The sequence below is a fragment of the Loxodonta africana genome, chromosome 3 (assembly GCF_030014295.1).
Source record: "Loxodonta africana isolate mLoxAfr1 chromosome 3, mLoxAfr1.hap2, whole genome shotgun sequence".
Lineage (NCBI taxonomy): Eukaryota > Metazoa > Chordata > Mammalia > Proboscidea > Elephantidae > Loxodonta > Loxodonta africana.
Genome location: NC_087344.1, coordinates 139,296,327 through 139,440,505, shown reverse-complemented (window position 1 = coordinate 139,440,505; position 144,179 = coordinate 139,296,327). Strand labels below are relative to the sequence as shown.

General features: G+C 37.0%; 1 protein-coding gene across 4 annotated transcripts; it reads left to right on the top strand.

Moving 5' to 3' along the window:
- Positions 1-41,296: 41,296 nt before the first annotated feature.
- On the top strand, positions 41,297-125,766 carry PTBP2 (polypyrimidine tract binding protein 2). 4 transcript variants are annotated; one of them, XM_064282229.1, is made up of 14 exons: positions 41,297-41,399; positions 43,093-43,123; positions 67,249-67,324; positions 89,163-89,335; positions 90,261-90,404; positions 95,425-95,589; positions 95,681-95,791; positions 106,224-106,419; positions 117,917-118,056; positions 119,515-119,548; positions 119,966-120,058; positions 123,703-123,919; positions 124,021-124,098; positions 124,274-125,766. In XM_064282229.1, the coding sequence occupies exons 1-14, from the start codon at positions 41,392-41,394 to the stop codon at positions 124,401-124,403; spliced, it is 1,596 nt and encodes a 531-aa protein (XP_064138299.1). In that variant the 5' UTR covers positions 41,297-41,391; the 3' UTR covers positions 124,404-125,766. The 4 variants fall into 4 exon arrangements, with proteins under 4 accessions (XP_064138299.1, XP_064138298.1, XP_064138297.1 ...); XM_064282228.1 differs by having other exon boundaries at positions 124,271-125,766; XM_064282227.1 differs by having other exon boundaries at positions 117,902-118,056.
- Positions 125,767-144,179: the final 18,413 nt, after the last annotated feature.

The following is a 144,179-nucleotide window of genomic DNA, read 5'->3' as shown; positions in this document are numbered from 1 at the left end:
AATTCAAGAACACTTAATTGTGCCCAAGAGGAACCTGTACATAGACCTATAGGCAGTCTTTTGAAAAGAACAAGGTGATATTGTGCGGTTTAAAGTCAGGAAAGGTGTGTGGCAGGGTTGTATCTTTTTTCCATACTTATTTAATCTGTATGTGAGCAAATAACCCAGGGAGCCGGACTGTATGAAGAAGAATAGGACATCAGGACCGAAGGAAGACTCATTAACAACCTGTGATATGCAGATGACACAACCTTGCTTGCTGAAAGCGATAAGGACTTGAAGCACTTTCTAATGGAGATCAAACACTAAAGCCTTCAGTATGGTTTACACCTGAAAACAAAACAAAACAAAAATCCTCACTATGGGACCAAAAAGCAATATCATGATAAATGGAGAAAATGTTGAAGTTGTCAAGGATTCCATTTCACTTGGATCTACAGTCAACGCCCATGGAAGCAGCAGTCAAATCAAAGAGAACAATTCGTTGGGCAAGGCTGCTGCAAAAGACCTCTATAAACTGTTAGAAAGTAAAGATGTCACTTTGAGGACAAAGGTCCACGTGACCCAAGCCTTGATATTTTCAATCACCTCATATGCATGAGAAAGCTGGACAATGAATAAGGAAGACCAAAGAACTGATGCCTTTGAATTATGGTGTTGACGAAGAATACTGAATATACCATGTATTGCCAGAAAAATAAACAAATCCATCTTGGAAGAAGTACAGACAGAATGCTCCTTAGAAGGGAGGATGGCAAGACTTTGTCTCGTGTCCTTCGGACATGTTATCAGGAGGGACCAGTCCCTGGAGAAGCACATCATGCTTGGTAAAATAGGTTAGAGGAAGAGAGGAAGATCCTCAAGAAGACGGATTGACACAGAGGCTGCAACAATGGACTCAAGTATAGCAACAATTGTGAGGATGGTGCAGGACCATGTTTCGTTCTGTTGTGCTCAGGGCCAGTATGAGTTGGAACCAACTCAACAGCACCTAACAACATCCTTTTAATGAATTATGGTAGGCTATTATCCTAAGGACTTGGAAACCCTGGTGGCGTAGTGGTTAAGTGCTACGGCTGCTAACCAAAGGGTCAGCAGTTTGAATCCGCCAGGCACTCCTTGGAAACTCTATGGGGTAGTTCTACTCTGTCCTATAGAGTCGCTATGAGTCGGAGTGGACTCAATGGCACTGGGTTTGGTTTGGTATCCTAAGGACTTAACTTTTTTTTTTTTCATTCAATCCTCACAGCTATATTCTATTACTAATTATTATTTTACAGATGAGAAAACTAAGGCTTCAAGAAGTAACTAACCCAAGGTACAGGGCTGGTGAGTGGGTACAAATTAAAATTAGCGATTCTGATTCCGGAGCACTTTGTTTAATTTTTAAGATATTCCATGCTATTTATAGAAGGATTTTCAAGTTCTGAAGCTTCACTGAGTAATACTAACTCATATTTTACTTGTCTTAGTTATGCAGTGCTGCTATAACAGAAATACCACAGGTGGATGCCTTCAACAAACAAAAGTTTATTCTTTCACAGTCTAGAAGGCTAGAAGTCCAAATTCAGGGTGCCAGCTCCAAGGGAAGGCTTTCTCTCTCTGTCAGCTTACAAGGAAGGTCCTTGTCATCAATCTTCCCCTGGACTAAGAGCTTTCCAGAGCAGGGACCCGGGGTCCAAAGGACACACTCTTCTCCTGGTCCCCATATCTCTCTGCTCACTTTCCTCTTTTTATACCTCAACAGAGATTGACTTAAGACACAATCTAATCTTGTAGGTTGAATCCCACCTCATTAATGTAACTACCACTAATCCAACTTCATTAACATCATAGAGGTAGGATTTACAACACATGGGAAAATCACATCAGATCACAAACTGGTCAATGATCACATAATACTGGAAATTATGGCCTAGCCAAGTTGATACATATTTTGGGGGAATAAAATCCAATCCATAACATTACCTCTAAGATATTGGAAGGCCAGAAACACATTAGTTAACCAGTGTCATACAGCATGTTTGAAAAAGAGTTCAGGTATTTTAATAAGTGGGAGCTACTTTCATTTTCCCAAAGTCTTGAGATCATCAAGGAGAAGGAAATGGAAAGAAGCTTGATGTCAAGCATATCTCTGAGTAGGGTTAGAAGGAGATCATACCAATTATTAATTAAGTCTCTGTTAGTTTCTTCATGGAGGCCTGGCGGTTCAGTTGTTAAAAGCTCAGCTGCTAACCAAAAGGTTGACAGTTGGAATACAACAGCCACTCCTTTGAAACCCTATATGGCTGTTCTATTCTGTTGCGTAGGGTGACTATTAATTGGAATTGACTTGACGGCAACAGATTTTTTGTTTCTTAGTTTCTTCTTGCTCCTCCCCACCAAAAACCACCAAGGAGCCTGGTAAATTATACAGAAGTGGTTGTGGAGTTAGTGAGTGAGAGGAAGAGAGCTGGAGTGGGAAGAGGAATGGGAAGGTGGATGAACCAATGTTAATAAAGCATAAACAATCAAGGGCTCTAGAGGCAAACATACAATTTGGGAACACCATTAGGAGGCTCTTGCAGTTATGATGTCAACTTGGGCACAGTTCTTGTCTCTATCCTCACTTTTTTTAGCATCAGTCGTCCAGTTTTCTTTCATGGTTTTACCTGCCCTCCTGACGCTCATCCCATTGGATGGGAAAGTGGTAGTCAAAGTGTTAAATATCATAAGGCAGAATGCCAACTACAAAGAACCTTACTTTACTAAAACAAAATGGATGTCCAACTGTGATAAGTAGAATAATGCCCCTCAAACATGTCTATGTCCTAATCCTTGGAGCCTGTAAATACGTTATGTTACGTGGCAACAGGGACTTTGCAGATCTGATAACATAAAGAGTCCTTAGATGAGAAGATTTTCCTGTATTATGTAGGTGGGCCCAATGTAATTATACCGGTCCTTAGAAGAGGAAGGCTGGAGGGTCAGAGAGAAAAAGGAGAGTGAGAACAATGAAAGCAGAGGTTGTAGTGATGTGCTTTGAAGCTGGAGGAAGAAGCCACAGCCCAGGAATGCAGACAGCCTCTAAAAGCTGGAAAAGGCAAGAAAAGGGATTCATTCTTCCTTACAGGCTACAAAAGGAATTGTCGTTTTTTTTGTTGGGTGACATTGAGTCTGTTCCAACTCATAGTGACCCCATTTGATAAAACACAACTGCCTCGTAGGCTTCTCTTGGCTGTAAACTCTACCGAAGCAGGTGACCAGGTTGTTTTCTTGTGGAGCTGGTGGGTGGATTCAAACTGTCAACCTTTCAGTTAGCAGCCTAATGCTTAACTGTTGTGCCACCAGGTCTCCTTACAGAAGGAATTGGAGGATTCGATTCTCCAACTCCATTATTTTAGCCCCATAAGATTTATTTTGGACCTTGACCTCCAGAGCTGTAAGAAAATAAATTTGTGCTGTTTTAAACCACTGTTTGTGGTAATTTGTTACAGCAGCAATAGAAAACAAATACACCAACTAGTTATAATGTATGCTGGCTATACACAACTGGCAAAGCAGTAAAGGTATGTAGTGACTGACAAAAGTAATGTCTGGGAAGGAATTCAGCCCCTGCTCAAGGGATGTGATTCAATCCTGAGCCAATCAATACACCAAATTCCAATAGCCACAGTGGTTCAGGGATGGATACATGAGCCAACCCGTCCAGTTAGAGTGAACCTCAATACTTCTATAGGAGCTATTGAAAAAGAGATTTGTTGATTTCCATTGGATTGAATTTGGAAGAACATAGACTGAAATCATCTTCTCAAACTTAACGAAGGTCCTACCTGAGAATGGGGTGAACACAGAAAAAGCAGAGCCAAGAGTTAAAGAAAGAAAAATCAGATCTGAATGTAATTGTTTAAAGTTCCTGTGCTCAGATATTTCAACTGTGCTATGTCTGTTATCTATTGCTGTTTAAAAGCAACACCCAAACTCGATGGATTAAAACAATAAGTATTTGTTGTTCATGAGTCTATAGGACAGTTAGATAGTTATGTTGATCGGGTCAGGAGGTTCATTTTGGTCAGGCTTGCTTATATGTATTGGTCAACTGTGGACTGACTGGTCTGGAATGGCTTCATTTTCATATCTGTTGGTTGGCTGGCTGTAGGCTGGGGCAAAGAGGACTACACCTGATCTGTCATCATCTAGCAAGCTAGCCCACACTTGTTCACATGGCAATGACAGTGTTTCAAGAGAGTGAGCAGAAATGTAAAGGACTATTGACTCTTGTATAAGGACCATCAGTCCTGCCACATTCCATTGGCCAAAGCATGTCACAAGGGCAGCCCCAGATTCAGGTGGTGAGCTGATCGGAGGAGATGCCAAGTCACATTGGAAAGGGTGTGGATATAGGCCGGAATGAAGAATTGGGAACATTTTTTAAATCAGTCTGCTGCATGGACGTAAAGCAAATTCTACTCCTATATGTCTCAGATGAACCAATAAGTTCACTTTTTATTTGAGCTTATTTAAGTTTACTTATCTCTCCTACCCACCTGAGTTCTAACTGAAGCAATGATTATCTGACCTTTGCAGCCATATTTTGGGTTTTATAGGGTGGGGATCATACATACATTTACAGCTCTTAAAATTATTCATCATGGATGCTTAGAAATTTTAATGTTTTAGTCAACTGTAGTTGGAGAAGCACTAGACCAACACTGTCAATAGTAGTCATTAGCCACATGTGACTACGATATGCAGATGACACAACCTTGCTTGCTGAAAGTGAAAGTATAGCACAGTTGAAGCACTCACTGACACATGAAGATCAAAGATTGTAGCCTTCAGCATGGATTACACCTCAACATAAAGAAAACAAAACTCCTCACAACTGGACCAATAAGCAACATCATGACAAATAGAGAAAAGATTGAAGTTGTCAAGGATTTCATTTTACTTAGATCCACAATCAATGCCAATGGAAGCAGCAGTCAAGAAATCAAAAGACACATTGCATTGGGCAAATCTGCTGCAAAAGACCTCTTTAGAGTATTAAAAAGCAAAGAAGCCACTTTAAGGACTAATGTGCACCTGACCCAAGCCATGGTATTTTCAATCACCTCATATGCATTAGAAAGCTGGACAATGAATAAGAAAGGCCGAAGAAGAATTGATGCCTTTGAATTATAGTATTTGTGAAGAATATTGAATATATCCATGGACTGCCAAAAGAAGGAACAAATCTGTCTTGGAAGAACTACAGCCAGAATGCTCCTTAGAAGCACGAATGATGAGACTTCGTCTCATATGCTTTGGACATGTTATCAGGAGAGACCAGTCCCTGGAGAAGGATATTATGCTTGGTGAAGTAGAGGGACAGGGAAAAACAGGAAGACCCTTAAGGAGATGGACTGACACGGTGGCTGCCAACAACGAACTCAAATACAGCAACGATTGTGAAGATGGTGCTAGACTAAGCACTGTTTTGTTCTTTTGTACACAGGGTCGCTATGAGTCAAAACGGACTCTATGGCACAATACCTAACAATATAGATATAACTGTGTTTAAATTTACCACCTGTTTTTAATATTCTCCATCTTCTTGCTTTTTTTTCCCTTGTCTTTTTTTTGATTGAGTATTTTTTATTATCCTATTATATCTCCTTTATTGGTTTATAGATTGTAATTCTTTATTATATCTCTTCGGTGGTTTCTGTGATTTTTCATTATGATTCTTTAACTTATCACAATTCCTCTTTAAATGATATTAAACTACTTCACATATAATGTAAAGGCCTTACATTATACTTCCATTTGTTGTCTCCCACTCTATGTAATATTGCTGTCATACGTTTATTTCTGTACATGCTTGTTGTTGTTATTAGGTGCCATCAAGTCAATTCTGACTCATAGTGACCCTGTATAAAACAATGAAATTTTTTTTTCTCATTTTCTAATGTCTTCAAAAGATAATTGTTTAACAACAACAACAACAAAAGCAATATATTTTGGGGCTACATACGCTATTAACCCCAAAATACATTGCTATTTTTTTGTTTTGTTTTAAAAATAGTCAATTATCTTTTGAAGACATTAAAAAGTGAGAAAACATCTTTAAATATACTGCCTTAGTTACCAAGTGTTGCTGTAACACAAATACCACAAGTAGGTGGATTTAAAGAACAGAAATTTACTTTCTCACCCTTCTGGAAGCTAAAAGTCCAAATCATGATCTCAGCATGTAGATTTTTTCCTTGTAGGTAGTTCTTCTGGTTCAGAATTGACTTGATGGCACCATATTTTAACAGAGGTAGTCCCAGGCATTCTTTTGTTCCTTGATGATCCTCACATGGGATCTGTCTTCCCCTGTGTGTGTCTCTATGTAAGTGCTGTTCTATGTATAAGTCAGATGTGATAAGGTTTAGGATCCACAGTATACTGGTATGGCCTCAAGTAATTGATTGATTACATTACATTAGATTATATTATAGAAAGTGATTACATTAAGTCCCCTGGGTGGTGAAAACGGTTTGTGCTCAACTACTAACCTCATTTTTTTACTAACCTAAAGGTTGGCTGTCCAAACCTACCCAGCAGTGCTGTAAGAGAAAGGCCTGGTGATTTGGTTCCATAAAAATTAAAACCAAGAAAATCTTATGAAGCAGTTCTACTCTGTAACATATGGGGTCATCACAAGTCGAAATCAATTCAACAGCAACATGTTTTACATTATATTAGATTCCATTATGGACGGCAATTACATTACATTCTGTATAAGATAATTATATTAGATTACATGCACAGGTATAGGGGTTAGGATTCCAGCAAATATTTTGGGAGAACGTAATTTAACCCGTAACAGAGGGCAAGTCAAGTCTTGTTTACTCTGTAATAGCTAAGGATAAATTACGTTGATGAGCCTGGCCCAGATTCTGATCTGTGGTTGACTTGTTTTGACTATTGACTGATTAAGTTCCTGTTACCCCTTCATGTCTTGCTGCTAGATCAGCTGGGGGCACTAATTTTACCCCACAGAAGTATGTTCAGTTTGATCTACTCTTAAGAGCTGGACTTAGAACACAGTGGTCTCATAGGCAACAAATATGCAGCAACCTACTACTTGTGGTCATTTATTTCTGCTATAGGTCAAGAACCTTTTCCCCACTGCAGCCAGGCCACATGCTCAGGCTGTGGTGAATCTTATTGCTACCAAGGGCTCCCTCAGGATCTTGGCCATTATATCTTAAGCCTGGTGCTATAAATTTTATAAATATTCTTTAAGCAATTCATAACTTTTAAGTACATTTCAGCATTTATGAAAATTTCATAATAAAAATTTTACTGTTTTGCTTACAAGGTTAAAACTTTGAAATTATGAAGTTCACATTTTCTATTTTAGCCATTGTGGAGTGAATATTTTCCTGTGGACTCACTATTAGCATAAAACAACAAACAAACCAAAAAATAAAAACTCATTTGCCAAGCAGACCTAAACTAAATGGTTCCATATACTTTAAAAAACAAGGCATCCAGATAAAATATTAAGTGTTATAAGAAACTTCATTAAATGTATTTCAGTGATCGTAGTACAATAAAATGGAAGATGAATCAAGGTGAATAAAATGCAGTTTGTACTCTCAAGGACCTACAAGATGTTTGTGATAGTGAAGTGGGGAGACACTGATTTAAAAAGATAATTAGAAAACAATAGGTCAGAATGGGTGAAAGAGAACCACAGAATATCATGATGGTACAAAGGGAAAGATTTTTGGGAGGAAGTAACATGTTAACTGACTCCAATAAGGTAAGCAGAGAGTAATCAGGGGAAGGGCATGTGTAGTGTGGAAAAGTCATAAACAGGCATAAACAAGGGCACTGAAGCAAGAAATAGCATGAGGGGTGCAGGAACTACTGGTATTTTATTTCTCTGGAGCACACTATTTGTCTGCAGCATAAAGCAGAAGACAGGGAGTACCTAGAAATGATACCCAACACCATAAAAGGTTTGCAAGCCATGTTAACAAGCTTGAAGTTCACCGACCTTAAAGATTAGAAATCTAGTACCATAAATAGATCTGTGTTTTACAGAGATACTGGGAAATGTAAAGTTAAGGTGGACGGAAACAGAGGTCAGGAGAAGTTTGAGGAGATTACTATAGCAAGTGAGTTAAGAGATGATGCCTGGGTCAGTCCTGAACATAGACAAAGGAGGTAGGAAGGGAGATCAGGGATTAAAGCCAAGCGATGAACATTACGGATTGTTTCTTATCATCTGGAAGCCATATGAATTAAAATAACCAGAGGCACTCACTAAATACACAGACTCTGGAATCCAAATATCGAGCCGTAAGTTTAAGCTATTGGCATTTTTACCAAAGCCTTAGAGGATTTTTCGTATACTAAAGTTTGAAAACCACTGTCTGAGTAGAGAGCAAGTGGGAATTTGGTAATTGATGGCTATGAAAAACCTCAAAGATGACCCTCATTACCCTAGTTTATGTGATTAGCTGATTACTTTGAATGGTATAAACAATGAGAAATATTTCTGATCTCACACAAGAAGTCTCAATAGAGAAGCCACAAAATTGGTTTATTTTGTGATTCACTGATGTCATCAAAGACCAGGCTGTTCCCATTTTTCAGCTCTGCCATTCTCAGTATGTTGGTCTAATCTTCAACCTAGCTTTCCTTTGGGCAAGGAAATCCTTCCTAGAAGTACCCCCATTTCCTCGAGTTTCCTTGGCCAGAACTACATTACAAGTTTAATTCTCATTTAGTCATTGGCAAAAGGAATGGACTACAATGAAGAACAGTGATGAATCCTTGAAACATTTCATAACGTGGAGGAACCTGGAAGGCATTATGCTGAGTGAAATTAGCTGCAAAAGGACAAGCATTGTATAAGACCACTATTATAAGAACTCGAGAAATAGTTAAAACAGAGAAGAAAATATTCTTTGATGGTTATGAGGAGGAGAGGGTGGGAAAGGGTATTCACTAATTAGATAGTAGATAAGAACTACTTTAGGTGAGGGGAAAGACAACACACAATACAGGCGAGGTCAGCACAGCTGGACTAAACCAAAAGCAAAGACATTTCCTGAATAAACTGAATGCTTCGAAGGCCGGCGTAGCAGGGGCAGCGGTTTGGGAACCATGGTTTCAGGGGACACCTAAATCAATTGGCATAACAAAATCTATTTAGAAAACATTCTGCATCCCACTTTGGAGAGTGGTGTCTGGGGCCTTAAACACTAGCAAGCAGCCATCTAAGATGCACCAATTGGTCTCAACTCACCCAGATCAAAGGAGAAGGAAGAACACCAAGGACACAAGGCAATTACAAGCCCAAGAGACAGAAAAGGCCACATGAACCAGAGTCTATATCAGCCTGAGACCAGAAGAACGAGATGGAGCCCGGCTACAACTTATGACTACCCTGACAGGGAACACAACAGAGAACCCCTGAGGGAGCAGGAGAACAGTGAGATGCGACCCCAAATTCTCCTAAAAAGACCAGACTTAATGGTCTGACTGAGACTAGGAGGACCCCGGTGATCATGGCCCCCAGACCTTCTGTTGGCCCAGGACAGGAACCATTCCCAAAGCCAACTCTTTAGACAGGGTTGGGCTGGACAATGGAATGGAGAGGGATGCTGGAGAGGAGTGAGCTTCTTGGATCAGGTGGACACTTGAGACTATGTTGGCATCTCCTGCCTGGAGGGGAGATGAGAGTGTAGAAAGGGTTAGAAGCTGGTGAAATGGACACGAAGAGAGTGGAGGGAGGGAGCAGGCTATCTCATTAGGGGGAGAGCAATTGGGAGTATGTAGCAAGGTATATACAAGTTTTTGTGTGAAAGACTTACTTGATTTATAGACTTTCACTTAAAGTGCAGTAAAAGTTTTTTTTAATAAAAAGAGATTGGCTTAAGACACTAAAAAAAATTTAAAAGGAATGGACTATCACAACACAACTGGCTTAGAATAATCCAAATTTGTCCCTGAATTACATGAAGGAAGAATAGGTGCTACAACAAAATGGGAGCTTTGCTTGCTACAAAGAAGGGCAGAGAGAAAAGAGTGATACCTATTGGTCGGCAACCAATACTGTCACAGCCTAAAAGGAAAATCCAAAAGAAGAAGACAGTTAAATGATAAAGATAAGTTCTAATTTGAACATGTTGAGTTTAAAGCATTTGTAGAATACCAAGGCAGAAGTATATATAAAGCAACTGGTTATACTGGTCTTAAAGCCTGAAGCCAAGATAAGCTGGAAACATAAATTTGGGAATTATCAACACTTTTTCTCTGTAGTAGTAGCTAAAAAATCAATGTAAGTTACTTATAGACAACATAGAAAGTGGAAAGTGTACTTCATCTGAGGACAAACCTGAGAAACACTGACATTGACCAAAAAAATACAAAAAATACCCCTTCAAACAAAAGAGAAAGAATGAAAGAAAAAAAAAAAAAAAACCAGCAGGAATAACCAGGAGATTGCAATGTCATGGAAACTAAGATTTCGAGAAGGGGAGAATGATAATGTAGTTAAGAAATATCTAATAGTTTGAAAATAGACCAATGAATATGAGAACTAGGGAGCCCTTGGTGAATTTTCAGAAAGCACAACTAACATGAAAAAGTGGTTGCTGGAGTCAGATTAGAACAGGTTGAGAAATAAATTGTGATGGGGAAAAAAAAAATCTTACCAAAAATTTTGAAAAAAATAAGGTTGTAGGAGAAAAAGGAAGAGAGAGATTTGACCTAATACAGAGGGACATGGTGAGCACATATAATTGTGCAGGCTGTGCACAGGACCCACTGGCATCAAAGGTTTATGTACTTATTATGACAAATGTGGCAGAAAACATCAAAGTGCCTTGTTCTAATACATTTAATATATTATGACCATTTCCCAACAGATAAATGTTTTGAGAAAGGGATGCCTTTACTAATTCACACAATAGTGTCATAAAGGTTAGCAACAAGCTTGATTCATGGTGTCAAAGCAGGAATTTTATTTGTTCGTGTGTGTGAGTGTGTGTGTGTGTGTGTATGTGTGTTGTGTTTAAGATGGGAGAGACTAGATTGTGTTTATAGGTCAGGAAGAGGCCAGCAAAGAGAAAAAGGTTAATGACAGAAAGGGGAAGTAATTGATGAATCAAGGATCCAGGTGGTACAGTGTCAAGAGCATAGAAAGATAAATTGATTTTGAATTGGAAGAATGACCCTTCATCCTCCAGAGTAGAGGAAAGGGGTAAAAGGGAGTGGTTTAAATATAAATTATTCCATAAGAAGAGATCTGCAAGTTAAGAAGATTATGTATTATGGCCTCAGTTTTCCAAACGAAGGTGGTATTATCAAGTGGAGAACTTGATAAGATTTGTACAGATTTAGAATAGTAGCTGAGGGATATGGCATAGAAGGATAAGTAAAAATTAAAGGATCGATGGGAGAGGCTAAGAATCTAAGTGAGTTTTGAAAATATGGCTTTGTGGGGGCAGAAGTCTGTAAGACTGGGAAATTTTTCACTATCATCTCTAACTGCTCAGTTGTAGGGAAAAGAAGACAACAAATTGAAATTTGGAGTAAGATTTTTTGGGCTGAGTTGGGAAGATAGTTATTCAGAATTTCTGTCTGGCAGTTAAGAGCTTTCTTTAGATGATCAAAACTTATATTTTAAAAATTTCTTTCCCAATAATCCTATAATGAGCTAGAGAAAATTGTATTCATCCGAGCTCCTCTTGGGGTTAACAATGTACAGTACATTTGGAAGAATTATTTCATGAGGTTGAGGGTGAGACTCCCAAGAGCATGTTCAAGCAACAAATAATGCTCACTAAAATAACATGAATGAAAGGGAGAAAAAAAAGTTTTGTTCCATCAGGGAGAGAGAAGAGTACAAATCAGGAAGGAATGAGAAGGAAGATGAAAGAGTGCAAAATTCAATCTTCTGCAGGATATAACACCTCATTGCCACTCCAAAATTTTTGGAGACAACCTCATGAATACATGACGGAAACTGATTTATTGTATAAACTAGCCAAGGGGCTGAATTTTACATACAGGTTAGTGTAAAGGTGAACAGGCACGGAATACACAGATTCAAGACATGACGTTGGAGTGGATCATGGAAATGCAAGCTCCCAGGAGTGGATTTTCACATGTTGTGAAATTTGGTGATTTCAGCCAAGTTTACCTTCAATGGCAGAAAGGCCCCCACTACAGCTTCTCAAGGACAGGATTCAAACTGATTCTTCTCTGTATCTCCAGACTGCATAGCATACACCTTATACTTAGGAAGCATCCAATAAATAAACTGTTCTGAGGCATCCCTCTCATGGATGCATGCTACTTTTTGTAACAGGAGCTGTAGAGAAAGAATGACAGATCTCTGACCTTTCATTGCCTTCAGATAAACAACTCCAAGCACAGCTCAGCACTGCCATTTTCGTATAACAAGGGCATGACATTTTCAAACATCAGAGTACTATGATAGCACATGAAAATTTTCTGAGAGAGGCTGGATGGCCTGAAATGTATATTCAATTACTATTGTAAATTCCTGTGATTGAGCTACAAGTAAAACTACCCTTATAACAACCTTGTACCAAAAGTCATAAGACATCTTTTCCCAAAGGTAAGAGCTGACTCTCGGTTCTCCTCTAGCTGGTCCAGAACATTGTCTAGAAAAAGTTTGTCAGGATGGTCACTATATAATGGCTAATGCTGGATTAACCAATAATCAGGCTAAGCTGGTGTTTAGGATGCCTCAAAACAGGGGCATCATATTTTTTCCAATGAAAAGCTTCCAAGTCCTCACTATTGGAAAACCTGTTGGGCAATGCTTAGAATTCTTTTGGTCTTGGATTACGTTGGAAGCTGGAGAGTTTGAAACTCCACTTTTGTTGGTAATTATGTCTTCAAAAAATATTCTTATGGCTTCTGTATTTGGATATTATCAGCAGACAAAATGGCGCTGGGTTTTAAAGTAAGAGGTAACAAACAAGTTGAGATCATCATTGAGGAGGGAAGGAAAAATATATCTAAATTCATTTGTTGCTGAAGGGCAAAAAATGCTTTGCATTTTTGCTTTGTTCATTCAGCTATCAGGTCCTAAGCAGCTCAAGCTAACACTGTGTTGAATAATAGAAGTCCTTGGGGGACCGATTTAGTGAATAGATAAGAATTATTCATACACAAATCATAATTAGCATATCAATTGTTTGTATGTAAATTAACTACTTCTGAAGTACTTGAGGGTGTTGAAGGTGCTTAGAAATGGTTTATAGTGTATATCATTTTAAACATCTTGCTTACAATTTTACTTATACAATTAGATTGCACTGTCTGTAAACAAAGAACCATTTAAGCACACGTGAACTTCAAGTCCAGCTGAACCTCAGAAATTCAAATCATCATAAAATCTGAATGTTGTGGAGTTTTTTTGTTTTAATTTTTATTGTGCTTTGAGTGAAAGTTTACAAACCAAGTCAGTCTCTCATACAAAAACTTATATACACCTTGCTATACACTCCTAGTGGCTCTCCTCTACTGAGACAGTACAGTACTTCCCTCCAGTCTCTATTTTCATGTCCATTCGGCCAGTGGCCAGCTTCTGCCCTCTTCTGCCCTCTCATCTCTTCTCCAGACAAGAGCTCCCCATATAGTCTCATGTGTCTGTTTGATCCAAGGAGCTCACTCTTCACCAGTACCATTTTCTATCCCATAGTCCAGTCCAATCCCTGTCTGAAGAGTTTGCTTTGGGAATGGTTCCTGTATTGGTCTAACAGAAGGTCTGGGGACAATGACCTCTGGGCTCCTTTTAGTCTCAGTAGGACCATTAAAGTCTGGTCTTTTTACCAGAATTTGGGGTCTGCACCCCACTGCTCTCCTATTCCCTCAACGGTTCTCTGTTGTGTTCCCTGTCAAGGCAGTCATTGGTTTGTAGCCAGGCACCATCTAGTTCTTCTGGTCTCAGGCTGATGTAGTCTCTGGTTTATGTGGCCCTTTCTGTCTCTTGGGCTTATAATTACCTTGTGTCTTTGGTGTTCTTCATTCTCCTTTGATCCAGGTGCGTTGTGACCAATTGATGCATCTTAAATGGCCACTTGCTAGTGTTTAAGGCCCCAGACGCCACTCTTCAAATTAGGATGCAGAATGTTTCCTTAATAGATTTTATTATGACAATTGACTTAGATGTCCCCTAAAACCATGGTCCTCAAACCCCCACCCCTACAACGCTGGCCTTTGAAGCATTCAGTTTATTCAGGAAACGTCTTTGCTTTTGGTTTAGTTCAGCTGTGCTGACCTCGCCTGTATTGTGTGCTGTCTTTCCCTTCACCTTAAGTAGTTCTTATCTACTATCTAATTAGTGAAAACCTCTCTCCCACCCTCCCGCCTCCTCCCTCTCATAACCATCAAAGAATATTTTCTTCTCTGTTTAAACTATTTCTGGAGTTCTTATAATAGTGGTCTTATACAACATTTGTCCTTTTGCAACTGACTAATTTCACTCAGCATAATGCCTTCCAGGTTCCTACAGGTTATGAAATGTTTCACAGATTCATCATTGTTCTTTAATGCTGAATAGTATTCCATTGTGTGAATATACCAGAATTTATTTATCCATTCATCCATTGATGGGCACCTTGGTTGCTTCCATCTTTTTGCTATCGTAAACAGTGCTGCAATGAACATGGGTGTGCATATATCTGTTCGTGTAAAGGCTCTTATTTCTCTAGGATATATTCCAAGGAGTTGGATTGCTGGATAGTATGGTAGTTCTATTTCTAGCTTTTTAAGGAAGCGCCAAATCGATTTCCAAAGTGGTTGTACCATTTTACATTCCCACCAGCAGTGTATAAGAGTTCCAATCTCTCCACAGCTTCTCTAACACTTATTATTTTGCATTTTACAGATTGATGCCAGCCTCGTTGGAGTGAGTTGAAATCTCACTGTGGTTTTGATTTGCATTTTTCTTTTTTTTTTTAATAATTTTTATTGTGCTTTAAGTAAAAGTTTACAAATCAAGTCAGTCTGTCACATATAAGCTTATAAACACCTTACTCCATACTCCCACTTACTCTCTCCCTAATGAGTCAAACCGCTCCCTCCTTCCAGTCTCTCCTTTCGTGACAGTTTTGCCAGTTTCTAAACCTCTCTACCCTCCTATCTCCCCTCCAGACAGGAGACGCCAACACAGTCTCAAGCGTCCACACGATACAAGTAGCTCACTCTTCATCAGCATCTCCCTCCAACCCATTGTCCAGTTTCTTCCATGTCTGATGAGTTGTCTTCAGGAATGGTTCCTGTCCTGGGCCAAGAGAAGGTTTGGGGACCATGACCGCCGGGATTCTTCTAGTCTCAGTCAGACCATTAAGTCTGGTCTTTTTATGAGAATTTGGGGTCTGCATCCCACTGTTCTCCTGCTCCCTAAGGGGTTCTCTGTTGTGCTCCCTGTCAGGACAGTCATCGGTTGTGGCCGGGCACCATCTAGTTCTTCTGGTCTCAGAATGATGTAAGTCTCTAGTTCATGGGGCCCTTTCTGTCTCTTGGGTTCATAGTTATCGTATGACCTTGGTGTTCTTCATTCTCCTTTGATCCAGGTGGGTTGAGACCAATTGATCCATCTTAGACGGCCGCTTGTTAGAATTTAAGACCCCAGGAGCCACATTTCAAAGTGGGATGCAGAATGTTTTCACAATAGAATTTATTTTGCCAATTGACTTAGAAGTCCCCTTAAGCCATAGTCCCCAAACCCCCGCCTTTGCGCCACTGACCTTCAAAGCATTCAGTTTATCCCAGAAACTTCTTAGCTTTTGGTCCAGTCCAGTTGAGCTGACCTTCCCTGTATTGAGTATTGTCTTTTCCCTTCATTTAAAGTAGTTCTTATCTACTAACTAATCAGTAAGTAACCCTCTCCCACTCTCCCTCCCTCCCCGCCCCGTAACAACATAAGTATGTGTTCTTCTCAGTTTATACTATTTCTCAAGATCTTATAATAGTGGTCTTATACAATATTTGTCCTTTTGCCTCTGACTAATTTCACTCAGCATAATGCCTTCCAGGTTCCTCCATGTTATGAAATATTTCACAGATTCATCATTGTTCTTTATCGATGCGTATTATTCCATTGTGTGACTATACCATAATTTTTTAACCATTCATCTATTCTTGGACACCTTGGTTGCTTCCAGCTTTTTGCTATTGTAAACAGAACTGCAATAAACATGGGCATGCATATATCTGTTGGTGTAAAGGCTCTTATTTCATTAGGGTATAATCTGAGGAGTGGGATTTCTGGGTTGTATGGTAGTTCTATTTCTAACTTTTTAAGAAAACACCAGATAGATTTCCAAAGTGGTTGTACCATTTTACATTCCCACCAGCAGTGTGTAAGAGTTCCAATCTCTCCACAGCCTCTCCAACATTTATTATTTTCTGTCTTTTGGATTAATGCCAGCCTTCTTGGAGTGAGATGGAATCTCATCTTAGTTTTAATTTGCATTTCTCTAATGGCTAATGATCAAGAGCATTTTCTCATGTATCTGTTAGCTGCCTGAATATCTTCTTTCGTGAAGTGCGTGTTCATATCCTTTGCCCACTTTTCAGTTGGGTTGTTTGTCTTTTTGTGGTTGAGTATTAACAGAATCATATAGATTTTAAAGATCAGGCGCTGGTCGGAGATGCCATAGCTGAAAATTTTTTCCCAATCTGTAGGTGGTCTTTTTACTCTTTTGGTGAAGGCTTTAGATGAGCATAGGTGTTTGATTTTTAGGAGCTCCCAGTTATCTGGTTTCTCTTTGTCATTTTTGGTAATGTTTTGTATTCTGTTTATGCCTTGTATAAGGGCTCCTAAGGTTGTCCCTATTTTTTCTTCCATGATCTTTATCGTTTTAGTCTTTATGTTTAGGTCTTTGATCCACTTGGAGTTAGTTTTTGTGCATGGTGTGAGGTATGAGTCTGTTTCATTTTTTTGCAGATGGAAATATCCAGTTATGCCAGCACCATTTGTTAAAAAGGCTATCTTTTCCCCAAATAACTGACACTGGACCTTTGTCAAATATCAGCCACTCATATGTGGATGGATTTATATCTGGGTTCTCAATTCTGTTCCATTGGTCTATGTGCCTGTTGTTGTACCGTTACCAGGCTGTTTTGACTACTGTGGCTGTATAACATGTTCTAAAATCAGGTAGTGTGAGGCCTCCCACTTTGTTCTTCTTTTTCAGTAATGCTTTACTTATCCGGGGCTTCTTTCCCTTCCATATGAAGTTGGTGATTTGTTTCTCCATCACATTAAAAAATGTCATTGGAATTTGGATCAGAAGTACATTGTATGTATAGATGGCTTTTGGTAGAATAGACATTTTTACTATGTTAAGTCTTCCTATCCATGAGCAAAGTATGTTTTTCCACTTATGTAGGTCCTTTTTAGTTTCTTGTACTAGTACTTTGTAGTTTTCTTTGTATAGGTCTTTTACATCTTTGGTAAGATTTATTCCTAAATATTTTATCTTCTTGGGGGCTACTGTGAATGGTATTGATTTGATGATTTCCTCTTCGATGTGCTTTTTATTGATGTAGAGGAATCCAAGTGATTTTTGTATGTTTATCTTATAACCTGAGACTCTGCGAACTCTTCTATTAGTTTCAGTAGTTTTCTGGAGGATTCCTTAGGGTTTTCTGTGTATAAGATCATGTCGTCTGCAAATAGAGATAATTTTACTTCTTCCTTGCCAATCCGGATGCCCTTTATTTCTTTGTCTAGCCTAATTGCTCTGGCTAGGACCTGTAGCACAGTGTTGAATAAGAGTGGTGATAAAGGGCATCCTTGCCTGGTTCCCATTCTCAAGGGAAATGATTTCAGGCTCTCTCCTTTTAGAATGATGTTAGCTGTTGGCTTTGTATAGATGCCCTTTATTATGTTGAGGAATTTTCCTTCAATTCCTATTTTGCTGAGAGTTTTTATCATGAATGGGTGTTGGACTTTGTCAAATGCCTTTTCCGCATCAATTGATAAGATCATGTGGTTTTTGTCTTTTGTTGTATTTATATGGTAGATTACATTAACGGTTTTTCTAATATTAAACCAGCCTTGCATACCTGGTATAAATCCCACTTGGTCATGGTGGATTATTTTTTTGATATGTTGTTGAATTCTATTGGCTAGAATTTTGTTGAGGATTTTTGCATCTATGTTCATGAGGGATATAGGTCTGGAATTTTCTTTTTTTGTGGTATCTTTACCTGATTTGGGTATCAGGGATATGGTGGCTTCATAGAATGACTTAGGTAGTATTCCATCATTTTCTATGCTTTCAAATAGCTTTAGTAGTAGTGGTGTTAACTCTCCTCTGAAAGTTTGGTAGAACTCTGCAGTGAAGTTGTCCGGGCCAGGGCTTTTTTTTGTTGGGAGTTTTTTGATTACCTTTTCAATCTCTTTTTTGTTATGGGTCTATTTAGTTGTTCTCCTTCTGATTGTGTTAGTTTAGGTAGGTAGTGTTTTTCTAGGAATTCATCCATTTCTTCTAGGTTTGCAAATTTGTTAGAGTACAATTTTTCGTAATAATCTGATATGATTCTTTTAATTTCAGTTGGGTCTGTTGTGATGTGGCCCATCTCGTTTCTTATTCACTTTATTTGTTTCCTTTCCTGTATTTCTTTAGTCAGCCTGGCCAATGGTTTATCAATTTTGTTAATTTTTTCAAGAACCAGCTTTTGGCTGTGTTAATTCTTTCAGTTGTTTTCCTATTCTCTGATTCCTTTTGTTCAGGTCTAATTTTTATTATTTGTTTTCTTCTGGTGCCTGATGGTTTCTTTTGTTGCTCGCTTTCTATTTGTTCAAGTTGTAGGGACAGTTCTGTGATTTAGGCTCTTTCTTCTTTATGTATGTGTGCATTTATCGATATAAATTGACCTCTGCGCACTGCTTTTGCTGTGTCCCAGAGGTTTTGGTAGGAAGTGTTTTCATTCTCATTGCATTCTATGAATTTCTTTATTCCCTCCTTAATGTCTTCTATAACGTAGTCTTTTTTGAAGAGGGTATTGTTCACTGTCCAAGTATTTGATTTCTTTTCCCTGATTTTTCTGTTATTGATTTCCACTTTTATGGCCTTGTGGTCTGAGAAGATGCTTTGTAATATTTCGATAGTTTGGATTCTGCAAAGGTTTTTTATGACCTAATATGTGGTCTATTCTAGAGAATGTTCCATGTGTGCTAGAAAAAAAAAAGTATACTTTGCAGCTGTTGGGTGGAGTGTTCTGTATAAGTCAATGAGGTCATGTTGGTTGATTGTAGCAATTAGGTCTTCTGTGTCTCTATTGAGCTTCTTACTGGAAGTCCTGTCCTTCTCCGAAAGTTGTGTTTTGAAGTCTCCTACTATAATTGTGGAGGTGTCTATCTCACTCTTCAGTTCTGTTAATGTTTGTTTTATGTATCTTGCAGCCCTACCATTCGGTGCATAAATATTTAATATTGTTATAACTTCCCGGTCTAAAAAAGAAATTTTTTTTTTTTTTTTTTTTGTCCCTTTAATCATTACGTAGTGTCCTTCTTCATCCTTTCTGGTGGATTTAACTTTAAGGTCTATTTTGTCAAAAATTAATATTGCTACTCCCACTCTTTTTTGCTTGTTGTTTGCTTGATATATTTTTTTCCATTCTTTGAGTTTTAGTTTGTGTCTCTAAGTCTAAGGTGTGTCTCCTGTAGGCAGCATATAGACGCTTCGTGTTTCTTTATCCAGTCTGAGACTCTCTGTCTCTTTATTGGTGCATTTAGTCCATTTACATTGAGCATAATTAAAGATAAGTATGTGTTTAGTGCTGTCATTTTGATGCCTTTTTGTGTGTGTTGTTGACAATTTCATTTTTCCACTTACTTTTTTGCGCTGAGATGTTTTTCATTGTACATTGTGTGTTCCTCATTTTCATGGTAGTTGAATTTATGTCTGCTGAGTCGTTATGTATTTCTTGGTTTTTATTTTGAGTTGTGGAGTTGTTATACCTCTTTGTGGTTACCTTAATATTTACTCCTATTTTTCTAAGTAAAAACCTAACTTGTATTGTCCTATATCGCCTTGTTTTCCTCTCCATATGGCAGTTCTATGCCTCCTGTATTTAGTCCCTCTTTTTGATTATTGTGATCTTTTATGTATTGACTTCAATGCTTCCCTGTTTTGAGAAATTTTTTCTTTTTAAAATTAATCTTAATTTGTTTTTGTAATTTCACTATTTGAGTTAATATCAGGATGTTCTGTTCTATGACCTTATGTTGTACTGGTATCTGATATTATTGATTTTCTGACCAAACAATTTCCTGTAGTATTTCTTGTAGCTTTGGTTTGGTTTTTGCAAATTCTCTAAGCTTGTGTTTATCTGTAAATGTTTTAAATTCACCGTCATATTTGAGAGAGAGTTTTGCTGCATATATGATCCTTGGCTGGGAGTTTTTCTCCTTCAGTGCTCTATATATGTCATTCCATTGCCTTCTTGACTGTATGGTTTCTTCTAAGTAGTCTGAACTTATTCTTATTGATTCTCCTTTGTAGGAGACCTTTCTTTTATCCCTGGCTGCTTTTAAAATTTTCTCTTTATCTTTGGTTTTGGCAAGTTTGATGATAATATGTCTTGGTGATTTTCTTTTTGGATCAATCTTATATGGGGTTCGATGAACATCTTGGATAGATATCCTTTTGTCTTTCATGATGTCAGGGAAGTTTTCTGCCAACAGATCTTCAACTATTCTCTCTGTATTTTCTGTTATCCTTCCCTGTTCTGGGACTCCAATCACACGCAAGTTATTCTTCTTGATAGAGTCCCACATGATTTTTAGGGTTTCGTCATTTTTTAAAATTCTTTTATCTGATGTTTTTTCAGCTATATTGGTGTCAATTCCCTTATCCTCCAGGTCCCCCACTCTGCATTCCAATTGCTGGATTCTGCTCCTCTGTCTTCCTATTGAGTTGTCTAATTCTGTAATTTTATTGTTAATCTTTTGGATTTCTGAATGCTGTCTCTCTATGGATTCTTGTAGCTTATTAATTTTTCCACTATGTTCTTGAATAATCTTTTTGATTTCTTCAACTGCTTTATCAGTGTGTTCCTTGGCTTGTTCTGTAGATTGCCTTATTTCATTTCTGAGGTCATCCGTGATGTCTTGAAGCATTCTGTAAATTAGTTTTGTATATTCTGCATCTGGCAATTCCAGGATTATATGTTCATTTGGGAAAGCTTTTGATTCTTTAGTTTGGGGAGTTGTAGAAGCAATCATGGTCTGCTTCTTTACGTGGTTTGATGTCGACTGCTGTCTCCAAGCCATCTACAAGATATTGTAAGGATTAATTTTATATTTGCTCACTGAGTCTTATCTTGTTTTGTTTTCTTTCAATATAGGTAGATGGGCTACTAGATTGCACTGTCTTGATTGTTGTAGCCCTTGAATCACTTATGTCCTATTACCAACTGGTTTGGGCTGTTACCAGATATATAAGCCTAAGAGTCCGTTCACTTTTCTTGAGTAGAATCTGATTTTGGGTCATCAAGTGTGTGGTGCAGACTGTCACCTATCCACCTAGAGGAGTAGTGGTGATAGTTGTGTGCACCAGATTCTAGTAGCACCAAGGGGTCACACTCCAGGGGAGCAGGATGCTGACAGACTTCCCCCAAGTGCCAGTGAGATAGGTGTGTCTCTATTCCTAAAGCACTTTGGTGGGTGGGCTCTGCAGCTGTACCTTAGGCACCCAATGCAAGTACCTCTACAGATTGGTAGGTGTCATGATCCTTAGACCCCTAAGGCAGGAGGCTAGGTGGTCTGAGGGGGAGCTTCAGCCCTCAGTTCCCCGTTGTGGGTCAGTGAGGGCTCTGTTGAATACGCAGATATATCAGACTTGGTAAACTTGTCTTTCCAGTAATCTGCTAAAACAATTACAGTCAGATCCCTATCAGAATTGCCTTTGCATTATAATAGCCGCCTTGTTCCCTGCAGGGATGAAAGCCCAAGAGTGTGCATCTCATATGCTTGGCTACAGCTGGTTCTGTATTTTTAACCCAATTAGGGAAGGATTTTGGTCCCCGGGTTTTTTGGAGCTGCTTCTCTCAGGCCAGGAGAATGGGTTAAGAAAACACCCAAAAAGAAAGAAAAACCGCAGAGCACTTCGCTGTCTGGCTCAGAAAATTCCAATGTTAATGAAGCCTCCTGGGAAGGGGAGGGGAGGGATCAGATAAATAGGAGAGAGTAGCACCCGGGAATATAGACAAAGTTACTTATCTTGTTTGGTGATGACTGTTTTATCTGAGATTCCCGAGGGGCATGTAGCCTGTGTGCGTTGGCTGGGTCGAGAGTGCCCCCGAAGGTCAGGCCCGTGTCCTGTGCTTGTGCTGTCCCAGAAGCCGTGGTCAGTTCCTCTGCTCCCAGTCCAAAGCCCAGTGCCAAGGTTCCCCAGCTGGGATGCCGCACTCCAGGCTTCAAAACCAGTCGCTGCCTCCTGGTGATTTCTCCTCCTGTCAGCCATGTCACTGCGCTGCCTGCGTGCACTGGCTGGGCTTCCCCTGAGGTCACTTCTGGGGGCTAGGGCTGCGTCCCGTGTTTGAACCATGTCAGCATGCCATGCTCAGCTCCCCTGCGCCCAGTCCAAAGCCTGGCACCAAGGTTTTCTGACTGGGATACTGGCCCCAGGCTCCGAAAACAGTCATTGCTTCCCCGTGGTTGTTCGTTCTCAGTCTCTGTCACTCAGGTCAACTCTTTAGATCTGTGTTTGGTGGTCAGGGTTCGTAGATTGTCATGTATGTGATCGATTCTCTTGTTTTTCCGCGTCTTTGTTGCAAGAGGGATCTGAGGTAGCTTCTACCTAGTTGGACATCTTGGCCCCGCCTCTTGATTTGCATTTTTCTAATGGCTAATGATCCTGAGCATTTCCTCGCGTATCTGTTAGCTACCTCAATATCTTCTTTAGTGAAGTGCCTGTTCATATTTTTTGCCCATTTTTTAATCGGGTTATTTGTCTTTTTGTAATTTAGTTTTTGCAGTATCATATAGGTTTTAGAGATCAGGTACTGATCAGAAATATCATAGCTAAAAACTTTTTCCCAGTCTGTAGGTAATCTTTTTACACTTTTGGTGAAGTCTTTGGATGAGCATAGGTGTTCAATTTTTAGGGGCTCCCTGTTATCTAGTTTCCCTTCTGCATTGTTAGTAATGTTTTGTATACTGTTTATGCCATGTGTTAGGGCTTCTAACGTCCCTATTTTTCTTCCATGATTTTTATCATTTTAGATTTTGTATTTAGGTCTTTGATCCATATTGAGCTCGTTTTTGTGCATGGAGTGAGGTATCGGTCTTATTTCACTTTTTTCCAGATGGATATCCAGTTATGCCAGCACCATTTAACTGTTTTGGGATCTTGTCAAATATCAACTGCTCATATGTGGAAGGATTTATGTTTGGATTCTCAATTCTGTTCCTTTGGTCTGTGTATCTGTTGTTGTACCAGTACCAGGCTGTTTTGACTACTGTGGCTGTATAAAAGGTTCTAAAATCAGGTAGAGTAAGGCCTCCCACTTAGTTTTTCTTTTTCAGTAATGCTTTCCTTTTCCGGAGCCTCTTTCCATTCCATATGAAGTTGGTGATTTGTTTCTCCATCTAATTAAATAACGTCATTAGGATTTGGATCGGGATTGCATTAAATCTATAGATCGCTTTGGTAGAATAGACTTTTTTATAATGTTAACTCTTTCTATCCATGAGCAAGGTATGTATTTCCACTTGTGTAAGTCTCTTTGGGCTTCTTGCAGAAGTGTACTGTAGTTTTCTTTGTATAAATCTTTTACATCTCTGGTAAGGTTTATCCCTAAGTATTTTACCTTCTTGGGGGCTACCATAAATGGTATTGCTTTGGTGATTTCCTCTTCGATGTTCTTTTTGTTGGTGTAGAGGAATCCAACTGATTTTTGTATGTTTATCTTGTATCCCGATACTCCGCTGAACTCTTCTATTAGTTTCAGCAGTTTTCTTGAGGATTCCTTAGGGTTTTCTGTGTGTAAAATCATGTCATGTGCTAAGAGAGATATTTTTACTTCTTCCTTGCCAATACGGATGCCATTTCTTTCTTTCTTTCTGTTTTTTTTTTTTTTTTTTTTTGGCTAATTTCTCTGGCAAGGACCTCCAGCACAATGTTGAAAAAGAGCAGTGATAAAGGTCATCCTTGTCTGGTTCCCGATCTCAAGGGGAATGCTTTCAGCCTCTCTCCATTTAGGATGATGTTGGCTATTGGTGTTCTATAAATGCCATTTATTATGTTGACAAATTTTCCTTCTATGCCTATTTTGCTAAGACCTTTTATCATGAATGGGTGTTGAACTTTGTCAAATGCCTTTTCTGCATCAGTTGATAAAATCATGTGCTTCTTGTCTTTTCCTTTATTTATGTGATGGATTACATTAATTTTTTTTCTAATGTTGAACCATCCCTGCATACCTGGTATGAATCCTACTTTGTTGTTGTTAGGTGCCGTCAAGTCAGTTCAGGCCCATAGCGACCCTATGCACAACAGAAAAAAACACAGCCGGTCCTACTCCATCCTTACAATCGTTGTTATGCTTGAGCTCATTGTTGCAGCCACTGTGACAATCCACCTCACTGAGGGTCTTCCTCTTTTCCGCTGGCCCTGTACTCTGCCAAGCATGATGTCCTTCTCCAGGGACTGATCCCTCCCGACAACATGTCCAAAGTATGTAAGATGCAGTCTCACCATCCTTGCTTCTAAGGATCGTTCTGGCCTCACTTCCTCCAAGACAGATTTGTCCTTCTTTTGGCAGTCCATGGTATATTCAATATTCTTCACCAACATCGCAATTCAAAGGCGTCAACTCTTCTTCCGTCTTCCTTATTCATTGTCCATCTTTCACGTGCATATGATGTGACTGAAAACAACATGGCTTGTGTCAGGCGCACCTTAGTCTTCAAGGTGACATCTTTGCTCTTCAACACTTTAGAGAGGTCCTTGGCAGCAGATTTACCCAATGCAATGTGTCTTTTGATTTCTTGACTGCTGCTTCCACGGCTGTTGATTGTGGATCCAAGTAAAATGAAATCCTTAACAACTTCAATCTTTTCTCCATTTATCATGATGTTGCTCATTTGTCCAGTTGTGAGGATTTTTGTTTCCTTTATGTTGAAGTGTAATCCATACTGAAGGCTGTGGTCTTTGATCTTCATTAATAAGTGCTTCAAGTCCTCTTCACTTGCAGCAAGCAATGACACAGGTTGGTAACGAGTCTTCCTCCAATCCTGATGCCCCATTCTTCATATAGTCCAGCTTCTCGGATTATTTGTTCAGCATACATATTAAATAGGTATTTAACGCCTTTCCTGACTTTAAAGCAATCAGTATCCCCTTGTTCTGTAGAACAACTGCCTCTTGATCTATGTAAATGTTCTTCATGAGCACAATTAAGTGTTCTGGAATTCCGTTCTTCGCAATGTTATGCATAATTTGTTATGACCCACACAGTCAAATGCCTTTGCATAGTCAATAAAACACAGGTAAACATCCTTCTGGTATTCTCTGCTCTCAGCCAGGATCCATCTGACATCAACAATGACATCCCTGTTTCCACATCCTCTTCTGAAACCGGCCTGCATTTCTGGCAGTTCCCTGTCAATATACTGCAGCAGCCGTTTTTGAATGATCCTGAGCAAAATTTTGCTTGCATGTGATATTAATGATATTGTTCTATGATTTCCACATTCAGTTGAATCACCTTTCTTGGAAATAGGCATAAATATGGATCTCTTTTTTCCAGTCAGTTGGCCAGGAAGATGTCTTCTATATTTCTTGGCATGGACGAGTGAGCACCTCCAGCGCTGCATCTGTTTGTTGAAACACCTCAATCGATATTCCATCAGTTCCTGGAGCCTTGTTTTTCACCAATGCCTTCAGAGCAGCTTGGACTTCTTCCTTCAGTACCATCGGCTCCTGATCATATGCCACCTCTTGAAATGGTTGAATATCGGCTAATTCTTTTTGGTATAACGACTCTGTATATTCCTTCCATCTTCTTTTGATGTTTCCTGCTTGGTTTAATATTTTCCCTATGGACTTCTTCGCTATTGCAACTCGGGGCTTGAGTTTTTTCTTCAGTTCTTGCAGCTTGAGAAACGCCGAGCGTGTTCTTCCCTTTTGGTTTTCCATCTCCAGCTCTTTGCGGACGTCATTATAATACTTTACTTTGTCTTCTTGAGAGGCCCTTTGAAATCTTCTGCTCAGTTCTTTTACTTCATCAGTTCTTCCTTTTGCTTTAGCTGCTCGATGCTCAAGAGCAAGTTTCAGAGTCTCCTCTGACATCCATCTTGGTCTTTTCTTTCCTGTCTTTTCAGTGGCCTCTTGCTTTCTTCATGGATGATGTCCGTGATGTCATTCCACAACTCATCTGGTCTGCGGTCACTAGTGTTCAATGAGTCAAATCTATTCTTGAGATGGTCTCTAAATTCAGGTGGGATATACTCAAGGTCATATTTTGGCTCTCGTGGACTTGCTCTGATTTTCTTCAGTTTCAACTTGAACTTGCATAGGAGCAATTGATGGTCTGTTCCACAGTAGGCCTCTGGCCTTGTTCTGACTGATGATATTGAGCTTTTCCATCATCTCTTTCCACAGATGTAGTCAATTTGATTTCTGTGTGTTCCATCTGGCGAGGTCCATGTGTATAATCGCCATTTATGTTGGTGAAAGAAGGTATTTGCAATGAAGAAGTCATTGGTCTTGCAAAATCCTATCATTCAATCTCCAGCATTGTTTCTATTACCAAGGCCTTATTTTCCAACTACTGATCCTTCTTCTTTGTTTCCAACTTTCGCGTTGCAATTGCCAGTAATTATCAAAGCATCTTGATTGCACGTTAGATCAATTTCAGACTGCAGCAGCTGATAAAAAATCTTCTATTTCTTCATCTTTAGCCCTAGTGGTTGGTGTGTAAATTTGAATAATAGTCGTATTTACCCATTTGGTCTTCGTGAATTCTTTTTTTGATATCTTGTTGAATTCTATTGGCCAGAATTTTATTGAGGATTTTTGCATCTAAGTTCATGAGGTATATTGGTCTGTAATTTTCTTTTTTTGTGGAGTCTTTACCTGGTTTTGGTATCAGGGATATGCTGGCTTCATAGAATGAGCTTGGGAGTATTCCGTCCTTTTCTATGCTCTGAAATACCTTTAGTAGTAGTGGTGTTAACTCTTCCCTCAAAGTTTGGTAGAACTCTGCAGTAAAGTCATCTGGGCCAGGGCTTTTTTTTTTCTTGGGAGTTTTTTGATTACCTTTTGAATCTTTTCTTTTGTTATGTGTTTATTTAGTTGTTCTGCCTCAGTTTGTGTTAGTTTATGTAGGTAGTGTGTTTCTAGGAATTCATCCATTTCTTCTAGGTTTTCAAATTTGTTAGAGTACAATTTTTCACAGTAATCTGATATAATTCTTTTAATTTCAGTTGGATCTGTTGTAATATCGTCCATCTCATTTCTTATTTGGGTTATTTGCTTCCTCTCCTGTTTTTCTTTTGTCAGTTTGGCCAATGTTTTATCAATTTTGTTGATTTTTTTCAAAGAACCAGCTTTTGGTCTTGTTAATTCTTTCTTTTGTGTGTTGTTGACAACTTCCTTTTCCCACCTAATTTTTTTGTGCTGAGTAGTTTATCGTTATATATTATCATTTCCTTTTGTTTGTTGTTGATTTTGCTTCTGCTGAGTCTCTATTTTTTTCTTGTATTTATTTTTGTACGAAGGATAGTTTGTCTCCCATGTGTTTACCTTAATATTTACCCCTATTTTTCTAAATTTAAACCTAAAATTTATTTCTTTGTATCCCCTTATCTTCCTCTCCATATGAAAGACCTATGACTACATTTCTTAGTCCCTCTTTATTGCTTTAATGTTGTCTTCTTTTACGTAATAACATCACTGCTTCCTTGTTTTGAGCCTTTGTTTGTTTTTTTGTTTTTCTTAACTTATTTTTGTGATTTCCCTGTCTGGGCTATCATCTGATTGCTCAGCCCAGTGTTTTAATCTTGGGTTGATACATGATATTATTGATTTTCTAACCAAAGAACTCCCTTTAGTATTTCTTGTAGTTTTGGTTTGGTTTTTATGAATTCCTTAAACTTCTTTTTATCTGGAAATGTCCTAATTTCACCTTCATATTTGAGAGAGAGTTTTCTGGATATATGATTCTTGGCACGCAATTTATGTTCTTCAATTTTTTATATAAGTCATCCCATTGCCTTCTTGCCTGCATGGTTTCTGCCAAGTAGTCCAAGCTTATTCTTATTAGCTTTCCTTTGTAGGTGACTTTTCATTTATCCCTAGATGCTCTTAAAATTGTCTGTTTATCTTTGGTTTTGGCAAATTTGATTATAATATGTCTTGGTGACTTTCTTCTGACTTCTACCTTATGTGGAGTTCAATGAGAATATTGGATAGATATCTTCTCATCTTTCATGATGTCAGGGAAGTTTTCTTCCAACAAATCTTCAACAATTCTCTCTGCACTTTCTGTTATCCTTCCCTGTTCTGGTACTCTAATCACTCGTAGGTTATTTCTCTTAATAGAGTTCCACGTGATTCTTAAGGTTTCTTCATTTTTTTTTAATTCTTTTATCTGATTTTTCTTCAAATACATTAATGCCATGTGCTTTATCTTCATGTTCCAAAACTCTGCCTTCCGCTTGCTCAAATGTGCTTCTCTAACTTTCTGTTGAGTTGCCTACTTCTGTGATTTTATTGTTAATCTTCTGAATTTCTCATTGCTGCCTCCCTATGGATTTTTTCAGCTTATTATATTTTTCATTATGTTCCTGAATAATCTTTTTAATTTCTTCAATTACTTTATCTGTGTGTTTCTTGGCTTGTTCTGAGTATTGCCTCATTTCCTTCTTGATGTCTTCAAGGGTTCTGTATATCAAACTTTCGTATTCTGCCTCTGGTAATTCCAGGGATGCACTTTCGTCTAGAAGATCCCTGGATTCTTTATTTTGAGGGCTTGTTGAGGTGATCATGGTCTGTTTCTTTATGTGACTTGATATTGACTGCTGTCTCAGAGCCATCCATAAGTTATTAGTTTATTTTATGTTTGCTTACTGTGTCTTAACTTCTTGCTTTGTGTTGTTTTGATATGCCCAGATGGGTTGCTTGAGTGAGCTAGCTTGATTATTCTCACCTTTGGAGCTCTGATGTCCTGTCTCCAGATGGCTAAAGCTGTTATCAGATATATCAGTCTAGGAGTCCATTCACTTTTCTTATATGAATTCAGCTCAGGTGTCCGGGCAGCTGATCATCACGTGTGTGGTACAGGCTCTGTCCTACAGTCTTAGAGGGGCAGGGGTGATTGGTGTAGGTACCGGTATCTGGTTGCAGCAGGGGGTCACATTCTGAACAAGACAGGGGGCTGAGTATCATCCACCATGTGTCTCTGGGAAAAGTGTGTTCCTGTTCCCTAGATGGTACAGGTGGGTAGGTTCTACAGATGGACCACGAGCACCCAATGTTTTTGGTTGTAAGGACTGGGAGGTACCAGTTATCCTTGGACCCCTGTCACAGGTGGCTGGGTGACCTGAGTGGAGCTACCAGTCCTTAGGCCCATGATGAGGGTAGGTGAGAACCCTGTTTGATAGGCGAAGCAATGTCAAACATGAAACACCCACCTCTCCACTGCACAGCTGAAATGGTTGGAGCCTGCCAACAAGGACCTATTCTCCTGAAATAGGCCCACACAGTTCAAGCAGAGAGTAGATGTACTCAAAGTCCACAGACCGTTTATGCCTGGACAGGAGCCGCTTCTGTCCTGAGCTCCCTCGGTTAGGGGAGCTGGCAAATAATTGCAAATTTATTCCTTCTCCAAGGCTGGAAGGATGCTCACCCGGGCCTATCTCAGGTCCAGGGAACTCAACATCCGCTGAAGCAGGCTTGGAGGGAGGGGCAGTAAAATATACGCAAATACTTAGCTTTTGTGGAGAGCACCATTCTTCTCTGGTTCTGGAGGTGTGAGTATGCTGTGTGGCTGGCTGTTTCTCCCTGAGCAAACTGCATCTGAATGCCACCACTCCTGGAATGGTGCCTGAGGGCTTCCCGTGATTCAGGTCCAGTAACTCCTCTCTGTTTCTGAAATGTCTCTTCCTCCCCCTGACCCTCATTTTGTTTTCTCAGCTTTCCTTTGATGTTCAGGGCTCCTCAGTCATAAATATACTCATTTCACTTGTGTTTTCAGGTCTTTGTTGTAAAGAGTGCTCAACAGAAGCATCTGTCTTTCCACCATCTTGGCTCCGCCTCCCCAATACCTTTGAACTCTTGCAGCCTCACCCACCCCTCCTACACCTCTGCCTCTGCCTCCACCTCTGTCTCTCCCCCCCCAACCTTTCTGCTCCTCCTCCACCACTGCCACAGCCCAGAGATCTCAGGGACTGCCACTGCACGGAGCATTGTGGTCTTGGTCCTGGGCATGACATGCAACACACCCTGGCTGAGTGGGGCAGAGGCCCCGAGGGGCATCCTCCTTGGTGGCTCCAGAGGCATCTGCACTGTCCTAGCCTTAGATGAGCACTGGTGTGACGGGTAGCTGCAGATATGCACTGGGATCCTCTCTCCCTGCCACCCCAAGGCCCAGGCTGGCATAAGACCCAAAGAACTAGTGAAGACAGATAGGATCTGCAATACTTATCAAAGTACATCAGCTACATCTTGTTCTCCAATCTGGATTTCTGAACTCTACTATAACCTTACAGGACCATGGAGGTATACACGTTTAGATGTTGCCTGAACAGATATTATGCCATGTATATATATACAAAAAAAAGTATACCTGTATATAAAAAAAAAAACTGCATATAGAAGAACAGACCAAATGGAATAGAAGATATATTCATTCATTCATTCAACAAATATTTATACAGTACATATTTGTTCGTCCAATAAATATTTATCTAACCATAAATATTTATTTGACCACCCTATTTAATAGAGTAACCTGCCCCCTTAGCATGCTTGATATATATGAAGGTCCTGGGGTGGCACAAGTGGCTTGCAATCAGCTGCTAATTTAAAGGATGGTGGTTGGATGCCACCCAGCAGTGTCACAGGAGAAAGATTTGGTAATCTGCTTCCATAAATATTACACCCATGAAAACTCTATGAAGCAGTTCTCTTCTGTAATGCTTGGGGTCCCCATGAGTCAGAATAGACTGAACAGGAAAAAGTTTTATTCTTTTTATTATGTGTATATATGTATATATATTTGTCATTAGCTTGGATTAGTTAAATTACTTTGGTTCACTAACAACAATATGAATGGAAACTTTTGGAATGAAAATTTCCTTTTGTTTGAATTGTATATTTCAGCTAATATAAAAAATGATTTGAAAATCTATATTTTTTAAGTAAGGTATTTGATCATAGAACTAAAGTAGTACACCTCCTAGTTATAACATTTCATGTCATTTCCTTTAGTGAAAAGAAGCTAAGTGATGTATCTAGCTTAGTCAGTAGAGGAAAAAAACAGTCTCCTAAACTATCAGTCCTCTGCTGTTTCCATTATATCAGGCTAGTTCCAAACCAAACTTTCATTTCTGAGTTGATCTACTAGCCTTTCATAAATGTAACACATGCTAGGTCTTTAGGTAAAGTCAATTTATTTGTTCTGTATTTCACTCCTTCAAGTTATAAAATAAGATTCACCAGAAATAATATTGTTCTTCAGTGAACTTTGTTTTAATACCCCGCTTTTGCTCATTTGTCTTATAAAATGTACTTATTTATTTCTTATTTTCAAACATTTTTATTGAGTGCCAATTCTGGACTAGACACTGTGCTAAATACCAAGGATACCAGAGATGATTACCACTTGATTTAAGAGTCTACTTGTTAATTTATCCGAAAGTTATTTTTTGACTATTTGTGCCAGGCATTTTGTAGGTGCTGGGAGAGCAGCAAAGAACAAAAATTGCAAAGTCACTTCTCACAAGTAGCTTGCATTTTTGAAGGTGACACAAATAATCAACTAAACATATAGATATCATATTAGGCAGATAAATCTTTTTTTTTATTGTGGTAAAATATATATATAACAAAACATTTGCCACATCAACCACTTTTATGTGTACAAATTCAGTGAGATTAATTACATTCACCTTACTGAAGAACCATCACCACTATCGATTTCTAAATTTTTCATAATCTTTAACAGAATCTTAGTTAGGCAGATAATTCCTAAGAAGAAACATAAAATAAGGAAGGGGATAAAGGTGATGGGTTAGAAATATGTTGTTTTAAATAGGACTATAGGGTTGCTACGGGTTGGAATCAACTCAATGGCAATGGGTTTGGTTCTGGTTTTATCAGGAGAGGCCTCGCTGAGGCCACCCCCTCTAAGCAAGATCTGAATGAAGAAAAGGAGAAAACCATCCAAAAATTAGGGAGAAGTGCATTCAAGGCAGAAAGCACAGCCTAAGGCTGACCTGCTCAGAGTATTCTAGATAAAGCAGGGTAGCTTATACAATGGTGTGCTAGAATTGGTTTGTACAAAGCTCAGGAGAGCCCATTGTGCATATTTCTTCCAAACCTCGTGTTTAGCCATGTTTGTAGCTTGAAATGAGCCATGGTAAGAGTATTTACACCATGCAAACTGGCAAACACTACAAATCGGTGCTATTCTCCTAGGGAGCTGGCTATAAAACATTTAGCAGCCCACCACAGCCTATGTGCCAGTGCAAGGAGGGAGGGAAGAGCACAGAGGTGAAGTCACCAGTGTAAGACCTGTTTACAGGATGGAGACCTGGTCAAATGGTTGTGTTTGTTTCCTTGCATATCTTTACAGTCTCCCTTAAGGGATACTTGAGGTAAACTTAGTGGTTACTGCTCCTTGCAATTGGCAAATGGTGTCAGTGAAAACACTTCTTCCCACACTTGCCCTTATGCCCGCATTCCTGCCTTTTAAAAATGTTTAGTTTCTCCCTTTGATCTTTAATACATCACATTCACAATACCACTAACATCTAACCTGGAAGAATGAAAGAGCTAGGTTAAAGGCTAAGAACGGGAAGTGCTAATACCCTGAAGTGTCTAGGATATAACAAAGGCTTTAAGATATCCAAATAGAAATATGTAGTACATTTATGAAGTCCTAAAATACTCAACTTTTTAGAATTGTTACCACAATTTCCTTTAGAAATTTACATCAGGTATTAATATGATAGGCTACTATCTACAGAAAGCAATGCCATATATATGCGGTTCCAATTAATGTGTAAAGAGAGTCTTATATTTACCCTTCCTATACAAACGAAAACCCTGGTGGTGTATACAAACGAAAACCCTGGTGGTGTAGTGATTAAGTGCTATGGCTGCTAACCAAAGGGTCAGCAGTTCGGATCTGCCAGGCACTCCTTGGAAACTCTATGGGGTGGTTTTACTCTGTCCTACAGGGTCGCTAGGAGTCGGAATCGACTCGACAGCACTGGGTTTGGTTTTTTTTTGGTGGGGGGGGTTATACAAATGGTAAAAAGGTTTAGCTTATTGACCTAGCTCTTATAAATATGGATCAACAGAGATTAAAAGCAAAATAAAATATGTATTTGGTGCATGTAACAGAAGCAACTTGATTGTCTTAAAGAAAAATGAGAGAGAAAGAATTTTTATAAGTGTAAAGGAATGTCTTATTAAACTAAAGAATAAGAATACCATTAAGACTTAGGAAAGACTAGAACTAAGCACTGAAAAGTTATTGTAGTTACCCAGGCTATGTTTTCTCTGTCACTTAGTTTTGCTCTCTCTTTGTATCAGCTTCATTCTTTTCTCCTGCAGACCAGTTATCACCACTCCTTGGTCTACGGCTGTCCTTTGTTTCTGAGTTAAGATGTTGCCTTTCTAATCCCACGAGGAGACTGACTGAGAGTCTTTTCTCCTGTCCTTAAATTTCTGGATAGAAGAATCTGATTGATGCATTTTGATAAGCTGCCCACTCCTGGTCCAGTCAACTAGGGCCAAAGGGAATGGACACATACAGTACAAATATGGTTGCTGAAAGTGTATCCATGCAAAGAGGCTCAAGAAATAAGGAAAGAAATAGCACACAGAAAAAAGAATTTGCTTATGGGGCGAGCAGATATCCTATAAGTGCCCACATCAAAATACTTCAAACCAAATTGTAGGATTGAAAGGGATCAAAAAAAAAAAAAGAAAGAAATCACTAGTGCAGTAATCTCTTCTATTATCTCTCTGAGAGATGCATTCAACCTCTGCTCGAACACCCATAATAATGGAAAGTTGGCCAAAGCATGAGGCAACTATTTCCACTGTAAGGCAATTTTCATTGTTAGAAGGTTTGTTCTTAGGTTGAGCTGAAATTTGCCTTTCTGTAACACTAATCCATCCTAATTTGTGGAACAATAAGTAATATGGGTAATTCCTTTTTTTTATATGACAGCCCTTTATTTGAAGATAGCTAATGTGTTCTTCACTGGTTTTCATTGTTTAGACATCTCCAATTTCTGCGAATATTTTTTCATTGATATGGATCCCTCATCCTTCACTATTTTAGTAGTTATTTTGTTTTCAATTGCCTAAAAAAGAAATTCCTACTCCAAGTGTATAAAGCAATAAAGGAATCACCTTGGCTCATATCACTGGCAAATCCAGAGTCAGTCTTCAGAAGGTGGGTGATCCAGCAGTTCAGTTACCCACTCATCCTTCAAAAAATGCTTAGGGAGTATCTACTATATACACCAAGTATTGCTCTAGGCACATGAGATAAATCAAAAACAAAACAAGTTGGCCTCCTACAACTTACGTTCTAGCAGAGGGAGATAGATACACACCTACACCTGTTGTCATATAGTTGATTCCAACTTGTAGCAACACTGTAGGACAGAGGAGAACTGCCCCATAGGGTTTCCAAGGCTGTAAATCTTTACAGAAGCAGACTGCCACATCTTCCTTCCTTGGAGTGGATGGTGATTCTAATCACTGACCTTTTGGTTAGCAGCCAAGCGCTTTAACCACTACACCACCTGGGCTTCTGGGGAGATAGATAGTAAATAATAAATGTAAAAATAAGCAAATTATGTGTTATGTTAGAATAGGATATACGCTTTGGGGGAAAAAAGAGTAGAGCAAGAAAAGGGGTATTGAGATTGTCAGGGTAGGGGGAACAGTTGGCAATATTAAAGAGAGTGATCAGTGTGCCACTCATTGAGAAGGAAAGATTTGAACAGACTCACAGATGAGGGAGTTATCTGTGGGACAGGTGATATTCGAGGGGAGAGTAGAGAATTAGCTTAAGCAAAGGCCCTAAAGTGAAACAATGTCTGGTATGTTCTAGGGATGGCAAAGTAGGCCAATGTAGTGGTGGTGAAAGGGAGAGTCGTAAGAGATGAGGTCAGAGAGAGGACAAGCAACCAGATCATGTAAGAGTTTCCATTTATGTTTCCGTTTGAATAAATCCACATAAATTATGATGCTGATTTTAAAATCTCTTTGTAATATTTCATAGTATATAACACTACAAAGCAAAAAGATGTTGTTTCCTTTGTATTTAGCATTTTTTTATCTTTTACTTTTCTGTTTTTTTTTCTTTTCCCATTCTCTCCCCTAGTTTAGTTCTTTATGCATGATCATTCTAAAAATTGCTGATCCACTCAAACTTTTGTGTTCTCTTCCAAGAATAATCTTCATTATGTGCCTGTATAGGAAGGGCAGCCAGCTACACTGAGCTTTATTCAGTGAACATATAGATAAGCAGTCACTGTTGCTGAATACAAAAGAGGCAGTGTTGCGGTAAGACAGTCTTTTGCCTGCTACCATTTCATGCCTTTTTTTTTAAATGTAACATTTATTTTTTATTAAAGTAACACATGTATATAGGTTTAGAAGTAAATAGTTATTGAAGCTATATCATGAAATAAACAAAACCCAAAATAACAGCTTACGGTCTCACCCTTTTTCACCCCCAACCACCACTCCCTGGAAGCAAACTCTTTTAACTCTTCTCCCTGATTCTCCTAGTATTTACCACCTTGCTTTCAAAATAATATGCCTATACTGGTATTTCTTCCCGTACCAATTGTTTACATTCTCTATTGTCTTCCTACTTCGGAAGATGAGAATTTATAACCCTGCCACACACATATGCTCACATCCATACTTTTCTTCCATCCTCCTACCTGGTTGTTTCACAATCTTGATTTAATTAATATTCTGTGCCTATATTATTATAAAAATGTAACTATTTTCACAACTGAGCCATAGTACTATGATTACATTGTCTTAAAACTTTTGTTTATCCTGGAGTTAACTTAAAAAATTAAAAAAAAAAATTTCCATGTATTCTTCCCCTAAGCTTGCCAACAGAACTATAAAACACTGCTCAATTCAGACATTTTTGATACATCAGTCCCATGTTTTTCTTTTCATTTGTTGGAGACATCTTTTCTGGAGACCTCTAGCCTCATGCTCCTTTGGAACCCTAGGTCTGTGGTATTAGCTGTTGTCCTGGGACTTCTTTCACCAAAATCCTCTTAATTTCCTTCTCTGCTTTTCTGTGTTGGATCTCTGTTTTCCTCGATCCCCCACAATCTTCTTTCCTGATGTACTCCTTCATTATTGGGAACTACATCTTTCAGAAGATTTTAAAGAAAAAATGTACGGGAGAAGAGCTTTTCGATATTCAGTATATCTATCTTGTTATTGCTGTTAGCTGCCATTGAATCAGTCCCCAATGCGTGGTGACCTCAGCACAACAGAACAAAATGCTGCCTAGTCCTTCACCATCCCCATGATTGATCAGATCATTGTGATTCATAGGATTTTCGTCGGCTGGTTTCTTTTCCCTACAACCTGTTCGGCATCATAGCAACATGCAAGACTCTACTGACAGACGGGTAGCAGCTGCACACGAGGAGCATCGCTCAGGAACCAAATCTGTGTCTCCTGTATGGAAGGCGAGAATTATACCACTGACCCATCAATGTCCCCATTTTATCTTTATTCTATTCTCACACTTTATTGGTAGTTTGGAAAGGAATTCTTTTCCTCAGTACTCAGGAAATTTTGTGCCTATGGGTTTGTGTCTATCTAGAGGGGACATTGACACATCAAAAGAGCATCCTGGTACAGTTTTAACTTGAATTTCTTTTATTATAAGTGAGGCTGAGTATGTTTGTTTTTGTTTTTCTGTAACCAATCTGTTCACCTGCATTTATTCTTTAACCATTTTTCTAGTTGGTTGTTGGTCTTTGACTTCTTTATTTGTGGGAAAACCAAAACCAAAACAAAACTCATTGCCACTGAGTCGATTCCGACTCATAGTGACCCTATGGGACAGAGTAGAACTGCCCCTTAGGGTTTCCAAGGAGCAGCTGGTGGATTTGAACTGCCGATCTTTTGGTTAACCGCTGAGCTCTTACCCACTGTGTCACCAGGGCTCCACTCTCTATATATTAAACAAGCTAGCCCTTTGTTGATAATAGGAATTGCAAATATTTTCCCCAGGGCTAAAGCTCCATGGAGGGCAATTTGCTAGCATCTTTTAAAATGAAAAATGCATGTTACTCAATAATTTTAATTGTAGGTATTTATCCAGCAGATATATTCACATATGTGGAAAAAGACTTAAAAACAAGGGTATTTATTGCAGAACTGTTTGTAAATAGCAAGACTGGAGACAATCTAAATGTCTGTCAATAACATATAGTTAAATAAATCAAGATTTATTTTTTCAGTGGAATATTATGCAGCCATATATAGTGAGACAGTTTTAAATACACTGATAGGGAAAGACCTCTGATACACTTTTTAAGTTAAAAATTTTGCAGAACAGTTTGTCTAGTAATTACCACATTGGGATAAAAAAGGAAAACTGTGTGTAATCAATACGTGCATCAGAACATTTCTATGAGGGCGAAAACTGGTGTATATAACCAGATATAAACCACAATGAACTGGTAAGAGGGTTTGCCTTAGAAGCATGGAATTCTGTAGCTGAGAGCAGCAGTAGAAGGCATGTGCTTTTTCTTTTTTAACAGCTTTTTTGAGATACAATTTACATACTCTGAAATTCACCTGCATTAGGTGTATAATTCAATGAATTTTAGTATATTTGCAGATTTGTATAACCACCACAATCTAGTTTTAAACCATTTGCATCATCCAAAAAAGAAACTTTGTGCCCATCTGTAGTCAGTGCCCATTCCCACTTCCAGCCCTAGGTAACCACTAAAACCAAAACCCTAGACTACTTTTTTTCAATACATATTTGCATTTTCTGTTCATTTTGTCTTTCTACCTTTCCAATTAGTTTTGCCTATTTTGAGTTGACTTCACCTATTTAAAAATACTTACAAAAATAAAATACTACCTAATTGATCCTATTATTATTCCATCTTCTCATAAGCGGAAGCTGCAACACGAAAAAGTTAAATGTCTTGGGTGCTATAAGCAAACGAGACTAGGAAAAAAATAAGAACACTATGAACAAGATCGTACTTCCTATTTTTATCGCATCAATATTAGAGCTCATTTTAACTCAGCATACACTGAAATTTAGATTTAATTATTGTTCACGTAAGTATAAATCTCTGTAAAAGGTCAAAAAATTTACCACTCAGAAGGGAAAGAAGAAATCATTATACTGAAAAAAAAGATATGGGTATGAAAATAACACTGTGCAAGCACTTCACTTTTTATTGCCTTATTTTGTTAGGAATCCATAAACACTAACATAATCTTGTCATATATTACAAAGGTTGGCCATCTGCTAACGTTGAGATTAATAATCTACCCCATGGTTAACTCATAAAATCATACAAATTTAGATTTCGAAGGGCTTTAGAAACTTATTCATGACATTTTCCCAGATTTATTTCACTAGATAGCAGCCAATCTAATTACTTTAGTGACATGCTTAACCTTTGTGAAAATCTCTGTATAGATTTATATGAATATTGTTGGCTGTTAAAAATCCAAAAGCCAAATTTGTGGCCAGTTCCTTCTCAAGTAAATAATAATAGTAATAATAAAAACAATAATGGATTATGATAGCACCCTTTATTGCGTATTTGCTATAGTCAGTCACTGGGTTAGGGAGGTGCTTCACATGCATTAAGATATTTAGACCTCACAACCATCTAGGATGTATGTCCTACTCTAATCCTATTTTACAGTAAAGGAAACTTTTTCCTAGAGAGATTAATGGACATGCACAACATCACCTAGATACTAAATGAAAGCTCCCAGACTTTAAGCAACATGCTTCTGTGGTACATGGGGCCCTGGCAGTGGTGCAGTGGTTAAGAGCTCAGGTGCTAACCGAAAGGTTGGCAGTTTGAATCCCCCAGCCACTCCTTGGAAACCCTACGGGGCAGTTCTACTCTGTCCTATAGGACCGTTATGAGTCGGAATTGACTCAACAGCAACGGGTGTATTCATTATTAAACTTCATTTATTTCATCTAGTACATTATGTGTCTTGACTTGTAAACAACTTTAAATTGTTTCTAGAAAGTGATAGGTTTAAATAAGCAAGCATATTGACTACTGTATGTTTGTAGGCTTGTATTTTGCTAGGATAAAAAATAAAGAAAAATGGGTTTTTGTGAATATAATAATTTCTTCTGCCACCTATGGACAGTTTGTTTTCGGCAAGATAAGGTGAGAACCAATCAATCAATACTGATTGAACCAATGGGGGAAATATAGAGAATTATGCTACAGTTCCCGCCCTTTGGGAACGTACATATTTAATTGTTGAATGACAATACATGTACGAAACCACAAATATGTAAAAAAAAAAAAATGCAGAGTGTGATTATTAATTGTACTGATAATAGGTCCTCTATGAATCACAAGTCAGTCGTTGAAGTGAAGGCATTGTAGAAAATTTGATTTGATTTTTTTTAAACATTACCAAATCCCTGAGGCAAATAAAGAATTTTTAAACATTTAAGTGCTTTGAAGAGCTCTAGCAAAGTATTTGGACAAGATGCTCTTCTAAGATTCCGCCTAACTTAAAAAATAGTATAATTTTAAGAATTAAAATAAATAAACCCGTTGCGGTCAAGTGGATTCCGACTCACAACGACCCTATCGGACAGAATAGAACTGCCTCATACGGTTTCCAAGGAGCACCTGGTGGATTTGAACTAGCTGACCTTTATGGTTAGCAGCCCTAGCTCTTAACCACTGCGCCACCAGGGTTTCTAATTACCTTAAAACGCAGTGAAATTTCAGTTAGTAGAAAGAGAAGATGTTTGGGCCTGAAGGAGATACACGAAAGCCCAGAGTGGGCATCGAAAAGTAACTGGATGGATGTAGGGAGTATTTTTTATTCTCGGGATTAAAAAGAGTGTGTGTATACTAGGACTGGGATGAAGGGTGGGAGAGAGGGAGGTTGCTGGCAAAACAGTCACAACTACTGAGCAAATTCTCCAAAGTTTGTTGACCCTCTGATAAACACACATTAAAGGAAAACGTCCAATATGCTATTAAAATTAAAATTGAGACTACAAGGCATATAGAACAGGAAGTCAAATTGTAAGCTTCAGACTCAGCTGCCCCCACGCCCACCCACACCTTCCCTTTCACGCCCCCAAATGTTAAACCATGACTATTTTCAGTATAAGCTCTTTAACACATTCATCAACCCGTGTGCGTATTTCCTACAGCTGCACCTAATCAAGTGAGATGAGACTCAGAAGTTCGTCTGGATGCAAAAGCCTATTTTCCGTCTGAAGAGATCTATTTGCTTTAGAAAGCATTGTTTTTATTAAACAATGGTCTTGTTTAATGGGGTAAAGTTTTTTATTCGATGGAATGGAGAGGGTCTGAAAATAAAAAATTGCATAGGAAGAAAGCTATAAAGTATTTTTTTCCTCCGCCTGCATTGGTCGGAGTTAGCCAAGTTGGCATTTCGATTTGAAGAAAAAGTGGAGGTTGTCTGGGGGCAGCCCTGCAGTCCAGGGGCCATCCTCCCGAGGTCCAGTGCAGAAGGTGTGGGAAGCTGAGGGGGGGGGGCGGTGGATGTCCCACTCACACCGCCCAGAGTTGGGCTATAGGGATTTCCTAGTGGAACACACAAAAAAGAGCCCACGACGCCATGCTTCGCAGCAGCAAGCCACGTCCCAGAGGACGGAGGGCGGAGGGACCCGGGCGCGGCGGCGCGGAGGCGGCTGCGCCCACTCCCCCTCGTCCCCGCGCCCCGCCGTTCGCCGCCTGCAGCCGGGGCCCGCGCGCTCGGCTCTTTCCGCCGCCGCCGCTGCCGCGCGCTTCCCCGTGCGCTCCGGCACCTTCGGCAATTTCCGTCGGGCTGTGGCCGCCATTTTCTCGCCGCTTGTGTGTCTCGCTGGCTGCGTGGCTCGGTTCTTGTGAGCGAAGCTTTGTCCGGTTCGGCAATGGACGGGTAGGTAATCGGGCCAGCGAGGAGGTGTGTGTGAGAGAGGAGTTGGAGCCTCCTTCGACCCGTTTAGGGGTCGTGCATAAACCCTCCGGCGGCCCCTCCCAGGGTTGGGCTGCCGTTACCCAACCCCCGCCCCATCGCACACACCCCTCCCTTTGCTTTCCCCGTTGGGTTTCTAGTCGAGAAAATGAGAAGAAAGCGGGTTATGCAGGCAGGGGAGGCTTTGGGGCGATGGCGGTGGAGACGACCCCGAGGAGGGAGAGGGCACCGGCTTGGCTGCGGGGGATGGGGTAGGAACCCCAGGACGTATCGCCGGTCCCTGCCCCCTCTAGGAGCCATTTCGATCCGTAACCTGGGATCCGAACCCCGGGCTGGCGGCGCCTGTGGGGAGTGAGGGAGTGTGATGGCCGGAGAGAGGCCTGTGTGGGGATTTCTGTGGGAGAGAGGAGAGAGGCACCCATTGTGAATCTGGCCATCCTAAATCTCCCTGGCCTCGCCCGGCCCGCCCTGACGGGGAGATGCCGGTGGCGGGAGCTCCCGGAAAGCGAAGGGGGAGCCGCTGGGGAAGAGGGGGCGGGGAGGGCGTGCGGCGGCGGGAGGAAAGCGGAGGGCAGATGTCATACTCCTTTGTTTTCACTGGAGTCTGTGGTGGGGGCGGGAGGCAGGAAAAAAATGGCTTTTTGTGGGGCCTAAGGACATTCAAGGCTTTGCAGGAGGGCCAGAAATTAAATCATTTGAAAAACGAAGTGTTTGTGGTCGACATCAGTCACATGTGCAAAGGCCAACAGCCATGGCAGAAACAAGAGTAGATAGTCGACACAGGGCCATCTTTTTAGCTACTTTGACCAGTTTCTGGAAAAACAAAAAGAACTACAAAAAGCCAGAACCATGCTGCATCTTTGCGAGCCCAAGGGTGGTGATAGAATGCTGAGTGAGATGAGGGGAGGGCTGGGGGACATGCTATGGACCAGTGCCTCTTTGGTATTACTGCTCCGGGTCTGAAAAGGCTCAATAATTTAACCCGTTGTTAGAAAGGGCACACTTCAGGGAGAAACTATAGGTGTAGTCAGCCTGTTTGGGGATAGAAAAACTATCACTTTAAAAGTACATTTCTTGGAACCAGTGACAGTACTTGAAGAACCAGAAGTAAAATGTACATTTATTTTGGTTAAGGGTCTAGAGTTTGGTGTTTTTTTAAGATGTTAAATGATGATCATTTAAAAGTTGTTAATAGAATTTAAGTCATCCTAAAGGTTACCTGGAGATTATTTTACATGAGGAAACAGATCCAGAGTTCAGTATTCCCCCCGATCAACTTGGAAACTGATGGCAAAACTTGCATTGGAATTCACGTTTCTGCTCTTAACAGGATTTACTGAAAAGTTGGTCTAAGTGTTAAATTATTAATCTAAATGTACTAACCTTGCGGAAATGGCATTTTATAGTGTTTTGAGTTTTGCCGTTTTTAGTATTTATTTAAAGTAATGTTCACAAATACCATGAGTCTGCTGAATTTTGCCTCACTTTGAAAGTTATTTCCAGAAAACCAGAGTGAAATAGTACAGAGAAGTGTCATTATCTGTGTTTTACTTTAGCATCTGTATTGAGGATGTATGGGAGATTTATGAACTACTCTAAAAAGTTGATAATCCACAGGAAAAAAAAGAGATTTAAATTATTTATTTTTTCTTTACAGAATTGTCACTGAGGTTGCAGTTGGCGTGAAGGTAGGATAAGATTGTTTGAAACTATTATGAAAGCAGGGATTGTTGAATCTGCTGTTTTCCTCATTAATGGAAGTTTTCAGTAAGCTTTTGAAAACAATAGTGTAGCTGACAAAACTCAACTATAAATCTTTTGTTGGATTTATAAAGTTGTATTACATAGGTCACTAGCTAGAATGATTATGTATATGTTTTTCTAAAACTGGCAATTTTGAGAATAACAGAGTAGGTATGAGTGGTGTTCAAGGAATTAAAAATGTTTTTTCAGGAATGGTTTCCTGTGAATACAAAATGTTATCCCAATTTTCTGAGGGGAGACTGGTTCTGAGTGGAATCAAGAGTGATATGACCTAGAATATATAATTTTATTAATCTAAGGTTTTTTTTTTTTTTTATTAACATTAGAAAACAAAATAGTTTTCTGACCTTTAAAAAGAAAGGAAACTTGTTTAGGCAGTTAGCTTCACACTTGCTCTAGAAGTAAAGAGCTGGTTTGTCTTTCTGCTAAAGGAGTATAGGCCGTATGGTAGAGATTGTTTGGAATCTCTGCTCACTCACTTTTTGGCCAGGCAAACTCCTGTTCATCCTTTAAACTTTAATTCTAGTGCTTAGTGCTTCAGTTGCCTTGGGTCTTTGCAGATTTTAACATCATGGTGTATGATAATTTTTTGTTTGCAAGCTTGTTTGCCCTGTTAGGGTCCTTGTTTTTTATCGATAATTTCTCAAGCGTGACACATCTACCAAGCGTAGTACTCACACTTGACAAATACAGTGAGATTTTTTTCCCTTACAAATGCTAGTAGTCTTGAGAGGCTGTGTGCTTACTCCATTGATGCTGATTATTCAAAATATTTTTTGGAACTCTTAAAATTGTGTTCATAACAGTGTGATAGTCTTTAGAGTATTCTTGAAGGTGGCCACTCTGTTTCTCAGGGGTGAATTTGACTAGTACTGTAATACACATTTTAACATTAAAATACTAAGTTATACAGTAGTGATACTGATATTTCTTGTGTGGTTTGTAAATTGTCAATTATTCTGAAAATGTTTATGGTATAATTACTACATTGTTGAAATGATAGTCTCTGAGGATGCTACTCTGAAGGATAACCTCGTAATTTAAAAAATTGTGTATATTAGGGTGCACTCAGTGTTTGCGGGGAATAATAAAAGGGTTGAAGTGTAAAAATAACCAAAAAAACCCAAACCTGTTGCCGTTGAGTCGGTTCCGCTCACAGCACCCCTATAAGACAGAGTAGAATTGCCCCATAGAGTTTCCAAGGAGCACCTGGTAGATTTGAACTGCCAGCCTTTTGGTGAGCAGCCATAGTCACTTAACCACTATACCACCAGGGTTTCCATGTGTAAAAATGAGTACAGTTAATTTACATGGGACTGGTTTAAAAATGTTTAAAGAGGATTTTGACCATAACAGATAATAAAATCTGAGCAAACCTGTACTAGGAAGAGACATTAGAACATGCAGTTGAGTTAGTTTGTCTTATGAGAGACTATAAGGAATTTATTAGGCATGACATGGTTAAAAGTTCTTGATTGTGATTTTTAATCTGTTGGAATAAGGTGAGAAGGTGGAGCTGCTAAATTTATCTGTTTGAGGGAAGTGAGCAAGTGACATGTGTATTTAATTCTCCCTGCCATCTTGAATGGATTTGATTGCACTGCATTGCCATATTACAGACCATTTCTAATTCTCCTTTGTTGCTGTGTCTTCTGCTTAACATCACATTCTCTTACTAGGTTGTCTAGGCATCCAGATATGCATCTGTAGCCCTCCGCTGATCCCTAGACCATCTATCCAACTCCCTATTTGATGTATTCTTTTAGTTATCTAGTGCTTTTTTTTTTTTTTTTCTCATTTCTTAAGATTATACGGCCAAAACTGAAGTCTTGAGTTCTCTCACTTTCCCAAACTTTTTTTTAACACCATTCTTTCCTAATTAAAAAAAGTGACACTACGAGTCATCTCTGTGATCAAGCCAAAAACAAGAGCTCGTTTTGGAGTCTTTTTTCTCTCTTCCCCTAATGTTTACCAGCAAAACATTTGGCTTTGTATCTGCAATATGTCCTCATTCTGTCTGCTTCATACCATATCCTGCATTACTACCTTAGTTCAAACCCATTGTTCTCTCACCTGGGCAACTATAATTCTAGTCTCCCTAGGTACTCTGGTGGTATAGTGGTTAAGAGCTACAGATGCTAAACAAATGTTCAGCAATTCGAATCCACCGGGTGCTCCGTGGAAACCCCGTGGGGCAGTTCTCTGTCCTGTAGAGTCACTGAGTCAGAATCGACTTGACAGCAATGGGTTTGGTCTTTTTTTTTTATATTTTTTTTTTAGACACTCTTCCAATTTTGCCTCTTTATCATCCATTCTCTTTGTAGTAGCCAGAAGATCTTTTTAAAATAAGTTATATCTTGTTACTTTCCTGGGTAAAGCCCCTGATTTGTTGCCCAGTGTGCTCAGTAAAGTTAAAATCTTATGTTGGTCTGCAAGGCCTCATATGATCAAACTTCATCCTTTAATCGTCCTCTTTCTTCCCTTACTTGTGCCAGGCATACAGCCCGCTGTTCCGTGAACACAGTGAACTCCCACCTTAGTGCCTTTGCACTGGCTGGTTTTATTCTCTCTGAAAATTTCTCACGCCAAATAAAATCTGTGTTATTAGCTGCTGCTTGAACTGCGGTTTAAATGACACCTTAGATAGCTACGCTACGCATCTAGTAGCTGCCTACCCTAGTAGCTGATTCGAATCCTCTCAGTCACATCATTGTTTGACTTTATCTTGTTAATTTGTTTTCTTGCTTATTTTCTGTTCTCTGCTCTGTAGTGGGAAACCCTGGTGGTGTAGAGGTTAAGAGCTACAGCTGCTAACCAAAAGTTCAGCAGTTCGAATCTGCCAGGTGCTCCTTGGAAACCCTATGGGGCAATTCTCCTTGCTTTCTCAAACCTGTGAGGGTCGCTATGAGTTGGAATCAACTTGACGGCAACGGGTTTCGTTTTTGGCTCTGTAGGGAACTAAATACTTGTCCATGTTTTAATATGTAGGCTTATTTCTTGAGTTCATACTGTGGAGACTGGGGAAGAGATATTGAGTTCTTTGGTGGTGGGGGGGAGCATATTTCATTTTATTTGGCATTGATATTTTCTAAGTTGAGATGATTGTAGAGTTTAAAGTCAGGGATAACTCAAAAGCTCAAGGTGTAGATGTAGTTGCCATCCAAACAGACTTCTGGAAGTGAATTCTGTAAGAGAATAAATGATACAAGTTTGAGGTGTCTGCTTCTACTGGATGAGGAGAAGAGGATCTTATAAAGACCCAGAAAGAAGTGAGGAGATTGGGAATATGATGTGTGGATATGGTTTATTGATTATACCAGTTTTTTGTGTTAGTGGTTTGATAGGAAAATATTAGAAAAAATACAAAAATAATTTCTACACATATTTTATCCATTATTTAATATAAAAGTTTGAATAACTGAAGTTATGTTTTAAAATTTTCTAAGTTACTGGTTAAGAATTTTTACTTTAGTGTCAGATATGTATACAAGTAATTAAGTTTTTTTTAAAAAGATTTTTTAAAAAATTAATACACGTACATGGGTAAAAAAAAAAAAAAATTCAATGTGAAGTATTTTCCTGGATTCCCAGACCTATTCCTTAAGGTGTAGGTAATTACTTAAAAACTTTTTTTTTATTCCTTTTTCCTGAAATTATTAGTTTATATGTTAAACTGGTTGCTGTTGAGGTTGATTCTAATTTTTGGCGACCCCATGTGTGCTCCGTAGGGTTTTCAATGACTGATTTTTCAGAAGTAGATTGCCAGCCCTTCCTTTCAAGGTCTCTTCGGGTAGACATGAATCTCCAACCTTTCACTTAGCAGCTGAGTATGTTAACTGTTGGCACCATTCAGGGACTCCTCCATTTACTTAGGTTTTTTTTAATTTAGCATTGTTTGTAGTTTTCACTGTGCAGATCTTTTGTTGGATTTATTTCTAAGTATTATTTTTTAATACCATTGTAAATAGTGTTTTTAAAAATTTCAGTTTCCAATTATTCATTGCTATCAAAAAATTTTTTTTTTCTCTAGCATATAGAAAAATAACTGATTTTTGCATACTGCTATTGTATTCTGCACTCTTGCTAAACTCCCTTATTAGTTCTAATAGCTTTTTTGGAGGTTGCATCAAATTTTCTGCATACACCGTTTGTGTCTGAAGGAAGTTTACTTCTTCCATCCCAATCTGGATTCCTTTTTTTTTTTTTTTTCTTCGTGCTATGGCTTCTAGTACAATGTTGAATTGAAAAGCTAAGAGTAAGCATCTTTACCTTATTCCTGATATTAAGGTAAAGCCCTAAATGGTATTATTTCTTCCTTAAATAATTGATAAAATTCACCTGTGAGGCCATGAGGGCCTGGTGTTTTCTTTCTGGGAAAGTTTTAATCTGTACATTTAATTTATTTAATAGATACAAGTTTATTCTGGGTATTTAATTCTTCAGTGAGCTTTGGTAATTTGTATCTTCCATAGAATTTGTTCATATCATCAAAGTTGATGATTTTTTTGCATAGTGTTTTTCATGATTTTACATTTTTATCCTTTTGATATCTTTAGAATCTATAATGATGTCACTTATTCCTGATAACTGGCAGTTCATGCCTTCTCTTTTTTTCCTCATCAGTCTGGCTGAAGATGTATTGATTTTATTAATCTTCTAAAAAAAATCAGCTTTTGATTTCATTGATTTTTCTCTGTTTCCTATTTTATTGACTTGCTGTTTTTATTTTTTTCTGTGTACTTTCTGTTTAGTTTGCTTATTTTCTGCTTAGTTAGCATTGAAGCTGATATCATTGGGTACCTTATCTAATTTAGGTGTTTAGTGCTATATGATTTCCTTTAGATACTGCTTTCAGTATGTTACTTAATTTCCAAATATTTTGGGGTTTCCATGTAGGAGCCCTGGTGGCATGGTGGTTAAGAGCTCAGGCTGTTAAGCAAAAGGTCAGTTCGAATCCACCAGCCACTCCTTGGAAACCCTATGGGGTGGTTCTATTCTGTGGGGTTACTGTGAGCCAGAATCAACTCATCAGCAGTGAGTTTGCTTTTGGTTTGGGCTACATCAGTACGTCTAATAATTTCCACACTGCATTCTTTTTTATTATTATTATTCGTTAGAATAGTAAGTTATCTTTTTAAAAGATTTTAACGGTAAGAAAAATCCTTCTACATTTCCTCCCATAGTTAGATGTTTGCATTTGTTAGTACTCTGCTCAGTACTTGAAGGGAGTTCTGTGCAGATCTCTGTAATTCTCTCTCCCTGCAACTCTTCCTTTCTGGTACTCTGCCATACACACTCTAGTTGTTTTGGTCTCCTTGAACTCTTGGCTCCTTTCAACTCAGGGAGTCTTCCAGTCTCTGCCTGGATTCCCTATCTAAGCTGTGCCGTGGTCTGAACTTACTCTCAAGGAAATAACCTGGGGCATTCATGGACTCAACTTCGTTTTTCTGTCAGGGATCATCGTTCTTCATTGCCTGATGTCCAGTGTTTTGAAATCCTGCTTCTGTATATTTTGTATCATTTTTAAATTGTTTTAACAGGATTAATTTAGTCCTGCCTGCTCCATCTTGGCTGGAGGCAGAAGTCCACTTTTTTTTTTTTTTTAAACCCCTCAGCTGCTGACTGAAAGGTTGGTGGTTCAGTTCTACCCCGATGTGCCTTAGGAGAAAGATCTGGCGATCTACTTCCAAACCATCAGCCATTGAAAATCCTATGGAGCACTGTACTACCCTGACACATGTGGGGTCCCATGAGCTATAATCGACTCAGTGGCAGCTGGTTTGATTTTTGGTTTAATTACGTAATAAAGTATCAACAGTTATACATCTATCTCATTCTTTTTTAATGATACTGATACTCTTATATGGACGTACCAAATTTAGTTCCTAAATTGATGGATATTTTGGTTTGATTCTAGTTTACAACTTAAAAGTGTGGAAATATTTAGAAGTAGAAATCCTGTGTCAAATAAAATTTACATTTAAAAATTTATGAAAACTGCAATGCCAAAGAATTCACTAATATGCAGTCCCATAAACTGTATGAGAGTACCTGTTTCTCCACACCCTTGACAGTTCTGGGTTTTAACAAAATTCAGCATATTAACTAATTTTAGGCTAAAAAAGTATCTTATGATTTACATTTTAAAATAGTTGAGATTTTTCATATATTTGCTGCTAATAGTTCTTTTTCTGTGAACTGCCTTTTTGTAATAACAACAAAAACAAAAACCAAACCTGTGGCCATCGAGTTGATTCCTGCTCATAATGACCCTGTAGGACAGAGTAGAACTGGCCCATGGGGTTTCCAAGGAGCGACTGGTGGGTTTAAACTGCCAACCTTTTGGTTGGCAACCGAGCTGTTAACCATTGCACCACCAGGGCTCTGCCTTTTTGTTTACTTAACCTATTTTAATGATCCTGTTTGTCTTATTTGTTACAACTCTTTGTAGAGAAAATTGTTTTCATATGCTTTGCAGATTCTTTTTCTTCCAGTTTATTTTTGTGTAGTATAATTTATTATTTTTTTGTCTACTGGGTACTTAATTCTGTTTCTTCATGCTTAAAATTGGGACTATAATAGTTACAAAGATTAAACGTGATTATGCATAAAATCCCCCATGTGCAAATAACCCCAGAAGCTGGACTGTATGAAGAAGAATGGGACATCAGTATTGGAGGAAGACTCATAAGTAACCTGAGTTATGCAGTGACACAACCTTGCTTGCTGAAACTGAAGAGGTCTTAAAGCACTTACTGATGAAGATCAAAGACCACAGCCTTCTGTATGGATTACACCGCAACATAAAGAAAACAAAAATCCTCACAACTGGACCAATAAGCAACATGATAAGTGGAGAAAAGATCGAAGTCGTCAGGGATTTCATTTACTTGGATCCGCAATCAATGAACATGGAAGCAGCAGTCACGAAATCAAAAGACGCATTGCATTGGGCAAATTTGCTGCAGAAGACCTCCTTAAAGTGTTAAAAAGCAAAGATGTCATTTTAAGGACTAAACTGCGCCAGACCCAAGCCATGGTGTTTTCATTCGCCTAATAAGCATGCGAAAGCTGGGCAATGAGTAAGGAAGATTGAAGAAGGATTGATGCCTTTGAATTATAGTGTTGGCAAAGAATACTGAATATACCATGCACTGCCAGAAGAACGAAGAAATCTGTCGTGGAGGAACTACAGCCGGAGCGCTCCTTAGAAGCAAGGATGGTAAACTGTGTCTAACATACTTTGGACCTGTTGTCAGGAGGGATCAGTCCTTGGACAAGGACAACATGCTTGGTAAAGGGTCAGCAAAAAAGAGGAAGATGCTTAAGGAGGTGGATTGACACAGTGGCTGCCACAGCGGGCTCAAGCATAACAGCAATCATGAGGATGGCGAAGGACTGGGCAGTGTTTCATTCTCTTGTCCATAGGGTCACTATGACTCGAAATGGACTTGACGGCACCTAATAACAACAAATGCATAAAATGTATTTTTTTACAAACTAGGTCCTCAACGTAAAGTGATGTGCACTGTATGAACAGCATCCAAGTTTTATAGCTTTAGGTCCCATGTTTAAATTTCCACTACTCTTTTATAAATATGCTATAGTTATTCAGCTTTCGTTGATTTTAGGCTCCTTTTTGTTAGATCAGTGAGACTATAAAACAAGAAAGGAAGTTTGTGAATTTTTAATGAGGTTTGTTACATTTCTTTAAAATAGCTTTTTACATTCTTCCCAGTTTGGAATTTCTTGTAATTCCAGGGTTCATTTCTATACTCTACCGTCTTGCCGAGGTGAAATCTTTGCAAAATAATGTGTCTGTTATTTAGGAAGACAGAAACATGGAATGATTGCAGGATGACAAGGTGATACCCAGTATTGAAAAATGTTAACTTTTACATCGCAGATTTTAAATACAGGGAAATTTTAGGCAGTTCTCTCTTTAGTAAGTTAACTAAATGAAGACTTAACAACTGGGTGACTAATTGAGGTCCTGTTTGTGAAAATAAGTTGTTAGCTTTTTCCAAGTTGGATTTTACTAGTTTTCTGAAAGCACTGACTGTAAATTGTCAGAACTCGGTTTACATTGTGATGTGGCTGTTGAATTCACCATCATTGGCTTTCTTAGATAAATTACAATTAAATAATGCTAAGAAACCTTTGTTTTTGTTGTTGTTAAATATAACTGGTTGTTTGTAATTGATATGTTATTGGAAAACTGTTTTGGTTTTTAGATTTTTATTTTTCTTAAAATGCAATGTGTGCATAATGCTAGGGTATTTGTATCAGAATTTCAATTTACAGACATAGTGTTTCTACTAAATCTGACTGCACTGTGTTAAAAACTAGTTCACAGACAATTGAGACAGAATATGCATACGCTCCTTAAGGAGCAAGGACCTTGTTTGTTTAGTTTACTACTAGTCCATCTTTAACAGTGCATATTACATAGTGCATACTTAGTAAATATTTAATGACTGTTGAATTGGCTTCATCTCATAATTTCATGAGACATTTATCAATAAAAAGATAAATAACAATTTTATTGCACAACAGTCTTCCTGTTTGCTGAAGATGTAGAAGAAACATTGTCTTCCAGGACGTCACATAGTTGAAGAGATAACCTCACAGGGTTTTAATTTTAATTAAGTGCCGTATTGCTGTAGCGGGAGATATTAGTTTTGGTCTGTAAGTTCCAAGTAGGTTTCATGAAAATAAGTGGGGTGTGACCTGTGTCTGGTAGATAAGTGGCAGAGTGAGGAGTATACAGTGAGATAACATGAACAAAGTTTTGGAGATGGGATGGCACAATTCATGGCCATTGAACAGGGAGCTGAATAATTTGGGTTTGAGGTACACTGTGATTAAAATATGTAATTTAAGTGTGTGTATATATATTTTTAATCCACAAGAAGGCAGGGGATGAGGAAAAACTAAACGAAAAAATGGGTCAGAAAGCGAGCTCGTATTTTGGAAGTGTTAAGAGAGGCTCTTATGGAGGATTTCTTTGAGCCTTTAAACAGCTTTTGAGAGAGGAATTGTCCTTGTTCATTTCAAGTGGAGGAAATTATAGTGATAGCAATGAGGAGGAAAACTGGGACATGTTGGAGATAAGTAGTTTGTTTGGAATGTAGATTGGAATAGTATGAGACAAAACCAGAAAAGTAGTTTGGACCATAATATGGAGAGCTTTGAATGCAAAGAATTTGCAGAGAGAACCTTGGAAGATTTGACCTGCTTGTTTAAATAAACTTTATTATTGAATTTGTTGTATATGTTTTGAAAACCACTATTGTAGTATTTTTTTTTTTTTTAACTAGTTTTGTTGTCAAGTCACACTACTGACTAAATATTTATGGGCTATTTTAAGGATTCTAGTCCCCATTTTTTAATGAACTTTTGAAAAGACCAGGGTTTTATGATGTTGAAGTCCTCTAATCGACATACTTCCACTTCCCTTAATTTCCCAAAAAGATACTTTACAATTTCATGACATATAATTACGATAGTCGTAATATGACTAGAGTTTTAGGGTAAGACATAAGTAAGTATTGACTGTTAAGAGAAATACTCTATTCAGTAAAAACTGCAAAGTTTTGCTATACTTATTTTTGTTAGTCTAACTTATAAAAATGAACAAGTGGTAATCATTGCAAAACTCCAAGAATGTAATGAGTGCCACTGAATTGTACGTGTAGAAACTGTTGAGTTGATGTATGTTTTGTTGTGTATATTCCCAGCAACAACATAATAAAAAACAAGTGGTATGTATAAGCTCCTGCTTGGCCTTTGTTTGAATGAATTTATGTGGTATATTCTTAAAAGATTTTTGTTTTTTCAGTATTACTGGTTACATTGATTGGGCTTGAGCCACTGCTTTACTGCTTAATGTATGCTATGGACAAGTCATTTATTCTCAGTCATCTTTTCGTAGTTTATAATATGGGGATGATTATTCCTATCTCAAGTGATTGTCGTGAAGATAAAAATACGACACTGACGTAGATAGGAGCAGTTTAGAGTATCTCTCACATACACAATGAACTATTAAAAAAAAAACCATATGGGGGTTTTAATACAAAAATACCACTTTTAAAATTTTGGAATAAAATATGTACACTTCTAATGTGGGAGTATTTAAGGAGCACATCAATTATCCTGTAATCTCTAATGTCTTTTTATAACAGCATAATAAAATACATTTATAGATTAGTAATTTTTTTCTGACTTTGTGAATATTCTGATTTATTTTTAAGTTTTCATTGTCATATTTTCAAAATATATTTCCTTGGTGAAATAAATACTCAGTTTTACATGGCTGTTGATGAGTGATCCTTGATATACTTTAGAAATGAATGCTTTGTTCATATTCTTTTTCTTAGTGTTTTATCTTGGTAACTCTTAGAAGGAAATGATCAGGTGTGTGTGTATTTTATATATACAGGTGTTGATTTACATTAAATCATAGAAATAATATAAATGTAAAATGATAAAATAAATTATGTAGCTGCAGGGAACTAATAAACATTAGAAATGTTTTCTAAATACTTTTAATGTAGTGAATTAAAAGCAGTGTTTTAAAAAAAAATGCTGTATATACAATTTCTGTGTGTTTCAAAAGCTGAAGGGAAGTACAAAGAGATGGAGTTGTTCCTCCTTGTTGATGAGGTTAATTTTTTTATTCTTTCTACGAATTCCAAATTTCCCAATATGATTTATTTTGTAATGAGATAGAAATACCTAATTTACTGTTTTGATAAAATTAGTTTTAACACGTAGCTTTTGTAGTTTCTTTAAAAAACAGTATATATCATAATTTGGTATCAATCTTAAATGATGTCTATTTCAGATTGATTGTTTAGTAGGTCTTTGTTTCTATTATGAAAGAAAAATAATTGTTAAAGTACTGAGGATTACCATTTAGAGGATAATACAGAAAAGTATAAAACTTTTATGAGTTGTGCTTTTTTATTTGGTATTTAGTTTTAATATATGGTTACATGCTGCATAACTCTCGTCAGGGCAACGTCCGAGTGCGTATATGTCTGTGGTCTCAGAAGGTTGTGATAGAGTTTATAAATTCTGATTGGAGAACAGGACGTAGCAGATTTAGGGATGTCACACTGGAAAGTCACAATGATCCTCAAAAACAAAGGAAAAATTATTCGAGCTGTTAAAGGATCGGCTCCACAAACTACAGGGTTAAAAAAATTCGAAAGGGGGGCCTATATCAGATATGGAGAAATTGCTAATGATGTGAATTGAGCTCTGTACACAAAAGCGAAGTCAGCTCATTGATGATCACTGTTAAGGCATGAAGCTTGTTTGAGATGCTTAAAAGAGAAAAGCAGGACCAGACTATGATATTGAGTTTAGTGCTAGCTCTGGGTGGTTCAAACACTTCAAAAACCGTTTTTTGCTGCCAAATGGTGAGTCTGCAAGTGCTGATGCGAAGGCAGCAGAATTTTTTTAAACCTTAGATAGATTAGTTGTAGAGGGAGGTTATTTGCCCTAGCAAATTTTTAATATGGATGAAACCTCCTTGTTTTTATGGAAGTGAATGCCTGAAAGGACCTTCATCCATAATACGGTTTTCGCACAACATCCAAATCACGTGACTTCTTGTTTCACAGAACGTATCATGTACGATAAGCAATGCGTGACCATATACTTTTTAAAAATGAAGTATTTAATATAAAAAGGCACCTTTTCTCAAAGTGTGGTCTGGGGACCCTTGAGTATCCCTGGCATGCTTTCGGGGAATCTGCAAGGTTAAAACTATTTTCATTACTAATAGTAAGATATAGCTTTCATTTACTCATAAGTGTATAATAAGAGGTTTAAATATAGTTATTTTTCATAAAATTGATTAATGTGTAATGGGTTTATTACTAAATGAATTTAAAATATTATAAAAATTTCTCAGATATGATTTCTAATATGGTGAGCACTGGCAGAATATAGAACATATCCAAACAAACAAATGCTCATTGGAATTCTCAAGTATAAAGGGTGCTGTAAGAGTGTAAAGACCAAAAAAATTGAGAGCCACTGATGATGATAATCCAATAACACCTGTTAGGATTGAATTGTGTCCCTCCAAAAATGTGTGTAAACTTGGCTAGTCCATGATTCCCAGTATCATGTGATTGTACAGCATTTTGTCATCTGATACGATTTTCCTGTGTGTTGTAAATCCTACCTCTATGATGTTAATGAAGTGGTATTAGCAGCAGTTATGTTAATGAGGCAGGACTTAATCTACAAGATTAGGTTGTGTCTTGAGTCCATCTCTTTTGAGATATAAAAGAGAGAAGCCACAAGTAGAGAGGCAGGAGGCCCTCATACCACCAAGAAACAAGAGCCAGGAGAATACTGTGTCCTTTGGACCCTGAGTCCCTGTGCTGAGAAGCTCCTCGACTGGGTAAGATCCATGACAAGGACCTTCCCCCAGAGGTGGTACCGTGAACTCAGACTTCCCTAAACTGTGAAAGAATAAATTTTTCTTTGTTAAAGCCACCTACTTTCGCTATTTTTGTTATAGCAGCATTAGATAACTAAGGCACCTGCGTACCAAAATACTAGTACAGATGAAGCCTCCTGCGTGTATTTTCCCCACCACCACCCTAGGTAACCACTACTCTGAATTTGATGTTTACCATTCCCTTGAAATTCTCTATAGTTTTACTACATGCTTATTTATCTTAAGCAGTCACGTGATTTTGTTTTGCATGTTTAAAGTATACACCTACTGTATGTAGTTTGTAATTTGCTTTTTGTTTGATACTATTTTTGTTTTATGTTTTACTCCAAGTTTGTAAGTGTAAGCTCTAATTCATGTTTTTGTTGCCATATAGTGTGTGACTATATGAATATACCATTACCCTGTTGACAGATCTTGAGATTGTTAGAATTTTTTCCTATTAAAAACTTGCTGTGAACATTCATATGCATATTTCTATATGTATCTAAATTAGAATTTGTCTAGAAGTTGAACTGATGGATTATAGAGAGGTACTGCTGTCAGGTTTACTCTGACACATGGCTTATGAACAATAGAACAAAATGTCATCTGGTCCTGTGTCATCCTCATGATATTGTCGGAATGTTCAAGGTCATTGTTGTGGCTTTGTGCCAATCCATTTCACTGAGTCTTGTCCTCACCCTAGCCGTCCCTCTACTCCACCAAACATATCTTCCTCTATTTATTGTCCAAAGCAAGTGAGTCAGACAGTGTTCTGTTGTGATCTGTAGGTTTTAATTGGCTAATTTTCAAAAGTAGATCTCCAGTCTTTTCTTCCTGGTCTTAGTCTGGAAGCTCTACAGAAACCTGTTTACTGTGGGTGACTGCTGATATTTCAAATACCAATGGAATAGCTTCCAGCATCAGAAAAACACACAAGGTACCACAGTATGACAAACTGACAGAAAATGGGCTGGATTATAGGATATATCTAGTTTCAGGTTCACTGGATATTAGCATGTTGCTTGCCTAAGTAATTGTGTTAATTTATGCTCCATCAGTAACATATGACAATTCCTGTTCCTTTGTATCCTCTCTGATAATTACCATGGTCAGACTTCTTAATTTTGTCAGTTTAATTATTGTCAATATAATGTACATGCGAACGGTTTCTTGTTGTGGTTTTTATGAATTCCCTATTGCAATGGTTAAGCACTCAGCTGCTACATGAAAGGTTGGCAGTTCAAACCCACCAGCCACTCTGTGGAAGAAAGATGTGGCGATCTGCTTCCATAAAGATTTCAGCCTCAGAAACCTTTGGGGGCAGTTTTACACTGTCCTATAGGATTGCTGTGAGTCGAAATCGACTTGTTGGCACTGGATTTGGTGGTTTTTGGTTTACTATTGATGTTTTTTTATTAGTTTATTGGCAATTCATGTTCCTTCTCTGTTAAATGTGTGTTTATATAGGCTGTCAGTTTTCTTTATGTAGTTATGCATCTTTTATGTAGCTTATCTTTTTCTTATTGATTCATATGCATTTTTATGTATTCTGGATACTAACAGGAAATCCTGGTGGTTAAAAGCTACAGCTACTAACCAAAAGGTTGGCAGTTCATATCTGCCGGGTGCTCCTTGGAAACTGTGGGGCAGTTCTCTGTCCTGTAGGGTTGCTGTGAGTCGGAATTGACTCAGCAGCGGATTTGGTTTGGATACTAATGCTTTGTCAGGTATATGTGCTGCAGATAATCCCTCTGCTGATCCCCTTGTCTCCTGTTTGTGACTGTTTTTTTTTTTTTACTTTGATGAATAGAAGTTGTAACATCTGAAATTGATTTTATGTCTTTCTTTTGAGATTTTTAAATTTAACTCAGTATATTATATACAGTCTTGTGAATTTTCTTCCGCAAGTTTTAAAATTCTGGTTTTCACTTTTAGAGCCTCATTACACCTGGAGTTTATTTTATGTGTGCAGTGTGTGGTAAAGTTTTATTTTTTCCCTTATGGATAACAAACTGAGTACCCACTGAATAGAATAGTCCATTTTTTCCTCACTGATTTGCAGTATCAATTTTGTCAGGTTTTCATATATGCATGGAACTGTTTCTGGGCTATCTGTTCTGTTTCATTGTCTGTTTTGGTACCAGTACTACAGTGTCTTAATTACTATAGCATCAGAACAAGTCTTGAAATCTTGTAGGGTGGATTTCACACGTTTGTCAATTAAAATTGTTTTGGCATTTTCTTTACTGTATGTAAAATCAGTTGACCAAGTTCCATGATGAATTTTTGAGTTTTGATTATAATTGCATTAATTTTATAAGTTAATTGGGGATATTTGTATTTGCATATTTAATAAAATAAAATGGCAGTGTTTGCTTGAGCTCAAAGGCAGAGAACTATAACATTTCTTTGAGGAATTTCCCATTTGTTTACCATAATATTGTCTCATTACAAAAGATATGCTTAAACAAATTATAGTCTGTTCACTCAGTGGAATACTATACAACAATAAAAGACCAATGATGAATTCTTGAAACATCTCATAACATGGAGGAATCTGGAAGGTATTATGCTGAGTGCAATTAGTCAGAAAAGGACGAATGTTGTATGAGATCACTATTTTAAGAACTCAAGAAAAGTTTAAACACAGAAGAAAACATACTTTGATGGGTAGGAGGGTGAGGAGGGAGGGGGAGGATATTCACTAATAGTAGGTAAGAATTATCATAGGTGAAGGGAAGGACAACACACAATAGAGGGGACGTCAGCACAGTTGGACTAAACCAAAAGCTAAGAAGTTTCCTGAATACAACCAAACTTTGAGGGACAGAGTAGCAGGGTTGGGGGTCCAGGGACCATGGCTTCAGGAGACATCTACGTCAATTGCTATAGCAAAGTTTGTTAAGAAAATGTTCTGCAACCCACTTTGATGAGTGGTGTCTGGAGTCTTAAAAGCCAGCAAGTGGCCATCTAAGATGGATCAGTTGGTCCCAAGCCACCTGGAGCAGAGAAGAATGAAGAACACCAAAGACACAAGGAAAATATGAACCCAAGAGACAGAAAGGGCTACATAAACCAGAGACTCCATCAGCCTGAGACTGGAAGAACTAAATGGTGCCCGGCTACCACCAGTGACTGCCCTGACAGGGAGCCCCTGATGGAGCAGGAGTAAAGTGGGATGCAAAATTCAAATTCTAGTAAAAAGACCAGACTTAAAAGTCGTACTGAGACTGAAGGGACCCCAGAGATTACGGTCCCTGGATTCTCTGTTAGCCCAAAACTAAAACCATTTCGCAAGGCAATTCAGACAGAGAGTAGACTGGACTGTGAGACATAAACTGTTACTGGCAAGGAGTGTGCTGCTTAGCTCAAGTAGGCGCATGAGACTAAGTGGGTGGGTCCCGTCCAGAGGCAAGATGAAAAGGCAGAAAGGGAGAGGAGCTGGTTGAATGGACATGGGAGATACAGGGTGGAAAGGAGGTGTCAACTAGGGTCACATAACAATGTGTGTATAAATATTTGTATGAGAAACTAACTTGAACTGTAAACCTTCACTTAAAGCATGATAAAAAAAATAAAAGGCACGCTTAATGCAGAAGGGCATAGAGGAAAATAAGTTAATCACCAGTATTCCCACTACCAAAGCTAATCATCATTGTATGTACTTCCCATAATTTTTTCTGAGTAGTTAGAAGGATTTTAAACAGCTTTTATGTAATTCCCATGCCTTTTGAAGGAGGTTCAGGAGGTGAGGGAACAGTAATATTTTGATAAGTAGTCCATTTCTCCTTAAAGTTTATTCAGTGATTTAGCATTTTCCTAAAAAATTGTCTTTTGAGAGTTTCAAATTTCTCAGACCTATTATATAGCATTTTAAAATTTTCTCTTTTTTATTACTAATGTTGAACATTTTGTTTTCTCCTATTTATTGAGAAAACAAAATGTTCAACATTAGTAATAAAAAGGCATCTTATGAGAGATTTATTTTACTGTTTTTTTTCAAAGAACCAGCTTTTATATTTATTTTTTATTGTTTCATAACTCATAAATTTGTTTTTATCTTTTTCTACCTTATGTTAGATTTCTTTTACTGTTATATCTTGGTTACTTTAAGTTAGAGTCTGAACCAGTTTATTTTCTTGCTTAAAAATTAATACATTCACCGTTAAGAATGAGCAATTATTATTGTTTTGGCAATACTTTTTGGCATTGAAAGATCCCTTTTTTTAAAAACTTCATTTTAAAAGTTTCAAAATACACAAAGGTAGAGAAAGTGGAATTATAATTCACTTCTTTTTCCTTCCTGTTGGAGAATATTACAGCAAATCTCAAGAGATTATATATCATCCCCAAATACATCAGTATCTGCTTCTAACAAATAGGCTCTTTCTCTGGAAAATAGCGTTGATACCATTATTATACCTAATACAGTATAAAGTAACTTTTTAATATCATCTGCAGCAGTGTTCAAAATTTCTCAGTTGCCTAAAAAATCTTGGCCTTTTTCCTTTTAAGTTAGGAATCAAGGAAAGTCCATGGATCAATGTGGTTTATTTTTCTTCTCTTAAGTACCTATTACAGTTTAACACCTGCCCCTCTTTTGTTCCCATTTCTTTGTTAGAGAAACTGGGTCATCTATCCTGCACAATTTGCACATTCTGGATTTGGCTGATTGTATCTCCAAGTTATCATTTCATATGTATCTCATATTCTGTATATTTCCTGTGAACTTATAGAGGGGGTTCGATCAGATTCAGGTTTATTTTTAGCAAGAATATTTTATAGATATGCTTTATAATTTGCATTGTATCATACTGGGAGGAACATAATGTCTAATTTTTGTGATATTATTAACATTTGTCATCCTGATGCATCCATTAGAGAATGCTCCATCATGCTTTCACCTAATAGGTTTTAGTAAGTATTGATTGCATAATTTGATTGGGTATTAAAAAATGGTGATACTCTTATCATTTTTCCCCTACATATATTAGCTAGAATCCCTCTATTAAAACTTTTTCCAGTACCTATTTGATCACACCGAAGTACACCTTGTGTAAGAAAAGCAAGCTAGATTTGTCCTTTTGTGTCCGACTTATTTCATTTAGGATATTTTCAGGGTCCATCCGTGTTGTCGCACGAGTCAGAACTTCACTTCCTGTTATGACTGAGTAATATTCCATTGTATGAATACACCTTTTTTTATTCATTTATCTGTTGGACACTTGGGTCGTTTCCACCTTTTGGTTTTGTTAAATTTTTTGTATTGTATGAGGTACAGGTATGGGTCCAACTTCATTCTTTTATAGGCCATGGTCCACTTGTTCCAGCACCATTTATTAAAGAGACTCTTCTTTCACCATTGAATCAACTTAGCACCCATCCATACAGTGGAATTAATTGACCATAAATGTATGGGTTTGCTTCTGGACTCTCAGTTCTATTCCACTGGTCTCTATTTCTATCCTTATACTAGTACAAGACTGTTTCAGTTATTGTAGCTTTATAGTATGTTTTGAAGTTAAGAAGTGTGACTCTTCTTACTTTGTTCTTTTTAAATATTGCTTTGACTATTTAGGGCCTTTTGCAGTTCCTTATGAATTTGATAATTGACTTTACTGTTTCTGCTAAAAGGCTGTTGAGATTTTGATAGGTGTTGCGTTTGTAGATCATGTTGGGTAGCATAGGCATCTTAACAGTATTAAGTCTTCCACTCTGTACATAGGATATCTTTCAATTTATTTAGATCTTTATCATTTCTTTCAGCAATATTTTATGGTTCTCAGTGGACAAGTCTTTCACCTACTTGGTTAAATATATTCCTAGGTAGTTTATTCTTTTAGATGCTATTGTAAATGGAATTGTTTTCTTAGTTTTTTTTTTTTTTTCCTATGGAGATTGTTCATTGTTGGTGTATAGGAACACAACTGATTTTTTGTGTGTTGATCTTGTACCTTAAAATTTTGATGAATTCATTTTTTTTTAGCTCTAGTAGCTTTCTTGTGAATTCTTTGGGATATTATATATATATATATATATATATATATATATATATATATATATATATATGGGATCATATCATCTAAGAATAGAGGTAGTTTTACTTTTTCCTTTCCAGTTGGATATATTTTATTTCTTTTTCTTGCCTAATTGCTTTGGCTAGAACTTCCAGTAGTGTTGAACAACAGCAGTGAAATGGGCATCCTTATCTTGTTGTTGATGTTAAGGGAAATGCTTTCAGTCTTTACCGTTATTGAGCATGATGTTAGCTCCGTGTTTTTGATAAATGCCCTTTATTATGTTGAGGAATTTCCCTTCTACTCCTAGTTTGTTGAGTGTTTTTGTAATAAAAGGTTGATGGCTTTGATGAGGAAACTGGTGGCATAGTGGTTAAGTGCTGTGGCTGCTAATCAAAAGGTTGCAGTTTGAATCCACCAGGCGCTCCTTGGAAATTCTTTAAGGCAGTTCTACCCTATCCTACAGGGTTTCTGTGAGTTGGAATCGACAGCAACGGGTTCAGTTTTTTTTTTTTTTTTTTATGAAATCCCTTTTGTGTACCAATTGAGGTGATCATTTGGTGGTTTTTCTTTTAATGTGGTATATTACATTGGTTTGTTTTCTTATGTTGATCCACCCTTGCATTCTTGGGGTAAATCTCACTTGAATAATTCTTTTAGTATGCTGTTGGATTTGGTTTGCTAGTATTTTGTTGAGAATATTTACATCATATTCGTCAGGGATATTGGTCTTTATTTTTCTTTTATTGTACCTTTTGCTTTGGTATAAGGGTAACACTGGCCTCCTAGAATGAGTTACATAGTGTTTCCTAGTCTTCAATTCTTTGGAAGCATCTCAGAAGGATTGGTGTCAGTTCTTTAAATGTGTGATAGAATTCCCCAGTGAAGCCATCTTGTCCAAGACTTCTCTTTATTGAGAGGTTTTTAATTACTGATTTAATCTATTCATTTGTTATGGCACTGTTGAGATTTTCTTCTGAAGTCAGTTTAGGTAATTTATGTGTTTCTAGGGATTTGTCCATTTCATTGAGGTTAATTCAATCTGTTGACGTGCAGTTGCTTATCGTGTTCTCTTGTAATTCTTTTTATTTCTGTACGGTTGGTAATAATGACCCTACTTTCATTTCTGATTTTAGTTATTTGCAGTTTTTTTTTTTTTAATAGACTGTGGTTGTTGATTTTCTTTTCATTTTATATTTTGCTTATATATTCTCCAAGTTCACAGCTTGTCTTTTCACTCTTTTATGGTGTTTTTGGAAGTTATACTTTTATGAACTAGTTAGAAATTATTGGCATGTTCCCAGTATTTCTCTGCTAATTTTTATTTTTCCCTGGTTATGGATGTCTTCCATGTTGATTGTTGGAAGTCTTTAAAGCAATCCTTCATAACTTCTTAAGTTTTCAACTGTTGTTGAAATACACTTTCTTACATAGAAATTTTGTGACCACATTATAGTAGAATTTGTCATCAGTATTTTATGATTAGTTTGGTTTGTGTTTTAATTTCAGAAGTCTTACCCAGCAATCATAAAGATATTTCCTTTTAAAATTTTACCTTTCAAATAATTGTCTAATACATCAGAAAATTTTTTTGTGTGTGTGTATTGTATTTGATAGGGATGCAGTTTTGTTTCTTTGCCCTTGTAGGGATAACCAATTAAATTAAAATTCACGTGCCAGTTCTTCTATGAGTAGATAACATCTTAGGGTAAAGGCTAAGCTCTTCTAACAAAATGAAGAATATAGGGACATAAATAGGCTAGAACTTTTATTTCTCTCATAAACAAAAAATCCTGCTAGTCTAGGAAAATGGAACCACTTTGCTCCTTGAGGTTATTCACCAGGCCAACTTTTTCATCTTTTTGCTTCAGTATTCTAGGCTTAGACTTTTGTAATTATCTGTATGATCTGATGTTGTATAGTTGTGTCACCTTTTTTTCTCTTAATTATTCTTCCTGGAGGTTTGTCTGTTTTGTAGTCCTGTTTAGAAAATCAGCTTTTGCTGTTATTTATCCTCTTCATTGTATCTTTGTTTTCTCTATTCTATATTTTTACTGGTTGTATGAATTAGTGCTTTTCCCATCTCTGGTAGGTAGGTGGCACTGAGTTCTTCCTGGCAGTACTTCATGTACAGGGAGACCAGAAATACATGGGTGAGTACTTTCCTTCCTCACCCAGAACTGTGTTCTCTTCAGGAATCTGATATTTGCATACCTGCCCCATGTCTTCCTGTCATGGTTCCCTTGGCTGACATCTCTAGAGGAGAAGTCTTTGGCCAGCTCTCAGCAGAGCCTGAGGACTCTTGTCAGCCTCCACCTTCAGCTCTTACCTGCCTTCCTGGTAGCTCCAACAGCTCTTCACCTGTGAGTAATAGATGGTAGTTGGATTGGAGTATTATGATGGACAGGTTATCCAGTAGCCAAAAGAAGACAAAACAAGAAAATTTATATCATTAGAATGAATGTTAACTGTCCATTATTCTGTATCTATTTTTCCATTTATCTTTTTTACTTATTTCTTTCTTTTGTGATTGACATAGAAATTGTGTCTTTCTATGTCATCATTTTACTAATTGATTTTGTTTTGTAATACTAGTTTCTTTTGAAATGGTCATTGATATCACATAGGGGGAAAAGTTTCTGTGATGAGATTTAACAAAGGGCATTCATGTCAGTTTAACATTTAATTTCTTTTTTAATTGATTCTGAGTTCAAATGACATCTATTTTAAATGAATTAAGTTAAAGATATATACACCAAATAAAGATACTCATTTTTGTGCTTAAGTACCACTAATTTAGTAAGTCAGCAACCACTAGTGTGGAACAGCTATTAGTCTCTTTGCCATTGATTCATTTGGTTTCATATCTTCTCCAAATTAAACTAGGCTGAGATATTTAAAGTAAAATTGTTCTATCATGTTAACATTACTAGTAGTGACTGCAGAATCACTTCTTTTGTGCATAATAGTGGTAGACTTTTTACTCAATGGAAAGTCAGACAATTTTTTTAAATAATAAATTTGTCAAAAACTTAAGTTTTATAAGTAATCACAAAGTTGCAAGTAATTTGGTATTAATTCTTCTGACTCCGTTATGAAGACTGTTACACTTACTCTCTTAGCAGCAGGTATGAAACTTTTGATAGGATTTGGGGTGGGACTGACATGTCCTACATACTACACAGTAGAATGACAGGCTTTCTTTTTTACTTGAGTAGACCCGGAATTTCTCACCCATCTTCCAGAATTACTTGTGATCCACTGAGGTGGAAGGATTTTGACTCACAAGTAACCAAATGTCTAAATAATAAACTGATAAAATATATTTGAAAAGAGATGAAATATACTTTTTGAAAACTAGGACAGTCATAGTATTTGCTGGAAGGAACTAAAGAGATACGATACTGAAAGTCTTTTAAGGGGCTGGTTATAAGTTTTGGTGAGTAAGACATTAAGGATCTCTTCAGTTCTTCCCCCACCCCCCCACCCCAACTTTTAGAGTACTTGGTCTGGAATTCTCTTGATTTATTATGGAGGAGCTGATGTTATCCACTCTGTATGAGAAATTTCGCAGCGGTTAAGAGCTTGGCAGCTGACCTAAAGGTCAGCAGTTTGAATCCACCAGCCACTCCTTGGAAACCCTAAGGGGCAGTGAGTTCTGCTCTGTCCTGTGGGGTCGCTGTGGGTCGAAATTGACTTGACTGCAGTGGGTTTGATTTGGTTTATGGGGGGAGCTGACTTTGTTTTTGTGCATGGAGTAATTTGACTTCAGTTATTTGTTCCAAGAACAGAGACCAAAAAAATACAGCAATTGTTAGTAATAATAATCAGCATTCATTCATTTACTTAATAAAAAATATGTGTAGACCCTGTGCTTGGTTGAATTGTATTATAGAGAACGCTAGTGAAGTGCGCCAAGCACTTTGCCTGGTGAATACTTCCTATGCATTTACCACATCAGATCCTAAAGGCTGTGATGTAGATGTTATCACTGCTTTACAAATGAGAGAATTAAAGCTTAGAGTGGTTTAAGTAATTTACTGAAGTTATGTAAGTGGAAGTTGTGGGAGTTGGACCTCACAGCCCTTTTTCTTGACACCTTATTACAAACTTGTCATAAAAACATAGTGAAAACTAGGAAATATTTATTGTTAATGGTGAACCAATAATATATAGCAGTGGTCCTTAAACTTTAGCATGCATCAGAAGCGCATGAAGAACTTTGGTAAAACTCAGGTTGCTGGACTTCATCCCCAGAGTTTCGTGTGTTCAGTAGGTCTGGAGTGACTTGAGAACATCCGTTGCTAACAGATTTCTAGATCTAAGGCTGATAATGCTTGTCCATGGACCACATTTTGAGAATCTCTGATATAAAGTATCCTATTTGTGCTCATCATGTCCTTACACGACATTAATGTTGACTCTCTTATGTCTTGTTAAGATCTTAGACTTGATGTAAATATAATAAATATTATATGGTTTGACACTATGTTTGTCTCGTATTTGTATGTCTTTGAGCATTTGATGTTAATGAGCTGAAAGCTTTTAAAACATTTAAGAGAGATGACCTATGGAGATCTGTTTGCTTCAAATTTTCGTTATTTTGTTGTAATGCTGCTCATTAATTTTGAGTTTAAGCTCAAATTAGCATAAAATTTATGGTTAATTTGGATTTTGAGGGGGGAGCTGTCTGAAATGCTTTGACATCTTTTTTGATATATTTTTGATGGTTTTATTCAACTTCTGTGTACTGATCGGTTGTTTAAATTTGCCAGTATTGATTTAGCTATTTTAAATATTAGTACCTGTGCGTATAATTATGCACATTTTAAAAATAGGCAGAATAGTTGATCTAGCTATTTTAAATAATGAGTTTGTTCATACACATTTTTGTAAATATACACATATTTAAAATAGCTTTAAAACAACAATTTGCTCATTTGAACAACTATGCAGTTCCCAGAATGTGTAATGATTTAACAACTGTGTTCTCTAGAGTTTAGAACATGATTCAAATCTTTCTTTATGTTGACAAAATTTTTATTTTATAGATTTTGCTTCTGCTTTCAATTTTCTAGCCACTGAAGTTTATGCCTGACTGTTTAATTTTGGTAATGATGATACTGTTGGCCCACTCATCAGTATGAAGTTTAAAGACCTAAGTTATCTAGATGAATAAAGGGCTTTGTGGGGATGGAAGATTCACAGAACATTTCTGAGAAAGCCCAACTCCTGTGGGATTAGCTTGTTTATAAAGAATTGGAGTAGCTATTTTTTTTTCCTAAGCTTTTGATTGAGACGTAATCTTTTTTTTTTTTTCTTTTTGAACTTGGTGAACTGTTGGCTTTGTAGAAAAGGGAGAGGAAGGATACATAGGAAAATGGAGGGATGAAGTTAATTTTTTTGTCATATTTTGTACTTAGAGTAGAATTTTAACTGTAGTAGTGTAATACTCGACATAACACTTCTCAGTGAATATTTGAAAAGTTACAGGTATGTGACAGGCTTTCAGATTAACCTTTTAAATTTAAAGATTGTGTATGCTAATTTGTTATTGTCTTTATAGAGAGGATCTGACGAACTACTTTCAGGAAGTGTTCTCAGTAGTCCAAACTCTAACATGAGCAGCATGGTAGTTACAGGTAAGTGTTGTTCTCTCAAGTTTGTCATTATTTGCCTTGTTATGCGACAGAATGTTAAAACTGAAATTTAGTGCTATGTGTTGAAATGTTTTAAGTGAAATTCCACTAGTGAATACATGTGCCAAATAAAAAACCCTGAAGTTGGTGACTTTTATAGGCTGATAACTCTCAAGTCTGATGTTTTCTTTTTTTTAGTTTAATCACAAAAATGCAATCTTTTGTCTGTCATGTTACAAGCCCTCTCACTCCCTCTGTACTTTTGTTTTTATTTTTTGTGTGTAGATGTCATAAGATTTTTTTATTTTTACTATTCTGTCCCATGAGCCCAAAAGCACAAACTGTAAATAACAACCAAATGATTCAACTACGTAATTGTTTTCTTTCTCGGTTTTCACCTTTTCTTTTTTTTCTTTGCTCTAACAATATTTTAATTCTTTGAATTGATTTCAGTATTACCTACTTGGGAATTTATTTGAGTTATTGAATCTACAAGATTAGGATTTTCCTAAAATGATATATGTCTGAAGTAACATATTTGTTTGTAATATCTGTCTGTGTAAACAAAAATAGATAAGTTTAGACCATAGTTTCATGGTTGATGGGCCCAGTTTTGTATACTGTTTATTGCTGTGGTTATTATTGAATGAGTTTATCTTATAACCCTACATTTCACATTATTTCCCTGAAACCAAAAAATTTCCTTCTTTCGTACTTTTTCCTAAATTAGTTGCTTGATTCGTATTGGGTATCAAAAGACTAGTAAAAGATTATAAGGTGTTTTAACTTCCTTCAAGTAGCTACTGTGTATATCTAAGCCTAGGCATACACATAGACATCCTTGACAGTTCAGTTATAATTATAATGAAGTACTTACCAAATATAGTGATAATGATGTACTTATATGTGAAGATGAACCTGTCAGCACATCCTTACAGATTTTTCAGTGTCGTGATCACAAAGCAAAATAACTACGCAATGATGTACCATGTACGTGTACCAAATAATTGAACAAATAGGTTCGAGTGGATATAACTCTGCTTCGTCAGTATTATTTTTCTCTTATATTGTATATAGTGATTGATAGGGAAATTTCTTTAAAATTAGTATGCAGAGCTGTAACAGAATAACTGGTACCAGCCTGGCCTCTCCCCTCACCAAAAAAAAAAATCTGTAAAACTGAATAAAATGTATGGGGCGACTGTTGTTTCGAATTGATGGACAGACAGAACAAGATCATGATTCTTGAGAAAAGGGAAACACAGGGTGAATCCCATGATCACTCCAGCTTTCTGCTTTGGAGTACCATATTTTTATTCAAATAGTACGTGCCTTCTACATTTGTTTGCCAGCCACGCCTTCTCCTCCGTGAGATATTTTCGTAAGTGCACTATGCTGATTTTTTATGGCAACGTGTAAAAAAAAAAATTGATATAGTGGCACTTAGAAAAAGACTTCATAGATGGAGGGCGCAGTTGGCAAACAGATGTAGAAGGAGTACGCTATTTGTGTAAAAATACGATACCTTACTGCTGTGGCACAGGGAAGTGAAGTCCAAACGGGCCATGCAGATCTCACTGAGCCAAAGAGGCTGAGACTGGAAAGCAAGGGTGCTCACACACCTGGAATTTTTGGGGCAGGGTCCCGGAGAAAAAGAAGTTGTCCAGCGGCTGAGGCATAGAGCAAGGGGGTAGAATTTGGTATGGGGAGTCATGTCATTCAGAACTTTGGATAACATCTGGGCTGTACATGTACAGCTTGAGACTTTGCAAGGTCTATCAAAAATTGCCTGTTTGGGGGCTGAGACCTAGGTGGTAATACCAACGGTTGTGCAGACATTGACATTCTTAGAAGGCAAGGTGGAGGCATCTTGCCGAGCACCTCAAACGTTTAATTTATACTGCAGAAAAGCCAAGCTTTAAGACAAAAGATCACATCTTATAGTTAACACGCCATAAGAGTAAGTTAAGAAAGTCAAATAGTCTAACTTGACAAGACCTGGAGAATTCACCAGGAATTTGATTCCCTGCTGAGACAAAATGACATCCCCTAAGGAAGATGACATGATTCAGGCTCCCTACAGCTATCACCTACGATGTCCAGGATAGAATCAAAACTTAAAAACCATGTGATGAAGCAGGAAAATAATCCGTGAACTAGAGCAGCAGTAGTCAATAGAAACATATCCCAAAATAACCTCACTCACTCACTCACTGCCGTCGAGTCGATTCCAACTCAGAGCGACCCTATAGGACAGAGTAGAACTGCCCCATAGAGTTTCCAAGGAGCGCCTGGCGGATTTGAACTGCCCACCTCTTGGTTAGCAGCTGAAGCACTTCACCACTACGCCAGCAGGGTTTCCTAAAATAACCTAGATGTTGAGATTTTTTTTTTTTAGATTGGCAAAGACTATAGAATGTTTTCAAAGTTATAAAGGAAAAGATTGAAATGATCAGGGAACAGATGAGGGAATGTATTAAGAAATAAAGGAAAACCAATCATAGAAATGCTCTTAGTGCTCTTAGTGAAAAACTCAGTGTTTGAAGTGAAAAATTCACTGGATGGGATTTAACAGTAGATGAAGACAACAAAAGAAACATTAGTGAGTCTGAAGAGAAATTGTTCAGTCTGCCAGAGAGAACTGAATATATCAGTGATACAATCAAGCTACATGTAATTGGAATCCCAGAGGGAGAGGGGAGAGAGAATGAAGAAAAAATTATTTGAAGTAGTAATGGCCAAAAACTTCCAAAGTTTGAGGAAAAATACCAACTTAGAGTTTTAAGAAGCCTAGTAAATTTCATGTCAGATAAATAGAAGGAACCATACCTAGGCAGGTAATAGCCAAAGTATTAAAAATTAATGATTATATAGCAAATCAAGAAGCAGCCAGGACAAAAACATTTAGCAGTAGACCAGCACTGTACATTACCAAAACACACGTGCAAACACAAGTACACAAAAAACAAAAAAGCTCATAAAGTTGAGTGAAATGATACCAGATAAAAACTCAGATCTGCAGGAAGTAATGAAGAGCACTGGGAGTGGTAAATATGTGCATAAATTTAAAAAAGGCTATTGGTTTTTCTCTAATTTTCTCTGAAAGGACTTTAAGTAACAGTATGGTAACATTGTATTATGGGATTTATTTTATATATGTGTGTGTATATATACGTATATGTAAAATATAACAATGCGAAGGGAAGGTTAAATGGACTTTTGCAATTGTAAGGTTATTATATTTTACCTGAAGTGATACAGTATTAACTGTAATAGACTGATCATTAAGATTGCACATTGAAGTCTCTAGAACATCCTCTTAATAAAATACAAAACAGATAAGTACTCGGCTGCTAACTGGAAGGATGGTAGTTTGAACTTACCCAGTGGCACCATGGGAGAAAGACCTGGTAATCTGCTTTCATAAGGATTACAGCCTAGAAACCCTGTGGGGCAGTACTGCTGTGTCACATGGGGTTGCAGTGAGTCAACTCAACTCGACAATACCTACCAAAAACATAGCTGAAACCCAGTAGAGTAAAATAAAGTTGGGAGGACTGAGACTCCCTGTTTCCCAGAACGACTGTAAAACTACATTAATCAAAGAAGATCATGTTGACATAAAAAAGATAAATAGATCAATGGAACAGAATAAAGAGTCCAGAAATAAATCCACATATATCTGGGCGACTGATTTTTAACGAAGGTACAAAGTGTGAATTTATTGGAGTAAGAACAGCCTTTCACCAAATGCTGCTTTAAAATTGGATATGCGTATGTTTACCTGCCCCCCTCCCCCCCATGTGTCTGTCACTTTGTGGTACTGTGAGGGCTTGCGTGTTGCTGTGATGCTGGAAGCTGTTCCACTGGTGTTCAGATACCAACAGGGTCACCCATGGAAGACAGGTTTCAGATGAGCTTCCAGACTGAGACACAGTAGGAAGAAGGACCCGACAGTCTACTTCTGAAAAGCATTAGCCAGTGAAAATGTTACGAATAGCAGCAGAAAATTGTCTGATACATTGCTGGAAGGTAAGCCCCCAGGTTGGAAGGCACTCAAAAGGTGACTGGGGAAGAGTTGCCTCCTCAGAGTAGAGTCGACCTTAATGATGTGGATGGAGTAAAGCTTTCGGGACCTTCATTTGCTGATGTGGCACGACTCAAAATGAGAACAGCTGCAAACATCCATTAATAATCGGAACCTGGAATGTATGAAGTATGAATCTAGGAAAATTGGAAATCTTTAGAAATGAAATGGAATGCATAAACATCGATATCCTAGGCATTAGTGAGCTGAAATGGACTGGTATTGGCCATTTTGAATCAGACAATCATATAGACAACTATGCTGGAAATGACAAAGAGGAATGGTGTTGCATTCATTGTCAAAAAGAACGTTTCAAGATCTATCCTGAAGTGATAGGATAACGCCCGTACGCCTACAAGGAAGACCAGTTAATACGACTATTGCTCAAATTTATGCACCAACCACTAAGGCCAGAGATGAAGAAATAGAAGATTTTTATTAGCTATTGCAGTCTGAAATTGATCGAACATGCAATCAAGATGCATTGATAATTACTGGTGATTGAAATGAGAAAGTTGGAGGCAAAGAAGGATCAGTAGTTGGAAAATATGTTCTTGGTGATAGAAATGATGCCGGAGATCAAATGATAGAACTTGCAAGACCAATGACTTCTTCGTTGCAAATACTTTCTTTCACCAACATCAACGGCAACTATACGCATGGACCTCACCATATGGAACACACAGGAATCAAATTGACTACATCTGTGGAAAGCAATGATAGAAAAGGTCAATATTATCAGTCAGAAGAATGCCAGGGGCCGACTGTGGAACAGACCATCAACTGCTCATATGCAAGTTCAGGTTGGAACTGAAGAAAATCAGTTTCAAGATATGACCTTGAGTATATCCCACCGGAATTTAGAGGCAATCTGAAGAATAGATTTGAAACACTGACACTAGTGACTGAAGACCAGATGAGTTGTGGAAGGACATCATACATGAAGAAAGCAAGAGGTCATTGAAAAGACAGGAAAGAAAGAAAAGACCAAGATGGATGTCAGAGGAGACTCTGAAACTTGCTTATGAATGTTGATCAGCTAAAGCAAAAGGAAGAAATGATGAAGTAAAAGAACTGAAGAAAAGATTTCAGAGGGCGGCTCGAGAAGACAAAGTATTATAATGACATGTGCAAAGAGCTGGAGATGGAAAACCAAAAGGTAAGAACATGCTCGGCATTTCTGAAACTGAAGGAACTGAAAAAAAAAAATTCAAGCCTCGAGTTGCAGTAGTGAAGGATTCTATGGGGGAAATATTAAACGACGCAGGAACCATCAAAAAGAATTAGTTGATGTTCAACCATTTCAAGAGGTAGCATATGCTCAGGAACCAAAAGTACTGAAGGAAGAAGTCCGAGCTGCTCTGAAGGCATTGGCAAGACACAAGGCTCCAGGAATTGATGGAATATCAATTAAGATGTTTCAACAAACGGATGCAGTGCTGGAGGTGCTCACTCATCTGTGCCAAGAAATGTGGAAGACAGCTTCCTGACCAACGGACTGGAAGAGATCTATATTTACGCCTATTCCCAAGAAAGGTGATCCAACCGAATGTGAAAATGATAGAACGATATCATTAATATCACATGTAAACAAAATTTTGCTGAAGATCATTCAAAAACAGCTGCAGGGAACTCCCAGAAATTCAGGCAGGTTTCAGGAGAGGACGTGGAACCAGGGATATCATTGCTGATGTCGCATGGATCCTGGCTGAGAGCAGAGAATACCAGAAGGATGCTTACCTTGTTTTATTGGCTATGCAAAGGCCCTCGACTGTGTGGATCATAACACATTATGGATAACATTGCAAAGAATGGGAATTCCAGAACACTTAATTGAGCTCGTGAAGAACCTTTACATAGATCAAGAGGCAGTTCAGACAGAACAAGGGGATACTGATTGATTTAAAGTCAGGAAAGGTGTGTGTCAGGGTTGTATCCTTTCAGCATACCTATTCAGTCTGTATGCTGAGCACATAATCTGAGAAGCTGGACTATATGAAGAAGAACGGGGCATCGGGATTGGAGGAAGACTCATTAACAACCTGCATTATGCAGATGTCAGAACCTTGCTTGCCGAAAGTGAAAAGGACTTGAAGCACTCACTAATGAAGATCAAAGACCACAGCCTTCAGTATGGATTGCACCTCAACATAAAGAAAACAAAAATCCTCACAACTGGACCAGTGAGCAACACCATGATAAAAGGAGAAAAGATTGAAGTTGACAAGGATTTCATTTTAATTGGATCCACAATCAACAGCCATGGAAGCAGCAGTCAAGAAATCAAAAGATGCGTTGCATTGGGTAAATCTGCAAAGGACCTCTATAAATTGTTGAAAAGCAAAGGTGTCACCTTGAAGACTAAGGTGCGCCTGACTCTAGCCGTGGTATTTTCAGTTGCATCGTATGCATGTGAAAGCTGGACAGTGAATAAGGAAGACGGAAGAAGAATTGACGCCGTTGAATTGTGATGTTGGTGAAGAATATTGAATATACCATGGACTGCCAAAAGAACGAATAAATCTGTCTTGGAAGAAGTACCAGAACATTCCTTAGAAGCAAGGGTGGCGAGACCGCGTCCTACATACTTTGGACATGTTGTCAGGAGGGATCAGTCCCTGGAGAAGGCCATCATGCTTGGCAGAGTACAGGCTCAGTGGAAAAAAGGAAGACGCTCAACCAGGTGGATTGACACAGTGGCTGGAACAATGAGCTCAAGTATAGCAGTGATTGTAAGGGTGGCGCAGGACCAGGCAGTATTTTGTTCTGTCATGCATGGTGTTGCTATGAGTCGGAACCAATTCAGCGGCACCTAAAAACAACAACAACAACACCCTCCTCCCTTAAAAAATCTTGCATCCATGCTTCACATCATATTTTAAAAACTGCTAATGGACCCTGGACCTGCATGTAAAACCTAAAATTATAAAATTTCTAAAAGAAACTATAGGAGAAAATCTTTGTGACCCTGAAGCAGAGATTTTTTAGATATGACCTTAAAAGCACAGTCTGTAGAAACGGATGGATAAATTAGGCTTCATCTGAATTAAAAACTCGGCACTTCAAAAGCTACTGTTAAGAGAATAAATAGACGAGCCATAGATTTCCTTTGCAAAGCTTATAGATGTTAAAGGGCTCCTATCCAGAATATATGTGTGTGCATGTGTGTTGTGTGTATGTATATACTAAAACTCAACAATAAGGTAACAAGCAACGCAATTTAAAAAAATGGGCAAAGGATCTGAACAGATAGTTCAGCAAAGAAGATAAACAGGTAGCAAATAAGTATATGAAAAATGATGCTGCACATGATTCGTCAGTTGTTGGTAGTTTCCCTTGAGTCAGCTCTAACTCAGGGTGACCCTGTGTATAACAGAATGAAATGTCGCCTGATCCTGTGCTGTATTCATGATCGATGGTGTGTTTGAGTCCATTTTTGCAGCTATTCTATCAATTCATCATTAGTTGTTGGGGAAATGCAAATTAAAACTATAGTCATAATATTACATACCTGTTAGAGTAGCTGAAATTAAAAAGACTGACCATACCAACTTTTGGAAAAGACATGGAGGAACTGTAGTGCTCATTTACAGCTAATGGGAATGTAAAATGGTGGAAATAGTTTTGAAAACAATTTGGCCGTTTTTTAAAACTTAATTATGTTTCAGCCATTTGTCTCCTAGTCATTTTCTCAAGAAAAGTCATATAGTCATGAAATAAAACTTGTACATAAATGTTCATTGCAACTTTATTTGTAATAACCCAAACCTGGAAACAACTTAAATGTCCATCAACAGATGAATGAATAAAAAAATTGCTCTTTGTCCATACAGTGGAAATATAGAATGAGCTGTTAATACACACAACAGCAGAGGTCAATCTTCAAATAATTATGCTGTGTGAAAGAAGGCAATAAAGAAGATAGCCTGTATGATTCCATTTATATAAAACTCTAGAAAATGCAAAGTAATCTGTAGTTATGGAAAGCAAATTGGTGGCTGCTAGGATTTTGAGGTGGAGAAGGATAGGAAGCGAGGGATTGCAGAGGATCACGAGAAGATTTAATAATGATAAAGGTTTCACAGGTGTACTATACATAGTTCAAAGATTATCAAATTGTACCCTTTTAATATATATATTAATATCTAGTTAATGTGTGTGAATTTTACCTCAAAATGCTATTTTTTGTTGGTGGTGGTGTTTTTAAAGCCCATAACGCAAAAAAAAAAACCAAACCCATTGCCATTGAGTTGATTCCGACTCATAGCGACCCTATATAGAATAATTAAAATGGAATACTATCAAATATTCCATTAACCCAGTGCAATAGAACAACAATATGGGACAACTAAAAGATAAATAGCTGGAAGTTAGACCCAATCAAAAATCCCAACAGGCTTTGGTAATTTTCTCTATGCATTGTTAGAATTGTGTCGTTTAATTTCTAAATATTTGGTAATTTTCTGTTTCTTATTTTTGATTTTTTATCAGTGACTACTGTATTTTTATATGCAAATAATGTATGCTGTCTACGTTTGCCAACCATTCCCTCCCCCCGCGAGGTATTTTCGTAGGTGTTGCTATGGCATGGTGACACTTATAAAAATACCTCCATAGGAGCTTACGAAAATACTTTGTGGGGTGAGAGAGCAGTTGGCAAACAAATGTAGAAGCTGCACGTTATTTGCATAAAACTATGTTATATAAGCGTTCAGTCATTTGAAATTTGTTGAGACTTAGAATAACGGAAACAATTTGGAAAAAGAAAAGAAAAGTTGCGCCAGTATATACTATCTGATTTCAAGACTCCCTGAAAACCTGTAGTAATCACAACAGTTTAGTGTTAGCATGATTACAGTCACAGAATAATGTTCAAAAATAAACTCATATTTAAGGTCAATTATTTCCAAAGATACCTTGGTCCTCAATGGGGAAAGAAAAGTTTTTTCAACAAATGATGCTAATACACATGAACAACAACAACAAAAAAGAACCTCAAGCCCTACGTATTATACTGACCAAAACCAAACCCTTTGACGTTGATTCTGACTCATAGTGATCTTATCAGATACGATAGAACTATCCCATAGCATTTCCAAGAAGCGGCTGGTGGATTTGAACTGCTGACCTTTTGGTTAGCAGCCAAGTTCCTAACCATTATACCACCAAGGCTCAAAAACTGCGTATCATGCCATATATAAAAATGCATTTGAGATGAATTATATTCCTAAACCTGAAGGCTACTATATGAAACTATTAGGAAAAATCGTAGAGTATATTCTCAACCTGGGGATATATGAAGATTTCTTAGAAAAGACTCAAAAAGCAATAACCATAAAGAAATAATTTATAAACTAGACTCTACCAAAATAACTTCTTATCAAAAGACACTGTTAAAAAAAAAAGGCAAGGCATAAACTGGAAGAAAATATTCATGATATATTTATCTGACAAGGGACTTGTGTTTAGAGTATATAAAGGACTCTTCCACACCAATAATTAAATACAGACAACCCACTTTTTTTTTTTGAACAGGCAAAATAAGGTAAATGGCTAATAAACACATGAAAAGATACCTTAGTCATCAGGAAAAACCAACTTAAAACCACTGTGAGATACACCACCACCATTCAGTTTGTCGTACTGTGGGGGCTTGCACATTGCTGTGATGCTGGAAGCTATGCCACTGGTGTTCAGATACCAGCAGGGTCACCCATCGAGGACAGGTTTCAGCTGAGCTTCCAAACACACTAGGAACAAGGACCCGGCATTCTACTTCTGAAAAGCATTAGCCAGTGAAAACCTAATGAATAGCAGCAGAGCACTGTCTGATATAGTGCTGGAAGATGAGCCCCCCACATTGGAAGGCACTCAAGAGATGACTGGGGAAGAGCTGCCTCCTCAAAGTAGAGTCGACCTTAATGACATGGATGAAGTAAAGCTTTCGGGACCTTAATTTACTGACATGACACTACTCAAAATGAGAAGAAACAGCTGCAAACATCTATTAATAATCAGAACCTGGAATGTACAAAGTATGAATCTAGGAAAATGGGAAATTATCAAAAATGAAATGGAATGCATAAACATCGATATTCTAGGCATTAGTGAGCTGAAATGGACTGGTGTTGGCTATTGTGAATCAGACAATCATATAGTCTACTACGCTGGCAGTGACAACTCAAAGAGGTATGGTGTCGCATTCACCATCAAAAAAAAAAAAAGTTTCGAGCTCTATCCTAAAGTACAGTGCTGTCAGTGATAGGATAATATCTATACGCCTACAAGGAAGACCAGCTGATATGACTTATTCCAATTCACGCACCAACCACTAGGGCAAAAGATGAAGAAATAGAAGATTTTTATCAGCTGCTGCAGTCTGAAACTGATTGAACATGCAGTCAAGATGCATTGATAATTACTGGCGGTTGGAATGCGAAAGTTGGAAACAGAAGAGGGATCAGTAGTTGGAAAATATGGCCTCGGTGATAGAAACAATGCCGGAGATCGAATGATAGAATTTTGCAAGACCAACCACTTCTTCATTGCAAATATCTTCTTTCACCAACATAAACAGTGACTATACACATGGACCTCGCCAGATGGAACACACAGAAATCAAATTGACTATATCTGTGGGAAGAGACGATGGAAAAGCTCAATATCATCAGTCCGAAAAAGGCCAGGGGCCAACTGTGGAACAGACCATCAGTTGCTCATATGCATGTTCGAGCTGAAACTGAAAAAAATCAGAGCAAGTCCATGAGAGCCAAAATATGAGCTTGAGTATATCCCACCCGAATTTAGAGACTATCTGAAGTACAGATTTGACGCATTGAACACTAGTGACTGAAGACCAGACGAGTTGTGGAATGACATCAAGGACATCATACATGAAGAAAGCAAGAGATCATTGAAAAGACAGGAAAAAAAAGACCGAGGTGGATGTCAGAGGAGACTCTGAAACTTGCTCTTGAACGTTGAGCAGCTAAAGCTAAAAGGAAGAATTGAGGAAGTAAAAGAACTGAAGATTTCAAAGGGCCTTTCGAGAAGATAAAGTATTATAATGACGTGTGCAAAGAGTTGGAGATGGAAAACCAAAAGGGAAGAACATGCTCGGTGTTTCTCAAGCTGAAAGAACTGAAGAAAAAATTCAAGTCTCGAGTTGCAAAAGTGAAGGATTCTATGGGGAAAATACTAAACGACGAAGGAAGCATCAAAAGAAGATGGAAGGAATACACAGAGCCATTATACCAAAAAGAGTTAGTCGATCTTCAGCCATTTCAAGAGGTGGCATAAGCTCAGGAACCAATGGTACAGAAGGAAGCAGTCCGAGCTGTTTTGAAGGCATTGGCAAAAAACAAGGCTCCAAGAATTGATGGAATATCAATTGAGATGTTTCAACAAACAGATGCAGTGCTGGAGATGCCCACTTGTCTATGCCAAGAAATATGGAAGACAGCTTCCTGGCCAACTGACTGGAAGAGGTCCATATTTATGCCTATTTCCAGGAAAGGTGATTCAGCCGAATGTGGAAATGTTAGAAGAATATCATTAATATCATACGCAAGCAAAATTTTGCTGAAGGATCATTCAAAAACAGCTGCAGCAGTATATCAACAGGGAACTGCTAGAGATTCAGGCCAGTTTCAGAAGAGGATGTGGAACCAGGGATATCATTGCTGATGCCAGATGGACCCTGGCTGAAAGCAGAGAATACCAGAAGGATGTTTACCTGTGTTTTATTGACTATGCAAAGGCATTCAATTGTGCGGATCATAACAAATTATGTATAGCATTGCGAAAAACGGGAATTCCAGAACACTTAATCATGTCATGAGAAACCTTTATATAGATCAAGAGGCATTTGTTCAGACAGAACAAGGGGGTCCTGATTGGTTTAAAGTCAGGAAAGGTGTGCATCAGGGTTGTGTTTTTTCACCATACCTATTCAGTGTGTGTGCTGAGCAAATAATCTGAGAAGCTGGACTATATGAAGAGGAACGGGACATCAGGATTGGAGGAAGACTCATTAACAACCTGCGTTATGCAGATGACACAACCTTGCTTGCTGAAAGTGAAGAGGACTTGAAGCACTTACTAATGAAGATCAAAGACCACAGCCTTCAGTATGGATTGCACCTCAACATAAAGAAAACAAAAATCCTCACAGCTGGACCAATGAGCAACATCATAATAAAAGGAGAAAAGATTGAAGTTGTCAAGGATTTCGTTTTATTTGGATCCACAATCAACAGCCATGGAAGCGGCAGTCAAGAAATCAAAAGACGCATTGCATTGGGTAAATCTGCTGCAAAGGACCTCTTCAAAGTGTTGAAGAGCAAAGATGTCACCTTTAAGGTGTGCCTGATCTAAGCCATGATATTTTCAGTTGCATCATATGTATGGGAAAGTTGGACAATGAATAAGGAAGACTGAAGAAGAATTGGCGCCTTTGAATTGTGGTGTTGGTGAAGAATATTGAATATATCATGGACTGCCAAAAGAATGAACAAATCTGTGTTGGAAGAAGTACAACCAGAGTGTTCCTTAGAAGCAAGTATGGCAAGACTACATCTCACATACTTTGGACGTTATCAGAAGGGATCAGTCCCTGAAGAAGGACATCATGCTTGGCAGAGCACAGGGTCAGTGGAAAAGAGGAAGACCCTCAACAAAGTGGATTGACACAGTGGCTGCAACAGTGAGCTCAAACATAACAGTGATTGTAAGGATGGCGCAGGACCGGGCAGTGTTTAGTTCTGTTGTGGATTGGGTGGCTATTAATCGGAACTGTCTCTACAGCACCTAACGCAAACAACGTGAGATACACTGCACAGCCACTAGAATGACTAAATAGATTGACAGCACCACATGCTGATGAGGATGTGGAGCAATTGGAACTTTCCTCCATGCTGGTGAAAGTGTAAAATATAAAATAGTTTGGAAAAGCATTTGACAGTTTCTGATAAACATATCCTGTGACCTACTTCTATTTCTGTGTTTGTCTGTTGAAAACATACTATCATGGATTGAATTGTGTCCCTCCAAAACTATATGTCACCTTGTTTAGGCCGTGATCCCCAGTTCTGTGTGGTTGTCTTCCATTTTGTGATTGTTATTTTATGTTAAAGATGATTGGGTAGGATTGTAACACCCTTACTAAGGTCACATCCTGATTCATTGTAAAGAAGAGTTTCCCTAGGGTGTGGCCTGCACCACCTTTTATCTTACAAGAGATAAAAGGAAAGGGAAGCAAGCAGAGAGTTGGGGATCTCATACTACCAAGAAATCAGTGTCTGGTGCAGAGCGCATCCTTTAAACCCAGGTCCCTGCATGGAGAAGCGCCTAGTCCAGGGGAAGATTGATGAGCAGGCCAGCAGAGAGAGAGAGCATTTACCTGGAGCTGTCGCCTTGAATTTGGACTTTTAGCCTACTTTACTGTAAGGAAATAAACATCTCTTCTTTAAAGCCACCAATTTGTGGTATTTCTGTTACAGCATCACTAGATGACTAAGACACATATGCTCACTACAACCCAAACCCATTGGCTTGGAGTCGATTCCATCTCCTAGTGACCCTATAGGACAGAGTAGAACTGCCCCATAGGGTTTCCATGGATTTGAATTTTCGACCTTTTGGTTAGCAGCCAGGCTGTTAACTACTGTGCCACCAGGGCTGCATTCAATAAAAGACTTGTACAAAAGTGTATTTAAAAACTTTTTTATTCATAATGGCCTCAAATTGAAAATAACCCAAATATCTATCAACTGGAAAACAGATAAATTATAATTATATAGCGTATTACCATTCATTCATAACAAAAGAATAGCTACTTATATGTACAACAACCTGGGTGAATCTTAATAAACATTACATGAAGTAAAAGAAGCCTGACACAGAAGTATACATACTGTATTTCCTTTTCTATAAACTTAAAAGCAGACAAAATTAATATTTAGAACAGATTCCAGAGTAGTGGTTATTTATGGGTGTTGAGACTTAACAGAAAGAAGTGCAAGGGAGTTTTTTAGGGTGATGGAAATGTTCTCTATAAAATTATAAAGTAAATTTAAAAATGTTTTTGAAACAGTACGTTATCCGTGGGAAAATGAACTATAAATAGTTTGGTCTTGAAATGTAAAGAATGAGATGCGAATGATGAAAGGTGAGTCCAGAGAGTTAGGGGCCTGGGGACAGAATTTGATTTTTGTTGTACTAAGAAACTCCGACTTCACCAGATCTACATTTAGAAAAGATTTTTGTTCCATTTGTATTTCAGAGGCAAGAGGGTCAATACTGTACACAGCCAGTTAAAAACTCTTCAATTATGTAGTCTAGTGATACTAGGGTCCTGAATTTTAGGTTCTTGGAAGGAGGATGTGGAAGAGATGACGTATTAAGAAATGAGAAGAACTTCTGAGGTTCTTGGAAATAGAGGAAGGAGTATTAGAGTTTTGGCTTAGAATCATTGTGTAGGGAGATGGGTGCTGGAATCATTAACAAAGGAGAAAAGGATAAAAGGAGGTTTATTTTTGGTAGAAAGAGAATAAAGTGGATGTGTAAGTTACTATTCTTATATTCTTAAGTTATGTTTACCAAAAACCAACCCAAAACCTGTTGCCGTGGAGTTGATTCCAGCTCATAACGATCTTGTAGGATAGGGTAGAACTGTCTGGTAGGGCTTCTAAGGAATGGCTGGTGGATTCAAACTGCCAGCCTTTTGGTTAGCAGCCTGAGCTCTTAACCACTGTACCACCAGGGCACCAGAGTATATCCCACATACATACCCATTGCCGTCAAGTCAATTCCGACTCACAGTGACCCTGTAGGACACAGTAGAACTGCCCCATAGGGTTTCCAAGGAGTGGCTGGTGGATTTGAACTGCCAGCCTTCTTATTGGCAGCCAAACGCTTAATCACTGCACCACAAGGTATGTTTAGGAATGCATAAATACACTTAATGTACTGTATGAATAAAGAATGAATCTAGTCTTTTTGTAATGATTGAATAAAATCCCTTAAAGCCATGTTGTATAATAAAGAGTTTGCATGCTATCAGTTTATTTTACCTTTGTGCACTGAGAAAACATTGAATTGTAAGGGTTTTTTGTTTTCTAATAATATGAGAGTCTTCATATGTTCTAACAGACCCCAGTTTGAATACTGTTACTGCTGAGAACATATTAAAAGACCTTTAAAAACCAGTGATTGCATTTGCTTGGATATATTTCATATCATTGTGCTCCAGATATCTCAAAAAGGAACCTTTGTAGGCCAGTGTTACAGGACCACTGTCATAGATAGCAAATACAGTACAGGATTTCATTCTTATATTCCAGCTTCTGGCTTTTATCCAAAATGCTGCTTCTTCAGATTGACTTTACCATAGAATCCTGTTTCCAAGAGCGCCTGTCTCAACAGTCTTTACCTATCCAGAGCTCCTTTCTCTGTTTTATCTCTATATATACCAGATGTTTTGTGAAAAGAAAAAAAAAATTGCTTAGAAGTGAGAAAAATTAATATTATTGGAAACAATCTCAGGTAAATATCTAATAAATTGACACATTTAGACTATTTTATAATCAGTTCCTTCTTTAGGCGAAATAAAAATGAAATATTTAAAAACACAATTCCCTAACAGGCATTGGAATTAGGATTTATCGAAAGGAATTCGTAACTATTTGGCAGTAGGGAAGAGGCTTAACAATTTTAAGTATTATGGACTATTTCATTTTTCAGTTATTTCTTTATATTTGTGGAAATGGAATACGCATTTAAGTATACGTATTTCTGCCAGTGCTGATTGTCATTCTGTAATAACAGGGCTTCTTATTGTTAAAATGTGACATTTTGCTTTATGCGAAGGAACTGAAGTCATTCTATAGATTCTGGTGCCTGTTGGAAACGCTGCTGGCATAGTGGTTAAGTGCTCCAGCTGCTAACCAAGAGGTCGGCAGTTCGAATCCGCCAGGCGCTCCTTGGAAACTCTGTCCTATAGGGTCGCTGTGAGTCAGAATCGACTCGATGGCAGTAGGTTTGGTTTTGGTTTTTTTGGTGTCTGTTACTCAGAGCTCTTCAGAATTTCCATTTTAATTTTCACAGATATTTTTGATATGTCATTTTATTAAAATGCTTTTGAGAGAGTGTTCCAGCATAATGTTTGACATTTTGAATGTTTATGAGAATTATAACAACATATCTTCTTGTGCATATAGAGGTAACAACAGCCTTCCTCTAGTTGTAGTCTGTTTTTTTCTTCATCCATCTCATGCCTAAGGCACTTTAAACAACCGTGCTGCTACTCAGAAACCCAGAAAGGTATATCCAGCTTTTACAGTAGCTGTTGGAGTTAACTAAATAGCTGGAAGAATAACAGAAGTACTATCTGTATATTCACTCTTCGTTGGCATTTGTTTTTCCATATAGGAACATAAAGAGTCCCGACATTTATTTTTTTTTTTAGCTTAGATTATTTGTTTATTTTAAAGCCAGAAACTTTTGTAACCCTTTGTTTTTAAGTCTTAACTAAAATTGTTTAGAATTAAAATTGCTTTGAGTCTCAGTATCGTTTATGATAGATACCAATGTTTTATAAATGTTTGAATTTGAAGGTGGGGAATTCAAATTGGGGAATGTGAAATTTAAGAAATAGAAGGGCTTTTGTCAAATAGCCAGTTTTAACTGGACAGATGAAAGTATGAAGTTGTGAAATGTTGTAGTTCAGGTTGGTGTATATTTGTAAGAGTAAGCCGAGGATTCAAAGCAGGTATCAAATGAGTCAGGGAAGTAAGAACACTTAGAAATGGAAATTAGTAGGTGTGCTGTGATAATAGAGTGATTCACTAAGGAAGAGAGGGTTCACAGTTCTTTGGCTGGTTGATAGATTTGGTGACTTAAGTCACCCGTGATCTTGGTGAGACCTGTTTATGTGAAAACCACAGGTAAAAGCCAAAACTAACAAAAAACCATAGCGATTGAGTCGGTCCTGGCTTAGTGACCCTATAGGCTAGAGTAGAACTGCCCCTGTAGGGTTTCCAAGGATGTAAATCTTTATGGAAGCAGACCACCAAACCTTTGTCCCACAGAGCGACTGGCAGGTTTGAATCTCCGACTTTTCAGTTAGCAGCTGAGTGCTTTAACCGTTGCACCACCAGGGCTCCTGGTAGGTAAAAACCAGAGGAGAGCAAAAGTCAGGAGAAGAAAAGTGATGGACTGATGAAAGGTGAAAACGTGGGTTTTAGAATTGAGGCAGAAAACTTTCTGAGTTTGGAAGAAAGAAGTACTAAGTGGAGACATTTTAAAATTTTCATTTGCATGTGGTTTATGAGTAGATGAACATCCTCCCAAAGCAAAAGGCTAAAAAGATTTTATATAAAATATAGTATTAAGGGCAATGATGTACTTAAAGATCTCTACTATTTATAGTACAACTTCTTTGCATAAGCATTACTATGTGCCTTGTTTATTGAGCATAAATTCTTTAAAATCATTTTAATTACGGTTGGTTTTATATACCCGAACCAAACGTTTTTGAGTTCACCTGGCGAATGAAAGGGGGAAGGATCATTGAAAAAAGTCCACATTATTTTGTTTTTGTCTTCTGAAGTAATCATAGATCTGTAAACCAGACAACCTAATCCTCCTTACTTCTGTGACAGGGTAATAAATGGTCTAGGAGTTCTTGAACCTGAGAGCCACATGTTTTTTGTTGCAGTTCTTTTCCAGGGAATGAAATTTTTTTATATGTGAAGATAGGCTTAGTTGTATGATTAGGGGAGTCCCCATCTCCCAGTTTCACATTCTTAAAATATCAATTATTTAATAGGAAGACATTCCTAATATTTAGCACTGAGGATTAAAACCCCAAAATTCTGACTCATAGCGACCCCATAGGACAGAGTAGAACTGTCCCATAGGGCTTCCAAGGAGCGCCTGGTGGATTCAGACTTAATCACTATGCCACCAGGGTTTCCAAGGTAAGGGTTAAGGTAAGTTAAAAAACAAAACCCGTACCAGTTGCCAGCAAGTCGATTCTGACTCATGGCAACCCCATGTGTTTCAGAGCAGACTGTGCTCCCTAGGGTTTTCAATGGCTTTGATCTTTCAGAAGTAGATTTCTAGATTGCCAGACCTTTTCTTTCATGGCACCCTGGGTAGATGCAAGCCACCAGCCTGTGGTTAGTAGCCCAGTGCTTAACCACTTGTGCCACCCAGGGACTCCTAAGGTAAGGTGGTGGTTGTTACATCTCAGCAACCCGTATGTGCAGAGCAAAACTGCTCCATAGGGTTTACAAGACTGTGACCTTTTCGAAGCAGAATGCCAGGCCTTACTTCCAAGACACCTCTGGGTGGGTTTGAACTGTCAACCTTTCAGTTAGTAGTCCAGCACTTAACCATTTCAGCCACCTGGTGACTCCTAAGGCCAACCCATTGCCGTCGAGTCGATTCTGAGTCCTGTTGACCCTGTGGGACAGAGTGGAGCTGCCCCATAGGGCTTCCAAGGAATGGCTGGTGTACTCAAACTGCTGACCTCTTCGTTAGCAGCCGTACCTCTTAACCACTGTGCCACCAGGGCTCCAAGGTAAGGTGAAGTTTAGTTAATATCAGGTAGTATCAGGTACTGTGAAAAGAGGGTATAGATTTTGATAGTTAAAAGGTAGCTTGCTTGGTCTTTGGTAGAAGAGGACAGATCTCTAGACCATCATATATATGTATGTAATGTGAAGTTTTTCTTTGAAACCATCTTAATAGTGTACTGGTTTATGAGCGCAGGCTATGGAGTTACACTCCCTGAGTTTTGATCCTTTTCTCCTACTTCCTGTCTTCGGTACTTAGTAACTGTCTGACCTTGGACAACTGTCTGACCTTGGACGATTTACTAGCTCCTTATCTATAAATGAGTTAAAGGGTCATGATAATAGCAATCTTAGAGTTGTGAAGTGCCTGTCAAATAGTCAGCTTGCAATCAGTGTTAAGTATTAATGCAAAAGAAAAGTAGCATTTTTTTCTGTATTTCTCAAAAACAAAACAAAAGTGATATTTTTATCTTATTCTTTGACTATCCAAAGTATCTCACTTCCTAAATTATTTAGCTCTTTTCTTTCTGCCCACCATCCATTCCCCAGAAAATATCCAAAACAAACTATTGTGTTCTCTTAATAGCCTTAAACAGACTTCTGCCTTTTGGCAATCATATTCTAAAAACCATTTGAAAAGGGAATTGTTTTTTGCCCCATATCTAGTTTTGGGTAGTATCTTCATTGTGATGATTTTCCTTACCCTTCTCGCAGAAAGAGGACAGATTAAATTAGGAGAAAGTGAAATTTGCTGTTTTGAGTATCCTTATACCATAACTCGCTAGTCTCTGTTGGATTATGATTTGTCGTTGTGCAAAGACAAGCTTAATGAATAAGAACAACAAGCTGTTAGGTTTTTTCCTATACTCAGATTGCTTTACTAAGACCAGAAAAAGCCTCAGTCTGGCATCAGAAGAATATGTATTTGTATGCTAATGATATATTTTAAGGCATGTGGGTATTTTTTTATTCCTGCATTAGCTTAGTTTTTCAGTTAATAGACTAATTTCAATAGACTAATATTGATGATTTTAAAAAGAAAGTACAGCCTCTTTTTTTTTGATAAGTTCAGATGGCTATGCATGCACACATTTTCCTCAGTTAAAAGGCGAGGTGGAGAGCGTCTTGTAGTTTTCCGTATTGCTGGAGTGAGGGGGAGCTAGCCAGAAGATTTTCTTGGTTATATGTTCAGAAACCAAAACTTAATACTCTTCTGTACCAAGTCAACTTAAGGATATTTGAAAATGCTGGCCATTGGGGTATATAAACTTGAGTGAAACTCTTAGAGTAAAATATAACAAGTGTAACTCAAGTAAATTATCGAGTGAGTTCACATATTATCTTCTAGAGATACCTTCTCTGACCATCCAACAGAGACGCCACACTACCTTCTTGCAGTCTTCAGCGAAGGGACTTTTCACCGCATCACTTTGTTGTACTTTCTTTATAGCACTTATCACTGGAAGAAATTAACTTGCTCATGTATTAATCTGCCTCTCCCACTAGACTATAGGAACCTGTTCATCTTGTTCACTGCTGTACTCCCAGAGTCTAGATCAGTACCAGACAACATCATTAATACTCAGTAAATGTTTAAAGAATAAATGAATGAATTTTTTTTTTCCTGTGTTTTATTCATCCAGTTTTAGGCAACCTGAACACCAGTCTTTGAGTCTAAATAATGATTTATGGTAGTAAGTATCGGCTGTGATTGTGTATTGTAGTAACTTGAGAGGCTTTGTAGAGATGTGCATTCTTGGTCTCATCCCTCAAGATTTCTAATCAAGATTTTGATAAACAGCCAGGTTTATAAATCACAAGTTTAGACTGACTTGAACAATATCATTTGGAGCTAAACATTTATGGTTTAACTAAGAATGAGTTTATTTATGTTATAAAATTTAATATTTTTGTTGTTCTTATGTGCCACCTAGACAATTTTGACTCATAGCGACTGCATGCAATGGTGCAGCTGCCCCATGGGGGTGTGATTGAATGAATTTTGAGGTCATGTAGAGATGAAGATGATCTCAGGTGTATGGATTGTGCAGAATGTTTGGGAAAGTCCCATGAAGTACCTAAAGTTATATGCAAAATGGAGTACACATGTATATTCACAGTTCATGAGGGTCTTTCATTTTAGTTAGATTCTCAAAAAGACCGTTGAGTCTAAGAAGATTAAGAACCACTGATCTGGCATCGTGGATAGATTGCAAGTCCTTTAAACAAGTCCTTTCTGTATAAAGCATCACCTATTTTATTGGCGTCTTTAAAGATTTTTATCTCTGATGAAGCTTTGGAATGAAGGTAGCTATCTACTTTGTGGATTGAAATCTATCAGTTTAAAAGTCAGCATAACAATAGATTGGTGAAATTCATGAGTGATTTGTAGTATAGATAGTGACAAATATTAATTTTTAAGTAGATATGATGGTAATTAGAGGCTCCTTGTAGATAAGTCATAATGTATATTGACTGTATAATCATTTTTACAGCATTGCCTTCTTTGATCCTGCTTTTAAGTACACTAGTTTCCTTATTGAACAATTTATATTTCTCAGGTATAATACAACCTCACTTATTTTTGCCAATCCAAATTTTTCACATTTTTTCCCTCTTTATTTCTGTTAGTCTATTAAAAAACAAAAAACGTTGCCTTTGAGTTGAGTCCGACTGCTAACGACCCTATAGGGCATTGTAGAACTGCCCCATAGAGTTTTCAAGGAGCACCTGGTGGATTTGAACTGCTAACCTTTCCGTTAGCAGTTATAGCACCTAACCACTATACCACCAGGGTGCCCTAATCTTTAATAAGACAATTAAATTGCATGCTAATTGTGTTCTTTAGCTATTGGGCAATAATATCTTTATGAAACTGTTAGTTTTTTTTATGTTTTTGCTTATTTATTTTCACATGAACTGTTCAGAAACATATTACTAGACCATAATCTTAAGTAGTTGATGACAATTCCATTTACTAATAATTGGTGGGTATAATTCTCCATTCCTTTGAAAGCCCTGTTTTTTATTCCTTAGGAATGATTCAAGTACCCTCAGCTAAGTTTTTAAGTTTCTTTAAACTTTTGTTTTGCTGTTTTTCACACATATAAAGAAAAATTAATACGTTATTTCATTGTTCATATATGAAGATTGTGTTTTTTTAAATATCTTTCAGCCAATGGTAATGATAGTAAAAAATTTAAAGGAGAAGATAAAATGGATGGTGCCCCTTCTCGTGTACTTCATATTCGAAAATTACCTGGTGAAGTGACAGAAACTGAAGTTATTGCTTTAGGCTTACCTTTTGGTAAGGTGACCAACATCCTTATGCTGAAAGGAAAAAATCAGGTATACTTCTTTCAGGGCTTGTAAAATGTTAAACCTCAAACTACCCAGCAGGCATAAATCAACTATATATAGTAAAGGGTACAGCACAGTAGGTTAATTTTCTGAAAGAACATTATGAAAGTCTCAAATTGGAATTCTCTTGGTAGCTTTGTGGGAAACTACTTCTAGGGAGCCAGAATGAGTGAGTCACCGTAGTTGTCGATTCTTACCTTTTGAATTCACTTTAGGACTCTTAACTGAACAATTGTTACATCGAGGTTGTGGAAAATACAAATAAAGTATTTCTTTTATTGAGACTTTGTTCCTTGTAGTATCAGAAATTAGCAGGGGCAGTAGTACCATCTTATCCTTTAAGTTTGCCCCATGAAAATATTTATCTGGCAACATTAGAATAAATTAGTCATTAATCCTGAATATTCTTCATCGAATAGATGTGTTTACAGCGGTAGGCTCAGGTACATTAAATATGACATTTAACATCCCCTCAATATAGTTAATGTCACTAATAATCTGACACTTAATGTTTAAATTTTTTTTTCATCTCTGTTAAATTACATTGCTTTTCAAAAGCTTTGAGATCTCTTACGTTCTCTAGGTTAAGAGTGCCAAAATTGTAATGCTAGGAAATATTTTGATTTGATTTTCTCTAGTTGTGTTGTGGGGAATAAATTTATGGGGAATGGATAATCGTAGGAAAATGGAAGCAGCACATACTCAGCGTTCCTCTGAGCTTAGCTTTAACTGTATACCTAAGCTTAGTAAGGGGATTCTAATTCTACTTATTAGAACATCTAAATGCAGTTTGAAAGGTTATATTCTAGACATTGATTTTTTGTAAATCAGCTGAATAGATTACGTAGATATTGAAGTTTATTTGAATTTAATTCATAGTATTAAAATTTTTGTTATTTAAATTTTATTTCAGGCATTTTTGGAACTAGCAACAGAGGAAGCAGCTATTACTATGGTTAATTATTATTCTGCTGTGACACCTCATCTTCGTAACCAACCGATTTATATCCAGTATTCTAATCACAAAGAACTAAAGACAGATAATACATTAAACCAAGTGAGTATGTGTAGGTACATAATTGGCCTAGAATGTATTAAGAATCTCATGAACGTGTTAACAGAAAATAAAATGTTTAGCCATTCAGAAGATGTGTCTGTAGGAATTTTCTTATTTTTAAGGTATTTTCTTACAGTATGTCCCTACATGTTAAATATTACATTAATTTAGAAGGAAAATGTGTGGTCTGTTATTTTCATATGTTTTAAAGTGTTAGTGCTGTATGATTTCAGTTAAATTTTTAAAGTTCTTTTAAGGTCCTGTTCAAAAGGAATTCTAGAATAATAGCTTAATGTGTGGGGAATCGGAATGTTCTTATTCTTGTTGCAAGTTAAAATTGTTGTATACAGACTTGATGAGATAGGACTTACTAGAAAAAACTGTACAATTCTGTTTAGACTTTAAGGCATGGCATTCTGTGCATTTGGTTATTGGGCTTATACATCTTATTTTCTTATGGAAGAATTCCTATTAAAAAATGTTAATGATTTTCTTGAACAAAACCTAAGAATGGAGAATATATGAATAGATTGATTTTGTGAAAAATAGAAGATACTCGTAAATTAATATATTAAAAAAATAGTATAAGAATGCCTTTAGACCTAAATATATACAACTGCAGTAATGCTAAATCTTTAATGTTCAGAATATAGTTTTTTAGCTAATTATATCTGTTTCAGTAAAATATAAACTGTATCTGTCTTTATCTTACAGAAAACTTAATGGAAAATAATTCTGCATAGATTTTAACCTTTGAATGACTTGAAATTATTTTGATAGTTTATGAAAAATAATTATAAGAACACTACAAATCTGCGTAGTGCTCACAGGTTGTGCCCAATTTCTAGATAGCCAGGAGGCCATTAGAAAAAGGACACCAATAACTAGTATGGATTGCTCCATAAGCAAGATCTTCCCCATCAGCCTGAGCACACATTGGCACATGGAAGGTAGATTTTATTACTTAGAAGAATCAGACAGTATACAGCACGAAAAGTTCATCATGAACAGTACCTCATAGCTCAAAAGCTATCTAGGCAGAAATGACAACTCTTCCATGTACATCCAACTTTGTGCCTTGGGTGATGGGACTCTCCTACTGCTCTTCTCCCTGTGGCCAGACAGGTGCACTTAGGTGGACTGTAAGCTTAAGTTATGTGTTCCCCACCTGCACCATAGCTGAAGAGACAAAGAAAATTTCCTTTCCCAATTACTTTATACCCCTAGCCTAAGGGGCCAATTTTATCTTTTTAACGCTGCTGACAAACATCCCACTGCATCATGCCCCTTGACTTCCTGAGAAGGAGGTATGGTTAGCCCAGAATTATATCTTCTTAACCTTGCTAACAAGGAGCCCTGGTGGTGCTGTGGTTAAAAGTGCACAGCTGCTAACTGAAAGGTCAGTATTTCGAACCCACGCACCACTCTGCAGGAGAAAGATGTGGCAGTCTGCTTCTGTAAAGATTACAGCCTTGACAACCCTATGGGGCAGTTCTAATCTGTTGTATAGGATCGGTGTGAGTTTGGTTTTTAGTTTTAGCCTTGCTAACAAATATCAGGCCTCGGTGAGGGTGGTGGTTGGTTTTGGGGCCTAACGATGCTAGCAGGGAGAGGAACAGAGGCCTTCTGGCTTATCTGAAGGACTTGCTCCTCACAATGAACTTGTACATTCTTTTAACTAAAAGGTAAGACTTTTTTTTTTTTTAATTTGGTAATTTTTTTTTTTTTTAAACAAATTGTACTTCTAAGAATTTATCATGAGGAAATATGCCAAAGGAAAATAGCTTTTTATTTATAATTTAAAATGGCATTTGAAAGCCCAGTTTTATTTAAAAATATTTTTATTAATGAAATAATTCAGAACGCATTCTCCTTTATAAAGATTGAAATGAAAGGGAAGTGTAAAGAGTAAAAAGATAGGGAGTATATAGATGTATGTGAGGGAGGAGGGCTTGTATATTAAATAGGAACCGTGAAAGCTCTATTTAGAAGTTACACTTGATTAATGAACTTCAAAGAAGTATGGGAATAAACCATTTATTCTAGTCTGGATTATTCTAGACAGAGGAAACAATGCAGAGTTCCTTCTATTGAAGAAAAAAAAATTGAATTTATATTTTTAATTTTCAAAAGCCTTTTGATGTTTTTTACATTGCAGTTGGTCATGATTTACAGCTTCCCTCTGTCTTCCCTCCCTCCCTGTCTTTACTCTTTCCCCACCCCTACCCATGTGTGTGTCCTCTCTCTTCATATTTTGGAATGGACAATTAGTTTTTATTGGACTTGCATGCTTTCCTTTAGGGCAAAGTAATGGGTACTAAGTTGAGTTTCCTAGATGCCAAAGGAGGCTTTTGTTTGGGCCAGCAAAACTCCCTTTAGAGTTTTTTTTTTTTTTAAGGAGTTGCTTTTTTTAATGGTGAGATTGGGCGGAGAGGGGGAAAGAGGAGTTCACCTGTTATTAGTTAGCCAGCCTTTCCATTAGTCCCATTGTTTTCACCCTATCCTTCCTCCTGTGAACCTGCCAATTTTTAACCTGCAGCCTTTTTAGGGTTCCTGTTTGCTCCTTTGCTCTGTGACTTCTGTAAATTTGTCACCATTCATTTTCTCTATTCCAGGCATTTGATAAAAATTATTCTGAGCTAATGATGACCTTCCTCTCATCAGTATTGCATTTATTCCCTTTTATATTCATTTACAGATATTTTAATAGGGTTTTATAGTGAAAGAAAGGCAAAAGAATATGTGTCAGCCATGACGTCTTCCTCAGCCCTTCATCAAATTACCAAGTCCTATCAGTTCATTCCTTAATACCTGCCTAGTTTTCACTATCCCTCGTGCTTCTTTTATTGCTCAGACACAATCGCCTCTTGACTATATTACTGCAACAGCTCCCTTACTGATCAACTTATGTAACTTTTCCCTCTTGAGTTCTTTTCTTTTAGTGCAGCCAAGCGTCTGTCTTTCTAAAATGCTCAAATTTAAGTTGTTCCGCTGCAGCGGGTCATTTTTGAGCCCAGGATATAAGAGCCTTTTTTCTGAGATGGCCACTACTCTGTCTTCTGTCTTTTTCCCAGTCCCACCATATTTGCCTGTGCTTCTGTCCTAGAAGTAATTGTAGATCCTCTAACCTGGTGTAAGGACCCCTGGCTGTGCAGTGGCTAAAGAGCTCAGCTGCTAACAGAAAGGTTGGCAGTTCGAACTCACCAGCTGCTGTACCGGAGAAATGTGTGCAGTCTTCTTCCATGAAGATTTATAGCCTTGTAACCCTGTGGGACCGTTCTACTCTGTCCTGCAGGGTTACTGTGAGTCAGAATCAACTTGACGGCAGTGGGTTTGATTTGTGCTTTAACCTGGTGTGCTTTCTCTTGATTTCAGTCTTTTGCATATGCTGCCACTTTTACTTAGAATATTATGGTCTGCCGTCCTTTGGGCTACCTCTTGTCCCCCTCCCCACTTCTCGTGGCTAGTTGATTAATAACTTTAGGTCTCACCTTACCTTTTTCTTCCTCCAGAAAGCCACCCCCTGATTCATAGAACAGATTAGATTTGGATTGAGTGCCTTTAATGCAAATTAAAATCACAGTGAGATACTACTGTACACATACCAGATTGGCTAAAATTAAAAAGACAGGTAACACCTAGTGTTGGTGACAGCATAGAGAAGCTTGGGCTTTCATGTATTTAAGTGGTGGGAATGTAAATGGTAGAGGCATTTTGGAAAACTTAATTTATTTACTTAAGCGGGGGTATATGTGAATTCTTTGGCTCAGTAAATCCATTCCTTGTTACATACTTGAGAAAAATGTGTATACGTATGCGTATACATATGTAACAAAAGATATGTATGAGACTATATATAATAGCCATTGATGGCAACAATCCAGATGTCCAACAGCTGTGAAATATGTTATTGTGTATTCATTCAGTGGAATACCATTTGACAACAAGAATGACCAAAACCGAAAACCAAACTCATTGCTGCAATGTCAAATCTGACTTGTAGAGACCCTATAGGACAGAGTGGAACTGCCCAATAGGGTTTCCAAGGAGTGGCTGGTGGATTTGAACTGCCAGCCTTTTGGTTAGGAGCCGAGCTCTTAACCAACCACTGAGGCACCAGGGCTCCTGGAGTCCAGATACAATTAAAAAAAAAATTATTTCCTTATCAGAGAATCTGTCGAAATAATAGTTGGAAATAATAATACAGTTGTTCTAAAACATTTAATATATGATTTGATTGACAGATTTTCTAAAAAAAATAACTTTCTTCAATTCTATATGTATATTTCACATTTCAAAATCTCAGAAATTAGGATGGGTCTTAAAGTAGTTGATCTGTAATGGTTTAATTGGCAGTATGTTACTAGTCATATACAAAATAATAGTGCAATTTATAATGGTTGGTGTAATAAAATAGATACCATAAAATATATGGGAAATATCCTTCATATTATATCTTGAATAATTACTGAAAGTGTTGTGGTTTTGTACTAAAGCGTACATCAATTTCTTTCTAAAATTTCTGATATATTAGAATAGTATGAAAAAAAGGCTTATTTTACCCTGAATATTCTTCTTTTAAGGTTGTTTTAGAAATAACAACCTTTATTGGAGTTCTTTTGGATAATTCAGTAATACACTTGTGAAGTCTTTCATGACACCTGTTCTATGAAGTGACTGATGTTCAGCTGAATTTCGAGTCTTCTGAGTTTCTCTTTAAAGTATTTTCTGGTTATGTGGATCAGCCAAACTACATCTTCTTTTGAGAATAAGTTACATTGCCTATGTTTTCTTTTTCAACATTGGTTCTGAACCCTAGATAGTTGTTTTGAAGTAAATACTAGTAGAATTCTTGAATTGTACACAGACAATATTAGGCTTATAGCAGTTGCTTAAAAACTTAAAAACAGTATTAAATTTTATGCAATCTGTGTTCTAGAAGACAAATCAACTAGTAGTGTAATATGTAGCAAAGTCTGTAATGGCTCTGTTTCTAAAGTACTTTCCTTTCAATTTGTAGCGTGCTCAGGCTGTTCTTCAAGCTGTGACAGCAGTGCAGACAGCAAATACTCCTCTTAGCGGCACCACAGTTAGTGAGAGTGCAGTGACTCCAGCCCAGAGTCCAGTACTTAGAATAATTATTGACAATATGTACTACCCTGTAACACTTGATGTTCTGCACCAAGTAAGTTCGATTTAATTTGCTTGTTTACCTATAAATTAGAGAAATAGTCACCCGGTATATAAATAATATCTTAAATTTAATGTTTTAACAGATATTTTCTAAGTTTGGTGCTGTACTGAAGATAATCACATTTACAAAAAATAACCAGTTTCAAGCTTTGCTCCAGTATGGTGATCCAGTAAATGCTCAACAAGCAAAACTAGTAAGTCTAGAGATTTTTTTGAGATGGTAATATTTTTCAACGGCAAAGATGCATAGCTAATGTTATTAATACTGATCTAGCTTAACAATAGCATGTAGCCTTTTATAGGTGGTAGACATTTGTGTGAGCAAGAAATTAGAAAGCTTTTGTATTTGTCATAAAAAGAAATATGTTTATTTTTTGAAGTAGCTTAAATAAGAATTTATTCTTATCCATAATATAAAAACCAATTGCTGCCTAGTCAAATTCAATGCTTGGTGACCCCCCCCCCCGCCACCGGCAGCCCAGTGTGTGTCAGAGTAGAACTGTGCCCCATAGGATTTTCAGTGGCCAATTTTTCGGAAGTAGATCTCCAGAATTTTCTTCCCAGGTGTCTCTGGGTGGTCTCAAACCTCTAGCCTTCCTGTTAGTAGCTGAGCGTGTTAACCTTTTGCACCCCCAAGGGACTCCTATCCATAGTATAGGTTTATATTTGCATTTTTGTTAATTTGGGTGCAAAAGTTTTGTGCTCTTAAGGAGATAGTAGGGTTATGTTTTGCATGCATACCACCATGAAATTTTAAGTGATTTTCAGTAGTGAAGAGTCTTGGTAATTAACTGTTGAGATAATTTGTCTGAAATACCATATCCGTACAGATGTGGCCCAGAAGGCTGTGAAATGCTCTCGATTTACTTGAGACTATGTCTAATGTTATTTCTGTGACCTAGAACAATTGAACGAATCAGATTTAACAGAAATTTTCTTGAAGGGAGCTTACAGATTAAGGTTTTCCACTAATTACTATGTATCATTTTAGAAAGATGGAGAAATTATTTGTTACCTATATTTTTTCACTTCAGTGAGCTATAATAAGCTCACCTATGAAGAGTCCCATGTGAGTTGTAAAACATTTTAATTTTTGTATTCAAAGATAGATTTTCTGAATAGGTTTTAGTCTTAGTCAACCCATTTATCTTTTTGTTGTTGTTGTTATTGTTATATATGATTGCTAAGATACGGTGACAAGAAGCAGAATCTTCCAGTGTCATGGCTACCGTTGAAAACTGCATGTCATATCTTTACTTCCAAGTCTGTTAATTTTCTCTTTGTATATCATACTTAACTCTACCCTTGCTGTGTATCTCTTTAGTTTTTCTGTGCCATTCTATATCATTGTATATTTCTTCATTATTAAACTACTAAATCAGCTATCTTTATATACCCTTGCCTTACCCCCTCTTTTTCATTTTACTCTTCATTTGCATGTTCTACTCTTAGACTGATTATGGTCTCTGATATTGCAGTGATTTTCCACGTCTAAATTACTTGTATACAGCACAGACTATTTTTGATTATTGTTTTATTTCATTTCCAATCTCCAAATCTCATTCAAGGAAAGAAAGTAAAATTGCTTCAGGTAGTAAAAAAAGTAGAAAGGATATATCGATAATAATAGCATATTTGGAATAGTTTACCAAGTACCATTATCTCATGTTTTCTGACCACTGCTCTATATTGTAAACTGAAGAGGAATTTTTCCTGTTACAAGGGGCTGCCAAGATTTAAAGAGGTGAATTACTTGTCGTGCACTGTTGTAAGGTAGACATTTTCAGTCTACCTTTCAGATATATTTTTTCTTTCCATAATGTTGCTACTCACTGATGCCCATGCTATATAACCTAATCTTAAATTTTCTTCCTCAGACATAGGTTAACAATTAGAATTTTTCTTTCTTCAGAATGATTGTCTTTCTCCACACACCCCAGCAAGCCAACCTCAGAGATGTTTTTTTTTAATTAGTTACCAAATGTATGTGGTATGATTTGAGGTGACCTGTAGGGGACAGTCTAGAAGCCATGGTCTCCGTGGCATTTTTTATAGCTTCAAATATTTTTAAATATAGTGTACATTTTCTTAATGTAGAGTATTTTCTTTGTTGTACCTATTGTTTCCTTCTAATCCAGAGGAAGAGTATTTGTTGATATAAAGGACCAATGAAATGAAATTTGATTTGTAATTGTGCTGCATTTGAGCTGTCATTTTTATGGGGAAATTGTTTAATGTATATTTTGTCTGAATTAATGTATAATTACATTTATTATTACAATAAAGATAAAAGGTAGTATCTTTTATGTTTATTAAATACTTGAGGCTTTCGTGTAACCAATCTCAAACAGATAATAAGCATCTCAAGAGAATCCAAACTGTAATGTGACTGTATAGATGTATTCACTGAGGCCCTCTTTACAAAGATCTAAAATTATAATTCTAAGAGAATAGATGATTGTTTTAAGTTCTTGTCCTAGTGTCTGGACTCAGCTTCACTTATTAGGGAAGGAAAAAGGAGTTTGTATCCCAAACCTGCTTGTCCTAATATCTTGTAATTCATACTCCTTGGTAAAATTTATATTTTGATGACTTCAGTCATTTTCCTTCTTTATGCCTGCATCAGAGCTGTTGAGTATATGTAGAGAATAACACATAAATCTAACAGTTTGTACCAGTTTAAATTCATGAGTATCAACCACAGATAGTTGGCTTTACCCTGCTTCAGAAATCTCACCACATTCCTCTAGTCAACACATTCTTCCATATCGGATGGAAATTCCCCTTCCAACCATGTCTCTTCTGCTTATGACTTTACCTTCTACTTCACAGGAAAAAATAGAAACTATCAGATGAAAACTCAGTCAGCTTTTCTTTCAAAATCTGCAATACCCACACCTATTTTTTCTTCTGATAAAAGGCATAGTATTTTTTTTTTTTTTTTTTTTTTAACTATGTAAGACCAGGAAACCCTGGACCCAGTCCCCTTGTGCCTCCCAGGAAACTTTGCACTACCTGTCAGTCCCATTTCTCCCATATTTTTCTCTCTAGTGGCTGCTTCTTACTAGTGTTACAAGCATGCTCAAGTCTCTCCCATTTAAACTTATCCTTAACTTCTTGTATGTTCATATATCACCCTGTGTCTTCTTTCTTTTCCTGTTTATGACCAGACTTCTTATATAAGCTGTCTATGCTGTTTATACTTCTTACCTCCTTCTCATTCCTCTACCCACTGTAATTTGGTTTCTACCCTCAATTCACCTAAATTGCTCTTCCTAGTGCACCAGTGATCATTTGGAGTAGCTAAATCCCAGTAACCCTATTTAGTTCTTATACCTAACCTCTAGGTAACATTCGATAGTGCAGACCACTCTTTTTCTTAAAACTCTTCTGGTCTCTGATACACCTCACCTAGACTTATCCTGCCTCTCTGATGAGTTCTTCCTTGTCACATCCCTTCCTCTCTGCCTAGAGACTCACCTGCTCCTAAAGCTCAGGTATACCTTTGTGACTCTGACTATGCTCACATTACTTTCTCTAGCTCAGGCCTTTCCTAAGAGTCCCAGACTAGGAGCCCAGTGGGACCATAAGGTGACCTTCAAGCTTAATCAGTCCAACTCCTTACTCCCCCTCCCCCACTGCTTAACCTCTGGTGTTCCCTGTATCAATAAAGTTAAACATATGAACTTCAGTCTAGTTGGCCACCCAGAAAACATGGTCAGCCTTTATTCTTCTCCCTTCAGCCAATCACCAAATCTTACTGATTCTGGCTCCTCAGTTTTTGTTGAATATTCTTGTCTTCAACTCTGCTACTAACCTAGTCTAAGCCAGTGCTACTCAAAGTATTGATCTCTGTTGCTATAAGGAACTTGTGTTAACCGTACAAGTCAGCACACTTACAGCTACAGCATGTTTAGCATTGATGTTGATTTAAATTTCGGCATAAACTCCTAATCTTCATGCATTGTGATCCAGGCTTCCGGTAAGGCTGCACACCACTTTGCCTTCTTCTCCCACATTCATTATTTTTCCAGAGTGGTAAGAATTATCTCAACTTAAAGTCATATTACTTCCATTCTTAATGCCCTTCAGTGACTGACTTTTGCCCTTAGGATAAAATCTACTGCCTTAACATGGTTTACAAGGCCTCTGTAATCAATATTCAGCATGCCTCTCCAGTCTCAGCTCCTACCTCTTTACCTGTGCTGGACTTCTTTAAATAGCTTATATCTATCCTGTGTTTCTCTGTTCTGTCAGATTTTCAACTTGCTATTATTATGGTTTTGCTAGTAATTTGCTAGTAGTGTGTTTTCTCTTTACCTCCTTAGCCCAGCTCCTGTTGTTATCTTCCTCTTTCAGTTAAGTGAAACTGTGAGAGCCAGAACTGGACAGGACTGTGTTGCTTTTCTGGGTCTTGCAGATTTTCCGCCATTGACAGGGTGCAGCCTTACCACTTTTCTGTTGTTCTTTTAAGTGGAAAAACATTTGTGTTTTCCTTCTCTGACAGGTTTCTGCCTTACGCAGGTTTCAGCTTTTGCAGGTTTTACTGTATAAGGTCAGAAGTCACATCTCAGAGTGGTCTTCCATGACCTTTTAACTAGATTGATCCCTTCCTTTCTTAATTCTTATTGCCACACATCAATTATATGTTAAATGTAGTTTCTCTTGGCCAATTGTTACATAAAGTATCATGTCCACTTTGTTTTTTGATACGTTCCTGGCACAAGGTATGGCATACTTTAGATAGTAGGAAGTTCTTTATCTTGTGTCAAAACTTTCCCAATGCCTAGTGTGCTGTATATCTCTTCTGCTCTTCAACTATCAGTGTGTGTCTCAGCATATTATAAAATGAGTTGGTTCTAAACTCAGATTTTTAGACTTGTTAAAACAATGGAGGTTATGTAACATTATAGGCAAGAAATAATTTGAGAAGAGAATCTCAATTTTCTCTCGGCTTCTAATGATAGTTTTTTAAATGGATGAGAGATTTCAAAATATCTCTTATTAAGCAGTGAGAATCCATTTAGCATGCAAAAAGTACCTTTCAGGTTTTGAGAAAGAGAATTTATAGTGTTCTTCAAAGTATGGTCCAGAGACCACCTTTATTCTTGTCATTAGAGATGGTACTCCTGGGTCACCTTAGCTCCCATATCAGATTATTGGGCTTTGGGGCACAGTACTCTTTTTTTTTTTTTCAGAAAGCACTGGGAGTCAGTGCTGTTTAAAGACAGCTTTGAGTGACAGAGCCAACCGAATTCTTCCCATTCACTAGTTATCTAATCTTTGGCAAGTACTTTCAGTTAATTTTTTTTTTTCCTTCTAGCATTTTGCTTTTTAAGACAGTAGCAATTTAGGAAAAAGAAGATTAATGATATTTATTATGAGGGTTGGGGGCAGGAGCCAATTATCTCCTTTATTTGTCCTTTGGTTAATATGTATTATATTCCAGTCTCTTAATAATCTCTTCAGTCAGCAGCAAAAGATATTGTTTATATTGAAAAGTCGACATTCAGGATGATAATCTCAAGTCATAGTAATGGTCGTAATTATCAGATAAAAAGTAAATGTTTTATATGATCCTCATATTTATTACAATAAGAAAACCCCCTAATTTTTTTTAGAAAGTCTTGTTTATTGGTAAGCACTTCATTGGACAAAGATAACCCTTTCTTTGGCTTTCTAGTTGAGGTGTTACAGTTCTGTTGTTGTTGAAATATTGTGAGTTTATTCACATACATCAGCAGTTCACGAATTGGGCAACAACCAAACTGAAAATGGTTGGAAGTTCTGAAGAAAGAGTGGAAAAAGCTTTTGTAGAATAAATGAGGAAGCAAAGCTAGATTTAAACATGATTGGCTGGAACTGGTTGTTGTTGTTAGGTGCTGTCGAGTCAGCTTCGACTCATAGCGACCCTGTGTACAACAGAACGAAACACTGCCTGGCCCTGAGCCATCCTTAAAATTGTTGTTATGCTTGAGCTCATTGTTGCAGCCACTGTGTCAATCCACCTCGTTGAGGGTCTTCCTCTTTTCCGCTGACCCTGTACTCTGCCAAGCATGATGTACTTCTCCAGGGCCTGATCCCTCCTGACAACATGTCCAAATTATGTAAGACTCACTCTCGCCATCCTATTTCTAAGGAGCATTGTGGTTATACTTCTTCTAAGACAAATCTGTTTGTTGTTTTGGCAGTCCGTGGTATATTCAGTATTCTTCGCCAACACCACAATTCAAAGGTGTCAATTCTTCATTCTTCCTTATCCATTGTCCAGCTTTCACATGCATATGATGCGACTGAAAATACCATGGTTTGGGTTAGGCGCACGTTAGTCTTCAAGGTGACATCTTTGCTCTTCAACACTTAGAAGAGGTCCTTTGCAGCGGATTCACCCAATGCAACGCATCTTTTGATTTCTTGACTGCTGCTTCCATGGCTGTTGATTGTGGATCCAAGTAAAATGAAATCCTTGATAACTTCAACCTTTCTTCCTTTTATCATGATGTTCCTTATTGGTCCAGTTGTGAGGATTTTTGTTTTCTTTATGCTGAGGTCAAATCCATACTGAAGGCTGTGGTCTTTGATCGTCATTAGTAAGTGCTTCAAGTCCTCTTCACTTTCAGCAAGCAAGCTTGTGTCATCTGCATAACGCAGGTTGTTAATGAGTCTTCCTCCAGTCCAGATGCCCCGTTCTTCTTCATATAGTCTGGCTTCTCATATTATTTGTTCAGCATACAGATTGAATAGGTATGGTGAAAGAATATCACCCTGACACACACCTTTCCTGACTTTAAACCAATCGGTATCCCCTTGTTCTGTCCGAACAACTGCCTCTTGATCTATGTAAAGGTTCCTCATGAGCACAATTCAGTGTTCTGGAATTCTCATTCTTCGCAACGTTATCCATAATTTGTTATGATCCACACAGTCAAATGCCTTTGCATAGTCAATGAAACACAGGTAAACATCCTTCTGGTATTCTCTGCTTTCAGCCAGGATCCATCTGACATCATCAGTGATATCCCCGGTACCACGTCCTCTTCTGAAACCAGCCTGAATTTCTGACAATTCCCTGTTGATATACTGCTGCAGCTGTTTTTGAATGATCCTCCAGCAAAATTTTGCTTGCGTATGATATTAATGATATTCTATAATTTCCACATTTGGTTGGATCACCTTTCTTGGGAATAGGCATAACTATGGATCTCTTCCAGTCAGTTGGCCAGGAAGCTGTCTTCCATATTTCTTGACATAGACCAGTGAGCACCTCCAGCACTGCATCCGTTTGTTGAAACATCTCAACTGATATTCCATCAATTCCTGGAGCCTTGTTTTTCGCCAGTGCCTTCAGAACAGCTTAGACTTCTTCCTTCAATACCATCGGTTCCTGATCATATGCTACCTCCTGAAATGGCTGAACATTGACTAGTTCTTTTTGGAACTGGAACCTAACCTTACTTGAGTTGAGGGGCTTGTTTTTAGCTGATTTGGTAACTACTGATTGGCCATTGATGATTCTTTCTTACCCACTTTTCATTGCTTCACGTAATTCTTTGAGAGAACTAATAAAATTTATCCTTTCTTATTTTCTTAGACAAAGATTCTCCTTGACACCTGCTTAATTCTTTTTACCTTTGTAGTGTTTAGAATCTATGTCTTCCATGTTCATATGGTTGGAAGCTACTGATGATTGAAACCATTGATTTTGCATGAGCTACTAGTCTGAGGTTATTTTATTACTTTGACAAATAATTAGTCTGAAGTATTTTATTGATGTTATAAAACCATTTTTACATTCTGAATTTTGATGATTTTTTCATGACTACTAAAAATTAAGTTAGTTATTTAGGGATTTGGAGCTTAAGATTTCCTTGAGCATCTGTTAAATCTGTGACCCCCTTTCCCTCTGCAACCATCTCCTCAAAAAAAGTAAGATATGTAAATAAATGGTAACAAACGTTGAGATAAAATTGGAAGTTTTCTTGTGGCTTTCTGCATTTTTGATCCATATCCAGTGTATCATTGTGCTGCTTTAAGTGTTCGTTCTGTGTCTACAACCTATTCCCTGAGTTTTGATTATATTATATTATTATTTTAGCTAAATCCTATATTTACTATGAAAATTTTTTTCATGATTGTTTTTACTTGCTCCCTAAACTTTCCCTATGAATAGATGTATTTGATTGGTCTTTCTGTAAATTATCTTTTGTTTTTACTGTCAGAAAATCTTTACTCCAGCGGTATCATTGCATTCCTGATTGCTAAAATACAGGACTGATTGTGTGCTACTGTTATTTCCTGGGATTTTGAGTGTGAAGTGAGACTGCTTACAGTGAGATTGCATATATATATTCTAATCTAATTTTTCTTCTTACCTTATTTGTTCATGGTCACCTTAGTTCAGACTATTGAAAATGCCTAGGTTCCTATTTTCTTGCATCTTCAGCTTCTACTCTTTTTCTCTTGCTAACAGGTTTTTAATTTGCATATTAACTATTTGCTGATATCTCTAGATTTTACAATGCAGGTATACTGTGTAAATTCCACCTACATAAAGATTTTTTTTTTTAATTGAAAGGGAAAAAATCAAAATAGAGGGCTTTTTAAAAATCGGCACATTCATTCTAGACATTTGGCAGGGTCAACCAGCCTTAGTATTGCTTGGAAAGAACTCAGCCCAAAGAAATTGCACTTATGTTATTGTTAATTTAGTAATTTTAGGTCAGTGTTTTAACATTAACTTGAACACTGACTCAAAGCCAGGTCTGTTTTTCCAAGATAACATTTTTCCTTTGATAGTATCAGTTACCTAAGAGTAAATTTTTGCTCCTCATCTTTTGATACTTGCATATTTCATTGAGACACAGATTTTATTACTTCTCTCATATTTCCACTATAGGAATGCTGCAAAGGTAAATGAATACCTATTTTCAGTGCTTTTATTGCCTTTACAGCAGGGTATTGAATTCATAATTATGTTATTCTCACTAATAGAGTTGATACTTGGCTTCCATTCTTATGTGGTGGTAGGTGCCTTGCCTGACCCAAGTGTATTTCAGACCCTGAGAGGTATGTAGTTCCTTTAGTTGAATTTTCACCAGTACTCTTTTGAAATGGATGAACTTATGTTAAAAATTCAGGAATTATTTTTAGGTTAGTTCTTAGGTTGATAAATATATAAAGTTTAATTTTGTATATTAAGAGAAAGCAGTTTATATTTCCAGAGTGGGAATATTTGAAGGCATTATAAGTTTTTACGTACATTAGTAGCTATAGAAGCTTACTTTCTCCATAACAAGACACTCCTGGTTTTAATTATGTTTCAGTTATTTTCCATAGTCAACCATATGACAATTAAAATAATCATACTGAAGTAATATAAAAGTTATCTTGCAAACATCCAGTATATGACCAAAAATATTTGGTCTGATGTTAAGTCTACTGTTAACACAGTTCTGGATTTACTTTTACATGCCTAATGGATTTCGGACTAGGTAAAACATCAGATTTGATCCCTTTGTCTGCTGTTACCAGAAGTGTTGTTTGATTTCACAGTGATTCATAGAGCTAAGCATGTTCTTCATTTTTGAGCTGTTGTATTATTGCAGTAAATGTTGTATTATTCTAATGAAGAATTAACAGTATATTACCTTGTTCTCTAGTTTGTTCCAGGCTTGTATCCAGCTAGTCTAGAAATGGTGACTATATAGGAGCAGAATAAAACATAATAATCATGACAGCAGTATTTTCTTAGTTCTTTATAATTCGTGATGTACTTTCATTCACATATGTGATTTTATTTGATCCTCACAGTAACCTTGTGAGGAAGCATGGCAGCCATTATCATCTGTTTCCAGATTAAGAAATTGAGATTCATAGAGAGGCTAAGTAACTTGTTCAAGATGACCTCATTGAGTCCAGACTTCCAGCTCTATACCTGGCACTCTTTTATCCCAGAACTTCACTGAAATAGTATTAGATTTGCCAATTTCCTCTAGTTATTTTGGTTCAGATTGAACACCTGAGGTTCTAATATCTGTTCAGTTTCAGGGAAATTGCTGTTATGCACCACAGTGATACTTACTTCGTTTGAGCCAGCCTCATATAGTGTGGCATTAAAAAGACGTTACTTTATAACTGTACCAATTCATATGAGTACTGCCATCCACCAAAAATACATATATATATGTATAAAATCGAAACTTGTGGAGACCGTGGTAGAGCCAACTATATATTTGTGTCCCTCATTAATTTTTTAAATTATACTATTTGCAGCTTTTAGATTTTTTAATTAAAAATATTATAATGGATGCTCAACTGGTTATATTTTAGATTTAAGTAGCACTTTCTATTAAAGAGTGCTACTTAAATCTTAAAAAAAATATAACGACTCAACGGCAACGGGTTTTCTATTAAAGAAGATAGTATTTGGTGGTAACTAAAAAGTCGGAGCCAACTCGATGGCAGCTAACAAACACAGCAAAGTATGATGTGTGAAATTTGGTCACTTTCCTGATGGCATTTTTTATGTACAGGTTTTTGTTGTTGGGTTTTATTATCAAATCTTTACTTTTTCCTAATTTTAATGCCTTATTTAAGATTGCTGACATACATAATTCCCTTTTACAGGCCCTAGATGGTCAGAATATTTATAATGCTTGCTGTACCCTAAGGATTGATTTTTCCAAACTTGTGAATTTGAATGTAAAATACAACAATGATAAAAGTAGGGATTATACTCGACCTGATCTTCCATCCGGAGATGGGCAACCTGCATTGGACCCAGCTATTGCTGCAGCATTTGCCAAGGAAACATCTCTTTTAGGTATGATTTTTAATGTCTATACCACTTTTCTCCCATTTTACCAAAAGGGAAAGTGCCTGTTAAACTCCAGTAAGTATAATGAATTCTGCATTTTGGTAGTTAACAGATTGTGTTAAGTTTTATGGGTTTTGTTTTTCTCAGGTGAGAAAGCTGATGAATGCTGTTAAGAGAAAAATGTAGCGTTCTTCATAAGTGTAATTAAAAGTATATCCTCTTTATTCCTTTCTTCACCCTCACCTTTTTGTTCTGTACCATTCTCCACAAACAAAAGAAGAAAAGCTCTAACGAAGAAATTCTTCAGACTTCTTAATGTAATATTTACACTTCAGACTTGATGTTTATGTGACCATGTGCGTATACTTTAGGACTAATCTGGTTGTTTTAATTTAATGTTACATAGAAACAGTGAAGTGTGAAAAGACAAAATATATATAATAGGAGGAGACACATGGGTTTTTTTGAAGCATATTACAGCCTCTCTTAAAAAAACAAATTAGAATTTTCTATAGAGATTATTTTGCTGTTCATTTTGTCTTAATTATTTATATTTCACTCTGTTCTACAATGATTTTAAACCACCTAACAAAAATACAGTGCAAAAATATACAAATAAGAGTTGATGGAGTTGAGATGAAGAAAAAATAAGGGGAAATGTTATTTTGTAAGTAAAACGAGTAAAGTGATGATTATACCTTAAGATGAAACTATATAGTTTCCTTTTATTTGATGAGTTTGGGAAATTGTTTTTTGATTTCTGACATTTGTAAGGTTGTATTTTAAATGAGGGTTTCTATCCATACGGACTGTGAGACTGATGAGTCACAAACTAGCTCTTAGTTTATGTCCATCAATAAAAAAGAAAATGCATTATAATTAATTCTTAGAAATATATATTAATTTTGAGGGCATGTGGAGCCCTGGTGGCACAGTGGTTAAGAGCTCTGCTGCTAACCAAAAGATCAGCAGTTTGAATCCAACAGCCACTCCTTGGAAACCCTATGGGGCAATTCTGCTCTGTCCTATAGGGTCCCTGTGAGTTGGAATCAACTTGATGTCAATAGGCTTGGTTTTGTTTTTTTTAACAATAAGCCCTTTTAGTTAGCAGTAGAGCTCTTAACCGCTGCACCACCAGGGCTGTTTTTAACAATAGTGCTGTCCATTTGTATGACATACATAAGTGATGCATCTATGAAGAGAGACACCATAACACACAAGAAAAACAATTGATATTTGAAGTTAATGCTAGTGACTTAAACAAAACTGATCCCTTATTCTAATTTTTTGAGTAATCTAGCACAGGTCATAGCTATTTATCACAATTATAACAGATGCTTTAGGGTTGATAACAGTCTTTGTGAAAGAATCTGGGTCTCTAATTGGTTTGGTTTAAGCCTTATTTCCCTCATCTCAGCTCAAAAATTATTAATATTGATTATTTTATAGTGTATAATTTTTAAAGACACCATCTAAGGGTGAGAAAATAGTGAATTATATATGGCCCTTATAACTACTACTATAGATTGTTAAATTCTTTGCTGAGAGAGATTGTATTATTTTTATAGAAAAGACTCAACATTTACTGAGTAGCTTCTGGGTCTGCTGGGCAGATCTGCACTAACAGATACATCATTTAATCCTTACAGTAGCCAAATGAAATAGTTGATGGCATCTGGATTTTACATGCAGTTTCTGAGAGGTTTACAAATTCACACGCAGCTCATTAAAGTAACAAAGATAATAATAGCAAGGTACTCCAGCTGGCATCAGGCATATGCCCCTACTTCGTAAGAACACACGCCCATCACTACCTAAGACTTCAAGGAGTCCATCTGGATATATTTAGATGTGTTTGTTTATGTTTGGAACTTGGGTGTAGGCATGGCTAGGAGTCACTTGGACACTTCTAGGAAATTCTACAGTTTTTCTCTGCAATCTCATGGCCTTCATGTAATTTTTTAAAATGTAAGAGCAAGTCTTTCTCAAAAACAATTTTGAAGCCTTGGCACACGTAACTTCTATCTTGCCCCCTGTGCTTTTATTCATTTTTCAAGGATTCTGTGTTTTTACGTTAAAAGCATATAAGTAATTTGCTCAGTTCTTAATAAGTTATATAGCATATCTTTGATTTATATGGCATTATCTTTGAGCTCTGTGTTGAATTTTTTAATGTAATGCATTTTTGTTTCTACATCTGTGCCTGATAAGAAAAAAGACGGTTTTGTGGTGCTCCTTTGAAAATATGGTGAATTTACATCCTTTACTGGATGTTGGAAACCCTCGTGGCGTAGCGGTTAATAGCTGCAGCTGCTAACGAAAAGGTCATCGGTTCGAATCCACCAGGTGCTTCTTGGAAACCCTATGGGGCAGTTATACTCTGTCCTTTGGGGTCAGTATGAGTCAGAATCAACTCAACGGCAACGGGTTTGGTTTGGTTTGGGTTTACTGGATGTCGTCATCTTTTTTCCCTTTTTAATGATTTCATATCTTGTTGTAACTGGGCTTTTTATTTTAAATATTCTCAAATAGTTTTTGGAAGTAAGTTACAAGTTTTGAAAACCAAATAGCGGACACTTTCGTTTTGATAATTCACAAAAGATAACCACTCTTAAATTTTGTTAATATTGCTTCTCACTTTTTCTTTTAGTCAGTATATCTATGTATTTTTGTATAAAATTAAAATCACACCATGTTTGCAACTTCGTGTTGTATTTTACTGTAACTGTCATGTTATAAACTAACATGAATGATATATGAGAGGAGCTGTCCTGACACTGTATTATTTTTATTTGATAGGAAAGTGTCTAGTTATTATTTTAACTTTATTACTTTAAGAGCTAGTTTGATCTTTTTAAATGCTTGTTAGGCATTTGCCGTTCTTCTTTGCATTAGCTGTTCACATTCTTTCTGTTGAGATGTATAGTAATTCCTGTAAAATACTTATTAAGGATATTATGTTCATATTTGATGGGAGGTGAGTCTTCAAATTTATTTCTTTTGGACATTTTTTAAAAATTATTTTTAAATCTCAATCCAAAAGTATCAATTTACCAGACATTAAGATAAAGTTATCACATACTTAGGGGATATTTGTGATCTTTCTGAGTAACCGGTTACTGTATTTGTTTTTAAAGAAGTCTTCAAAAGCTCTTTACAGTGACATTCAGAATTGTAGTAGTGAGGTCGTTCCTCCTGGAATGATGACTAAATCTTTCCTATATTTCTTTGCCTCAATTTAATTAGCCTGGTCACTTCAAAGTAAAATTAAACTAGTATTGATTGGATTCATTTTCAGATGAGTCTGCTACAAATAGTACTTGTTTTAAAATGAAGTAATTGGGAGAGTATCCTTTTATTTCAAAGATTTTATAAAAACAAATGCAAGGTTACACTTTCTTATACTAAGTATTTAGAGGGAAATTACCTTATATGATTTTCATAGCCACTTCACTAAATTTACTTACTTAGAATCAGTGTTATAAATGTTAATTGATTTATTTTGCATGGTACTTTCTTAACACTAACACTTACACTTGGTTTCTCTGCTTTTCTCTTTTAATGCTAGCGATCACAGTATCCCAGAAAATGTAATTTATTTAAAAAAGGGAGACTTTCAGTGCTTTGTAATTAGTTAGAAATCTGACATCTAAATACATTATCATAGACCTGGCAGACTATTAGTCATTCACGTATTCTGCTTCAAAGAACAAGGTGATCAAAAAATCCTTGAGATTTTATAAATTGAGATAACATTATAATGATCATTTTATCATGTTTAAGCGGTGTAGTTAATTTATTAAGGGGTGGATTACTTTGAAAAATTGCCAGAAATAATTTTTGGTGATTGTGTTGTCTACATTAAAAGAAAATTAAGGCAGATAATACCTATGAATACTTATTTTAGAACTTTATATGTAATTAAGTTGAATAAAGTAGCACACATTCCCATGATACAGTCTAAACAGAAAGGCAAAGAAAGCTTTTTGTGGGAAATCTGTTAACATTTAAATAATTAATAGGGAATAAATATAAAAAAAAAAGTAAACATTTAATCAAGAAGGTAAAATACAGGCATTACAGATTGGTGTTTCTCAAACCTTACTGCACATGGAAATCACCAGGTCCCACCCCAGTCTAAGAATCATTGGATGTGGGTCTCAGGCACTAGTCTTTTTTAAAAGATCCCAACAAGGTGGTTTACTGTGTAGTGAAAGTTGAGAACTGCTACTGTAGAAAAACATCTGTAGTTTTTTAGATGCTAAATTTTAGCTTTTTGGCAGAGTTAACTAGTGGTGCCCTCATAAAAATGTTTCTTAAAGTCATTAAGTAGTATCTTAATACTTCTTCTCTATTTATGTGATTTAAGGTTAACATCAGATTTACATAGCTAAGTTTTGATAATTGTTCTGCAGATAAGATTACTGTTCAGTTTGGCTGGTAAATTGATTTTATTTTTTTCTCCACTGTGTTGATGATGCATGAAATTTAGCATGTAAGCTTATTTTGAAATGATTCCTGAAAGCTTTAGTTTTTCTTCTTTGTTATTTTTGGATAGGTCATTCACATGGTAATTTAAAAAAAAAACTGTATAATCCACAGATTATAATCATCATGTAAATGCCGTATGTCCATCATCTTAATTCAGTAGTTCCCACACTTGCTTTATCTACTCATTTTTTTCTATTGTATTTAAAGGAAATCCTTGACATCATGTCATGTCATCTCATAGGTTACCATAAAACCAAAACAAATCTTACTGTTGAGTTGACTCTGACTCATAGCAACCCTATAGGATGGAATAGAACTGCCCCGTTAGGTTTCCAAGGAGCAGGCTGGTGAATTTAAACTGCTGACCTTTTGGTTAGCAGCAGAGCTCTTTGCCACTGAGCCACCAGGGCTCCATCATTACGATAGTATTTCTAAAATAATGACATGGCTCTGGTGGCACAATGGTTAAAGCACTCAGCTACAAACTTAAAGGTTGGTGGTTCAACCTCACCAGCTGCTCCATGGGAGAAAGATGTGGCAGCCTGCTTCCATAAAGATTTACAGCCTTGGAAACCCTGTGGGGCAGTTCTGCTCTATCCCGTAGTGTTGCTGTGAGTTGGGATCAGTTTGACAGCATGAGTTTGGTTTTGGTTTGGTAACCATAATATGATTATCATTAATCAAAAATCTTTCTTATCTGTGTCTTGCATTGCAGAGCATGAAAGGATAATAGTATGTGAGCAAAATGGTGGTCCAGAAGGCTCAGGCTGCTTTGTAAAGTAAATCCAAGGGAGATGAGAAAGGAAACTGTCTACCATAAAGGCCAAAAGTGGTTTCAGTGGTTCTGTGGGAGTAGGAGGATCAAGGAGGTTGAAGAATGAAGTCAGAAAAATAAATTTAAATGTTAGAAATTGGCAAAAATGAAAACGTGTTAAAGTGAATTGATGTAAAAATCATCAAAGTAGAGGTTTAAAAAAAAATTGAGAGACCAGAATTAACAGGCTTGTGGTGAAGAGAGAAATAAAGGCAGTTGCTGGCTATTTTAATAAGAAGAGGGTGGTCTGATTGGATGGTGTTGATATTAGAAGTCAGCCAAATTGATGATGCTAGAACAGCCTACAAGTAACAGTGGGTAGTGGGGAAGAGTGCTGAATAATGCATCCTTTTTCTTCTCTTTGAAGAAGGATTCGTTGAGATAAAAATGAGTTTTTTGAGAGGGTTATAAGAGAAGTGTCATTAGGACAAAGCAACCTTTTAATTAAAAAGTTTGTCTAAGGAACAAGTTGAATAAAAATGCAATTGTTAATGATTAGAAAAGAGAATGGATTTCAGAGGTAAAATAGGAATTGAAGGGAAGGTTGACGGAAGAGGAGAAATGTACTATAATGAATAACAATTATTCTTGTCAAAAGTAACATTTTCTTTTGCCAATCAAGAAATAAAGTAAAAACTTCCTTTCTCCATACTTCAGGAATTAGAAGGGACCACTGAGTCCTACCACTAATCCTGTGTATGAGACTAACAACTACCAGATGTCTTGAACGGGAAGCAGTTGGCTTAGGATAGGAGTTTTAGAATGAGAAATAAGGTAAAACAAATTCTCCATCCTAAAAATCTTCACATGTAACTGTCACAACCAAGAGGAATCTAGGGAAACAGAACAACTGAATGTAATATGGGATCCTGGATGGCATTCTGGAAAAAATAAAAAAGATATTAGGTACAAACTAAGGAAATACGAATAAAATATAGATGTTAGTATGTAAATACTGGTTCATTAACTGCAACAAATATACTAATCTAAGTAGTAATAATAGGGGAAAATGGAGACTGTAGTATCTTTGCAATTTTTCTAGAAATCAAACCATTCTAAAATAAAATTTATTTAAAAATGAGATTAAATTTATAAATGATTTAGAATAAGTGAAGGAATTCTTCAGTATTCCAGCAAGTAAAAATGGGCAAGATTCAGGATGCCTTGGTTTGTCAATGAAATACGACCTAGAGGGGAGAAGAAGGATAAATAATTCATATTTTTGTCTCTGGACTTTGGAACTTTGAGTCTATATCATAGACATGGCTTTGTGTCCATCAGTTTCAGTGGAGGAAGGATTAGAAATAATACAGTGTCAGAACCAATGTTGTATATTTATAAAATTGCTGAATCATTCAAAATGTGTGGGTGACCTGGCTAATGAGAATCATTTCACGTGGAAAGGATCCCTGTAACACCTTCCTTTTCTTCAGCATCTGGCAGTTCATGAAGCCTTTTTAGATTACCTTTTCCTTACAACAGTCTTATAACAGGAATTTTTGTCATCCATCTTCAGTATGCATAACTAAACCAAGAACCCAAACCTTCTGCCACTGAATCGATCTCAATCCATAGTGACCCTGTAGGACAGAGTAGAACTGCTCCATAGGGTTTCCAAAGCTGTAAATCTTTATGGAAGCAGATTGCTACATCCTTCTTCTGCAGAGCAGCTGGTGGGCTAGAACTTTTGGTTAGCAGCCGAGCACTTAACCGCTGTGCCACCAGGGCTCCTCAATATGCATAAACTTTTTTTTTTCCTACCATGCTGCTGCTTTAGCTAAAGGTGTAAATTATACAGTTAGAATTATTTTATCACTAAAAACAATCCATTGGAACCAATGTGTATATATATAATGCATGTAACGTTTTATAATTTTTCAAAGGAAAGATGGTACATTTATTGTTTTACAGCTGGAATTTAGCATTTGTATCAGAAATATACTACAGGTTTCTTCAGAATTTATCATTTTGTTATAAAGACTATCATGAAATATTTTATAGGTTTTTATATTTTTATTGGACAAAAATGTATTAAATCTAAAGAAGTTTTATTCATTGACAAAATTTATCAAAGAAGAGTATAATGAGGGAAATGGTAGAATCTGTCCTTGTGTTGTGTGCTCTTGAGTTGGTCCCAGCTCACAGCAACCTTGTTCGTAGGGTCACTATGAACCTGTCCTTTGTGGTGTGTAGGGCTCTAAAATTCCTTGAAAATTTAGATTGCTCCAATGATTTATAGCTGCCTAAAGGTGGCTTGAGTAGTTTTTCTAAGTTATCCGCCCAGAAGAAGAAATAATGAAGAAAAATACCTCTAGTAGCATAAGGATAGACAGTGAGTGCCCCTCATGCTTTGGCTGCCTAAAATGAAGAAGGATCATTTGGCGGATGAGTAGATCACCTGACTTAGTAGCACGATAGCCCAGAATAATAAATTGGAAAGTAAGGAGACTATGAAGTAGCATTTGGACAGCAATAACAATGGTGGGGCCCTCACTGAGAGCTTATACTCTACTTCCAGGTAAGCTCTCAGATACCCTTACTAAACCAAAGAAACCAAACCCATTGCTGTCGGGTCGATTCCAACTCATAGCAACCCTGTAGGACAGAGTATATCTGCCCCGTAGGGTTTCCAAGGAGCGCCTGGTGGATTCGAACTGCAGACCTTTACAGTTAGCAGCCAATCTCTTAACCACTGCGCCACCAGGGTTTTCAGCATCCTTACTAGAAGGAGGTAGATTGCATCTATTTGAGCCCACGTTTTTCTCACTAGCAAAATTGTAGTCATATTTTTACTAAAACACAATATTCATAAAATTAATGATGTTCTCTGGCATTTTTTAAAAAATTGTCAAGTTTACCACCCTAAAAAGAGTGTTCGCCTAGACTTTTAAAATGTTTTTCTCAGTTATCATTTTTCTGTGGTAAGGCTTGGTGTTCTAAATCATACTGTGCCACCAAGTTATCCCTTTTAAAACTTGTACTTCAAGAAGGAAATTTATCTTAACTCAGTGTCTTGAGTATTGCAAATTTTTTTTCCCCCATAAGTTTTTGGAATTTTTTTGGTAATTTTCATTAAATTAATTTTATGAATTGTGTATTTGCATGATAGATATTTTAGAAGAAACCACTTTCTGCAAAATGAAGTGTTTACCTTACACTGTTGTGTTTAGATTGGTATGTTGAATTTAAGTAGATATTTTGAGTATGTTACATTTGTTAGTAGTTTTTCTGGGGACAGCAACAGGGAAAGGCGTAATAGATCACTTAGAGCTATACATTTTCAGAGTGTCATAGGGTATAATCCAACTGCATTCCTCAACGTTCTTTATTAAACGTGTCTGTTAAATATGATAGCATTTTCTTTGACATGAATAAATGCATCTTTTTTTATCCCATAGTATTTTTTGAGCTCATATGTATACACAAGGCATCATACCAAGTGTATATGGCAGCGATTTGCAGAATGTTTCCAAAGATCCTTAGGAATCCATGAGACCTTCTCAGAGAGTCTACAACGGGAAAACTGTTTTCATGGTGGTACTGAAATGTTATTTGCTTTTTCACTCTCATTGTCTCACTAGTGTACAGTAGAGTTTTCTACATCATTCTGAAAGCTAATGGATATGTGATCATGTGTTCTTGTGCCTTAAAAAGTTCTCAGTTTTAATTTCTGATACAATAAATATCAACCATAACCCACAGATAACAAAAGATGCAGATACAAATATATATAGATAAAACAAAATCACTTTGGAGTCCTCGGTAACTTTTATAAGTGTAAAGGGGCACCCTGACCAAAAAGTTTTGAGAACTGCATCACTGTGATATACAAAGTTCAAGATACTTATAGTAGATTAGTTGGAGGATATACAGAATATTACAATAAATATGAAATGGTGGTAAGAGTCGAGAGGTACAGAGAAAATTTTAGGGACTTGGCAGTTTTTTAAGAATATTTTAATTTTGGTGAATAATTATAACTAGTTATCAGTAGTTTTTCTGTATTAATGCGCTCTGATAATCACCTCATGAAATGAAACCAGAAGTTAAACTGATAGTTTTTTATCGTGCATGAGAGCTGGTCAGAATTCTTTAGTAGATTTCAAAAAAAAGACACCTGTTGTCAGAAGGAAATTTGAGGCTTGATGACCAAGTAAACTAGTTGCCTTCAAGTTGATTAGGACTCGTGGTGACCCGATGTGTGTCAGAGTAGAACCGATCTATAGAGTTTTTAATGGATGATTTTTCAGAAATAGATTGCCAGACCTTTCTTCTGAGGCACCTCCGGGGACTGAATTTGTTTTCTTCTGCATGCCGCATTACTTTTTTTTTTTTTTTTTGCTGTCTAGTGGATACCATTAAAGACCAAGGAACTTAATAGAGTTTTGTTACTTTTTCTAATAAAAGACGGTATTTTGCCAGTTAAATAAATACCAATTAAAGGCAAGAAAACAGAGGGATGATTTGACAGTATAAATAAATCAGGAGTTTCTGCTGCTATTAAATAAATCTCTGCTGGGTAAACTTCAGTGGAATGCTATGCGTATTCAGCTAAAGTTATCTGAAAATTCTGAGGAACAGTGTTAAAAAATAATAGAAGCTATGCAAGAACAAAGTTATTATGAGTGAATTCTTAGGAATTAGGAATGCATCTTTATACACTAGATCCTTATCTCTGGGATTTACTTTAAAAAGAAAGTGGGTGAGTAGATCAAACAAGTTTGGTTATGAGTTAATAATTGTTGAACCTGGGTGCTGGCTCATTGGGGGTTCATTATTCTCATCTCTGCTTTTGTATATGTTAGAAAATTTCCAAACAGAAAAATGGAAAAGTAAGAAAAAAGAGGGGAATCTTAAAAAATGGTGTGAGTAAAAAATGTAAAATACACTCATCCAGAGCAAAAGAAACGTATCATTTCACTGATGGAATCCTCAGAAATGATCCAAACAGAACTAAGAGGAGATTGGAGGGAAAATATTTTTAAGTAAAAAACTAAAGAGGGTAAGAATTATGATACTAAAGAATGCTTCAGATTGCCAATGACAGGTTATAGTAGTTTCCATAAAGTAAAAAAATCGAAAAGATAACTAAAATAATATTTGAAACCAAAGATAACAGTTCCTCTTGACAAACACAAGAAGACTGAAAAGAGAAGAAATAAAACTTCAACTTATGGGACCACAGTGTTAAGGGCCAATTTTATCCAGGTATGTTCTGAAGTCAACTTCATTTAGGTTGGAGATTTTTTCCTTTCTCATAGGAAGGTAAAAAGGAACAATATGGTTCATTTTTTTTTTTTAGTGAATTAATATTGAGAAATAAGCTGATATGTAAGAATTTAAGAGATGAAAAGATTTTGAGTTCATTGATAATTGAGAAGCGGATAAAGGGCGCTCAAACAGAAGGGTATTCTGTATAGAAAAAATGACTGAAGATACGATTATTTAAAGATTATAGGACAAAAGTAAGACTGGAAAGTGGAACAATAGAAATAAGTGTTAAAACTGGTTGGCAAAGGGTAGGAAAATCGGAAGGAGAAGGTCTGCTTCCTGTAGTGAGGTCTTCACATTCTACTGGGAACGTGTTTTTGAGAAACTTGTGTTCATTGTAACTACTTGAGTGTGGAATTTAATAGGCAAATAAATTTCGATAAGATTTTCCTTAGGTCATTGAAATAATGATGTTTGTGGTGTTTTGCCTCTAGGAGCTGAAGAGCCTTAGACTGTACGTTTTTCATAAGCTGTAACTATATTATTCCAAGTGGGAGTTTATGAAGAAGGTAGCAATTTTAGAAAAAGTATATGTTACGTTAGAGATAATTTTTTATATTTGGCTTCTCACTATAAACTATGAAAGTAAATTTTCAAGTCTCTGACTTGGAAGCAATGTATTTTTTTATGCTTTGTTTGCTTTTTCATAGGAAATGAATTACTACATACTTTTTAAAAAAATACAGGTAGGTACTTTAGTTCTAATAATTAATGGCTTCTCTGAAGCCAGTTATTTTTCTCTAATTACTGCATATTGGGATACATTTTTCTAAATGTTATAAAAATTAACTTTCAGGAACCATTTGGAATGGTCAGCCAGCCGTAAGCCGTTGCAGCCAGCCATCATGGTTAAATTGGTTTTTGTAAACGACTTGTGTGTGTTTCGTAAAATATGCTTTATTTTAAAATTAGGGCTTCCTGTTGCAGCTGTTCCAGGAGCTCTGAGTCCTTTGGCTATTCCAAATGCTGCTGCAGCAGCTGCTGCAGCTGCCGCTGGCCGAGTGGGTATGCCTGGAGTCTCAGCTGGTGGCAATACAGTCCTGTTGGTTAGCAATTTAAACGAAGAGGTTAGTACATTAATTTTCTAATGTTTATCCTTTAACTTCATTTCATTCGTGAAAGTTTTTCATGTTTATATCATTTTGCACTTGCCTTTCTTTTTATGTACATTCATTAGTCAGAGTATTTTCTGTATGTTTCTGTTTCTGAATAAAATCTACGTACTTGTTTAGGTAATACTTTATTTTTTATATCTATATATATATTATTATTATTATTTTTAATCTAACTACCTATTTTTCCTAAGAAAAATATGGTGAAGTACTGTAGTTTGGCTTTTTATCTTTTTTTGTTGTTCTCAGAAGCAAATGTGATCTAATTTGCAGATTTAACTGTAAAAGTTTTGCCCTTTGCCTTTTCTAATTATTTGCTTGTTCATTTCATGCTTATGTGTCATTGCATTTTTTAAATCTTATTTTATGTGAACTACTCTAATACGTTTTTCTTTGAAGGTTCTTCCAAAGATCTTGACGAGGCACTCTTCCAGTCTTTCTTAGTAATTTTTTTCTTTGCAGTTTAAATTAGTCATTGTCTTCTAAAAATATTCTCCAACTTTATTTTCCCTCCTCCCTTTCTTGTTAAATGAAGTCTATTGCTAAGTTGTTTTCTTTAGTTGTACATTTTATGTCTGGTATATTTTATTTTGATTGCTATGAAAGCTGGTATGAAATGTGGGAAGTTCAGTGTATCAGTTTTTGATGTCTAATTTAAATATTTGTTTCATTTTTAATTGGCCTCTGTTAATGTAAACATTAAGCTTATTTTATCATTTAATACTGTTGTCATTCACAGTTCTGCATGCTAAAATGTTTGGATCAGAGTGCCTTTGTTCTTATTTTAAGACTTTTGCCTGCATTTCATAACCAGCCATGCTTATGCAGTTAAAGTTCAAAGTTTAAAATTCCCTATGCATGCTTTCCTCCCCTATGTTGAGATGAAATGCTGTAATTTACTCTTTGATATAGATGTACTTTACCCATATTTGTCTTGGATGACTACATTTTACTCAGTTTTTCTTGTACAGTACATAAACCAACCATTTTCTGACCAAATTCCTGCATTTCCTATGTACTGACCTATATTTTATTTTTTTTTTTTTTGTTCCCCAAATCCTTATTTTTTTCTTCTGCATTGCTGTTTCCCTTCCCCATTTCATCCTTCCCTCTGTGTGTTCACCTTCCCTTTCCTTGTCTTTTCCCAAATGCCCACCCCCTCCCTGTCTTATCCTTTATTTTCCTTGTCCTTGTCTTCATTCCCTGTCTCCATTCCCTATGTTCATGCTTCTGTGCTTGAACAAATGTTCCTCGGACCAACTTGCCCCAATTAACCGCCTTGAACCATGATCCATGACCACCTCACCATTCTGCGGGAACCACCCTTCGTTATGGATGATCTGTTCATCTCCGCTCTTCCTCGACTCTTCTCTCTTCTTGTCTTACGCTGCTTGCTCTTCTCTCCTTCTAAAGATGGTTACGCCCCAAAGTCTGTTTACCCTCTTCGGTATGTTATTGTTAGCACTATACTTTTATTATTGATTTGATTTTTGTTTCACCTTAATTCTTATTTGTAGCTAGCACTTTGGCTTAAAGTTGAATAGTAAATCTTTTGCTATTTTTCTTTGCTATTTAAAACTCTCCATAGACACAAAATTTGTTTTAATGCATGCTGATTTATTTTGCATGGTCTTTAATTTAATATCATTCACATAGCTTTGAGGGTTTATCAAAAATTATTCTTTTCAAAATTCACTGTTCAAAATCTTGATCTTCTTTATTCATTTGTGAGAATGATGAGATTGAATGAGTGATCATGTTGATGTCTGAGTGTTTCATTGATATGTCAGAAAGATAAGCTTTAGATGACTTGCACTTCAAATTAATTCCATTTTTGGATTACCTCTCTGTGGCTCCAAAAAAGGTGTTTATGGAGATGTGCAGCGTGTGAAGATTTTGTACAATAAGAAAGACAGTGCGCTAATACAGATGGCTGATGGAAATCAATCACAACTTGGTAAGGTGGTGGTACTATGTGTTTTCTGTGTCTAACAACAAAGTGTCTTATGCCTGTAAGAAATCATTTTTTATTTTTTTGATAGCCAGGTCTTCAATGTCATTGCAGTTTTCATATCTTAATATAAATGGTTGTAGTGATGAGCATATTTGTGTTTTCCTGCCAGCCCCCGGTCGTTTTTCTCAAGTGTAGTCCACTGGAAAAAGGTTTGTGCTCCAAAATTACAATAACAATTTCACAAATAAGAATTATAGCATTTGTATTAGAGATCCTTCTTAGTGGTTTTCATTGCTGATTTCTTCCTGTACAGAAATTAACTGTTCTTTATAGTCTTTGGAATCCTGATTAATGCTGTATTGTTTTAATTTATCTGAATTCATTTATATAAGCATTTTTTCTTTTTGGCTAAACTGATGAATGGGAAGCTTCGCGTGGAAACTGTCTTTTAGAGATACCAGAGTCTTAGAAAATGAAAAACATGTATCATAACTGTTACTTAGTTTTTTTTGTAAACCAACCATTTTCCTGACCAAGTTCCTGCATTTCCTCCGTACAGATTTTTTTTTTTTTTTTGGTCTCCAGTTCCTTATTTTTTTCTTCTGCATTGCTGTGTCCTTTCCCTATTCCATCCTTTCCCCTGTGTGTTCACCTTCCCTTTCCATGTCTTTTCCCAAATGCCCATCTCCTTCTCTGTCTTATCCATTACTATTGCTAATCACTTTTGAAATCTTAAAATGTACTTTAGTCACATTATACATATTATTCCTTACATATGGAATTGATGATTTTAATTAAGCATCTGATTTGGCATTGTACACACAAAGTCAAATCACTTACCTAGAATACAACTGCGTTGTTACAATGTCATTGACTATAAACGTCAGTATATGCTTAGTTTTTATAATTTCATTCATTGAAATTCAAGATGATGGTAACTTCTGACTGGCTGTATTCATATTGTAAATTTTTTAATTTGTCAGTTTTTAAAATAAGGATCGGTGTGGTTTTGCTGTTATATCTAAATGAGACTTGTATACAAACAGTGTACTGGGCTGATTTTAAGCTTTGGAATCAGAAGTTTGACTTTCAGTGTTTCTTACCAGCTATTTTGGCAGCTCAGACAAGGTATAAAACTATCCATTTGATTCTCTATTTATTAAATGAAGATACCTGTTTAAATGTGAAAGTATTTTTCTCATAATAGGTACTTGGTGAATCTTTTCCTCTGTTTATGTACACTTTATACTCCAGTGGGAGTGGTCATTGCCATTGTTTTTATTTGTAATAGCATCTTCTAATGCTTCATAGTTAACAAAACACTCGAATATTTCATTTTTTTTTCTAATCACCATGTGAGGTGTGAGTGGCATTTACCCTCACTGTGTTAAAAATTGATGCAGAATCATCATGGTCGAGATTTGCTTATGGTAGAATTTAAGCAAATCTTCTGGCTGTTTCTGTTTTATGTAACAATTATTTTAAATGAGTGCTTTTTAATTCATAGCGTTCTTATGTTTGTATACCTTTTACCCTCAATTTCTGTAAGGTCTTTATACCAGCGCTTTGATTTCTTACAGCAAGATTTATAATTTTTGGACTATGTGTAGTAGTATATAATTTGCTGTTTCTCATTGCTGCTAGGATAGATTTTATTTTCCTTTCTTGAAGTACATGACCATGAAAACATATATTCATACCACCAGTGCCTTCAGAACACATACACATACTCAACATTGTCAAAAAACCAGAGCATGCTATTGAGAAAAGTGAGACTAAAAGAAATTTAATGTGCCTTGTTTCTGGGCCCTGTTCTCATTCTTTTTGGTTTTCATGGCAGTGTATTTGGAAACACTCACTGTTTATGATATACCAGGTGGGTGTGTTTATTTTTAAGAAGTATAGAATGGGAGAAAAAAATGGTAAGCAAAATTGTTGAGATATAGTCAGTAATTTTTAAATGTGAGTGGGATTATTACAAGTCTTAGAAGCCATAGTAAATCATTTTTAAACTAAAGTTTTAAAATTTACAAACATTAAAGTTTTTTAAAAAAACTTTTTAAAGTCTTTTTAATTGATAATAGTGTTATTTTCTTAAGTCAGATATTTTCTGAATGATACTGCTTTCCAAAATTTTAAATAAATGAATTCCAACAAAAGCAAAAAACTTGTTTCTTATGATAAAGTAATTATCAGGTTTCTTCAATTCATATTTTCAAGAACTACCTAAAAATGGCCCCAACTGTTTTTAACATGTAGCTGCCATCTCTGAAGTAAATTTATTTAGTTCTTAACTCAAAAAAAAAAAAAATTTTTTTTTTTTTTAAAGCAGACTTTAACCTATTAAATCATACCTATCAAATTGTACTGTGAAGTAAATGGCAATCATATCATTCTGGCGTAGGATATTTGATCAACTTCTAAGTATGTGTATGTATTGGCTTTGAAAGTTAAAAACACATGTAACTCTAATCTCGGACTGGTTCATTCATTTAAAAAATAACCCAACAGCTACTCAAGAAGTAGGCACATATCATTCTGTGGTCAGGCACTGTATTGTGTGCTGGGGTAGGGACAAGTGGTTCCTGCTTTCCTGTTCCTCACAGTCTGAAGAAGGATATAACTACTGTAAATTATGATGAATTTAAAAAGTTAGAGTACTACATGAGAAGTATTTAGTGAGGTTCCAGACCTTTCCAGCTGATGAAGAAAGGCTTTCCTGAGAATGTGACGTTAAAGGATGAGATTAATAGGGAAAGTTTAAGGAGATGGAAAGTTGTTAGTGATAGAACAACATGTACATAGGACTAAAGGTAAGAAAAACTCATACTAAGTTTGAGGAAATATGTTCTGTGTAGCTGAAGCATAAAGTGCGAGGAGTATAGTGCTAAGATCCTATAAGTTCCACGAAGGCTGGGATAGTACGTTGTCTTAACTACTTTATTCCCAGTGCTAGCACAGTGAGTGGTTGGTATTACACATCATCAATGAATATCTGTTAAAAGGATGATGAGATATTTAAGAGTCAGACTGCAAAAGGTATAGCCATGTTAAAGAATGACTTTAGACTATGCCTAAGGGTTTTAAGCAGGAAATGACATGATCAGAGTTGAAATTAGGAAAGGTCAGTCCAACTGCTGTAAAGAGAATGGATTGGAGAAAAGATTCACTAGGAAGACAAATTAGGAGACTGAGTTATCTAGATCAAAAACAATGTCCGTGAAAAGTGAAGAAATGGAAAAAACATGAATTTAAGAGATAATTAGGAAAAAGAAAATCACAGGACTTAGTAGTTACGACATAGAACAGAAGGGAGAAAAAGCATTAAGGATGACTGCTAAAGTTTCTTTCTTGGGAATTACGTATGATTTATTGAGATAATGAACACGCCTGAAGCAGCAGGATTGTTGGAGGCTCATAATCAAGATTTTCATTCTATGAAAGAAGCTGTTTTTGTTTGCCAAACTGTTATGTCTAGTGCAAATGAAAATTGAGTTTGCCGTGCCACCAGTGCTATGGTAAACTCATGATTTATTTTAAAGCCATATAAAAATTCAGATTTTTAAACTATTAGTCTTAAATGAGAATCCGTTTTGTTTTGAACTTTGTAGGTACTGTTTTTTAAAAGGTATCCTTTCTTTTTATAGCCATGAACCATCTTAATGGACAAAAAATGTATGGGAAAATTATTCGTGTTACTCTCTCTAAACATCAGACTGTACAACTACCTCGAGAGGGACTTGATGATCAAGGGCTAACAAAAGATTTTGGTAATTCCCCATTGCATCGTTTTAAGAAACCTGGATCCAAAAATTTTCAGAACATTTTTCCTCCGTCTGCAACCCTTCACCTATCTAATATCCCGTAAGTATTTAAGCTGAAGATTTTTAAGGATATGAAGTTTAAAACTAAATATATAAATTTTATCATTAATCTTTACCTATTTTTTCCTCCAATTTTCCTAGTCCTTCAGTAGCAGAAGAGGATCTACGAACACTGTTTGCTAACACTGGGGGCACTGTGAAAGCATTTAAGTTTTTTCAGTAAGCAAGCTTCCTTGTCTTTAAATTAATGACTCAATAGAAGTAAAAGTTTTCTTCAAGTAGTTTTTATTCTTTTTGTTTATAGAAATTTTTGATTGTAGAATGGACAAAACTGATTTAAGCTTTTTGTATTTTTTCTTATAAAGTATCTAATTTCATAATTTTGTTTCAGAAGAGATCACAAAATGGCTCTTCTTCAGATGGCAACAGTGGAAGAAGCTATCCAGGCCTTGATCGATCTTCATAATTATAACCTTGGCGAAAACCATCATCTGAGAGTGTCTTTCTCCAAGTCAACAATTTAAGAAGGGGGAGATGAAGATTGGGAGTGAATCACATTGTTTGGTGTTATCACCTATTGACTGTTCAGAAAAGTCGGGACCAGAGTTTGATTTTTTTTGTTGTTGTTTTCATTTTTTTTTCCACGCTGTTATCATTCCTTGGTTATAAAAATGAAAATGGCATACATAAAGGCAGAGTTATTAACTGCTGTATTTCATCTGTTCTATAGGGAAGCCATTTTTACTGTCTAAAATTTCAGTTGAATTTTACTTTTTTTTCAACTTAGTTGACATACGTGCCTTAAAAAGGAAAACTAGTGTTGCTATTGTGCATTTACTAGAAAAGAGAAATTGGTTGTCTAGGGCACATTGTTACATGGGAATTAAAATATGTTTAGGCAGGGGTGTGTAAAAAGGTTAAGTTTTTTTTTTTTCTCCTGCTTGGAACTTTTAATTATTGGCTTGTCATGTTTCTTTCCATTTAATCAAATAATATACATGATATTGAAAGAATAAAACAGCATTTTTAGTTTTTACTACCATAGGCTTTATTGCTTTAAAAAAAAAAACATTGGCCTTTTGTATCTCACAGTTCTGGTCTAGATTCAGTTATGAATGTAGGCATTAGTTAAAATTAACAAGATGCAGAGTATTAATTTCTTAAGACAACAAAGCGATTTCTGTAAGTTTGAGCCCTATGTGGAAAGCATTGTGGAATCTTAACCTTTTTGTACACACTCTTGTGGGACGTATCATATAAATGTCAGCACTAAGTAATGTCTTGTTTGTGGCTGAATATTTTTCGTAGATGTTTTTGAAGTTGACATGACTTATGTGCATTTAAATATATATTGCCATCTTTAGTTTGTAATTAAGATTTGGAATATGGTTGTGGATTTCTGAGCATGTGCAGACTGGTCTAGCTAGTTCAGGAACTGGTGCATGTATTTTTCAAAGATAAAGAAAGTGTACTGCGAAAATTTGCAGGAAGATTAATTTTGTGGCAGTTTTCTAAAACTGACAACCAGGTGGGACCAAAGTTTATGTGCCTTTAGTCTTAATTTACCTTGCATTGTAATATTCAGTTTTAATAAATCTTCAAAATATTTTGTATTTAGGAATAGATCTGACTTTAATAAAAACATGGCTCAGAATCTACAGGTCAAATTAATTTGAACAGTTCTTGTCAATCTGAATTGTTGATTCTGTTTAAATGACCAATACTTTTTGAAATTGATGTACTTAGTTTCAAGATTCATAGATTCTGTTATCTATGTAGACAGAATGGTCATGTATATTTTCTATTAGTTGAGTTTTTACATCTTTAGAAATGTAAAATTCAGTATAGTTTGAAAGCGGCACAATTAAAAATTAATTTTCTAACAAAGTTGGGAGGTTTGATGGTTGTTTAATTTCCTTTTGTGTGTACTCTGCTTACCTCTGTAGCATGCTCAATAAACACTTCTGTAGCTCTGTATTCACCTTTTCTGTCTTTCTCTGCTGCCTTTTCTCTCTTCTCTTCTCTGTTTTCACCCCACTGTGCTTCTGAATTCATGTTTATTCTCTGCCAGGGTGGGAAAGGAGTAATAATACAATTCTATGGCTTTATACCATAAATAAATCTAGATGCCGTGAAAATATGCCAGCTGGGTTTTGTTTTGTTTTGTTCTTGGTTTTTTGGTTTGTTTTTTAATTTGAAAGATGGTAACTGCTTTTTAGGAGGACATGTATTAAACATTTCCCACCCTGTTAAAATCTACAGCTTTAATTACATAACTTTTGTTGTACCTTGTTAATTCTTTTTTTTTTTTTTTTGGTTTTTTTTGTTTGTTTCTTCTAGTAGATTTATGGACTAATAGATCTTTTGGATTTGCCATGCTCTCTTGCTGCAGTTTCATCTTTCGTGTCTGCTAAAGATTTCCTACTAATCTTAGACTACCTTGTGAGGTTAAAAAAAAAACGATGTTATTATAAAGAAAGAAAGTAGCATATCATATACTTTTTGCCTTGGGTGGGAAGGCAAATACTCATTCAGGTATTTAAAAAGTTTTAGAGTAATTTACATTTTACAACTGGAGAAATTGTTACTTTTGCAATTTTTAAAGTGTTGCTATTATGGTACCCTGGTGGTTAAGAGCTCAGACTGCTAACCTGAATGTCGCCAGTTCGAATTTAACCAGCCACTCCTTGGAAACCCTATGGGGCAGTTCTCCTCTGCCCTGTAGGGCCTCTGTGAGTTGGAATCAGTTCAGTGGCAGTGGGTTTGGATTTTGGTTTATTAGGGTGCTATTTATATTCAAAATATTTTTGGTTACTTTTTCTAAACTGGTATATTTATATTCATGTTCCTTAGGTTTTATTATAAAATACCTGACAGTTATGCAAAATTCATGAATTAGAATAAAAGAATAAATGAAGCAGCATGAGGCACATTTAAATGAATTATACTTCATAGGATAATTCAGTCACCTCCAAGAAATAGTAAATAAAAATTTTATTGAGTATACGTTTACTTCCAGCAACACGGGGTTGGTTTGAAAGCTAGGTGATCGCCCATGTTTTTTCTTCTTAAAATAGCATTTTAGTACAGAACCACTCTAGCAACATGAAATTAGTCTATTTAAAAAAAAAAAAATACAGTGGTTAATGAGTAATAACAATTTAACAAAGTTTCTTTAAGAGAAGTTACTTGGTTGAGGAGGATTTTAGGATAAGCTCAGTTTTTCTCAGTTTTGGGGGGTGGTTAGACCTGAAACGAGATTTTTTTCTGCTTTTTCAGATAATTCCTTGTATATGGGGTTGGGTTGGAAGGAGAAACAAAGTCTCAAGGTGTGCAAGTAATCGGGTTGGTCCAATTGCTGATCTGGGAAGAGTTCGATGTATTTCCCTGATGGAGATAACCAGAAATGAAATTTCTTCCAGCCCAGGGAATGTGGCATATTATAGTCTTTCACAGTATGTTCCAATAGAGCTGTCCTTCCAAAACACCAAGTCGGTGAAGTGGGAATTTTGTTGACATTGTAGAATGTATTAACCCTGGCCTTGGCACATGGTAAATTGCTTATGATAGAAGTAGTAGTATCAGCATCATTGTCATAATTTCTATACCTATATATGTCATAGTCTTACCTCTACGGTAAGCTAGCTAGCGGTGAAGTGAAGTGTTCTAAGGACTCAGCTACTTTGTTAATAGAGGCCATGCTATATAACGCATGTTGGGACCTTAAATACTTAGAAACTTGATTTTTTTTTTTTCTATGAATGGGAGAAAATTGATTTGTTAACATTAAATACAATTCATTTTGGAAATGGGTTTCAAAGCACCTGCTTAAAGAATAGATTCATAACAGTTAAATGTGAAAACCTAATTTAGCATTTGAAAATAGCTAAGAAACCCTTTGCTCCGCCAGAAAAGGTAACAAATCATTCTGTTGTATTAGAATGCATCGACACTTTGGAGGCGTTTAGTTCAAAGTTTCAAACTTAATGTAAAGTATGTTGTGTTCTGTGAGCTCAGCTCTGACTCAGTGACCCTATGGAACAGAGCAGAACTACCCCATAGGGTTTCCTAGGCCAGTTCTTTTCTCCTGTGGAGTCATTGGAGGGTTCAAACCTCTGACCTCTTGGTTAGCACCCATGCACTTAACCGTTGCATCAGCACCACTCCTTAATGTAAGAAGAATCGAATTACAGTAATTAGCCTAATTGGTTCGTGTAGTTCCATTTGGATCACCTTGTAGTTTCCAGGAAAAGGACAAGTTTTTTTAAGCCTCAGTTTCCTTATTTATAAAACGGAGCCAATAAATTCTGCTCTGTCTCACAGGATTATTATGAAGCTCAGATAGCATAATTGCAGAAATACGGTGCAATTGGTAAACCACTGTATAAGTAAAAACGATGTCCCAAGTTTCCAGGCTGCCACAGATTTGTCCGTAAACTTAGTTATCCACAATAGATATTATCCTAATATGTTTTCTCTTGCTAAGAAGAAATGTTTGTTAATATCTTAAAATTATTTTAAATGTTTGTTAAAAAGACATAGAATGCAATTACATGGGTGCCTCCCAAAGCCAAATGAAAGGAGACTTTGATTTAGCCTTATGTTTTGTTAGTCAACTATTTGATAGTCCAGTAATAAAATGTATATACGTATTTAGATACACACGACATGTTGTCAGGAGGGATCAGTCCCTGGAGAAGGACATCATGCTTGGCAAAGTACAGGGTCAGCAGAAAAGAGGAAGACCCTCAACAAGGTGGATTGACACAGTGGCTACAATAATGAGCTCAAGCATAACGACGATTGTGAGGATGGCGCAGGACCGGGCAGTGTTTCGTTGTGTTGTGCATAGAATCACTGAGTCAGAACTGACTCAACATCACCCAACAACATTTAATTAGAAATCCCTTAGCAGTGAGATTTTATATGCGTAAATCTTTAAAAGTTGGTGCAAAAATGTGGGTAAATTTAGCACTTAAAGGCTTTTAAGGCTATGAAAGGAAGAATACATTCTCATGAGTAGCTCAGGATTTTGAACAAGATTTCCTGGGCTACCTTAATGTTTTAAAGTGGAGCATAAACCTGAAAAAAATTTTTTTTTTTTTTTCAGGAGGAAAGGGTACAGAATTGTTCAGTGAAATCCAGTATACTTTATGTTCCTATTTTAGCTGAATTTTGTTTCTAGAAAATCTGGTGTAAGAATTCAGGGGAAAAAAACATTAATTTAGGCCACAGCATTAGAATACGTGTACTGATTACCAAAAAATCTCAATTTTATACATTATTCTTTTGAACATATTTCCTTTATCTTTTTTAGTTTCAGAATTTGCAAATGAAAGTCAACATTTGAAGCTAGGAGGAGTATCAGATTACCCACATTAAACGCAAAGTGAAGCGTTCAAATACATAGAAAAGTATAAAGACAGAATGAACTATGCACCTACCACTCTTGTACCTGGTTGGAATCACAGTGCCTACCTCATTCCTTCCCCAGAGGTCACCCCTATCATGAGCTCAGTGTTTTGTCATTCAGTAGTTGGTTTTCAAAGGAACTGTTCAAATTCTACAGCCTAAATTTATGTTTCTGCCTAGTTACAAAGATACTGCGAATACTGTAATTACTCACAGTAATTAAATACCACAGTGTTCTTAGTAGCACACACTTTATAATTTTAAGATTAGGATGTTTGGACATTAATAAAACTCTCCGTACCAACTGTGACATTTAATCAATTTTAAGATTTTTAACTCAATCCCTACCCAGAAAATACAGAATGAGGTGCATCTCAAATTTCAAGTAAAAAATGTAAAAAAAGCAAGCAGCTATTGTTAGTATTTTTAAAAGCTTGAATTATGTCTAAGATACCGAAGTACAAGTATACCCTTTCATGGTTCACATTGTAACCACTTGCAACTTTAATCAAAGCCTGCCTTCTTTCCTTCCTTCCTTCCCCTTTCCCCTCCCTCCCTACTTCCCTCCCTCCCTCTCTTTCCTTCCCCTCTCCTTTTTAAATTTCAGTGGACAAAGAAGATTTGGCATATTAATTTTCTTCACTTTAACTGAAAGCTAGTGTTGGTATTTTGAGCCAAGGGATTTTAACCTTTTATTATGAAAGATTTCAGACCATGTAAAAGTAGAGTAATACGATGAACCTCATTCCTCAGCTTCAGTTAAGAACTTAAAACCTTTGTTTTTTCCACCTGCTGCTCACCTCCCTTATTAAGGCAAATCCCAGACGTATTCATCAAACAACTTTCTGGCATCTTTTCCTTACAGTGTTTTATTCCTGATCGTAGTCACTATTCTCTAATAATATTTGAGCTTGCTTATCTTGTCCCGTTGAAAAGGCAGTCCCTAGACCAGCAGCGATTAGTATCACCTGGAAACTTACTGGACTGCAGAATCTTTGGCCCCACCTCAGACTTGCTGAATCTAAAGTTTGACAAGATCTGCAGGTGATTATTTGGACATGAAAGTTTGAGAAGTAGTAGAACATGTACTTTTGATACTATAAAAATGAGCTTAAAAGTAGTTTGTTTTTTTTTCCCTAACTGTGACAATTATTGGCAAATTTAAATTACCTAAAGATATGTATTGTTCATAACATCAAGGAAGAATTGTAGAACTGAAAAGAACCCTAGATACCTAGTTGTAACCTCTTGTTTTAAAGATATTCCAGAGAAAAATGAATAGCAACACATTTATTGTGACTAGGCTGTAATTAGAAAACAGGTCTCTGGGTTTCCAGTCCAGTCTTTGTACTATACCAAGAAAAGGAAATAGAGGCATGACGTTAGTTATTCACAAATTACACTTATTCTAACTTACATGTTTTTAAATAGCTAATGATAGAAATTAACTTTTTTTTTTTTAATTTAGTGCTAATCATCAAATTTAGTCTTATAGGGAAAGAACCTCCATGTTGATTGATTTTTTTCCAAATGACTACAAATAAACACTAAACACTGACTCCTTTGTTATATTGTGTGGTATAATAAAATAATGCCATTGGGTCACTAGTAAATAGTTTTCCTACTCACTGAACACTTCAATCCCTTTCTCCCACCAATTACATTGCGCAATCTTAGAGGTGAAATATTTAAGCATTCTTGAGTGATTACTGATCCTCAGAGTTTGTGCTGTGCTATAAATACAGACTTAGCTGTGCAATTGCCTGCCTCCAGGGCCTAATCCTCACAGTTTTTAATGTTCTTGTGCATAGGCCTGTTCTCTACTGTCCTGTCTTACCGTTCCTGGAGCCTTTCCTGCTTACCACACCCATTGCTATCTCTAATCCTTGTTGCTGCTTTAGCTGTTTCTCCTCCATTTTTCTTCGCCTTTCTTCTCTACAATTATGTTTCTTGCTCCTGTGACTTGGGTTTTATAACCAACCAATTAAAGTACTCTTGTTTACTTCTGTTTAATGAACTGACATCATGGTGCATTGTATTTATATTTAGGTGTGTTGCTGTTTTTATTGTCTGGTTCAGGTTTAAATCCCTTTCCTTTTGTTTTTTAACCTCTGGGATGGTAACAGTTCCAGATGGTTGAAATTGCTAAAAGTCTCCAGAAAGTTGAAGCATTCATGTATTTATCCTAGTGTATTCAACTCTACTACAGTGGAGGGGAATTCACCAAAGAATTATTTACTCTTGGTTTGGGGCGAGTGATTAAAAAGCCCCTTTGAGGAGACTTGTAAATTTTAAAGGCTGATTTCAATTTATACAGTAATTATTTCTAAAATTGAAAGCATTTGTGTTCAAAAGAATAATTTTACTTAAGTATTTTAAAAGAAGTAAGTAAAAGCTGCAGAGAGCGTAATAACTTAATAGTTGTCTCCTCCCTAAGTTGGAATTTAATAAGTTAATATATTAAATATTTTTTAAACTGGCAAAAGCATAGGCATTCACGTTAGACTTAAACTGTGTGCAAACCTTATGCACCTACCCACTAGCTATGAGACCTTTAAAAGCCTTAATTTTCTCATCTGTAAAATTGAGATATCTACCTCATATGTTCACTATCAGGATGGTGTGAAATATAATTCCATTCCATTGGTAGTTTATTTTCCCTGTTTTGAGGGGTACGTTTTTTTGCCATACGTTTATGGAGCTTTTTGTCCCTGCCCCCCCCCCGAATACTAATTTTGACTTCTTGTAAGTATGCAAATAGAGTCCCTGGATGGTTGAGCGCTTGACTACTAACCGAAAGGTGGGCAGTTGGGACCCACCCAGAGGTGCCACAGAAGACAAAGGTTGGAACCTCTGGAGCATAGTTCTAACCTGAAACGTGGAGTCGCCATGAGCCGGAATCAACAACAAGTATCAAAAGACATTTGTTGAACACTTGTTACATGCCTGGTGGGGAATACAAAGATGACTAGAACCACAGTACAGTTATTCTATAATGCTTATTTTGAAAATGCAAGTTTGTTCCAACATATCTGATATTTTAAGAAGTTTGAGCATAACGTGAACTTCATGTTTATGTGTGATTTCTTCGTGAGAAACACTAGATGAAAGCAGAAAACTACCCAGCTGAACCAGATTGTGTAGCAAAACACACACATCCACACACTGGCTACCTGGATTCTCTAGGTTTGTTGGCCACACTCATCCAAATCTGATCTTAACAACTTTCTGTCTGATTTCAGATAACTCTCCTTCCAGCACTTCATAATAACTCACAAGCTGCAAGCTGTCCTGTGCCCACTTCCACAAACCTCAGATCCTTTTCAAGATATGGTGTCATAATTACTACAGTATTTATAAATTTCTTAGCCATTTAGCATACGTAAAACTGAGCTGTCATTATTAGGTTTCTATCATTTTTTGTGTGTCAGTGAAGAAGTTTTTGAGTGTTGTGCCCCTAATACCATTTTGCTCATAAGCATGTGCTTCTTACTGCACAATTTTGCAAAGTGTGGCAATTTTTGGAAACACATGCTGTGTTATAATAGAACTGACTACTTTCAAGGAGTTCCTAGTCTTAATTGACATTATGGCAGACAGTGTATAAAAATATAATGTATATATATAGTCTGAGAAAAAAATGCAGCACTAGATGTCAGAAAACAGCATGTGAGACTGAGCATCACTATTAATCAGGGTAGTATGGACAAGGCACTTAGCTATCTGACCACATTTCCTCATTTGCAAAATGGAGTTGATAATAATCTATGTCTTTTCTGTCTTATCAGGTTATTTTTAGTTTCAAGCAAGATAATTTATGGAAGCACGTTATATCAGTGCACTACAATTGTAGGGATAGTAATGTCTGTACCAGAGTCTCTGGGTGGTGCAGAGGGTTAAGTGCTCAGCTACTAACCAAAAGGCTGGTGGTTCCAATCCACCCAGAGATGCCTTGGAAGAAAGGCCTGGCAATCTACTTCTAAAGATTACAGCCATTGAAAACCCTATGGAGTGCAGGTCTATGGTGAACCACTTGGGGTCACCAAGAGTTGAAATTTGTTCAATGGCAACAAGAATATCTGTCGTGGTACAAAAATCATCTTTAAGACCAGTTTTAAGGTGAGATGATTATAAGATTATTTTCTGAATGGGCTCCTTTTTGACCTTAAAGCCATGCTCTTTTCCCTCTACACCACAGTGAATAACACTACATAAGTTATCTGTGATTCATTTATTCCCTTGTCTTTTCCATCCTTGTGTTTTCAAAGTAATAAATGAATTTAATTATTTGTATTTATCTATAAAATTAGCTATAAGAGAGTCCCAGAAGAGGTAGATTTCAGTTTAAAGGTTGTGTTTCAGTGTAAAACATCAAGTGTTATGCTTTCAAATGAAATATTAGCCCTAAACATGTGAGAAGGATCCCTGGCAGCACAGTCATTAAGCACTTAGCTGCTAACAAAAAGGTTCAAACCCACCAGCAGCTCTGTGGGAGAAAGATGTGGCAATCTGCTCCTGTAAAGATCACAGCCTTGGAAACCTTATGGGGCAGTTCTACTCTGTCCTATAGGGTCGCTATGAGTTAGAATAGACTCAACAGCAGTGGGTAACTATGTGCCAGGTTTGATGCTGTGAACAAAACAGCAACTAAACCATGGTTCCTTCCTACCATGGAGCTTTCAGTCTGGCGTGAGATAAGTAAATAAGCAATTATCATATAGTTTATGTGTTTTATGTAGAAGATACTAGGAATTATTATAGTATACTCAGCCGTTAGAGGTTATGAAAGGATTCTCAAAGGTAGTTATGTTTAAGAGTTAGTTGGTTTAAAAAGATGGGGTGGAGGGGGGAATTGTCCCAGGCGAAGAGAATAGTTGGTTAAAAAAAAAAAAAACAGAATCAAGATAGCAGTACCTTGGAACACCTTGGAATAGAGAAAGAGTTTGAGTAGGAAGAGACTGTTTGAATAGAGTCCAAAATGCCTTAGCATTTTGGACTCTGTTCTAAGATCGATTGAGATCCATTAAAGGTTTTCACCATTATTGGTAAGATTATGAAGATTATTTATTATCTTTCTTAGCTCCATTGCCTGGAGTAGATTTAGAAGAGGGAACAGGGTTGGTGTCACAGGATTGGTGAATTTATCATAGTCATTAAAGAACTTTTTTAATTGATTTTTTTTATGAGTTTTTCCAAATTAAAAATCACATAAATAAACTTTAAAGTTTATTTAAACATATCCACCTAAAAACCTCAAACACAATATTAAATTCTTCTTAAAAATAAAAAATGAAGATTTCTGAAAGACTTTTTGTTGAATATTATTCAATAAGGCTTCATTATCCTCTGGTAATTTAAACCCCCGTGTACGGTACTATATGATAAGAATTAGACAAGGCCATGAAATAAACATGCTGCATGCTTTGGGATTATATATATATATCCTGGATATATCATGAGAAGAACATAAAACATAAAAGTTTGTAAGTTACAACATAGGATTTGGAATAAAATTTCAAACCTTATAATGGGCCATCTTAAACTCTGCTTCAAAACACCCCAAGAATATTGGTTCACACTCATGCTACTGTTTTGGTTTTAAGAAATTTGAGACTCTTTAATATCAAAAATTTAAATCTGATGATGTACCACAACTACCACAGCCTCCATCAGACTGAGTCCAACACAATTAGATGGTGCCCTGGTACCCCCACCAACTGCTCTGACAGGGATCACAATAGAGGGTCCTGGCCAGAGCTGGAGAAAAATGAAGAACAAAATTCTAGCTCACAAAAAAAGACAAGACTCACTAGCCTGACAGCTGTCTTTGTCTTAAGATGGCCCTGGGCCATGTGGCTAGGCACCTCCGCTGAGCCTTTTCTTGATCACTGTTTCCAGTTTCAAGGTGCCTAGCCACATGGCCCAGGGCCATCTTAAGACAAAGACAGCTGTGGGTGAGGAGCACAGGAAGCAACTTCATGGAACTCCCATCAGGACACAGAGAAACTAAGAGGACACACCTGAATTAAAACAAAGTGATGAGCAGCACTAGCCCCCCCATCCTGGCAGACCAATCCACTGGGGGCTGTGGTGTGAACCCTCCCTCGTTTTCTTTCTTTCTTTCTCTCCCCCACCACTTGGCTGTCCACCCCACCTCACCTGCCCACATGGAGCTCTTGCATGGCTTCAGCCCCACCCTGACCCCTGAGCACAGACAGGGAGCTCTGCACAGGTTCAGCCTTGCCTTGTCTCCCATCTGAACAACCTGAGCTCAGGTAGGGAGCTCTGTGTGGCTTCAGCCCCACCCCATCCCCCAAATGCAGGCAGAGAGCTCCATGCAGCTTCAGGCCTGCCCTGTCCCCCATCCGAATAACTCAAGTGCCAGAAGCCAGCCCCACACTGTCTTACCCAGCAAATACAGGTGCCCACGCACCAGTGCCTAGCCACCAGTGCCAGGGCCATGATCTAGTGGTGCCTTCTGTTTCCGCCAACCACCAGCTCCAGAGCCCAAGGATTGGTAGCACACTCTACCCTATAGCGCACTCTAGCAGACAGGGGCACACCTTTCAACTGGGCACCTGTGGGCTGGCAACATCTCCCTATCTTGCCCCCTACATCACCCCTCTACCATAACTGGAGGCTTGTGCTCATTTCAACCACCGCCACCTAGCGCCGGCCAGCCAGGGATCATTGGTGAAGGTTCCATGCTGCTCACCTGGTGGCTGATGACCTGGACACCCTCGACCAGAACACCTGACAACTGACAGTGCGCACACACAATACCCAACCCAGTGACCAGTGAGAATGCTCCTCCGCACCCACGTCCAGATGACCAACCAGACAAACACATCATCTCACCAGAAATGCCAGCTATATCCTCAGCTGCCCTGCAAAACCAGCGAAGAGAAAACTGAGCTCTCATACCCAGTTACTGCCCCAGTCAGGTTGTGAATCCCCCAGTGTACCCAGACTAGTGACCAGAATAGCATACACACTCCACCTACTTGGATATACCAAAACAAAAAATCAAGCTGCAGCAAACGAACATACAATAAATATAATAACACTTGATGCCTCAAGAAAACAGACAATATCGAATCACATAAAGAAGCAGGTCAAGATGTATCCAGTAAGGGACCAAAATAAAGAACCAGGTAACCTTCCAGAGGAAGAAATGGTAATGGAACTACCTGAAAAGGAATTCAAAAGACTAATATACAAGTTTTTCCAGGAAACCAAGAAAAGATCAAGGAAAACACAGATAAAACCAAGGGAAACACTGACAAGGTAATAGAAGATTCAGGAAAAGAATACAAGAAAAAACAGGAGGCAGAGCCAAGATGGTGCTATAGACAGAAGCACTATGCTGTCCCTCTGCAGCAAAGACCCAAAAAACTAAGTAAAACAGACACAAACATGAATCCTGAAACCCTAAGCATCAAATGAAGGAATAAAGAACTAGATTAAGCACTGAATGGAAGAAGAAACTGACAGAAAACAGAGAACGAGGAGCACTACAGAGTGGAAGCCCCCTGCTAGGTAACACAGCACAGATTCACCATCTTGGAGCACAGCCACCAATGACCCCAGACAGGCAGTATGGGAAGGCAACTTCACAAAGCTCCCAATGGGAAATAGAGCACCAGCTCCACGCATCATATTCTGTCCCTTTCCTCCTGCCTGTCTACACTGCATGCCGAACACCGTGCCTCTGAGTGACACTGGCATGGATCCTCTAGACCCCACCCCATGCTGCCCCCCCACCCTGCCCTTCCGAGCACCACACCCCCGAGCAGGATTGACATGGGCTTCTGGAACCCTGGACTCTGCCCCACTGTGCCACACTCAGACCCACCCAGCTGGCTTCAGTTCATGCCAAAAACAAACCAGCCCTGCCTCTTCCCCCACCACTGGACCTGCCCTGCTGCACCATAGCTAGTGACTGGCCCTGTCCACCTGGACGAGGCGGTGAGAACTATCATGCCTACAGACGAGCAAGCAACACAACACGCCCTGCCTGCCAGACAGAAACAAATATAACAAAAAAGAAGGATGAAACAAACAAACCTGCAATCAATAAATGAAGAAAATAGTTGCTGAATGTCTCAGAGACAGCAGACAATATCAAAACGTAAAAAAACAGGACAGGATGGCTCTAGTAAGAGATCAAAATAAAAACCAGATGACCTTCTTGTTGAAGAAAAGACACCGAAACTACCTGATAGGGAATTTGAAAGTTTAATATTCAGGGCTTACCAAAGATTAGGAAAGAGATGAAGGAAAAACACAGACAAAATCAGGGAAGACACAAAGCAATGGAAGAAGTCAGGAAAAAATAATACAAGAACAAAATGTCAAACAAGCAATTAGAAATCATACAAAAACAGCAGTTAGAGATTCAAAAGATAAACAGTATTGTATTCCCAGTATTGTATGATTGTCTACCATTTGGGGCAAAGGATATGAACAGGACAGATACTTCTCTAAAGAAGACCTTTAGGCAGATGAAAAACTTATGAGGAAATGCTCACAATCACTAGCCATTAAAGAAATGCAAATCAAATCTACAATGAGATACCATCTCACCCCCACATTATTGGCACTAATTAAAAAAAAAATGTTGGAGAGGCTTTGGGATGATTGGAACACTTACACACTGCTGGTGGGAATGCAAAATGGTACAACTACTTTGGAAAACAGCATGGCGCTTATTTAAAAAACCAGAAGTAGAAATACCATAAGATCCAGGAATCCCACTCCAAGGAATATATCCTACAGAAATAAGAGTTGTCACATGAATAGACATATGCACCTACATGTTCATTGCAGCATTATTCACAATAGCAAAAAGATGGAAATAATCTAAGTGCCCGCCAACAGATGAATGGATAAACAAACTATGGTACATACACACAAAGAAATATTATGCAACGATAAAGAACGGTGATGAATCTGCAAAACATTTCACAACATGGATGAATCTCATGCTCAGTGAAATAAACCATTCACAAAAGGTCAACTACTGTGTGAAACCACTATTACAAAAACACATGAAAAAGTTTACACATAGAAAGAAACAATCTTTAATGGTTATGAGGGAGGGGAGGGGTGAAGAGGGAAAAACACTAATTAGACAATAAATAAGTGGTAACTCTGGTGAAGGGTAAGACAATATACAATTCTGGGGAAGTCAGCACAACTTGACAAGGCAAAGTCATAGAAGCTTCATCAACACATCCAGACTCCCTGATGGACCAAGTTACTGGGCTGAGGGCTGGGGACCATGGTCTCGGGGGACATCTAGCTCAACTGGCATAACATAGTTTATAAACAAAATGTTTTACATCCTACTTTGGTGAGTAGCATCTGGGGTCTTAAAAGCTTGTGAGTGGCCATCTAAGATATATCTACTTGTTTCACCCTGCCTGGAGCAAGGGAGAATGAAGAAAATCACAGACACAAGGGAAAGATTTGTCCAAAGGACTAGTGGAACACAGCTACCACAGCCTTCTCCAGCTGAATCCAGCACAACTAGATAGTGCCTGGTTACCACCACTGACTGCTCTGACAGGAATAACAATAGAGGGTCCCAGACAGAGCTGGAGAACAATGTAGAACAAAATCCTAACTCACAAAAAACCACCAGACTCACTGGTCTGACAGAGACCGGGAAAACCTCAAGAGTATGGCCCCCAGACACCCTTTTAACTCAGTACTGAAGTTACTCCTGAGGTTTACCCTTCAGCCAAAGATTAGACAGGCCTATAAAATAAACAATAACACATGTAGACTAAATGGGAGCCTAGAGGTAGGAACGAAAAGGCAAAAGGCAACAGGAAAGCTGATGAATGGAAATGGGGAGTCCAAGGTCGAGAAGGGAGAGTGTTGCATTAATTGTTTAGTGAGAAATTAATTTCCTTGAAAATCTTTCACCTAAAGCACACACAAAAAAAACAACGAAATAAACAACTAGAAACCATACAAAAACTGAAACTAGAAATTCAAAAGCTTAACAATAAATTCTCAGAATGGACAATATAATAGTAAGATATGGGAGCAAAATTAAATTACTGGAAGACAGACATTAAAATGGAGGACAAATTCCTTGGCTCCAACTTGTTTGAGGGAAAATTAGAAAAAAAAAATGGAGAAAAATGAAGAAAGCTTAAGAATTATGTGGAACACTGTCATGGATTGAATTGTGTTCCCTAAAAATATGTCTATCAATTTGGCTAGAACACTATTCCCAGTACTGTGTGATTGCCCACCATTTGTCATCTGATATAATATTCCTCTCTGTTGTAAATCCTATTACTATGATGTTAATGAGATGGATTAGCGACAGTTATGTGGATGAGCTATACAAGATTATATTGTATCTCAAGCCAATCTCTTTTGAGATTTAAAAGACAGAAGCGAGCAGGGAGACATGGGTACCTCAAACCACCAAGAAAGCAGTGCTGGGAACAGGGTGTGTCCTTTAGGCCTGAATTTCCTGCATGGAGAAACTCCTAGACCCAGGACAGTTGATGACAAGGACCTTCCTCCAGAACTGACAGAGAGAAAAACGTTCCCCTGGAGCTGACACCCTGAATTTGGACTTCTAGCCTACTAGGCTGTGAGAGAATAAACTTCTGTTTGTTGAAGCCATACAGTTGTGGTATTTCTGCTAGAGCAGTACTAGATAACTAAGGCAGACGCCATCAAAAGGAAAAATTTTTGCGTGATCAGAGTTCCAGAACAGGGGGAGACAATGGAAAACACAGAGAGAATTGTCGAAGATTTGCCGAAAATAATACGTCTTTTATTGAGAAGATAACCATCCAAGAAGCTCAGCCAAAACTTTAAACAGGATAGACCACAAAAGAAAGTCACCACAAAAATCATAATTAAATTTTCCAAAACCAAAGACAAAAAAAAAAAAAAAACACTGAGAGCAGCTAGGGAAAAATGAAAAACTATTCTACAAAGGGACATCAATAAAACTAAGCTCTGATTACTCAGCAGAAGCCATGCAGGCAAGAAGGCAATGGGAGGAGATACATAAAACTTTGAAAGAACTGCTAGCCAAAAATCGTATATCCAGCAGAACAATCTCTCAAATATGATGGCAAAACTAGGACATTTCCAGATAAACAGAAATTAAGGGAATTTGTAAAAAAACAGACCAAAATGACAAGAAATATTACAGGGAGTTCTTTGGATAGAAAATCATCAACATCAGACAACAACCTGAGATTAGGACACAGGTCAGTGTCAGCCAGATACCAACCCAGATAAAGAATTCTCAAAAATAAAACAAAGTTAAAAACTGAAAGCAGGGAACTGTGACATCAATCTGTAAATGATAACAACATCAAAACAAAAAGGGAATACATGGTGTAGTTATAGAACTTTCATATGAAGAGGAAGACAAGGTGAAAACAAGAAGAAAAAGACTGCTTTAAAATTAGGAAGGTAAAGGTAAATTTCAAGGTAACCACTAAGGAAGTTAACAAAACTAATCATCAAAAAAATAAAATAAAAAGAAGAAAAACATAAAGTCTCAGTATTCACAAAATCAACCACAATGAAAGAAATGAAAAGAACCATCACAAACAAAAAGAAATCACTGCAGAAAATTAAGTGGAACAAAGAAATCTTCAACACCACAAAACACAGCAAAATGGCAATGGTAAACACAGGACTGTAATAACCACACTGAATGTAAATGGCTTAAATATACCAGTAAAGAGAAAGAGTATAGCAGAATAGATTCAAAAGCATGACCCATCAATATGCTGTCTGCAAGAGACACACCTTAGACACAAAGACAAAGATATATTAAAAATCAAAGGATGGGAAAAAACATATCAAGCAAACAATAACCAAAATAAAGCAGAAGTGGCAATATTAATCTCTGATAAAATAGATTTTAAGGCAAAACCCACCATAAAAGATAAGGAAGGACATTATATAATGATTAAAGGGTCAATCCACCAAGAGCACATAACCATAGTAAATATATACCTACCCAATGAAAGGATGTCAAAAATACATGAAACAAACTGACGGCTCTGAAAAGGGTTATAGACAGTTCCACAATAATAGCAGGAGATATCAACACATCACTTTTGGTGAAGGATATAACAATTAAAAAGAAATTCAACAGAGATACAGGAGACCTAATTGCCACAATCAATCAACTCATAGACTTACATAGAACACTCCACCCAAAAGCAGCAAAGTTTACATTCTTTTCCGATGCACATAGATCATTTTCAGAATAGACACATTTTAGGCCACAAAGCAACCCTTGATAAAATCCAAAACACTGAAATAATACAAAATATTTTCTCTGATCACAATGCTATAAAAATTGAAATCAATAAAAGGAAGAGCAAGGAAAAAAATCAAATATGTGTAAACTGAATAACATCTTACTTAAAAACCAGTAAGTAATAGAAGAAATTAAAGATAAAATTAAAAAATTTCTAGAATCAAATGAGAATAAAAATACATCTCACCAAAACCTTGAGGACACGGCAAAAGCAGTGCTCAGAGGACAATTTGTAGCAATAGACACACATCAGAAAAGAAAAAAAAGACCAAAATCAAAACATTAACCCTACAATTTGAACAAATAGAAAAGAGAACAGCAAAAGAAGTCCACAGCCACCAGAAGAAAGGAAATAATAGAGTTCAGAGCAGAAATAAATGAAATAGAGAACAGAAAAACAATACAAAGAATCAACAAGACCAGAAGGTAGTTCTTTGAAAGGATCAACAAAATAGACAAAACTCTGGCCAAACTGACAAAAGAAAGCCAGGAGAGGAAGCAAATAACTCAAATAAAAAATTAAAAATTAAAAATGTGACATTACAACAGATCCAAGAGAAATAAAAAGGATCATAACAGAGTACTAAGAAAAATTGTATTCCAATAAATTTGGAAACCTAGAGGAAATGAACATGTTTCTAGAAATACACTACGTATCTAAACTAACACAAACTGAGATAGAAAATCTGAACAGATACATAAAAAGAAGAAGGTAATTTAAGGGGTGAAAAAAAAAAGAACTGCCAGCAACAACAACAAAAAACCCTGGCCCGGGTACCTTCACTGGAGAACTCTACCAAACATTCAGAGAAGAGCTCACACCAATACTACTCAAACTATTTCAGAGCATAGAAAAGGAAGGAATATTTCCGAATTCATTCTATGAAGCCAGCACAACCCTGATAACAAAGCCAAGCAAAGACTCCACAAAAAAAGAATATTACAGACAAATATCCCTCATGAACATGATGCAAAAATTCTCAACAAAATTCTAGCTAATAGAATTCAACAGCATACCAAAAAAAAAAAAAAAAAAAATACATATTGACCAAGGAGGATTCATACCAGGTAAGCAAGGATGGTTCAACCTTAGCAAATCAATCAACATAATCCACAACATGAATAGAACAAAAGAAAAGAATCACATGATCATCTCAGTAAATTCAGCAAAGGCATTTAATAAAGTCCAACATCCACTCCTATTAAAAACTCTCAGCAAAATAGGAGTAGAAGGGAAATTCCTCAACATAATAAAGGGCATTTATGCAAAACCAACAACCAACATTACTCTCAATGAAGAGAGACTGAAAGGATTCCCCTTGAGAATGGGAACCAGAAAGGATGCCCTTTATCATGACTCTCCAACATTGGGCTAGAAGTCCTAGCTAGAGCAATAAGGTAAGAAAAGGAAATAAGGGTCATACAAATTGGTAAGTAAGAAGTAAAACGATCACTATTTGCAGATGATATGTTCCTATAGATAGAAAATCCCAAGGATTCCACAAGAAAGCTACTTAAATAGAAGGATTTGACAAAGTAGCGGGATACAAAATCAACATACAAAAATCAGTTAGATTCCTATACAACGAAGAGAACTTTGAAAAGGGAATCAGGAAAATAATACCATTTACAATATCTCCCATAAGATAAAATACTTAGGAATAAATTTAACCAGGGACATAAAAGGTCTATATAAAGGAACCTACAAAACACCACTGCAAGAAACCAAAAGAGACCTACATAAGTGGAAAAACATACCATGCTCAAGGATAGGAAGGCTTAACATTGCTAAATGTTGATACTACCTAAACGATCTACAGACATAATTCAATCCCTATCCAAATTCCAGGAAAATTCTTTTTTTTTTTTTTATGAAGTGAAAGATTACAAATCAAGTTAGTCTCTCATACAAAAATTTACATACACCTTGCTATATACTCCTAGTTGCTCTCCACTTAATGAGACAGCACGCTCATTCTCTCCACCTTCTATTTCCGTGTCTATTCAGCCAGCCTCTGTCTCCCTCTTCCCTCTCATCTCCCCTCCAGACAGGAGCTATCCACATAGTCTCATGTGTCTACTTGATTCAAGGAGCTCACTCCTCAGCAGTATGATTTTCTGTCCTATAGTCCAGTCAATCCTTCTCTGAAGAGTTGACATTGGGAATGGTTCATGTCTTGGGCTAACATAAGGTCTGGAGACCATGACTTCTGGGGTCCTTCTAGTCTCAGTCAGACCATTAAGTCTTGTCTTTTTACAAGAATTTGAGGTCTGCATCCCACTGGTCTCCTACTTTCTCAGGGATTCTCTGTAGTGTTCCTTGTCAGGGCAGTCATCGGTTGTAGCTGGCCACCATCTAGTTCTTCTGATTTCAGGTTGGTGTAGTCTCTGGTTCATGTGGCCCTTTCTGTCTCTTGGGCTCGTAATCGTCTTGTGTCCTTGGTGTTCTTCACTCTCCTTTGATCCAGGTGGGTTGAGACCCATTGATGCACCTTAGATGGCTGCTTGCTGACGTTTAAGACCTCGGATGCCACTCTCCAAAGTGGGATGCAGAATGTTTTCTTAATAG

What these genes read in the sequence shown, in the direction of transcription:
- PTBP2 (XM_023558391.2), top strand. An exon ending in TGGAAATCAATCACAACTTG is followed by an intron (nt 120,059 to 123,702) that starts GTAAGGTGGTGG and finishes TTCTTTTTATAG; the next exon opens with CCATGAACCATCTTAATGGA. An exon ending in AAAGCATTTAAGTTTTTTCA is followed by an intron (nt 124,099 to 124,270) that starts GTAAGCAAGCTT and finishes ATTTTGTTTCAG; the next exon opens with AAGAGATCACAAAATGGCTC.